At 28.3% G+C, this 115701-nt stretch overlaps 5 protein-coding genes, 2 long non-coding RNA genes and 4 other non-coding genes across 16 annotated transcripts; 8 read left to right on the forward strand and 3 right to left on the reverse strand.

Moving 5' to 3' along the window:
- Window positions 1–4823: 4823 nt before the first annotated feature.
- Window positions 4824–22095, reverse strand: Rab8 (RAS oncogene family member Rab8). Its single transcript, XM_075303509.1, has 5 exons — window positions 21671–22095; window positions 12652–12712; window positions 11807–12011; window positions 7755–7895; window positions 4824–7677 (listed from the first exon to the last, which is right to left on the reverse strand). The coding sequence occupies exons 1-5, from the start codon at window positions 21792–21794 to the stop codon at window positions 7585–7587; spliced, it is 624 nt and encodes a 207-aa protein (XP_075159624.1). The 5' UTR covers window positions 21795–22095; the 3' UTR covers window positions 4824–7584.
- A 524-nt stretch (window positions 22096–22619) lies between these two features.
- On the forward strand, window positions 22620–23109 carry LOC142232819 (uncharacterized). Its single transcript, XR_012721218.1, has 2 exons — window positions 22620–22854; window positions 22912–23109. It is a non-coding gene; the product is annotated as an uncharacterized LOC142232819 (long non-coding RNA).
- A 2338-nt stretch (window positions 23110–25447) lies between these two features.
- On the forward strand, window positions 25448–56008 carry Usp32 (Ubiquitin specific protease 32). Of its 2 annotated transcripts, none has more exons than XM_075303510.1 (17): window positions 25448–25911; window positions 30577–30811; window positions 30882–31158; window positions 32239–32467; window positions 32531–32715; window positions 32774–32948; window positions 33009–33287; window positions 33349–33711; window positions 33770–34753; window positions 36824–37129; window positions 37199–37632; window positions 51109–51773; window positions 52007–52173; window positions 52246–52460; window positions 52534–52719; window positions 52795–53556; window positions 54894–56008. In XM_075303510.1, exons 1-17 carry the CDS (start codon window positions 25854–25856, stop codon window positions 55170–55172), a joined length of 5799 nt encoding a protein of 1932 aa, XP_075159625.1. In that variant the 5' UTR covers window positions 25448–25853; the 3' UTR covers window positions 55173–56008. The 2 variants fall into 2 exon arrangements, with proteins under 2 accessions (XP_075159625.1, XP_075159626.1); XM_075303511.1 differs by having other exon boundaries at window positions 37199–37590.
- A 2107-nt stretch (window positions 56009–58115) lies between these two features.
- Window positions 58116–58993, forward strand: Ccdc58 (Coiled-coil domain-containing 58). Its single transcript, XM_075305728.1, has 2 exons — window positions 58116–58268; window positions 58337–58993. The coding sequence occupies exons 1-2, from the start codon at window positions 58227–58229 to the stop codon at window positions 58721–58723; spliced, it is 429 nt and encodes a 142-aa protein (XP_075161843.1). The 5' UTR covers window positions 58116–58226; the 3' UTR covers window positions 58724–58993.
- A 2053-nt stretch (window positions 58994–61046) lies between these two features.
- LOC142234564 (uncharacterized) lies at window positions 61047–61527 on the reverse strand. 2 transcript variants are annotated; one of them, XM_075305729.1, is made up of 2 exons: window positions 61398–61527; window positions 61047–61335 (listed from the first exon to the last, which is right to left on the reverse strand). In XM_075305729.1, exons 1-2 carry the CDS (start codon window positions 61422–61424, stop codon window positions 61078–61080), a joined length of 285 nt encoding a protein of 94 aa, XP_075161844.1. In that variant the 5' UTR covers window positions 61425–61527; the 3' UTR covers window positions 61047–61077. The 2 variants fall into 2 exon arrangements, with proteins under 2 accessions (XP_075161844.1, XP_075161845.1); XM_075305730.1 differs by having other exon boundaries at window positions 61407–61512.
- A 2078-nt stretch (window positions 61528–63605) lies between these two features.
- Window positions 63606–65583, forward strand: LOC142233577 (uncharacterized). Of its 4 annotated transcripts, none has more exons than XR_012721438.1 (7): window positions 63606–63727; window positions 63928–64021; window positions 64075–64174; window positions 64369–64463; window positions 64808–64898; window positions 65169–65240; window positions 65425–65583. It is a non-coding gene; the product is annotated as an uncharacterized LOC142233577 (long non-coding RNA). The 4 variants fall into 4 exon arrangements; XR_012721437.1 differs by having other exon boundaries at window positions 64082–64174; XR_012721436.1 differs by having other exon boundaries at window positions 63607–63727; window positions 64101–64174.
- On the forward strand, window positions 64218–64308 carry LOC142237332 (small nucleolar RNA Me18S-Um1356). The gene has a single exon (XR_012722466.1). It is a non-coding gene; the product is annotated as a small nucleolar RNA Me18S-Um1356 (small nucleolar RNA).
- On the forward strand, window positions 64646–64734 carry LOC142237328 (small nucleolar RNA Me18S-Um1356). The gene has a single exon (XR_012722462.1). It is a non-coding gene; the product is annotated as a small nucleolar RNA Me18S-Um1356 (small nucleolar RNA).
- Window positions 65022–65109, forward strand: LOC142237331 (small nucleolar RNA Me18S-Um1356). Its single transcript, XR_012722465.1, has one exon. It is a non-coding gene; the product is annotated as a small nucleolar RNA Me18S-Um1356 (small nucleolar RNA).
- On the forward strand, window positions 65273–65361 carry LOC142237329 (small nucleolar RNA Me18S-Um1356). Its single transcript, XR_012722463.1, has one exon. It is a non-coding gene; the product is annotated as a small nucleolar RNA Me18S-Um1356 (small nucleolar RNA).
- A 3666-nt stretch (window positions 65584–69249) lies between the features above and the next one.
- Window positions 69250–92684, reverse strand: atk (artichoke). Its single transcript, XM_075306009.1, has 5 exons — window positions 91956–92684; window positions 81443–81717; window positions 75099–77592; window positions 74904–75027; window positions 69250–71394 (listed from the first exon to the last, which is right to left on the reverse strand). The coding sequence occupies exons 2-5, from the start codon at window positions 81628–81630 to the stop codon at window positions 69302–69304; spliced, it is 4899 nt and encodes a 1632-aa protein (XP_075162124.1). The 5' UTR covers window positions 81631–81717; window positions 91956–92684; the 3' UTR covers window positions 69250–69301.
- Between the last annotated feature and the right edge of the window lie 23017 nt (window positions 92685–115701).

Genomic DNA, 115701 nt, shown 5'->3' on the forward strand with positions numbered 1-115701 from the left:
AATTAGAATTTTAAAGCAAAAAATGTTGATCCTATTTTTATGTGCAATATTTTTATTAAAAAAAAAATAATTTTAGTAGCATGTTCAATTTTTATAAATTAAATTTGTATTAAATCGAAAATCGACTAATTGATTTTTAATGTTGCACCAAATCGGTTTAACCGACATGCATTAACGTAATAAAAAAATATTCCAAAACATTAATCCTCAAATAATCGACTTTTTCATTGATCGCAATTCGAAAATTTTTAAAATAATTGAAAAGCTAAACTTTATGAATTCTAGATTGTAAAACAAATTCTATTTTGGAAGTACTTGGATTGGATTTTTGATTGCTGGGAATACTTCTATAGATAACTTGGTATTCAAACTGTGTTCGTTGGATTTATATATTTATACTTTTATATACATACAAATATTTATGTAAAAGCAGCTTTTTACTATATATATTTTTTTTAATTTTTACACGTTCCAGTCAGTCAAATGCAAAGACTGGATCTGGATGGCATATGAGTATTGTACTATTCTGTACGTATATATGTACATATAAACTAATATAAATATCTATTATCATATCTGTTAAAATTTTATAAATAAAAGATTTTATAATTTCATTGTCCATTGTGTCTTAACAATTACTCGATGAAGTAAGTAAGTAAGCTTGCGTATAGGTACCACATAGAACATTTTGTCAAAAATTTATTTCTATAAAAATTTTTTTTTTTAATTTTATTTCTATTTTTTACAAAATTTTATTTTTATAGAAAATTTTATCAAAATTTTATTTCTATAGAAAATTTTTAAAAAATTTCATTTCTATAGAAAAGTTTTGGAAAATTTTATTTGTATAAAAAATTTTTGCAAATTTTTATTTCTATAGAAAATTTTAGCAAAAATTTATTTCTATAGAAAATTTTGTCAAAATTTTATTTCTGTATAAAATTTTGTCAAAATTTCATTTCTAAAGAAAATGTTTGCAAAATTTTATTTCTATACAAAATGTTTGCAAAATTTTATTTCTATAGAAAATTTTGTCAAAATTTTATTTCTACACAAAATTTTCTCAAAATTTTATTTCTATAGAAAATTTTATCAAATTTTTATTTCTATAGAAAATTTTAGCAAAAATTTATTTCTATAGAAAATTTTGTCAAAATTTGATTTCTATAGATATTTTTGTCAAAATTTTATTTCTATACAAAATTTTGTCAAAATTTCATTTCTATACAAAATTTTGTCAAAATTTTATTTCTATACAAAATTTTGTCAAAATTTTATTTCTATAGAAAATTTTTGCAAAATTTTATTTCTATACAAAATGTTTGCAAAATTTTATTTCTATAGAAAATTTTTCCTAAATTTTATTTCTATTAAAATTTTTGTCAAAATTTTATTTCTATAGAAAATTTTTCCTAAATTTTATTTCTATAGAAAATTTTTCCTAAATTTTATTTCTATAGAAAATTTTATCAAAATTTTATTTCTATAGAAAATTTTTGCAAAATTTTATATCTATAGAAAATTTTTGCAAAATTTTATTTCTATAGAAAATTTTGTCAAAATTTTATTTCTATAGAAAACGTTTCCTAAATTTTTACAATTTTTTTTGAAAATTTTGTCAAAATTTTATTTCTACACAAAATTTTCTCAAAATTTTATTTCTATGGAAAATTGTATCAAATTTTTATTTCTATAGAAAATTTTAGCAAAAATTTATTTCTATAGAAAATTTTGTCAAAATTTGATGTCTATATATAATTTTGTCAAAATTTTATTTCTATACAAAATTTTGTCAAAATTTCATTTCTATACAAAATTTTGTCAAAATTTTATTTCTATACAAAATTTTGTCAAAATTTTATTTCTATAGAAAATTTTTGCAAAATTTTATTTCTATACAAAATTTTCTCACAATTTTATTTCTATAGAAAATTTTTCCTAAATTTTATTTCTATTAAAATTTTTGTCAAAATTTTATTTCTATAGAAAATTTTTCCTAAATTTTATTTCTAGAAAATTTTATCAAAATTTTATTTCTATAGAAAATTGTTGCAAAATTTTATTTCTATAGAAAATTTTTGCAAAATTTTATTTGTATAGAAAATTTTGTCAAAATTTTATTGCTACACAAAATTTTCTCAATATTTTATTTCTATAGAAAATGTTTCCTAAATTTTTACAAAATTTTTACAAAATTTTATTTTTATTTCTATAGAAAATTTTTGCAAAATTTTATTTGTATAGAAAATTTTGTCAAAATTTTATTTCTATACAAAATTTTCTCACAATTTTATTTCTATAGAAAATTTTTCCTAAATTTTATTTCTATAGAAAATTTTATTTTTATAGAAAATTTTATCAAAATTTTATTTCTATAGAAAATTTTTGCAAAATTTTATTTCTATCGAAAATTGTGTCAAAATTTTATTTCTATAGAAAATTTTTGCAAAATTTTATTTCTATAGAAAAGTTTTGCAAAATTTTATTTGTATAGAAAATTTTGTCAAAATTTTATTTCTACACAAAATTTTCTCAAAATTTTATTTCTATAGAAAATGTTTCCTAAATTTTTACAAAATTTTATTTTTATAGAAAATTTTTATTTCTATAAAAAATTTTGTCAAAATTTTATTTCTATACAAAATTTTCTCAAAATTTTATTTCTATAGAAAATTTTTCCTAAATTTTATTTCTATAGAAAATTTTACAAAATTTTATTTTTATAGAAAATTTTATCAAAATTTTATTTCTATAGAAAATTTTTGCAAAATTTTATTTTTATAGAAAATTTTTGCAAAATTTTATTTCTATAGAAAATTTGGTCAAAATTTTATTTCTATACAAAATTTTTGCAAAATTTGATTTCTATACAAAATTTTTGCAAAATTTTATTTCTATACAAAATGTTATTTCTATAGAAAATGTTTTCTATAGATTTCTACAATAAAATTTATATTTAGATTTCGGTGGGATAGCATTTTTCATGTTATGATATTTTTAACAATAACATAAAAATATAATACATTTCATGTGTTCCCTTTGCAATCGAAATTTTGTATACTCTTTATAAAAATCTACGCTGAACATATTCGATTAAACGATTGTCAAACCCTGGTTTTCGGATTAACCGAAAATGCGAATTTTTCACTATCCAGGTTCGGTTTTTGTAAAATTTTTGCAGAAATTTATTCCTATAGATTTTTTTTCAAAACTTTATTTCTATAGAATTTTGTTTTTCTATAAAAAATTTTATTTCTATAAAAAATTTTTGTAAAATTTTATTTCCATAGAAAATTTTTGCAAAATTTTATTTCTATAGAAAATTTTTGCAAAATTGATAGTTGACCTTTAAACTGTTAATTATATTTGTTTAGTTCGGATTGAGGTCATATGAATAAAAACAGATGTTGTTTTTTTTTGAGTTGTATTTTTATTTAAAATTGTATAAAAAAACAAAATCTGTTTTTATTCATATGACCTCAAGCCGAACTAAACAAATATAATTAAAATTTTATTTATATAGAATAACATATTTTGTCAAAATTTTATTTCTATAGAAAATTTTTGTAAATTTTTAATCCTATAGAAAATTTTTGCAAAATTTTATTTCTATAGAAAATTTTGTGAAAATTGTATTTTTATAGAAAATATTGTAAAAATTTTATTTCTATAACATTTTTTTACAAAATTGTATTTCTATATAAATTGTATTTTTTTTAGAATATTTTCTCAAAATTTATTTCTATAGAAAAATTTCTCAAAATTTTATTTCTATAGAAAATTTTGTCAAAATTTTATTTCCATAGAAAATTTTTGCAAAATTTTATTTCTATAGACAATTTTGTCAAAATTTTATTTCTATAGAAAATTTTATTTCTATAGATGATTTTTTAAAAATTTGATTTCTATAGAAAACTTTCTCAAAATGTTATTTCCATAGAAAATTTTTGCAAAATTTTATTTCTATAGATGATTTTTGAAAAATTTGATTTCTATAGAAAATTTTCTCAAAATTTTATTTCTATAGAAAATTTTGTCAATATTTTAATTCAATAGAAAATTTTTGCAAAATTTTATTTCTATAGAAAATTTTCTCAAAATTTTATTTCTATAGAAAATTTTGTCAATATTTTAATTCAATAGAAAATTTTTGCAAAATTTTATTTCTATAGAAAATTTTTGCAAAATTTTATTTCTATAGAAAATTTTCTCAAAATTTTATTTCTATAGAAAATTTTGTCAATATTTTATTTCCATAGAAAATTTTTGCAAAATTTTATTTTTATAGAAAATTTTTGCATAATTTTATTTCTATAGAAAATTTTGTCAATATTTTATTTCCATAGAAAATTTTTGCAAAATTTTATTTCTATAGAAAATTTTTGTAAAATTTTATTTCTATAGAAAATTTTTGTAAAATTTTATTTCTATAGAAAATTTTGTCAATATTTTATTTCCATAGAAAATTTTTGCAAAATTTTATTTCTATAGAAAATTTTTGTCAATATTTTATTTCCATAGAAAATTTTTGCAAAATTTTATCTCTATATAAAATTTTTGCAAAATTTTATTTCTATAGAAAACTTTTGCAAAATTTTATCTCTATATAAAATGTTTGCAAAATTTATTTCTATAGAAAATTTTTGCAAAATTTTATTTCTATAGAAAAATTTTTGCAAAATTTTATTTCTATAAAAAATGTTGGCAAGATATTAATTCTATAGAAAAATTTTTGCAAAATTTTATTTCTATAGAAAATTTTCGCAAAAAAATTTTTTTTATATTATCAAACTTACCTTTACCACTCAAATAAAAAAGTCAAATTTAATATTTTTATAAAATTGTATAAGTATAATTATTACAATTATAAATACTAAATAATTAATATCAAATTGTAGATGTTTAATTGTTTTCTTCTTTTTTATTCTTTTGTTTCGTATTTTCTTCATGTACATATACATAGATGTGTATTTTATGTAGTACTCTATTTCGGTTTTTAATATAACCAACAAAAAAAGCCATTGTGATGGTTTCTTATCTTTTCCCATTAACCCTGGAAAGTCATCCTTATTTTTTGTACATTAACGTCATCCTTCGTCATTTTGACTACGGCTTATTTCAAGACGCTATAATTTGCATTTGCGAGCAAAAATGAGAACCAAAATTGAGTTTATTTTCTCATTCGATTTATTTTTAATTATTATAACACAAAAATTCATAAAATTTTTAAATTGGTATAACTTAAATTTATCATTTCCCAATCGACCAAAATGCATTTTAAATCGAAAATGAAATTACGCGTCGTCATTTTGACGAAGGATGACTGTCCAGGGTTAATTAAAATATTTCTTGTGATATTCTTTATATGCATTTTTCTTTTGTAATATTATTATTAAAACAAGAGAGTAAAATTGCAAAACAACGAAAATCTCACACAAACGAAATATTTGTTTTTGTTTTTTTATTATTCAAATAATAAGCACCGTTTAAACAAAATTACACAATGAAAAAAAAAATAAAAATAAAAAAATTATATTATATATAATATTATACAAAGGTGATATTTATCTACACAACCCCGCTTAGAGATTTACAAAATGCTACAAAAATTAAAGAAAGATAACTTAATGAGTACGAAGAATGCTTAAATCAAAATTATATAGAGCAGAAGAAAATTTGTTCGCCTCTAGGAAAATAAGTGGGGGAAAAATTGAGAATGTTAAAAAAATAGAAGTTGTGCGCAGTATAAAATTTTATATTTTTCTTTTTAGTATTTTAGATGGCATGTTCGTTTTTATTTTTATTTTTTTAGAAAACATTGAGTTCTTTTTTACTTAAATTAAGGAAAATAAAATCTCTTATAAAAACATTGTTTTTTTTTAACTTTATATTAAGAATATTTTAATGTTTATAGTATTGTGTGTATAAATGTAATGTAATAGACAGAGAGTTGTTAAGAAAAGTCTTATTCGAATTTCGCACAATTTTCTCAGTGGGGTACAATTAGAGGAGAAAAACAAAATTAACAATGAATGAGAAATAAACAATCATTAAACACATGCACCCACACATGCAACATTTTAAAGCCCTAACAAAGATATTGAATTCAATCGAATATATTTTATTAAAACGAAGCACAAACTGTTAGGTTTGTTCAGAGATGTCACAAAAATATTATGAACCAGATTTCACTCTTCCTCTTTTTTACAATTTGAAAAGATTATTTGTTCATATTTTTAAAAAGTCAAGATGTCACCTAAAAAAGTCGAATTTTCCTTTTTTAAATTTAGAAAAAAGAGGATATTTTTCATATTTTTAAAAATCCAATTTTTTGGACTTTTGCAAAATTAAAAAATTGTCTGATGAGATTGTGACTTTCGACTTTTTTGATGAATTGTTAACATAAAAAGGTCTCACCACATTCCTTTTTGAACTGAAATCCTACTTTAAAATTTTTCCGTTCAAGTTCAATTAGATGAGTTTGGTCGTTTTTTTTAAATTAATTTTTCGACTTCGTTTTTTTTTTTTTTTGTCAAAAAGTTTTAATTTTATTTTTTTTCTCTTTTTTTTTTATTAAATAAAACTGCTTAGGCAATTACTTTAATATCCTATTAGTCAATTTTTATTGTTTATGTTTATTCTTCTTCTAATTTTTCGCACGTTGTTATGATATTTGTGCGTGTAGTGTAGGGGTGAAACTTGAGACAACACACAACAAATACCCGAACCTCTGTTTTAAGATGCTCTTCACCAAAAGTCTACATGAACTTTTCGGCTTTGCAAATAAAGTCGATAATCGTGGAAAGTGATTAGATTATTATACTCCGATGCAATTCAAAATGTTCGACTATTATACACAAGAAGAAAAAAACAAACAAACAAAAACAAAAATAGCAATAGCATAATATTTATTGCTATAGAAATTGATCAGATTCAGTTTAATTGTTAGAAGCCTCTACATCGCCATGGGTACATTCAGTAGGTGAGTTGGAATTTAATTAGCTTGTGTATAATTGTTATATTTCATCTATAAATATTTAATATGTAATAATTGCAATGTGTTTTAGTGTTTATTTATTTTGGTTTTTATGTTTTTTATTAACGGTACGTTGCTCATTTTGCTTTTTTTTATTATTTATGTATATGTATGTAAATATACATATGTATTTATTTAATAATCATGCACACTATTTATTACTATTGACCACATTTTTTTGTATAATTCATTTTTTTTCTCTGCATTATTTGAATTAAATGAATTTCGTATTTTTTTGTTTGCTTTTTTTAAGTTTAGATTTATTTTAATTCGTGCATTTATTTTCTCAGACATTCTGCGATAAAATTTGCTTTAAATCTATAAATTAAATATGATTATTTGTTTCTATTTATTTCGTTTAGTATTTTTGTATTTTTCTTTTGTTTTCTTATAATTTGTTTATATCATTGTTTTGTTTTTCATTATTATTATTATTGTTATATCTTTTTTTTTAATATTATTATTAGTATTATTACATAGAAAAGTTTAAGTTCTTGTTAAACCTAACAAGAGGATAGAAAACTACATTCATCGTTGTATTTACCTCGTCAAAGTAGACTGCACCTTGACAACCAACTCTCTGCTTTTCTATGATCATTTTGTTTTAATTGATGACCACCTTTGGGGGGATTATTCGCTTCCTGTATTTTGTGATGTTAATAAATAATAAATTATATATTGATTTCATATACAAAAAAAAATGGCATCTGATACTTACCATTCGTTTTTCCATTTTCGCTTTAATATCACTAGCTAATGTTAAGAAAGCCTCTTCCACATTAATGCTGGCCTTGGCTGAGGTTTCCATAAATTTAATGCCATATTCAACTGCTAATTGTTCACCTCGCTCTCGTGATACCTAAAATGGTGAAAAAAAAAACAATACAAAAAGCATAATAAAATTTAATTAGTTTCTACACATAATGATTAAAACTAAGCAAAAAACTACTAAACAAAAAAATCTTATTTTGTCATTGTTATTTCATTTCTATAGAAAATTTTGTTAAAATTTTATTTCTAAAGAAAATTTTGTCAATATTTTTTTATATGGAATTTTGTCAAATTTAACTTCTGAACATTTTGTCAAAATTTTACTTCCTTAAAAATTTTATATTTTGTGATTTTTTAATTTTATTTCTTGCCAAACGTTTATTTCTATAGACAATCTTGTCAATATTTTATTTCTATAGACAATCCTGTCAATATTTTATTTCTATAGACAATCTTGTCAATATTTTATTTCTTTAGAAAATTTTGTGAAAATTAAGGCATTAAGGGCATTTCTACTTGAACATTTGCAAATAATGTTTGGCCCCAGGTTGTGCATTATAAAAAGATAGTGAACACGGTTGCCACAGTCGGTAGAATTCTACCAAACATAGTCGATTTTTTTACTGTTTGGTAGATTGGTTGTTCTTGACGTTTTGGTAGGTTTACTTAGACTATTCAGTCCATTGTGGTGAACTTCTCTCTTATGACTGAGTGCTGCCCGATTCCATGTTAAGCTCAATGACAAGGGACCTTCTTTTTATAGCCGAGTCCGAACGGCGTTCCACATTGCAGTGAAACCACCTAGAGAAGCTAGGAAACACTCAGAAATGTCACCAGCATTACTGAGGTGGGATAATCCACCGCTTTTTGGTGTTCGGTCGAAGCAGGAATTGAACCCACGACCTTGTGTATGCAAGACGGACATGCTAACCATTGCACCACGGCGGCTCCTGACGTTCTGGTAGATTTTGCCAAATACCAATAGAGGAAAAGAATGTTTGTCAAATTTATTTGGGCAAAGCGGAATTACCATCCAACCATCTTGCAGTCTATAGGGATTTGCCCAAATAAATTTTCTATAGAAATAAAATTTGTTGACAAAATTTTTTGTAGAAATAAAATTTTGACAAAATTTCCTATAGAAATAAAATTTTGAAAAAATTTTCTATAGAAATAAAATTTTGACAAAATTTTCTATAGAAATAAAATTTTAAAAAAGTTTTCTTTTGAAATAAAAAAATAACATTTTAACAAAATTTTCTATAGAAATAAAATTCTGACAAAATTTTCTATAGGAATAAAATTTTGCAAAAATTTTCTATAAAAATAAAATTTTAACAAAATTTTCTATAAATATAAAATTTTGACAAATTGACAGATATGAAATTTAGCAAAATAAGATTTTTTGCTTGGTAAAAATTTCTCAAAATTTTGGTAGATTATTTTTGTCTCGAATGGCAACCGTGTGAGCAGTTCAAAATTTTCTATAGAAATAAAATTTCTTGACAAAATTTTCTATAGCAAAACAATTTTGACACAATTTTCTATAGAAATAAAATTTTGACAAAATGTTCTATAGAAATAAAACTTTGGCAAAATTTTCTATAGAAATAAAAGTTTGACAAAATTTTCTACAGAAATAAAATTTTGACAAAATTTTCTATAGAATTAAAATTTTGACAAAATTTTCTATAGAAATAAAATTTTGACAAAATTTTCTATAGAAATGAAATTTTGACAAAATTTTCTATAGAAATAAAATATTGACAAAATTTTCTATAGAAATAAAATTTCTTGACAAAATTTTCTATAGAAATAAAATTTTGACAAAATTTTCTATAAAATTAAAATTTTGACAAAATTTTCTGTAGAATTAAAATTTTGACAAAATTTTCTATAGTAATAAATTTTTGACAAAATTTTCTATAGAAATAAAATTTTGACAAAATTTTCTATAGAAATACAATTTTGATAGAAATAAAATTCTGACAAAATTTTCTATAGGAATAAAATTTTGCAAAAATTTTCTATAAAAATAAAATTTTAACAAAATTTTCTATAAATATAAAATTTTGACAAATTGACAGATATGAAATTTAGCAAAATAAGATTTTTTGCTTGGTAAAAATTTCTCAAAATTTTGGTAGATTATTTTTGTCTCGAATGGCAACCGTGTGAGCAGTTCAAAATTTTCTATAGAAATAAAATTTCTTGACAAAATTTTCTATAGCAAAACAATTTTGACACAATTTTCTATAGAAATAAAATTTTGACAAAATGTTCTATAGAAATAAAACTTTGGCAAAATTTTCTATAGAAATAAAAGTTTGACAAAATTTTCTACAGAAATAAAATTTTGACAAAATTTTCTATAGAATTAAAATTTTGACAAAATTTTCTATAGAAATAAAATTTTGACAAAATTTTCTATAGAAATGAAATTTTGACAAAATTTTCTATAGAAATAAAATATTGACAAAATTTTCTATAGAAATAAAATTTCTTGACAAAATTTTCTATAGAAATAAAATTTTGACAAAATTTTCTATAAAATTAAAATTTTGACAAAATTTTCTGTAGAATTAAAATTTTGACAAAATTTTCTATAGTAATAAATTTTTGACAAAATTTTCTATAGAAATAAAATTTTGACAAAATTTTCTATAGAAATACAATTTTGACAAAATTTTCCATAGCAAAAAATTTTGACACAATTTTCTATAGATATACAATTTTGACAAAATTTTCTATAGCAAATAAAATTTGACACAATTTGCTATAGAAATAAAATTTTAACAAAATTTTCTATAAAAATAGAATTTTAACAAAATTTTCTATAAAAATAAAATTTTGACAAATTGACAGATATGAAATTTAGCAAAATAAGATTTTTTGCTTGGTAAAATTTCTCAAAATTTTGGTAGATTATTTTTGTCTCGAATGGCAACCGTGTGAGCAGTTCAAAATTTTCTATAGAAATAAAATTTCTTGACAAAATGTTCTATAGCAAAAAAATTTTGACAAAATTTTCTATAGAAATAAAATTTTGACAAAATTTTCTATAGAAATAAAATTTTGACAAAATTTTCTATAGAAATAAAATTTTGACAAAATTTTCTATAGAAATAAAATTTTGACAAAATTTTCTATAGAAATAAAATTTTGACAAAATTTTCTATAGAAATAAAATTTTGACAAAATTTTCTATACAAATAAAATTTCTTGACAAAATTTTCTATAGAAATAAAATTTCTTGACAAAATTTTCTATATAAAAATAAAATTTCTTGACAAAATTTTCTATAGCAAATAAAATTTGACACAATTTGCTATAGAAATAAAATTTTAACCAAATTTTCTATAAAAATAAAATTTTGACAAATTGACAGATATGAAATTTAGCAAAATAAGATTTTTTGCTTGGTAAAAATTTCTCAAAATTTTGGTAGATTATTTTTGTCTCGAATGGCAACCGTGTGAGCAGTTCAAAATTTTCTATAGCAAAAAAATGTTGACACAATTTTCTATAGAAATAAAATTTTGACAAAATTTTCTATATAAATAAAATTTTGATAAAATTGTCTAAGAAATAAAATTTCTTGAGAAAATCTTCTGTAGAAATGCAATTTTGACAAAATTTTCTATAGAAAAGTTTTGACACAATTTTCTATAGATATACAATTTTGACAAAATTTTCTATAGCAAAAAAAATTTGACACAATTTGCTATAGAAATAAAATTTCTTGACAAAATTTTCTATATAAATAGAATTTTAACAAAATTTTCTATAAAAATAAAATTTTGAGAAATTAACAGATATGAAATTTTGCAAAATAAGATTCTTTACTTGGTAAAAATTTCTCAAAATTTTGGTAGATTATTTTTGTCTCGAGTGGCAACCGTGTGAGCAGTTCAATATTCACCTAATATGAGATACCTAACTTCACTCATTTTATTACACAAAATATGTTATTGTGTATCCGTTTTGACATTCACTTACCTGTCTTTTTTCATTTAGTTCACATTTATTTCCCAGTAACATTTTTTCCACATCCGCTGAAGCATTCTCTTCTATGTTACGTATCCAGTTTTTAATATTCTCAAAGGATTTCTCTTGAGTTATATCATAAACTAACATTATGCCCATGGCGCCTCTGTAATATGCGGTGGTAATTGTTCTGAAACGCTCCTGGCCAGCAGTGTCCCTATGGAAGAAATATGTAAATGAGTAACAAATAAAAATATCTATTACAAATTGTAGGTCTATCATAATGCATGATGATGAAAGTGAGTCACAAGTTAGAGTTAAATTTTTTTCATTTCTTTAAATTCTTAAATATCCCCACACCAAAGTTTTTATTAAATTGAGCTTAAAAAATTAAAATTAAACATAATTTAGCTTTATTTCAAAAGGACAAAGAAATAAAATTACTTTCGAAAAAACTATAAATATCACTGATCTTAGTTAATTAAGACATTTAACAAATCTGACCAAGCAGATACCACTATTGAGCAGCAAAGAAGGTCAATTTAGTTGTTTTTTATTTTTTTTATTTTAACCATTTGACTTTATTTCAAATTTTCAAAATCAATTTTTCTATTTTCATCTTTTTGATTATAGAAAAGTCTATATTTGGCGTCGAGACATTCGACGCTTTGATGAATTGTCCGAAGATTCTCCTTTGGACTTTTCGAGTTTTTTCGTCATAGACCTTTATATTATTTCAATAGAAATATTTTTAATTCACTTAAATGTGGTTGTTCTATTTATAAATATCATCATGCATAGCGATTGGACAAACCGTTTTGAGTAAAAACGTGAAAGGCATAATTGTAAATACATACCATATTTGTAATTTAATTTTTTTGCCATCTAATTCGATAGTCCTAATTTTAAAGTCTATACCTAAAAAAAAGAAAAGATTAAATTAGAATTATAGAAAATAGATTTGATCAATAAAAAATGTTCATAGAAATTAAAACGCAACTAATTTAAAAATATTAAATCATCGTTTTGATTCATGTAAAATGTTAATACCCACGTAAAGGCCGGTAATATGTGTTATTTTCGGTTTTGTGGTTTATTCTATTTTAAGAATTAAAAATATAAATAAAAAAAATATTTCTTTAAATATTGATAAAATCTATATGAACAAGTATATACAACTCCAAAAGCCAAATCTGTGGATCGGTTTATATGGGGGATATATGTATATATTTATGGACTGATATCACGGTTGCCACGATTGGTAGAATTCTACAAAAAATTGTAGATCTTTTTACTGTTTGGGAGATTGGTAGAATTCTTGATGTTTTGGTAGATTTTGCGAAATATTTCTCTCCATGGACTTCACAAATTTTCTATAGGAATAACATTCTAACAACATTTTTATAGGAATACAATTTTGACAACATTTTCTATAGGAATAAAATTTTGACAAAATTTTCAATAGGAGTAAAATGTTTACAAATTTTTCTCTAGGAATAAAGTGTTGGCAAATTTTTTCTAGGAATAAAATTTTTATAAAATGTTATCTAGGAAAAAAAATTCTATAATTTTTTTTTTTTTTTTGACATTTTCTTAGAAAAAAATGTTGACAAAATTTTCTTTAGAAATAAAATATTGACAAAATTTTCTACAGGAACCAAAAGAAGATTTTTTATTTAATAGTTTTTTTTTGGCAAAATTTTCTTTAAATGTTGGTAGATTATTTTTGGATCGAGTGGCAACCGTGACATGACCAGTTTGTGCATGGCTATTAGAGTAAATATACTAACACCACGTACCAAATTTCAACCGGATCCGATGTGACCCATTTGTATACCATCAACATACCCAGCAAAAACTAGGTAAGCACATCTCATTACAATTGACATTACCAGGAGTAAAGCTGTCATTACACGTTGCATTACATTGCGGCGAGTTATAATGACTAACTTGTAATGACAAAAATAAATACTTCTCGGTAATTTTTGAATTGTTATTCTCAAATTTTTAGGCAGTTGTAGTTAATATAATTATTCACATAATCGAGCACTTACATAAAAAATCAAAAAGAATATGTAATGTAACGGTAATTCTGAAGATTTTTCCGTTAAGAATTTTTTATCACAAATATTTCATAATAATTGTGTTTAATGACATTATCATATTATGTTTTAAATAAATGCTTTCTTATACCTCATTGACATTACACTTCCAAAATGCGCTTAAACTAAATTTCAAATGTCATTTGCCTTATAAAAAGGAGACTTAAAATCCACTTTTAGTAGATTTCGAACCTTATGTGAATTGGCTATTGGATATATTATAACGTAATTCACGAATTCAACTCCCTTAAACAACCTACATTTATTTCTATTGTGAAATTAATTTGAGTGTAATCTTATTTAGATTATTTATTAGATTTTTTGTTTATTTATACAATATTCTATTTCTATTCAAGTAGTTCTCCTATTACAGCATCACTCGCCATATTTTGATCCATTGTAATCGGCGATAGAAATCATTATTTTCGGGATTTGGTCGCCTGAGGCAATAAGTGGCTATTTTGCAAGCTTGGGTGTATCTACGAATAAGTCATTACATATTAGGTGATTATATGCTTTAAATGCACTACTTATTTTATGGCCGAAAATATGCCTGGGGAGAAGTACTTTCCTCCTAGGACATGCGTATGTAAATGTAATCCGAAGCGATGCCAATTAATAAGTAGTTATTAATTTTTAAATAGGCTTACCTACAAGATTACCGGGTAATGAGAGTTTTTGCTGGGTAATAGCGGCCTTTAGATTATTCTCGGCTAGTCACCAGCGCCGATTAAAGAATTAATTTTTTTTTAAATTCAATTAAAATTTTAATTTCAAAAATATTATTATATTTTTGTCTGCGTAGCATTATTTTGACTAACGTAAATCAAAAATTTAATTTAAAAAATAGTACTAATAACTTTTATTTAAATTCAATTAAAATTTTAATTGGATAATATTATTATATTATAATATTATTATATTATATATAGCTTTCGCCCGATTTACACTCATATGACCACAGAGGCCTATTTTTTGCTCCGATTTAGTTGAAATTTGGCACAGGGAGTAGAATTAGCATTGTAGCTATGCGTGCCAAATTTGGTTGAAATCGGTTCAGATTTAGATAGAGCTCCAATATATAGCTTTAGGCCGATTTACACTCATATGACCACAGAGGCCAATTTTTTTGCTCCAATTTAGTTGAAATTTTGCACAGGGAGTAGAATTAGCATTGTAGCTATGTGTGCCAAATTTGTTTGAAATCGGTTCAGATTTAAATATAGCTCCCATATATATGTTTTTCTGATTTCGACAAAAATGTTCAAAATACCAACAATTTCCTTGTAAAATCGCCACTGCTTAGTCGAAAAGTTGTAAAAGTCACTCTAATTTTCCTAAACTTGTAATACACATACATCGAGCGATAAATCATAAATAAACATTTGCAAAGTTTCCTTAAAATTGCTTCACATTTAAATGTTTCCCATATTTTTGTACTAACATTGTGTTCCACCCTAGTGCATTAGCCGACTTAAATTTTGAGTCTATAGATTTTGTAGAAGTCTATCAAATTCTGTCCAGATCGAGTGATATTTAAATGTATGTATTTGGGACAAGCCTTTATATATAGCCTCCAACACATTTGACGGATGTGACATTGTATCGAAAATTTAGATCTACAAAGTGGTGCAGGGTATAATATAGTCGGCCCCGCCCGACTTTAGACTTTCCTTACTTGTTTCTAAATAGCATTATTTTGACTAACGTAAAACAAAAATATTATTAAATATATACGACTTTTGATTTTTGTGAAAATCGCGTCTAGTTTTTTGAGAAATATACCACATATCGAAATTAATTTAAGCCCCATTTTCATGAAGGTTAAGTTAGATGGCAGCCCTATATTTCAGGCTCACTTTAGACTATTCAGTCCATTGTGATACCGCAGTGGTGAGCTTCTTTCTGGATTGAATAGTCTAAGTTAGCCTGATATACCAGGCAGCCACTATACCTAACCTAACCAAACCTATAAAGAATGCGAGGCCATTATTCAGAATATATAGAAATCGAGGCCAAAATAATTTTGGTCCAAATTAATCAAACCGCCATATCTACTCGCCTCATCACAAAGTCACTCTGGATATATCCTATCCTACTAGTAGCGTTTCCCGATTAAAGTGCATACAAGTAAAATCGTCAATAATTTACTAAAGAAATACAAGGACAGGGAACGGAGTAACGGGTAATAGGAGCAAATACCAACAAGTCACGCCAAGTCATACAATATGCTGTTGGGGAGACTAGCTGCTATGACAGAAATTTAAAATTGCCAAGAACACTCTCTCATATATACATATGGTTATTTAAACGCTATACATATTGATTCAAAACTATTTCAAATTAGTCTAGTGCATGATGATGTTTCTTTGTTGGGAGTGGTGGAAAGGCACGAGCAATTCTTTGTATAGATTTTTTTCTTTTTGCCTTGCAGAGTAAAGGAATTTTCCTTTTTTTTAATTATAGCAATTTAAATTGACCCACATGCATATACACAGAGATAGGTCTCTATATACCCTACACCACTGTGTGATACGGCGCATCTAAAAATTGATGCTGCCGGCATAATGTAAATCGCAAATGTTTCAGTTATTGACAGAGTCTAAATTCATATGGATGATGAAAATCAAATGGGGAAGGTCTAAAGGTCGATTACACTTTAGATGAAATTCCCGTTTTCAGTGGACCTGTAGAATCGATGCTTTCAAGAACTCAACAACGGACTGTTTCCTTGTATTATGAGATACTGATATAAACATTCACCAATAAGTGGACTGCAGTTCTTGGACAAGGAGAGACCCCAAGAGCCAAAATCGGTATGTAGAGTTGTTTACCTAAAAGTTGCTTATGGAATACTATTACCCGATTCCCTTACCTTTGAGCTAAACATAGAATCAGGCAGCACTTATTGACGGAAGAGAAGCTCACTACCAGTGGCAACGTATGAACTATGTGTGAGAAATTAAATACGTATATGCATATTCGTTTCAACACAGCTTATATGCTTATATTATTTATGAACACAACTGAAGAAAGCATTAAAAAATCTCCTACAGATTGAACACAGTGCTCCTCGAAAGAAATAGGTCCACCGTAGAAAGATATTTAAGATATGGATATTCCGATTCATATATCAAAGAACTATTTTTAATCAAAAACAAGTAAGTAAAGTAGAAAGCCGGACGGGTCCGACTTTATAATACCCTAAACCACCCCCACTGAATTGGTAAACATAAGCATTTGTGGGGGTATCATTGGTATAGGTTTGGGAGATAAACCGCATTTCCATATTTAAGAACATTAAGTGGTACATGTTTACTGGAGTTTTATCACAATCTTAACAGAAATGTCTAATAGCTAAGTTATTTTTAATCAAAAACAAGTAAGTAAAGTAGAAAGCCGGACGGGTCCGACTTTATAATACCCTAAACCACCCCCACTGAATTGGTAAACATAAGCATTTGTGGGGGTATCATTGGTATAGGTTTGGGAGATAAACCGCATATTTAAGAACATTAAGTGGTACATGTTTACTGGAGTTTTATCACAATCTTAACAGAAATGTCTAATAGCTAAAGTTGATTCTGCACCTACAGAGTTAGTAGGCCACTAATATTAAGTCCATTATTAAAAAAAGCAAATCACTCAATTAGTCTGGGTAATTAATCCAAATTTGTAAAAATCGGGAAATATATCTATGTAAGAGCTACATGTAAGTCTAACTACGATCTACGATGATACATCAAAATTTGAAATTTTAGTAACAATGGTTAATAAATAAGAGTATTGTGGCCAAATTTTGGTAGCTATGCATATATATGGGATCTATAACAAAATCTGAACCGATTTGGATGACATTTTGCAGGTTTGGTTGATACCACAGAAGGTTTTCTTGTGCTAAATTTGATTACGATGGCTTAATAAAAAAGGCTATTATGGTCAAAAATAAAGTAACATTTTTTAAAAACGGACGATACATATATATGGAAATGAACTGATTTTGATGATATTCTGCAGTTTTGGTTAATATTACAGGAGATTACTTTGTTACCTTGTGCAAAATTTCAGTAAGATCGGTTAATAAATAAGGCTATTATGACATTTTGGAAAATCGGGTGATACACATGTATGGGAAATTTGGGAAAATCGGGCGATGCATATATATGGGAGTTATATCTAAATCTGAACCGATTTCCATGATTTTTGGCACATATAGTTAGTACTATAGAAGATTAGAGTAAGCCAACTTTGAGTAAGATCGATTGATAAATAAGGATTTTATGGCCAAATTTGGGAAAATCGGCCGATGCATATATATGGGAGCTATATCTAAATCTGAACCGATTTCCATGATTTTTGGCACATATAGTTAATACTATAGAAGATTAGAGTAAGGCAACTTTGAGCAAGATCAATTGATAAATAAGGGTTTTATGGCCAAATTTGGGAAAATCGGGCGAGTACTGCTGGCAAGTGACTTGAGGACCTCGTTTCTACCACGGAGCTTATTACAAATTGCAGTGGCATGGGCAGACGACCTGAAAAGGCTGTCGAATGTGACCCCAAGAATCTTGGGGTAATTTGTGGTCGGAATTATTTCGCCATCGACACTAATATTCAACTGCCTGCGCACTTCTGCCGTCCATGTAGTGAATAGTGTGGCTGAGGATTTGGTGGGGGATATCCTCAAGTTTCTCGCAGTGAAATAACTGGTAAGATTAGCTAAGTAGACATTTAAACGATCGCAGATGTCATCAACATTGGGCCCAGATGCCAAGATTGTACAGTCATCCACATATGATACAATCTCGACGCCGTCAGGTGGGCGTGGAATCGAGGACAGGTAGAGGTTAAACAGTGCCGGAGATATCACCCCACTCTGGGGAACTACCTGTTTAAATCTACGGGGTTTCGACTTTTTGTCCCTGAATTCCACGTACGACTGGCGTCCACACATATAATTCAGCACCCAACGTTTCACTCCTGCCGGTAGGGACGTATTCTCGATGTCCTCAAATAATTTGGCATGGTTGACCGTATCGAATGCTTTCGATAGGTCAAGCGCCACGAGGACCGTCCTATGACACGGCCTGGGCTGATTAAGTCCCTTATTGATATGTGTCGAAATGGCATGTAAGGCTGTCGTCGTACTGTGTACCTTACGGAATCCATGTTGATGGTGGGCAGCTGGAAAATTCTCCACAAGGCTAGGGAGGAGTAGTGCCTAATTTGTAGTTAGGCTTGGGGAGCCGCTAAATTGACTAGTGTTACAGAAAATTATTAAGAGTGCAAAAAACCAATTTTTTACATATTTTTATACTATATTTATTTAAATCATTTAAATTAGATATTATATCATTTAAATTAGATAATTATATTAAATTAAGAATTTTTTGTTGTATTCAGGTATTCTTGCTAAGTAATATATTTATTGGCCTATGAGAGGCTTTGTATTACTAATTGTGAAATAAATGAAATGAATCTTGTGAACAACAAATACATGGATAGACGGACGGATACGAAGCGCTAGATCGAGTCAGGAGGTGATTCTGAGTCGATTGGTATATATTTTATGGAATATAAAATCAATATCAAATCAAAGTTATTATATCCTGACCGTTATGTGGTTTAGGGTATTCCTCTATCCGATGACAGTAATAAATATGATGTACATCAGTTATTCAATATATGGCCCATACTTATATGGAGACATAAGTTTTATGCACCAATTGCATTCGGATTCATATATTAAAAACTTATCTTCGTCAAAAGACTTCTATGTATCGGGCAATCTTATTGGCAATTTTTTGAGTTATCGAAGTTCCAAGTTGGACAAGATTCAAGGGGATAGTTAACAAGTTGGTACGGTCACAAATAAAATCTCAGACCTATATATAAATTCGTTACTAAAACAATGACAACTCTTAGATGGAGGCTATAAAAAAATGTTTGGAATAATTATTCAAAATGCGGGTTATTATCACTCCAATGACTAACTAGTCGCTCATTGATGTGCAACATATTTTCATTATTCCTACTAATGCTGAGGATTTATTTCGGCGGAAGTTTATCTTATTTTGTATATATTTATTTGTAGTCGTGTACTTTGGTTTGGATACGAAAGCACAATCCAACACACAAAGTATGACGACGACCCCTCCTTCTTCTTATCAGCAGTGTTGCCAATATTAAGAATTTAATGTCAAGTATGGGATTTTTGTTTGATGATACATTTTTTCGATTAAGGTGGGTATTAAGTTCGAGTTTAGCGGCTAAAATCAAAAGTAAATCTGCAAAAACAGAATAAAATGGTATCTTCTAGTTGCAAATTTTATTCTAACTTGATGGGGAATGATCTAATACATGTTTATTTTCGTTGAAACGAATTATAAAGAAAAGTAATCGTGAAATAATGGCCAATTTAGCGCGATAATGCCAACTTAATACTGACCTTAAGAGGGGATTATAGTGTTTTTAATGGACTATATTATTTATATACTTATTATCCTCCAAGATTAACGAATCAAAAGGATTGACGAGACTGGGCATTATGTGGCGTTCAAAGTTTCCCATTTTTAATCAGATTCTTCTTCCTGATTCGAAGATATCAATGAGAAATTACTTTCTTTTTATAGCCAAGTCCTCACGAAGCATGAAACCATGTACATATGTAAGCTTTATACACCACAATTGAAAGGCCATAAAACTCCACCGAAAAAGGGTTTAGGATTTCGACAAAAACTAGAATGATTCGTTATGTGCAAGGAGGGCAGCTATTTTCTTCAAACAAAAAGTTCATTTTCATTTTTCTGGAACGTGAAGGAATCCACTGGTTCTGTGGTATTTAATATAATTGATTTCTGCGACAAGCTCTGCAAGAGCTTAAGGTCTGAACTAAATTCGTATTTTAAAGGTGAAAACCAATAATGTTCTCGGTTTTAAAGAGATAACTTGGATAATTCGTCCAAGTTATGTTGTATTTGGCAAAGGTAATCAGTCTCTTTATTATTTTGCTATGTATTTCAAATTGTATAATGTGTTATACCCCTAAAGGAACGTTTGGCTTTTTTTTAATAAAATAAGTAAATAAAAAATACTTAAAGTTGATTAACGATTATGAACGACATAAATAGCCACATATGAAAATACGAAGGTGGATTTCGACATTTTCAAGTCATTTTCAGTTTTTAGATTCCATGTTAGGTTAGGTATTGTGGCAGCCCGATATTTCAGACTCACTTAGACTATTCAGTCCATTGTGATGTCACTGTGGTGAACTTCTCTCTTATCATTGAGTGCTGCCCGATTCTATGTTAAGTTCAATGACAAGGGGCCTCCTTTTTATAGCCGAGTCTGAATGGAGTTCCATATTGCAGTGAAACCACTTGGAGAAGCTTTAAAACACTCAGAAATGTCACCAACATTACTGAGGTAAGATAAACCACAGCTTAAAACTTTTTGGTGTTTCGGTCGAGAGACTGTGTCTGCAAGGCGGGCATTAGATTATAACATCAAACTATACCTTACAGATTTCATAGGCACAAAAAATTCTACATATTACAATATTTTTTTTTTATATAATTAAAGAATAGAAATATCCAAACGAAATTATTTGAATTGGGAATTTCTGACGACATCATTCCGATTTTGGGCACCACAAACTGATAAATGTATTGGCAACACTGTTAATCACCCAATAAAGTGTTTTTGTATTATTAATACTTAATTCCTTCAATAGAAGTTATAAACGGCAACGTTTCTTTGTGTTTCTCACCTATTGTCGATATAAATGTGGTATTAAATGCATCTTCTGAGAAACGAAAAAGTATGCAAGTCTTTCCAACACCAGAGTCACCAATTAGCAACAATTTAAATAGATAATCGTATGTTTTAGCCATAATGTATTGTGTGTAGTATTATTCAACGCGACTTATACTAGTTTTTTTTTCTTCGTATTGATTCACCCGAAAATCACGTATAGTTTTGCCCTTTTCGATTTTTCCGATTTTGTGTTCTATGTGCAATCTTTGTTGTCTTCGATGTTTCGTTATCACTCGAATAAATAACTATATATATGTGTATTTTTTTACGTTTTACGATTTTATTGTACAAAACTGAAAAACTCTCTCGCGTTGATGACAAAATCAAACCTTGTGTCACAAATTTTCGATTATTTTCTTTTGGTGGTTGTTTTTCGATTCAACGTCAACGCCACGTTCACGGTGCCACCTAATTTGAAAGTGCTTTGAATGACATGTGAATTAAATTATAAAACTTAAGGAAACCTTATACCACGTTCACACTATGAAACAAATTTTCCTTCTTGTATATGAAATATTCCCTGCCAAAATTTTTTGAATTTGACGACGCTTCTGAGAATTCCCACCACGTCGAAAAAGCGCCGTCACTATTGAGAAATTGTACCACGCCAAGTTACTACAATAAAGTATCGCATGAGTGCAATTATTAGGTGCCATTTTTAATAACTTTAGAAAGACGCCAATATGAGCCCCTTCAAACAATCAGAAAAAGTGCATTTTAAGATTCTTGTAAAAGAATCATTGTGGTCAAGTAAAACACGATTGTTTAGAAATTTATTAATTTGTCTAAACATTTATAAATTGTTATAAATATAACATTTATATCACTATCACAACACATTTAACATCATTTTTTCATTAATAATAGAATGATGTTGATTTACAAGTGACAAGTTACATCCCTGCCAGCATTTCAAAGTTCCATTTCAACCTCATCGTTACCACAGACTCGTAAATGTCACTTCAACCATCATGAAAAGGTACATCAAAAAGTACATGCAAGTAATTTGCCATCCCTACTGTTAAAAAAGCCATTTTTTTGTGAAACGCCAAGCGCAACCAGCTTGTTATATTTTAATTAAATAAAAACGAAAATAAAGTTCTGAAAACATAGATTATACGCTTAAAATTGTGAAAGGTATATTGGTGAACAATTTGGTGATTTTCCAAATGGAATAAAGTGATTGTTTTTCAGATATTTTACAGACACGCTGCCTCCATGGAATAAAAACACTGGTTGATAGACGCAGCAACATGTAACTCGCTACTTGTAACTCAACATCATCATTAATGCCAAAAATTATGTTAAATGTAATGTGATAGTGGTATAAATGTTATATTTTTAAGAATTTGTAAATGTTTAATCAAATTAATAAATATCTAAACAAACGTGTTTTACTCGACCACAATGATTCTTTTTCAACTATCTTAAAATGCACTTTTTCTGATTGTTTGGAGGGTCCCTTATTGGCGTCATTCTAAATTGATCTATAAAGGCACCTAATAATTGCACTCATGCGAAACATTTTTGTAGTAACTTGGCGTGGTACAACTTCTCAATAGTGACGGCGCTTTTCCGACGAGTTTTTGATGTCGTATATGATTGTTTTCGACGTAGTGGGGATTCTCAAAAGAGTCCCCAAATTCAAAAAATGTTGGCAGGGATGTCGCAGCGTCTATCAGCCAGTGTTTTTATTCTCGATGGAGGCAGCGTGTCTGTAAAATATCTGAAAAACAATCACTTTATTCTATTTGGAAATTCAAAAATTGTTCACCAATATACCTTTTACAATTTTAAGCGAAGTAACTATGTTTTCAGCACTCCATTATCGATTTTTTTTAAAAAAAAAATTATTGGGCTCGGTGTTTCACAAAATATAAAATGGCTCTTGTAACAATAGTTATGGCAAAATACTTTCATGTACATTTCATACTTTTTCATACGCTTCCCCCGTCGCTGTTGGCGATTGTTGCAGTGTCACTTACGAGTCTGTGGCAGCGATGAGGATGAAGTGGAACTTTGGAATGCTGGCAGGGTTCCTTTTACGTGAAAGTCATTTCTCAAATAGCTATTGTTTTAAAAATAAGGAAGTTTTCGACCAAATTGCACTTTTTGTATATGGAATATTCTTGTTGCGAGAAAACAGCTATTTTTTAAATGACTGTTTTCTCAAAAATGGAAGTTTTCGAGAAGTGGTCGTTACAATGTTTGGGTTTCGAGTTAAGAAAACTTTATTGCGATTTTAACAAAAAATTAGCCGTTGAGCTATTAATCTCTTTTGACTTAGGATAAGTATGGAGCAAACAATTGAGTTACGTTCGTTTTTGGCCAACATAAAAATTTCTCAAATATATCAACACAAACCCGTATGTGCACACGCACAAACATACACATTCATCAGTGTTGCCGCTACTACTTCAATCGAAGTATTTTGCTTCATTTTCACAAAATTTACTTGGTCACTCCTTCTTCCAAAAATCTGCTTCACTTTTTGTTCTGCTTCATATTTTAAAATTTTTCCCCATATTACATAATTGTTTTTCCTATACCTTTAATTACGATGAACATAGCGGTTTTAATCATTGAATTATTAACCGATGTGGACCAATTTTTGCATAATTGTTAGAGACCACATACTTACACCATGTACCAAATTTCAGCTGGATCGGATGAAATTTGTTTCTCGTTTATATGGGGGCTATACGTAAAAGTGGACAGATATGGCCCATTTGCAATAACATCCGACCTACATCAATAACAAGTACTTGTGCCAAGTTTCAAGATGATAGCTTCTTTCGTTCGGAAGTTAGCGTGATTTCAACAGACGGACGGACATGCTCAGATCGACACAGAATTTTACCACGACCCAAAATATATATACTTTATGGGGCCTTAGAGCAATATTTCGATGTGTTACAAACGGAACCCTCCCATCCTATGGTGGAGGGTATAATAAAATGATTTCTATTGTTTTGTTTTCAAAAATGTATGCTACTTCAATTTTATTCAATCTACTCCACTTTTTCCAAAATCTACTTCACTCAATTTTTCACTAGCGGCAGCACTGACATTCATCTACAATGAAAATTGGGGCAGGGATGCAAAAAACGTATTTTTTGTACTAAAACCACAAGGCAATATGGGGGATTTCAAGATAGGTTTTGCAAATCTACTGAAATCTAGGAGGATTTCGGCCAAATTCCTCTTTTGCGAGGATTCCATGCATATTGTGAACGTAGTATAAGATTATTGTGTAAAAATAGTATACTACTATTACTACTTTGAGCATTATGTGAATGGACTATTAATTTATTACGTTCACGCTGTAAAGGTGGTACTAAGTTCGAGTTTAGTCGCTAAAATCGCTAAATTGAAAATTAATCAGCACGAAAAAGGCATATTTTATGCATATTTGTTGCAAATTTTTTTATAACTTGATGGGAAAAAGCCCAAAGCAAATTTTAACAAAGTTTGTATTCCTTAAAATGGATTATTAAAGAAAAATAATCGTGAAAAAATTACTCTCGGCATTTCAGTAGGAATACAAGAGATATGTAAAGAGAATTTAATTCTAAATATCGAGATTTCGTGCCAAGTGAGAACGTACCATTCATTGTACACTGAATTTCAGTGTGGTCGTACCAGAGAAATCAGTTGATAAAAACAAAAATACCACTATCGATAGGACAAAGATATCGATTCTTTAACTAAATCCGTAGTCGATTTTCCAACCACTGCACTTTACAAAACAAAAATTAGGTCTGGCCCATAAGGTTTTGAAGATTTTCGTAGTGAAAAGTGATTTTGCGTGTTATTATGATGGTTTTTCGATGTTATAGTGTAGCAATAAATAATGTGGAGAAATTGTTAATTAGTTTGAAATGAAAAACCAAGCAAATTGTTATGACATAGAATTAAAAGAAATTGATACGAGAATATTGTAAAAAAAAAGTGAAGCAAAAGAATAAAAACAGACGTCGTAGTTGTAACCTTTGTTGTAATTTCTCAAAAGGTAGTACTCAGTGGTATGTATGTGTGAGTGTCGTCTCCAGAATTCCATACTAGCTGGCTAAGTGCAGTTAGCCAGGCAGTTCCGTCCCACTAACAGAAATACCACCACCCATTATAAGATCGTAATGGGTGCAAAAGAATCGAAACAGACCTGTATCAATTACGAGGATGCAGTTAAAAGGGGTAAGTATTAAATATTCGCATACGAGTTGCAGCAAGATATATCACAAATTACTAATATCTCGGGTGGGAGTTTTTTTTCTTCCTCCATTTCCTTTGTATCTTCTTCTCATCTACAATTTGTCGTTTGCAGCTTTGTTGTTGTTATGAAGAGATTCATCATTTTGGGAGGGGGCGATGAAAGAGGGTCAATGAAATGGGTTATTTTGCCTTATAAAAAAGAAAGAGTTCTTTTTATCTTTTGTTGCTGTTCTCTCTTCGATTTCGTCGCTTGCCTTCAAGTTGTTAGTTGTTTTTGTTTGCTTATACTATATTCGTAATCTTTTCCCATTAGATTACTTTTATATTTTTAGTTTTTTTTCTTTCCATTCCGATGTTGTTGAAGTTGTCAAAGGAGAATTTATTCTTTTTGTAGTTATTGTTTTCCACTTATAAAGCCCTCTGGCGATTTCGCAAACAGAATTGTTGGATGTGGAGTGGGTAAATTGTAAAGTATTTTTTTTTAGATGGTTACTATTTTGGCCCACTGTGACGTCACAATAGAAATGCAATTTAAGTCAACAAATCTTTCTATATATTTGCTTTTTCCAATGCCAGCAATTAGTTATTGACACCTGCTATACGTTTTGTTATCCGAGCTTGCGTGTAATATACCACCTTTTTCAATCTTGTAATGCGATATAGGTTATACCGATATAGTTTCTTTGTTGTCTAGATTATTTTGGGGGTTTTTAACTCTAAATTATGCACACAAAGTTCATGTTACCAAATGTAACAAAAAACGAACTGTCAATGAACTATGGCAAGATTAGTGTGAATACATCATTGCAGAATGGAGAAATGGAGGCATTGTTGTTGGTGTCTAAGTCAAACTTTTGAATATTTATTAGAAATCAAATATAGTTTATGATGTTATCAAAGCCCTCTGGTATTCGCACATATCTGGTCTTGTAACGAAAGAGAAAGCAAAGAAATAAAATTTTGACAAAATTTTCTCTGGAAATAAAATTTTTACAAAATTTTCTCTATAGACATAAAATATTAGGAAAATTTCCTATGGAAATAAAATTTTGAGAAAATTTTCCACAGAAACAGAATTTTGAATTATAGAAATAAAATTTTGAGAAAATTTTCTATAGAAATAAAATTTTGAGGAAATTTTGTATAGAAATAAAATTTTGGCAAAATTTTCTATAGAAATAAAATTTTGGCAAAATTTTCTATAGAAATAAAATTTTGGCAAAATTTTCTATAGAAATAAAATTTTGGCAAAATAGAAATAAAATTTTGACAAAATTTTCTAGAAAAAAAAAAAATGAAGAAATTTTCTATAGAAATAAAATGTTGACAAAAATTTCTATGGAAATAAAATTTTGAGAAAATTTCCATGAAATAAATTTTAACAAAATTTTCTATAGAAATAAAATTTTGACAAAATTTTCTATAGAAATAAAGTTTTGACAAAATTTTCTACTAAAATTTTAACAAAATTTTCTGTACAAATAAAATTTTAACAAAATTTTCTGTACAAATAAAATTTTGACAAAAATTTCTATAGTAAAATTTTGGCAAAATTTTCTATAGAAATAAAATTTTGGCAAAATTTTCTATAGAAATAAAATTTTGGCAAAATTTTCTATAGAAATAAAATTTTGGCAAAATAGAAATAAAATTTTGACAAAATTTTCTAGAAAAAAAATTTTAAGAAATTTTCTATAGAAATAAAATGTTGACAAAAATTTCTATGGAAATAAAATTTTGAGAAAATTTCCATGAAATAAATTTTAACAAAATTTTCTATAGAAATAAAATTTTGACAAAATTTTCTATAGAAATAAAGTTTTGACAAAATTTTCTATAGAACTAAAATTTTAACAAAATTTTCTGTACAAATAAAATTTTAACAAAATTTTCTGTACAAATAAAATTTTGACAAAAATTTCTATAGTAATTTTGACAAATTCCCTTTAGACATTAATTTTTGACAAAATTTTCTATGGAAATAAAATTTTGACAAAATTTTCTAATAACATTTTGACAAAATTTTCTATGGAAATAAAATTTTGAGAAAATTTTCAATAGAAACAGAATTTTGAGAAAATTTTCCACAGAAACAGAATTTTTAATTATAGAAATAAATCTTGAGAAAATTTTCATAGAAGTAAAATTTTGACAAAACTTTCTTTAGAAATAAAATTTTGGCAAATTTTTCTATAGAAATAACATTTTGGCAAAATTTTGTATAGAAATAAAATTTTGGCAAAATTTTCTATAGAAATAAAATTTTGACAAAATTTTCTAGAAAAAAATTTAGAAGAAATTTTCTATAAAAATAAAATGTTACCAAAAATTTCTATGGAAATAAAATTTTGAGAAAATTTAGCATGCCCGCCTTGCATCCCACCTCAGTAATGCTGGTGACATTTCTGAGGGTTTCAAAGTTTCTCTAAGTGGTTTCACTGCAATGTAGAATGTGCAATTTTAACAAAATTTTCTATAGAAATAAAATGTTGACAAAATTTTCTATAGAAATAAAATTTTGACCAAATTTTAACAAAGTTTTCTATAGAAATAAAATTTTATTGTTGTTTTTGATCTCAGCTTAAAGCCATGCATTGACTAAACTACAAGTGTAGCTTAACCAACAGAGGAAAAGTATGCTTGTCAAATTTATTTAGGCAAAGCCCTATAGACTGCAATATGGTTGGATGTACAGCTGTTTCGGAATTACCACATTCCTCATTAGCATCCTCTACTTGCTACAAAAACATCCTCTACTTGCTACAAAAACAACAATAACGATTGAAGAGAAGCCAACAATAACAAACAAAACGAAATAAAATGTTGACAAAATTTTTTTTAGAACTAAAATTTTAACAAAATTTTCTGTGCAAATAACATTTTGACAAAAAGTTATATAGGAATTTTAACAAATTCCCTTTAGAAATTAAATTTATACAAAATTTTCTATAGAAATAAAATGTTGACAAATTTTCTATAGAAATAAAATTTTGACAAAATTTTCTATAGAAATAACATTTTGAGAAAATTTCCTATAAAAATAAAATTTTGACAAAATTTTCTATGGAAATCAAATGTTTACAAAATTTTTAATAGATCAAATTTTTACAAAATTTTCTATAGAAATAAAATTTGAGAAAATTTTCTATATAGAAATAAAATTTTTCAAAAATTTTCGATTTAAATAAAATTTTGACAAAATTTTCGATAGAAATAAAATTTTGACAAAATTTTTTTTAATTGTCTGTTGTGAAATACAAATAATAGTTTCTCTGAATTAATTAAGAAAAGATCCATCTTGAAAAACGTACTAAGGGAAAAATCAATTCTTTCAATAGAATATCCAGTGTTCTCTCCATCTCTCTCTATATTTTTCACAAAATTTCGTATGTTGTACTTTCAAAAAGAAAAAAATATTTAGGTCATAGGAAAATTGCCGCCATATAACACCATACAGTAAATTAACAATATATGGTCATATAAGATTTTTTGGTCACAGATAAGATTTCAAACTGTGTGAATCAATCAGTATCAAAATTTTCATGTATATTGTTTATCTGGTAATTGAAAACGATTTAAATGTTTGGTGTATACAGCAAAAGCACTAAAAGCGAAAAACCAAAAATATTCACTAACAAAATTTTGATAAACTCAACTATTAGAAATTATATTTATATACTCGCACAGTCTTACAAAAGTTTATAAGAATTCAAATATGGAGACAGGCTTATATGGGAGCTAAATGTAAATGTACATTTAATCAATCAATTAAAAAGTTGGTAGGATCCTACCAAAAATGGTAGATTTTTTACTGTTTTGTAGATTGGTAGAATTCTTGATGTTTTAGTAGATTTTGAGAGGTACTTCACAAATACTTTATAGAAATAAAATTTTGACAAAATTTTTATAGGATCAAAATTTTGACAAAACATCTATAGGATCAACATTTTGAGAAAATTTTCTATGGGAATAAAATTTTTACAAAATTTTCAATGGGAATAAAATTTTGACAAAATTTTCTATAGGAATAAAATTTCGAGTATTTAAATTTTCTATAGGAATAAAATTTAGACAAAATTTGATTTAAGGTGGGTATTAAGTTCGAGTTTAGCCGCTAAAATCGTAATTTTTTCATGATTACTTTTCTTTAATAATCCATTTTAAGGAATACAAACATTGTGAAAATTTGCTTTGGGCTTTTCCCCATCAAGTTATAAAAAAAATTGCAACAAATATGTATAATTTTATGCCTTTTTCTTATTGATTTAGTTTTCACTTTAGCGATTTTAGCGGCTAAACTCGAACTTAGTACCCACCTTTTGGAATAAAATTTAGATAAAAATTTTCTATAGGAATAAAATTTTATTCCTATAGAAAATTTTTATCTATTTAAACAAATTTTGACAAAATTTGCTATAGGAATAAAATTTTGATAAAATTTTCTATAGAAATCAAAAATGTCATAAGATTTGTTTATTTCGTAGTTTTTTGGTAAAATTTTCTATAACTTTTGGTAGATTATTTTTAATCGAGTGGCATCCGTGGTTGCAAGCCCATAGCCTTTTGTTATTTGTTATATTATTGACAATTTGGGAATGTTAAAAAATGTAAATAGTCATGAATGTTAACTTTGTTTTTGTTTTTTAGTTTCCGAATCTGAACTAAGACGTCTTAAGGAAGCCTTTAAAAAATCCGCTGGCGTTGGCCGTTTCTATCTAAGTCGTAATGCATTTCAACAAGATGTTCTGTTCGAGGGTGTACCAACCAATGTTACAGATTTGTTGTACGCCGCTTGTGGTGGTACATCAAAGGGTATATCGTTTAAAGATCTTTTATGTGGTCTAGTGCTTATTACAAAAGGATCAGAGGATGAGAAAATCAAGTAAGTCCATATTTCACCTTAACTTAATGCAAATAACATTAAAAAAAATTTGTCTTGTTCCTTTTTCCAGATTTCTTTGGAATTTATATTGCAACGATAGTGGAACTTATATTCTAAAATCGGATTTTATAAAAACGGTTAATATACTTCCCTACGAAACAGTTTCGTTGTTTGCTCAAACCGATCGTATAAATTTTGAACAATTTCAAAGCTGGATACTGAAAAACCGAGTCTCAACTGTCTTGTCCAAATGGCTGTTATCGGATAACTGTATTAGTTTAACATCAGAATTGGAAACTCCAACATTTTATCAAATTTTATCGGGTGTAACACATTTGGAAGAAAAGGTTTGTGAAAGTATGCTATTTTTTTTCAGAAATTGAGTACAAGCATGCAAACGAATATTCAATTGGGGAAATTTTCTATAGAAATAACATTTTGACAAAATTTTCTTTAAAAAAATTGATAAAATTTTCTATAGAAATAAAACATTGACAAAATTGTTTATAGAAATAAAATTGTGACAAAATTGTTTATAGAAATAAAATTTTGACAAAATTGTTTATAGAAATAAAATTTCGAGAAAATTTTCTATAAAAATAAAATTTTGACCAAAATTTCTATTGGAATTAAAATTTGCAAAAATTTTCTATAGAAATTAAATTTTCCACAAAATTTTCTAGACATAAAATTTTACAAAAATTTTCTATAGACATAAAATTTTCTAAAGAAATAAAATTTTGCAAAAATTTTCTATAGAAATAAAATTTTGACAAAATTTTTTATAGAAATAAAATTTTGACAAAAATTTTTATAGAAATAAAATTGTGACAAAATTTTCTTTAGAAATAAAAATTTGCAAAAATTTTCTATAGAAATAAAATTTTGCAAAAATTTTCTATAGAAATAAAAATTTTAAAAAAATTTTCTATAGAAATTCAATTAAAAAAAAAAATTCTATAGAAATAAAATTTGTAAGAAAATTTTCTATACAAATAAAATTTTGACAAAATTTTTTAAAGAAATAAAATATTCTACAGATATGAAATTTTGCACAAATTTTTTATAGAATTAAAATACACAAAAAATTTTTTCTATAGCAATAAAATTTTTGAGAAAATTTCCTATACAAATAAAATTTTGCAAAAATTTTCTATACAAATAAAATTTTGCACAAATTTTCTATAGAAATAACGTTTTGCAAAAAAAAAATTATAGAAATAAAATTTTGCAAAAATTTTCTATTGAAATAAAATTTTGCAAAAATTTTCTATAGAAATAAAATTTTGCAAAAAATTTTTTAAGAAATAAAGTTTTGACAAAATTTTCTTTGGAAATAAAATTTTGAGAAAATTTTCTATAGAAATAAAATAGGGGCATTAAAAATATTTAATTCTTTTGTGCATTATCTTGTTCTTCTTTTTCAGGATATCGTCGATTTGGAAAAAGAATTTTGGCGTTTACAAAATACCTCACAAAATGGTCAATTAGATTTACAATTACTCGGACCACTCTTAAGTCCTCCAATTCCAAAAAATGCATTACAAGGCCTATTCAACGCTTTCGATGAGAATCGAGATGGTCATATTGATTTTAAGGAGTTATGCTGTGGTGTTAGTGCTGCCTGTCGTGGTCCCAGTGTAGAGAGAACTAGATGTTAGTATTCACAGGAAAAATAAACCATAAAAGATTTTAATGTATTTTCGTATCCCCTTACAGTTTGTTTCAAAATATTTGATGTTGATAGTGATGGTGTACTTAACCATTCGGAAACTTTGCAAATGCTAAATGTTCTACTTTATGTAGCAAAAGAAAATCGTAATGCTAATATATACAAAGACTTGACCAAACAAGAAGCTTTAAAAGATCTGGCTAATTTCACTACCAAAAAGACAAATTCAAAGGTAAAATTTTAAATTATCTTAAAATCTGGTTTATTTGCTATCATTCCTAAAAAAACAGGATAATCAATCGTTGGAGCTGGATATGGATATTACTTTGACAGCGGAAGATTTCATGATGTGGAATGTAGATAGCAGTTTGAAATTATTACAGCCATTTTTGGATTTAATTTTTGAAGTATGCCATATAGTTTTTGGTTTATGGCCTCAATGTAGACATATGGAACATGACATTGGTAAGATAAATACTAAAAAAAGAAATAATTTTTTTTTTTAATTTTTGGAATTTTCACCAGTTCGTGGCTGGCTGGATCGTGAGGAGAAACGCAAATACAGTGTTGGACAATTCTGGTATTTAATATCACGGGACTGGTGGATAACTTGGTTACATTACGTTACCAATAGTACATCATCCTGTGAGTATTGTAAACATTCGGCCATTGGTACATATCAGCGAACATCACTCTCGGGCATCGATGAGGCTGTGGTTTGCGATGAGAGTTTCAATAGCAATTCCTTGGATTCGGCAACAATGGGATGTGAAATGACGGTATCAGCAGATAATTGTAGTTTGGGTATGTCATCCTCGCTTGAAATGCCTATTGGAACTGTTTTAAGGGATTTCCTCTTTTTTAGGTTCCACCAGTAGCGGTATATCCTCGTGTCGACAATTAGGCTCCCGACCTGGACCCATAGATAATACTAATCTTGTTACTCCAAATCCTTATAAAAATGTACGTACGCTTACGGGAGAAGGGGGCCATTTGAAACGGGATACTCCTTTGGTACAGAATCATAATTTTGAACTGGTGCCCAAATCATTGTGGAAAGCTTTAAATCGCTGGTATGGTGATAATTTACCTTTGCCACGGCAAGTTATTCAACCACCAAATGCAGCGGAGGTCGAATTGGAATTATATCCCTTGAGTTTGCGTATATTGTTACATCAGATTGTGCCTCAGCAACAGCAAATGACCAATACTTGGGGAGCAATGACAAGTAATATAGAGATTTACTTATTTAATTATAAAAGTTAGCAAAATTTTCTAAATTTTAGGTAGTTATGGTGTTATAGCATCCGGTGGAGGATTTGCATCAATTTCATCTACGAGTGTGTTGCAGCCACCAAAACGTTATTTGGCTTATACTGCGTCATTTAGTCGTTTGGCCACAGTACAAAAAGTTGGAGCATTCCTTTGTGAACAATTACGTTTGCGTACGGAAGATATTCGTCTTTGGCATATACCCTCGGGATCCATAGAAAACAGTGCCATTCTTCTGGAAGAAGATAGTATGACTCTTAAAGAGCTCATGATAAAAGATAATGATCAAATTCTTTTGGAAATACGTAACAAAGATCAAACATGGCCTGAGGAATTGGGATCGCTAACACAAACCGGAGGTACAACAGTAAATGATCGACGTTTGACACGAAGTTCCATAATGTCCGTACAAGCTCCCGGCGCTACTGGCCTACATAATTTGGGTAATACCTGTTTCATGAACGCCTCACTACAGGTTTTATTTAATACTCAACCATTGGCTCAATATTTTCGTCATAATATGCACCTATTCGAGTTGAACACTACAAATAAATTGGGCACACGTGGCCATTTGGCTACACGCTATGGCGAATTATTAAAAGAGGTTTGGAGTGCCACTACCAGATCGGTAGCTCCTTTAAAATTAAGATTTTGCGTTACCAAATATGCTCCCCAGTTTGCGGGCGGAGGACAACACGACTCACAAGAACTTCTAGAATGGCTTTTGGATGCCCTACATGAAGATCTCAATCGTGTTATGGAAAAATCCTATACAGAACTCAAAGATTCGAATGGAAGACCGGATAAAATTGTAGCCGCCGAAGCTTGGGCTCAGCATAATGCCCGAAATCAATCAATTATAATTGATCTATTCTATGGGCAATTGAAATCAAAAGTTAGCTGTATGTGTTGTGGTCGTGAATCGGTTCGATTTGATCCATTTAGTTTACTTAGTTTACCGCTGCCGGTGGAGAATTATATATATTTTGAAATTTTAGGTGAGTATAAAAGTGAAAGTGGTTTGGTTAAGCGCAGAGGCGAAAAATCAATTGTTCACTCTTTCGGATTTTTGACAAAGGAATAATTTTGTAAAAATTAACCTTTAGAATTAAAAATTTAAAAAAAAATCTATAGAAATAAAATTTTGACAAAATTTTCTATAGAAACAAAATTTTGACAACAATTTCTATAGAAATAAAATTTTAACAAAATTTTCTATAGAAATAAAATTTTGCACAAATTTTCTATAGAAATAAAATTTTGCACAAATTTTCTATAGAAAAAACATTTTGACAAAAAGAAATAAAATTTTGACAACATTTTCTATGGATATAAAATTTTGACAAAATTTTCTACAGAAATAAAATTTTGACAAAATTTTCTATAGAAATAAAATTTTGACAAAATTTTTTATTTCTGTAAATTGAAATTTTATTTCTGTAGAAAATTTTGTCAAAATTTTATTTCTGTAGAAAATTTTGTCATAATTTTATATCTATAGAAAATTTTGTCAAAATTTTATTTCTATAGAAAATTTGTGCAAAATTTCATTAGAAAATTTTGACAAAATTTTCTATAGAAATAAAATTTTGCTAAAATTTTCTATAGAAGTAAAATTTTGACAAAATTTTCTATAGAAGTAAAATTTTGACAAAATTTTCTATAGAAATAAAATTTTGACAAAATTTTCTATAGTAATAACATTTTGACAAAATTTTCTATAGAAATAACATTTTGATAAAATTTTCTATAGAAATAAAATTTTGACAAAATTTTCTTTAGAAATAAAATTTTTTCAAAATTTTCTATAGAAATAAAATTTTCTATAGATATAACATTTGGACAAAATATTCTATAGAAATAAAATTTTGAGAAAATTTTCTATAGAAATAAAATTTGGACAAAATATTCCATAGAAATAAAATTTTGAGAAAATTTTCTATAGAAATAAAATTTTGAGAAAAAATTCTATAGAAATAAAATTTTGACAAAATTTTCTATACAAATAAAATTTCGCAAAAATTTTCTATAGAAATAAAATTTTGCACAACTTTTCTATAGAAATAAAATTTTGATCAAAAGAAATAAAATTTTGCAAACATTTTCTATAGAAATAAAATTTTGCACAAATTTTCTATAGATATAAAATTTTGCACAAATTTTCTATAGAAATAAAATTTTGACAAAATTTTGTATAGATATAAAATTATGACAAAATTTTCTACAGAAATAAAATGTTGACAAAATTTTCTATTGAAAAGAAATTTAACAACATTTTCTATAGAAATAAAATTTTGACAAAATTTTCTATAGAAATAAAATTTTGACAAAATTTTTTATTTCTTAAATTGAAATTTTATTTCTATAGAAATAAAATTTTACAAAATTTTTTACAGAAATAAAATTTCAATTTACAGAAATAAAAAATTTTGTCAAAATTTTATTTCTATAGACAATTTTGTCAAAATTTTATTTCTATAGAAAATGTTGTTAAATTTTTTTCTATAGAAAATTTTGTCAAAATTTTATTTCTGTAGAAAATTTTGTCAAAAGTTCATTTCTGTAGAAAATTTTGTCATAATTTTATATCTATAGAAAATTTTGTCAACATTTTATTTCTATAGAAAATTTGTGCAAAATTTTATTTCTACAGAAAATGTTTGCAAAATTTTATTTCTTTTGGTCAAAATTTTATTTGTATAGAAAATTTGTGCAAAATTTTATTTGTATAGAAAATTTTGTCAAAATTTATTTCTATAGAAAATAGTTGACAAAATTTTCTATAGAAATAAAGTTTTGCAGAAATTTTCTATAGAAATAAAATTTTGACAAATTTTTTTTAGAGATAACATTTTCTGTAGATATAAAATTTTGACAAAATGAACTATGAAAATAAAATTTTGCAAAATAATTGTTTGGTAGTTTTTTTGGTAAATTTTTCATCAATTTTTGGTAGATTAGTTATAGCTCGAGTGGCAACCGTGTCTTCTTTGCCGCAAATTTTTTAAACATTTTTAACTAATTGTCCTATATTTTATTTTTATATTTTTAAATTTATTTCTTTATAGTTATATTATTAGATGGTTCTGTGCCCATAAAATATGGCTTACGTCTAAATTCAGAATCCAAGTATTTTGATTTAAAACGAAAATTGGCTACATTATCATATTTAAATCCACATTTTATGTTAATCTGTGAAATATGGAATTCACAAATTCGCCATATATTCCCGGATGATGAGAAGATAAGGCCCTCAGCGGCCAAAGAACTTTATTGTTATCAATTGCCTGAGGAGTGTCATGATCGTTCAAGATCAAGTTCTACATTGGGAATACATATTGAGAAAGGCCTTAAGGATATACAACGTAGTTCAGGTATTATAAGCAATCATACTCTATTTAATAAGCGAAAAGTAAATGTTTGTATATTTCCATTCAATGTAGCCATGCTTACTGCATATGATTCGTTTTCCTCTCTGAGTGCTTTAAATAATTCCAATAATGTTCCTACTTCCACCACCAACACCACCAGTACCACAACAAATAATCTTTCGAATCCAATTATGAATGGAGGCGATAAAATACAATACGCTGAACATTCGTTCTATGATTTACTTCCACCATCGACAAGCACGGCGATAAATTTCGATACTCCAACGACACAATCATCGTCTGGAGAAGGTGCTGCTACGGTTACTACTGCCTTAACTGGTCGCTATCAAAACAGCTTTGACAATGTGCCCTGCAATATGACTATAATCGGTGGTGGTAGTTGTGGCCGCACTAATGACGAGGACGAAGAAACCGAAGACGATGATGTACATGTGTCAACGAAGGTAAGGCGGTGCTTTGTGTGCATGCCCCAATTATGCTTCAAGGTATGGCTATAGTTTTTAATTGCAAATTTAGTTAGTTGTATTTAATAATGTACGTTTTTTTTTTTGGAAAATCAAATATACGTCTTTTTCTCTCTGTGTGACTCCACTAGTGATGCAAAAACCTATTGGTCATTGCATTCCTATAACTGGAGTTTCATGCATATTCTTGCATATTTCTATTTGCAATAGATTACCAAGCATTCTATAGGCTTTGTTGCTGCTGTGCCAATTGTGTGAAAATATTACATTTTACAGATATCTAGTATAGCTCTAGAAAAAAACGATGATACACAAAATGAGTCTGTCAATGTTAGCCTAATGCTTCCCATGGACATAATGTGTTCACTCCTTCAATGTAACAGATCAATTGCCCCCCGCCTGATACAAAGATTGTTATACTAGAATATAAAATTTTTTAAAGCATAACTATCAAAATGCGCTTGTATAAACTTTATATAAAATGGTATCAAATAAAGGGTGATACGGTCAAAATTTGGTCAATATAAACTTGACGTATTTCTTTCAATTTTGCATTTAAAAAACCTGAACACCCCTCATTTTGAAGGTGTGTGTGTGTAGAATGTTGCTCCTATTTTGATTTTGGAATTCACTCTTCAGTTGTCAAAATGCCGTCCAAGCAAGAAGACCAGCGTATCAAAATTTTGCTCGCGCATCGCGAAAATCCGAGCTACTCGCACGCAAAGCTGGCAAAATCGCTAAAAGTTGCCAAATCAACCGTTACAAATGTAATTAAAGTGTTTGGGGAACGTTTGTAGACAGCCATGAAGTCTGGATCGGGGGAAATCGAAAACCGGAAGTCGCTAAGACGACAAAGAGAATTGCCGGTAGTTTCAAGCGAAATCCTAACCTCTCTATCCGAGATGCCGCAAATAAGCTGGGTGTATCGTCTACAACCTTGCATCGAGCCAAAAAACGAGCCGGACTATCGACTTACAAGAAGGTAGTGACTCCAAATCGCGATGATAAACAAAATACGACGGCCAAAGCGCGATCCCGGAGGCTGTACACGACGATGCTGACGAAGTTTGACTGCGTGGTAATGGACGACGAAACCTACGTCAAAGCCGACTACAAGCGGCTTCCGGGACAGAAGTTTTATACGGCAAAAGGAAGGGGAAAAGTAGCAGATATTTTCAAGCACATAAAACTGTCAAAGTTCGCAAAGAAATATCTGGTTTGGCAAGCCATCTGTAACTGTGGCTTGAAAAGCAGCATTTTCATAGCTTCCGGGACTGTCAACCAAGAAATTTACGTGAAAGAGTGTTTGAATAAACGTCTGCTGCCTTTCCTGAAGAAACACGGTTGTTCCGTACTGTTTTGGCCGGATTTGGCATCTTGTCATTACGGTAAAAAGGCCATGGAGTGGTACGCCGCCAACAACGTGCAGGTGGTTCCCAAGGACAAGAACCCTCCCAACACGCCAGAGTTCCGCCCAATTGAGAAATACTGGGCTATTGTCAAGCGGAACCTAAGGACGAGCAGCAGTTCAAGGCAAACTGACTTTCTGCGGCGAAGAAGGTGGACAAGGTGGCTGTACAAAATCTGATGGCAGGTGTCAAGCGTGAGGCCCGGCAATTCGGATTTGGAAAAGCGAAAGCCTAACTGAATATTTTTCCTGAATTTTATACGAATTGAACTTGAAAAAGAAATTTAATTTGATTTTTTAAATAAACGATTTCACCGATTTACACGCGATTTCCCTTGACCACATTTTTACCGTATCACCCTTTATTTGGTCCCATAGCCCTTAAATTTATAGAGGCGAGTTTTGTAGGTTATTAAAGTTTTCTTTGTGTCAGATAGGAGATTTTCCAAATTGTCTTTCTCCATTGAAAACTTAGGGACAATTGAAATGAATATATTATGATGCCATATTTGTTGCCACACACCATATTTATATAGCCATTCAAGATAAGGTGTGTAGTTTGCTTCATTTAGAAAAATTAAACAAACTGATACGTATTAAATACAAATTATAAAAATACAAATTATTGGTTTTGGTTTGTAAATATTCATAATTTCTTTAAGTGACGATAATTTTGTAATCACCTTCACTGGAAACAATGATGTACAGCACTTCTTTCTTGGTCGAATATACAAAGGATTTTAGCTTTTTTTCCTTATTTTTTTTATTCATAATTATTGTATCATATGAGGGATTATAATGAGAATACAAATATCGATTATTCGTTATTTCAAAATTTGATCGATTTTTGACTATTTTTCATATAAAAACAAGTAAGGAAAGTCTAAAGTCGGACGTGGCCGACTATATTATACCCTGCACCACCTTGTAGATCTAAATTTTCGATACCATATCACATCCGTCAAATGTGTTGGGGGCTATATATAAAGGTTTGTCCCAAATACATACATTTTAATATCACTCGATCTGGACAGAATTTGATAGACTTCTACAAAATCTATAGACTCAAAATGTAAGTCGGCTAATGCACTAGGGTGGAACACAATGTTAGTAAAAAGTAAGGAAAGTCTAAAGTCGGGCGGGGCCGACTATATTATACCCTGCACCACTTTGTAGATCTAAATTTTCGATACAATATCACATCCGTCAAATGTGTTGGGGGCTATATATAAAGGTTTGTCCCAAATACATACATTTAAATATCACTCGATCTGGACAGAATTTGATAGACTTCTACAAAATCTATAGACTCAAAATTTAAGTCGGCTAATGCACTAGGGTGGTACACAATGTTAGTAAAAAAATATGGGAAACATTTAAATCTGAAGCAATTTTAAGGAAACTTCGCAAAAGTTTATTTATGATTTATCGCTCGATATATATGTATTAGAAGTTTAGGAAAATAAGAGCCATTTTTACAACTTTTCGACTCAGCAGTGGCGATTTTACAAGGAAAATGTTGGTATTTTGACCATTTTTGTCGAAATCAGAAAAACATATATATGTGAGTTATATCTAAATCTAAACCGATTTCAACCAATTTTGCTACAATGCTAATTCTACTCCCTATGCAAAATTTCAACGAAATCGGAGTTAAAAATTGGCCTCTGTGGTCATATGAGTGTAAATCGGGCGAAAGCTATAAATGGGAGCTATATATAGATCTGAACCGATTTCAATCAAATTTGGCACGCATAGCTACAATGCTAGATCTACTCCCTGTGCCAAATTACAACCAAATTGGGCCAAAACTCTGGCTATTAGAACCATATTAGTCCATATCGGGCGAAAGATATATATGGGAGCTATATCTAAATCTGAACCGATTTCAATCAAATTTTGCACACTTAACTGCACTACTAATTGTACTCCTAGTGGAAAATTTCAAACAAATTGGGCCAAAACTCTGGCTTCTATGACCATATTAGTCCATATCGGGCGAAAGCTATAAATGGGAGCTATATATAAATCTGAACCGATTTCAATCAAATTCGGCACGCATAGCTACAATGCTATATCTACTCCCTGTGCAAAATTTCAACCAAATTGGTCCAAAACTCTGGCTTTTAGGACCATATTAGTCCATATCGGGCGAAAGATATATATGGGAGCTATATCTAAATCTGAACCAATTTCAATCAAATTTTGCACACTTGACTATACTACTAATTGTACTCCTAGTGCAAAATTTCAACCAAATTCGACCAAAAATCTGGCTTCTGGGGCCATATAAGTCCATATCGGGCAAAAGATATATATGGGAGCTATATCTAAATCTGAACCGATTTCAATCAAATTTTGCACACTTAACTGCACTACTAATTGTACTCCTAGTGGAATTTTTCAACCAAATTGGGCCAAAACTCTGGCTTTTAGGACCATATTAGTCCATATCGGGCGAAAGATATATATGGGAGCTATATCTAAATCTGAACCAATTTCAATCAAATTTTGCACACTTCACTATACTACTAATTGTACTCCTAGTGCAAAATTTCAACCAAATTCGGCCAAAAATCTGGCTTCTGGGGCCATATAAGTCCATATCGGGCGAGAGATATATATGGGAGCTATATCTAAATCTGAACCGATTTCAATCAAATTTTGCACACTTGACTATACGACTAAGTGTTATATTTGTACAAAATTTCAAGCAAATCGGTATAAAACTCTGGCTGCTGGGTTCATATTAGTGCATATCGGGCGAAAGATATATATGGGAGCTATATCTAAATCTGAACCGATTTCTTCCAAAATCAATAGGGTTCTATTCTGACCCAAATTAGGAACATGTGCCAAATTTGAAGGCGATTGGACTTAAATTGCGACCTAGACATTGATCACAAAAATGTGTTCACAGACAGACGGACGGACGGACGGACGGACGGACAGACGGACATGGTTATATCGACTCAGGGACCCACCCTGAGCATTATTTCCAAAGACACCATGTGTCTATCTCGTCTCCTTCTGGGTGTTACAAACATATGCACTAACTTATAATACCCTGTTCCACAGTGTGGCGCAGGGTATAAATACAATAAATACAAATTATCAATTGAGAATATATTTTTATACCCTGCGCCACACTGTGGAACAGGGTATTATAAGTTAGTGCATATGTTTGTAACACCCAGAAGGAGACGAGATAGACACATGGTGTCTTTGGAAATAATGCTCAGGGTGGGTCCCTGAGTCGATATAACCATGTCCGTCTGTCCGTCCGTCCGTCTGTCTGTGAACACATTTTTGTGATCAATGTCTAGGTCGCAATTTAAGTCCAATCGCCTTCAAATTTGGCACATGTTCCTAATTTGGGTCAGAATAGAACCCTATTGATTTTGGAAGAAATCGGTTCAGATTTAGATATAGCTCCCATATATATCTTTCGCCCGATATGCACTAATATGAACCCAGCAGCCAGAGTTTTATACCGATTTGCTTGAAATTTTGTACAAATATAACACTTAGTCGTATAGTCAAGTGTGCAAAATTTGATTGAAATCGGTTCAGATTTAGATATAGCTCCCATATATATCTTTCGCCCGATATGGACTTATATGGCCCCAGAAGCCAGATTTTTGGCCGAATTTGGTTGAAATTTTGCACTAGGAGTACAATTAGTAGTGCAGTTAAGTGTGCAAAATTTGATTGAAATCGGTTCAGATTTAGATATAGCTCCCATATATATCTTTCGCCCGATATGGACTAATATGGTTCTAATAGCCAGAGTTTTGGCCCAATTTGGTTGTAATTTGGCACAGGGAGTAGATCTAGCATTGTAGCTATGCGTGCCAAATTTGATTGAAATCGGTTCAGATCTATATATAGCTCCCATATATATCTTTCGCCCGATATGGACTAATATGGTTCTAATAGCCAGAGTTTTGGCCCAATTTGGTTGTAATTTGGCACAGGGAGTAGATCTAGCATTGTAGCTATGCGTGCCAAATTTGATTGAAATCGGTTCAGATCTATATATAGCTCCCATTTATAGCTTTCGCCCGATTTACACTCATATGACCACAGAGGCCAATTTTTAACTCCGATTTCGTTGAAATTTTGCATAGGGAGTAGAATTAGCATTGTAGCAAAATTGGTTGAAATCGGTTTAGATTTAGATATAACTCACATATATATGTTTTTCTGATTTCGACAAAAATGGTCAAAATACCAACATTTTCCTTGTAAAATCGCCACTGCTGAGTCGAAAAGTTGTAAAAATGGCTCTTATTTTCCTAAACTTCTAATACATATATATCGAGCGATAAATCATAAATAAACTTTTGCGAAGTTTCCTTAAAATTGCTTCAGATTTAAATGTTTCCCATATTTTTTACTAACATTGTGTTCCACCCTAGTGCATTAGCCGGCTTAAATTTTGAGTCTATAGATTTTGTATACGTCTATCAAATTCTGTCCAGATCGAGTGATATTTAAATGTATGTATTTGGGACAAACCTTTATATATAGCCCCCAACACATTTGACGGATGTGATATGGTATCGAAAATTTAGATCTACAAAGTGGTGCAGGGTATAATATAGTCGGCCACGTCCGACTTTAGACTTTCCTTACTTGTTTTGTATTGGTTTTGGTTTGTAAAATCTAAGTAATTGTGTAATTTCTTCCTGAGGAAACAATGATGTACAGCACTTCATTCTTAGTCGAATGTTCAATAATCTTTTTTAATTTAGTTTAGTTTATATTTTCCTTATTTTTTTGAAATAATAATAATAAAGGGATAATAATTATGTTACGAATTTGGCTATAGTTTTTTTTTTTATTTAAAAATTAAAAAAAAAAACAACTGAACAGCAACGGAAGCTTAAGTACTGTTGTACTCATACAAATAAAATCTGATTCAATCACCCATTATTTTTTTAATTTAAACTTCTTCAATCATGAAAATGATAGTATCAGTCACAGAATTATACTTACACAGAAAAAAATATAACCAAAATATTTCCAATTAAAAATTTAATTGAAGCTGAAAACTTTTTCAATTTAAAAATTAGTTTATACAATTAACTTTTTAATCGAACTAGGTCAATGATTGAAAAATTAAAAAAAAAATTCTCTGGAAAAGGTCTGGAAAAAAAGCCGACGAAACGTCGAGAAAAAAGATGAAATAAACTTGTTTTATTTGCATTTATATATATTGACCAAAACAGCCCATTAAAATAAACCAAAATGTTTAAAGTTTTAATCAAAACAAAAAATAATTGATACAATCAATTTTTTAATTAAAATAAAAACACAAAGTCAATTAAGAATGTGATGGAAAATAATTACGTCTTTAATTAAAAAAATAATTATTGTATGTATTTTTTTTTTCATTTTTTTAATCAAACTAAGAACACACAGTTATTTAAGAAAATGAATGAATATTTTCGCGGTTTTTATTAAACAATTATTTGTTTCAGTTAACAGTTTAAATAAAAAATTTAATCGATGTCGATTGCAAACTTAAATTAATTATTTAACTGATTTACTTAAAAAGTTTAACAAAATAATCAATTGAATCTAGTAAAAAAACTAAAGTTTTCCAATTGACATAATTTAAATTTGTGATTAAATCAATTTAAAAATTAATAAAAAAAAAATTTAAAAAAAAAATGAAGTTAATCACCCTTATTCCTGAAGTCGCCCTCGCCGTCGCTTTTTGTCGCTTTTCGTCAGTCGCCACTAATTGGTATTCCGTTCGTCGACATATTCTGCTATCGAAGAAAATCGGTATTCCTGCACCCTTATTCCTGAAGTCGCCCTCGCCGTCGCTTTTCTTCAGTCGCCACTAATTGGTATTCCGTTCGTCGATATATTCTGCTATCGAAGAAAATCGGTATTCCTGGTGTCGCTTTTTGTCGCCTTTAAATTTACCAGCGACGAGTTTAGTGTTTAATTTTTGAAGAAGTTTTTTAGACTTTATTATTAATCGGACAATTGAAAAATAAATTTAAAAAATGGAAATTGGTAAGAGGTAAAGTGACTAATCATCAACAATTACAAAAAAAAATTACAAAAAAATGGGGAAAAAATCAGTATATATAGCAGTTATGTTCATCACATTCAAATCATAGAAAATAACACTGTACAATTAAAGTTAACGTGTTAATTTTCAATTACATTTATTTTTAATAGAAATCCTTCAAGGCCAATGTATTTTATTTAGCACCAAACTTAGGTAACAATTGTGTCGAACTTTCAATGATCCTTGGACACATAATGTCAACGTCGTTCCAATTGTATATGCCGGATATTGTTATTGTCCTAATGTAGATATCTAAATCATCTCCCGAGTCAAATTTATCATTTATTTTGATTTTCCAAGTCAACATTGGATTATAAACAAACAGCATTTTAAACGCAAATAATTAAAATTCAGTTTTGCACATCAGCTGATTGTTTTCTTTCACGATGATCCTTGTGCCATTGATCTCAGCGTCGTCGCCATTTTTGTAGTTTTGGAAGCTTTAACTGTCCTCGAATATATATCCACATTTTTTCCGCGTCAAATTAAATATTTTTTCTTGATTTTCTGACTTAGAATTGCGTCAGAAATAAAAAATATTTTAAACCGAAAAAATTAAAATTCTTTTTTTTTTGCACATCAGCTGATTGTTTTCTAGTGATATCGGCCTTTTATTACCGAGTATTGTAATTGGTACAAAAAGTAATCGTCGCCGTCGCCACTTCGCAGGAATACCAAATGAATGACGAGACGACTTTAAAGTGACAGACGACAAAAAGCGACGGCGAGTGCGAGGGCGACTTCAGGAATAAGGGTGAATGAATGAACCAAAGAATAGTATGGAACTAATTATTTCCGAACGAAATATTCAATTATATTTTTAATTGAATATTTCGTTTTAATTTAAATAATTAATATTTTAATTGGAATTGTAAAAATTTTCAATTATTTTCTTAATTGATTTTATTTTTTAATTTAATTAAATAGTTAATTGTACCAATTAATTTGTTATTTGGTTATTTTATCAACTTTGTAATTGGAAATATTTTGGTGACATTTTTTTATGTGCTGGTACTTTAGAAAATTACAGTACAAAAATAGGAATAGACATATTAGATGGCGTGACATTCCACATCTTTTTCTCTACCATGGTATTAATACCTCCTTTTTTTATAGCCGTTCGGACTCGGCTATAAAAAAAGGAGGTCCCTTGTCATTGAGCTTAACATGGAATCGGGCAGCACTCAGTGATAAGAGAGAAGTTCACCACTGTGGTATCACAATGGACTGAATAGTCTAAGTGAGCCTGATACATCGGGCTGCCACATAACCTAACCTAACCTATGGTATTAATACAATCATGACTGTCCTGTGTCTCACCGCACACAACCATATTCTTCACATCTCTCAAGAAGTTAAATTTTTGTTGGGGACTTCTAATCGAAAAATGTAAATAGGTGATTTTTCTGCAAGGCATTTAATTTACAGACTTACTTTGCCTGTAAAACTAAAGTAGACTGCGGAATAAAAAGTAAAAACAACTCCTAAAAATTATCACCAGTCAGAAGAATTTTGCAAGTGATTTTATTTAAAAAAAATGTGAAACATATATATAGGAAACACATACAAGTTTCAGAATCTGTTATTTATTTGTGTTAAAAATCTTCTAACTTTGAATACGATATCTGTACACTTGGCCCACACAAAAAATATTCGTGTACTTTTTTATAGTCCAGAAAACCTCTTAGGTGTGACACCTCATGAAAACGATACATATAAGTATGAGAACAGGCACAAATATGTTTAAAACCATCATTATTGCGCCTGTCACCTGTATAATGACGGTAATTTCCTTTTTGCTACAACAGTACTCTAACATTTTGTTAATTTTTACAAATCTGATATAACCATCATTCCCCGGACAAATTGTATATCATTGTTTCCATTTTTTTACTTATCGTATAGAAATTTGACTTCTTGTTTTGTTACAGTTTCTAGATACTTTTTTTTTTTAATATTTTAATATTCAAATATTTAGTTAATATTTGTTTTTTTTTCTCGTTAGAAGTAAAATGTTGTTTCATAGAAACCTAGTCTAGTAAACCTATTAGTTATTTTCCCGATAGCACTGAATATTTTTCAGAACATTAATCGAATTCTCTAAACCAATTTTTATTATCCTTTCTTCCTATTATTAGGTATTATTTATATAGAAGAACATTGAATCTTAGGCATAGCTATTTTGAATATTACACACGTTTACATACAGCGGCGACGAAAATAATGGAAAAGTGGCAATTTTTTTAATAATGCATAATTACCGAGATATAAAATTTTGTAAAAATTTTCTATAGAATTACAATTTTGAGAAAATTTTCTATAGAATTAAAATTTCGAGAAAATTTTCTTAGAAATAAAATTGTGACAAAATTTTCTATAGAATTAAAATTTTGACAAACTTTTCTATAGAATTAAAATTTTGACAAAATTTTCTATAGAAATTAAATTTTGAGAAAATTTTTTATAGAATTAAAATTTTCTATAGAAATAAAATTTTGAGAAAATTTTTTATAGAATTAAAATTTTCTATAGAAATAAAATTTTCAGAAAATTTACTATAGCAATAAAATTTTGCAAAAATTTTCTATGGAAATAAAATTTTCTATAGAAATAAAATATTCATAAAATTTGCTGTAGAAAACAATTATTTTGACAAAATTTTCTATAGAAATAAAATGTTGCAAAAATTTTCTATAGAAATAAAATTTTGCAAAAATTTTCTATAGAAATAAAATTTTGCAAAAATTTTCTATACAAATAAAATTTTGCAAAAATTTTCTATGGAAATAAATTTTTCTATAGAAATAAAATTTTGATAAAATTTTCTGTAAAAAAAATTATTTTGACAAAATTTTCAATAGTTATAAAATGTTGACAAAAATTTCTATAGAAATAAAATTTTGCAAAAATGTGCTATAGAAGTAAATTTTTTTTCTATAGAAGTAAAATTTTGAAAAAATTTTCTATAGAAATAAAATTTTGCAAAAATTTTCTACAGAAATAAATTTGTAACAAAATTTCCCATAGAAATAAAATTTTGAAAAAATTTCTATAGAAATAAAATTTTGAAAAAAATTTCTATAGAAATAAAATGTTTGAAAAATTTTCTATAGAAATAAAATTTTGCAAAAAATTTTCTATATAAATAAAATTTTATTCGTTGTTTTGATCTCAGCTTAAAAACCATTGCGTTGACTAAACTACAAGAGTAGCTTCACCAACAGAGGAAAAGAATGTTTCTATAAATTTTGAAAAAAATTTCTATAGAAATAAAATTTTGCAAAAATTTCCTATAGAAATAAAATTTTGCAAAAATTTCCTATAGAAATAAAATTTTGCAAAAATTTTCTATAGAAATAAAATTTTGCAAAAATTTTCTATGGAAATAAATTTTTCTATAGAAATAAAATTTTGATAAAATTTTCTGTAAAAAAAAAATATTTTGACAAAATTTTCAATAGTTATAAAATGTTGACAAAAATTTCTATAGAAATAAAATTTTGCAAAAATGTGCTATAGAAGTAAATTTTTTTTTTCTATAGAAGTAAAAAATTTTCTATAGAAATAAAATTTTGCAAAAATTTTCTACAGAAATAAATTTGTAACAAAATTTCCCATAGAAATAAAATTTTGAAAAATTTTCTATAGAAATAAAATTTTGAAAAAAATTTCTATAGAAATAAAATGTTTGAAAATTTTTCTATAGAAATAAAATTTTGCAAAAATTTTCTATAGAAATAAAATTTTGCAAAAATTTTTCTATATAAATAAAATTTTATTCGTTGTTTTGATCTCAGCTTAAAAACCATTGCGTTGACTAAACTACAAGAGTAGCTTCACCAACAGAGGAAAAGAATGTTTCTATAAATTTTGAAAAAAATTTCTATAGAAATAAAATTTTGCAAAAATTTTCTATAGAAATAAAATTTTGCAAAAATTTTCTATAGAAATAAAATTTTGCAAAAATTTTCTATGGAAAAAAATTTTTCTATAGAAATAAAATTTTGATAAAATTTTCTGTAAAAAAAAATTATTTTGACAAAATTTTCAATAGTTATAAAATGTTGACAAAAATTTCTATAGAAATAAAATTTTGCAAAAATTTGCTATAGAAGTAAATTTTTTTTTCTATAGAAGTAAAATTTTGAAAACATTTTCTATAGAAATAAAATTTTCTACAGAAATAAATTTGTAACAAAATTTCCCATAGAAATAAAATTTTGAAAAATTTTCTATAGAAATAAAATTTTGAAAAAAATTTCTATAGAAATAAAATGTTTGAAAAATTTTCTATAGAAATAAAATTTTGCAAAAATTTTTCTATATAAATAAAATTTTATTCGTTGTTTTGATCTCATCTTAAAAACCATTGCGTTGACTAAACTACAAGAGTAGCTTCACCAACAGAGGAAAAGAATGTTTGTCAAATTTATTTGGGCAAAGCCCTATAGACTGCAAGATAGATGTTTGTACAGATTTATTTCGGCAAAAGCCATCTATCATAAACCTTTTTTCGGAAGGTTCAAGTGTGGTTCACTTTGGGTTTAGTGAACTGCTTGGATTTAATCTGATAATTGGTTTATAGTTTTGCTGCAAGTAGAGGATGCTGATGAGGAATGTGGTAATTCCGAAACGTGCGTCCATCCAACCATCTTGCAGTCTATATGGCTTTGCCCAAATAAATTTGACAAACATTCTTTTCCTCTGTTGGTTAAGCTACTCTTGTAGTTTAGTCAACGCAATGGTTTTTAAACTGAGATCAACGAATATGATTGAAGTACAAACCAACAATAACAGAACAAAACGAATGATATAAAATTTTGCAAAAATTTTCTATGGAAATAAATTTTTCTATAGAAATAAAATTTTGATAAAATTTTCTGTAGAAAAAAAATATATTTTGACAAAATTTTCAATAGTAATAAAATGTTGACAAAAATTTTCTATATAAATAAATTTTTCAAAAATTTTCTATAGAAATAAAATTCTATAGAAATAAAATTTTGATAAAATTTTCTGTAGAAAAAAAAATATTTTGACAAAATTTTCAATAGTAATAAAATTTTGACAAAAATTTTCTATATAAATAAAATTTTGACAAATTTTCTATAGAAATTAAATTTTGAAAAAATTTCTATAGAAATAAAATGTTAACGAATTTTTCTATAGAAATAAAATTTTGTCAAAATTTTCTATAAAAGTAAAATTTTGATAAAATTTTCTATAGAAATAGTTTTTTTTTGAGAAAAAAATGTTCACAAAATTGTAAATTTTACAAAACTTGAATAGAAAAATAAAATTAGGTTACAATAATAAACAAATCAGCCAATATTTATAAAAAAAAACTACATTTTAGTAAAAAGTCGACATTGGTAATTTTTCGACAGTTTTTTTTTTTACAAAAATCGATGTTACCTATTTTGTACCCTGATTTATATAGTTGCCTAAAATAATATTCAATAATTGTAGATATAATTAAGATGTTTGTTTAATTTATGGCGCTCTTCTATTATTGTCACCGAACATGTATATACACTTTGTAATTTGTTTTAAAACTTGTAAAAGTGTGATAATTTCTAATAGACTATGCCATAAGAAATAGTTCTTACTTCCCTGTATTATAGTTCGTGTATTTTATTTAGCACTTAGGTTGTGGTTGTAGCAAATGTGCTTGTGGTTGCTGTTGTAATATAATTTAAAATTGAAAAATAGTGAGCTTTTACTTTCCTTACTACATTATATTTACCCCGTTTAGAAAAAGGCTTATTTTGCACAAAATCTTAGGCACAAGCTCTTTTTTTCTACATATCTACATATGTGTATTTTTTCCTCTTTGCATTAACATTTTCTCTTATTTGGCATTAACTTTTATCTACCTCCTCTTTCTTAACTTCTTTAACCAGAGCACACTTGCTAAGAGCTTTCCTTTTGTTTTAAAAAAATATTCTAATTAAATATTTTTCATTTTTGTTTATGTATTGTGATAATATATCTGCAGCAATCTTCCAACATTAGTCGTAGCCCTGAGAATACATTTGTCAATGGTTCTATTCTGCAAAAACATATTTCCACCTCTAAACTGTTACACGCCATTGAACCGAATACTACATGCTCATCACATTCCGGAGAAAATTCCATGGAAAATTCCATAGTAAACAGTAACTCCAATTGTGAACCAATGGAGATGTGTGAAGGCCTTAGGCGCTTAAGCGATTGTCCATGCCGTCTGAATGCCTCGGCTGATGAGGCTAATGTTCAACGTCTTATGGAATCAGAAATCAATCGTCAAAACTTTATGCAACAAGACCATCTAAATGATTCCTTTAATACCTCGCCCACACCAGGTTTAATGTCGTCAAATAGTTTAGACCCAGCAACTGCAGGTATGGGTGGTAACGGCGGGGGCATTTTCTCTCGGGTTCCGTCGCAACATTACAAAGTTGGCAAATATTTAATGGCTCTACACCGTAAAATAACAAGACAGGATAGTTATTTTTTGTCACATCATAAAACACGACCCAGTATCTTTGGTGTGCCTTTACTAATACCCAATTTAGAGGGAGGTACCAATAAGGATTTGTATTGTGCTGTTTGGTTGCAAGTAAGTCGTCTGCTAACACCACTGCCAGCATCCACAGAACAAGCGAATCATGCAGCGGACTGGTAAGTCGAAAAAATACTAAAACTTAGTTAATTTTTATTTAAAAATTAAGGTATCTTAATTTAATACAAATACCAAAAGAAGTGGACCAAATTGTATGGTATTTAGTATAATTTCCTGTTATGGCTACTTCTTATAGGAGTTCGTTTATTAACTAAATTTTGATGATATCTTTAAATTTGCCAAATGGTCTCCACCTTTGCTCATCTCATCTTTCTTTTTCTTTTTTGTGAAGTGATGACAGTTTGGGCTATGATTTTCCATTTTCGCTTAGAGCTGTAAAAAATGATGGTCTAACATGCGCCTTATGCCCCTGGTCAAATTTCTGCCGTGGCTGTGAAATACCTTGTAACAATGACTATGTCATGCAAAGCTCATTATTTACAAATAATTTTGATACTAGTACGTTATCTATTTATTTTTTATATGGGAAGCAGCAGTTTATAACCTACTCCTGTGTTTTTTTTTTATCAGGTAATACATCTACCCCTAAAATGATGCCAAAATTTCCACCATCGGGCTCTGCAACAAATTTAGAAAATCGCAAGCAATCCCCATCGGACCGAGATTCATTGCAATCACAACAATCCGCAACAATATTGTCCCGAAATTATGATAATAAATTTATTATAGCCATAGATTGGGATCCAACAGCATTGCATTTGCGATATCAAAGTACTTTGGAAAGGGTAAGGAGATAAGGATGATAATGGAATTGTGATATTTCAATTGATCAATAACATTTTCGTTTTCCGAAAATAGCTTTGGGTGGATCATGATACCGTAGCGATTTGTCGCAAAGAACAAATTGAACCAGTCGATTTGAATCATTGCCTGCGAGCATTTACCTCGGAAGAAAAGCTAGAGCAGTGGTATCATTGTAGCCATTGTAAAGGTAAAAAGCCAGCCACCAAGAAATTACAAATATGGAAATTACCTCCTATATTGGTAAGTGATTGTCTTCTTTTACATATAAAATAAATAAAAAATAATAAATGTATTTATCTTTTATTGCTTTTGCAGATTATTCATTTGAAACGGTTCAATTGTGTGAATAACAAATGGGTAAAATCTCAAAAAGTGGTAAATTTCCCCTTTGATAATTTCGATCCAACACCATATTTGGCTGCTGTCCCGCAGGAGACAATATTAAGGCATAAGGAATTACTTGAAATGAATGAAATTTCAAATACAATAAATGGTATTACTGGAACTGAGCCAAATGGCAAAATTAATGATATTAAGCATGAAGAAGAAACAGCAGCATCCATAGAAAATCATAAAAATTCCAGCCAAGAAGAAACTGCCAGTACCGTGTCCTCAACTACACCCTCACCCAGTAATGGCAATAATTCCTGCAATGAAATTCTCAATGGTCTAAACACAGAGGCTCATATATCCTTAAATGAAAAAGTCAATAACATAATGAACTTACATCAGACAACCCAAATTCCTCAGAAGAAAATCTTGGATAATTGTAGTAATTTCATTGATACCTGTAATAATGAGAATACCTTAGGTAACCGGGAAAATTGTGTTGTTACAAATGCAACCGGTGATGATGATTATGATGAGAATGAAGAATATTCGGATAAAATTCTAGATAATGCCACTGTACTTAGAAAAGCTGGAGATGATCGTACAATGACCAGGCGGAAACGTTTAATTTCGACAAGTTTAACAAAAACGCCAATTGTCGATGGAGCATTTGAAGATTTCCATCAGCATAAACTTAAAAATGGTGACGATCCATTTGATCCAAAGTATAAACTTTATGCTGTGGTGGTAAGTTGAAAATTTATTTATATGGAAAGAAAGTGCAAATATATAAAAAGTATCATTGCTTCAAAAAATTTCTGTTTCTATAGAAAATTTTGCCAAAATTTTATTTCAATAGAAAAATTTCGTCAAAATGTTATTTCTATAGAAAAATGTTGTCAAAATTTTATTTCTATAGAAAAATTTCCCAAAATTTTATTTCTATAGAAAATTTTGTCAAAAGTTTATTTCTATAGAAAATTTGGCCAAAATTTTATTACTATAGAAAATGTTGCCAAAATTTTATTTTTATAGAAAATTTTGCAAAAAAATTATTTCTATAGAAAATTTTGTCAAAAGTTTATTTCTATAGAAAATTGGCAAAATTTTATTTCTATAGAAATTTATGTCAAAATTGTATTTCCCTAGAAAATTTTACCAAAATTGTATTTCTATAGAAAATTTTGTCAAAAGTTTATTTCTATAGAAAATTGGCAAAATTTTATTTCCCTAGAAAATTTTACCACAATTTTATTTCTATAGAAAATTTTGCCAAAATTTTATTTCTATAGAAAATTTTGCCAAAATTTTATTTCTATAGAAAATTTTGCCAAAATTTTATTTTTATAGAAAATGTTGCAAAAATTTTATTTCTATAGAAAATTTTGTCAACAATTTTATTTCTATCGAAAATTTTTGCAAAATTTTTTTTCTATAGAAAATTTTGTCAAAATTTTATTTCTATTGAAAATTTTTGTAAAAAATTTATTTCTATAGAAAATGTTGTCAAAAGTTTATTTCTATAGAAAATTGGCAAAATTTTATTTCTATAAAAATGTATGTCAAAATTGTATTTCCCTAGAAAATTTTATTTCTATAGAAAATTTTGCCAAAATTTTATTACTATAGAAAATGTTGCCAAAATTTTATTTTTATAGAAAATTTTGCAAAATTTTTTTCTATAGAAAATTTTGCAAAAATTTTATTTCTATAGAAAATTTTGTCAAAATTTTATTACTATAGAAAATGTTTCCAAAATTTTATTTTTATACAAAATTTTGCCAAAATTTTTTTTCTATAGAAAATTTTGCAAAAATTTTATTTCTGTAGAAAATTTTTGCAAAATTTTATTTCTATTGAATATTTTTGTCAAAATTTTATTTCTATAGAAAATTTTTGTCAAAATTTTATTTCTATAGAATTTTTTATCAAAAATTTTATTTCTATAGAAAATGTTGTCAATATTTTATTTCTATAGAAAATTTTGTTAAGATTTTATTTCTATAGAAAATTTTGCCATTCTACCAATCTACCAAACAGTAAAAAATATATTTTTTTTTTAACTTTTTCTTGTTCCATTTTAGTCGCACTCGGGAATGTTAAATGGCGGACATTATGTATCTTATGCCGCAAATCCCAATGGATCGTGGTATTGCTATAATGATAGTTCGTGCCGTGAAATATCGAGTCCACCCAATATTGATCCTAGTTCTGCATATTTACTTTTCTACGAACGTAAAGGCCTAAACTATGAACCTTATTTGCCAAATATAACCGGTAAAACTATACCAAATGGAGGTTTAGGTATTATAGAACCAGACGATGCCGAAAATGATCTAAAGAAAATGTGCACAATATCCTAATACAAGGCATAGTAGTGGATAAGGCAATTTGAAGAAACAAAAATGAGTCAGTTAGCGATAACACCGAAACATCCATGAAGTAGAGATGAGAAGATATATTACTGAAACCAACTATAACTATAATACGCTAAGCGTTTTAATAATATATATAAATATTGTGATTATTATATAATTTCCATAGGTATATATATATATTTTTTTGTTTATTTTCTATTTATGATAATTTGTCTTTTTTGTAATATTTTCATAAAACTGTACATTATTTTTTTGTTTAGCGGCAATCAAATATGCTAAAAAATATAGCAATATATATGTTTGTGTGACTAATGCTATTGAGCTAGAATTTCTATTGGTGATTATCTTTTGTCATAATTATGTTAATATATTAAAGAAAATTATATTATGTTCTGCTATTATTAAATATATGTAAACAGAAAAAAAATAAATTATAATAGTCGAATTTAGGTTTTTTTTTTTAATTTTATTTCACAAATATTATTATACTATTATTATTATTTAGTTTTTGTTTTGTTTCATTATTATTTGTAGGTGTTTCTTGTTTTTTTCTTAATTTTATTTAAGAGTAGCTCAAATTTTTTGTTTTGGCTACTTTTAAGTGCAATACTAAATGTTTAATAATTTTGTTTTGTTGTAAATATTTATGCTAAGTAACGGATGAAAGAAGTTGGCTTATGAAAGTTTTTTTTTTTTTCAATAATAAATTTTAATGCTAGAGATATTGATTTGCATAGATGTTTCGTGAAACGGAAATTTTTTGAATTAGTGTGTATCCACAAAAATGCTTTAATAAAATATCAGGCTTATTTTCAAACGAATATTGTCTTTTGTATCTTAATTTTTCTACGAAACTTGGAATGGAAAACAGAAAGATATTATAATTTTTTTTTTGGCAAATTTTATCATAACTTGATGGGGAATGGTCCAAAGTAAATTTTTGTGCTAATTTTAAGAGGAATGATACAAAGTAACAATTCATAAAGTTTATTTTCTTTAAAATCACTGTTAAAAAATTTAAAACTTTTTTTTTAAACTTCTGGACATACTTGCTTATATAAATTGTGGATTATTTGAATCCTTAACTCTCTAATGTCCAAGGCTTTATCAAAATCAGAAAACTTTAGTGAAACAACAAATTTTTTTAAAATATAAACTAATCTACTTTAATCTGTGCAAGAGAACTTAGAACATGTACGCAATGCATTTTTCTGGTTTTTGTACGATAAACTTTCAATACTCAAAGATAACTTTGAGGAAATGGTTCAAATATTCAATTCAATATGTGGATTTTACTTAAAATAACATACACCGGAAAAAATGTCACCAAAAGTATTCCATTTAAAACTGTAATTGAATTTTAAAAAATATTCAATTAAAATATTCCATTTCTGTGATTGAAGAATTTTCAATTAAAACTTAATTTTGTCATTAAAATTAAAAAAAAAAAAATATATATATATATATATATATATATATATATATATATATATATATATATATATATATATATATATATATATATATATATATATATATATATATATATATATATATATATATATATATATATATATATATATATATATATATATATATATATATATATATATATATATATATATATATATATATATATATATATATATATATATATATATATATTTTTTTTTTTTTTTTTTTTTGTGTAAGTATGCATGAAATTTTTTGGCTTGTACTTATAAGTTTGTGTTTCACAGGTGAAACCCAATTTTTTTCATGGTTACTTCTCTTGAAATTAAATTAAATTTTTTATTATTATTTTAAGGAAATGCAAATTGCTTGTTGAAATTTTAAATGCAAATTGCTAGTTGAAATTTTAAATTGGAGAAGTGAAATACGAATCGCCCTTTCACCTGTGAAACCCAAATTTTGTACAGAAATTTTAGCATATCGAACAGTGGAAAGCGCCATACATATTCAATCATGACAGCTAGTAGAAATGCAACACTGTTAGGATTTGAAGCAGGGTTGCCGTTTTGGTCCGATCGGACCAAAATTTGTCCAAAAAATTATTAAATTTTAAATTTGGTCCGATGGTCGCACCAAATCGAATTTGGTTGATTTTGGTCTATTTTCGTCAAATCGGTAATTTTTCACAATTTTTAAAATTTTGACAAAATTTTCTGTTGAAAGGCTTTGTATTAATAATTGTTAAATAAATGAAATGAAATTTTTGACAAAATTTTCTATAGAAATAAAATTTTAACAATATTTTATATAGAAATACAATTTTGGCTAAATTTTCTATAGACAAAATTTCCTAAAGAAATGAAATCTTGACAAAAATTTATATAGAAATAAAATTTTGCCTAAATTTTCTATAGAAATAAAATTTTGCCTAAATTTTCTATAGAAATGGAATTTTGACCAAATTTCCTAAAGAAATGAAATTTTGACAAAATTTTCTATAGAAATAAAATTTGGACAAAATTTTCTATAGAAATAAAATTTGGACAAAATTTTCTATAGAAATAAAATTTTGACTAAATTTTCTATAGAAATAAAAGTTTGACAAAATTTTCTATAGAAATAAAATTTTGACAAAATTTTCTATAGAAATAAAATTTTGACAACATTTTCTATAGAAATAAAATGTTGAAAAACTTTCTATAGAAATAAAATTTTGACAAAATCGTCTATAGAGATAAAATTTTTACAAAATCGTTTATAGAAATAAAATTTTTACAAAACTTTCTATACAGAAATAAAAATTTTGAATAGAAATAAACATTTGACAAAATTTTCTATCGAAGAAAACAATTTTGGAAAATGTTTAACTTTTAAATTATATTAATGTAATTTGGAAAAATAGTCCGCTGGTACGAATTATGGTCCAATTTTGGAAAAATGTTAGTCCAAAATAAGAATTCATTGTGGCAACGCTGATTTGAGGTTATGTCATGACATAAATAATTTTGACATATCAGTCGGTGTTTTTTGACTGTTTTCGCTGTATTATTTTGTAACATTGGAATTTTGTAGAACAAAATCATAACTATGGCGGTTTCTTATTCATGCCATGATTTCCTTGGTTTCCAAGTAAGTACAATGGTCAATATATTGATCAGTTATTTTTAATTCATGCTCATTTTTTGTCTATCCAAAAGGAAGCCCTGAAGAAAATGCGGGATATTGATGATAAAATTATATATGCCCTAAATACCTCACTTCCAACAGAATCTTTCAAAGGTCAGGTAGATAGGGAACAAACTTGTCGCGATTTATATGGCAAACTAAAAGTTGGACATAAACAGCGCGAGGAGGCTATTCGCAATTGCATTATGGTCTCTGCCGAATCACTGAAAACATTGAGAGAAAAACGAGAAGCCCAACCGGACGATGTGGATTTGAACAAAAAATTCAAATCAGAACAAAGAAAACTGCGCGTTTTACAGTCTGAACTCAATGTGGAAGATATTGTCAAAGATCGCTCATACAAGGCATTCAATGAGAGATGCAGGGTCTACTTCAGAGCCGGTGATGTAGCCTTATGATTTAATTTCGTGGACTCTACGTCCGAAGCGGAATATGATAAAACAAAATTTCACATATCCTCAAATTGAGGAAGTGTCAATCACAGATTGATTTTAACATTTATTTGCCGTTTCCATATACGACGTCTTACAATAATGTTGGCATTTTGATTTCCTTATGTAATTAAAGATTGAATATCTCTAGAAATAGGTCAAACATGTTACTGTTATTTTGTAAATTTTTTCATAAAAAAAACAATATAAAAACTTAATTTTTTGCCAAGTAACAAATTTTGTTAGAACTTAAATTGGGGAAATAGATGAAGTTTTTGGAGAAATAGTCATTGTTTCATAGATGCCTGATTCCATAAAAAAAAACTAATTGAGCAGTCAGTCGCCACTAATCATCAGATATCACTTTACCATGAATTCTCACCAGCCGCCTTATATACGTTGTTGTAACAGTTTTTAATGTAGTTTCATCCATTTTGTTCTATATTTTGGCAGTTCAAATAGTAGCCAGATCAAGGAACTCTGCGATAAGGATGGGGTGTGTCCAGAGTGATCAGAGTGGTGAGGTGGGTAGGCTTAGCTGGGCAAGCGAAAAGGTGACGAGTGCCATGTGGTTGATTACAGATGGGACACACGCCAGCTACGCTGCTACTGATAAGTAGGAATTGAGGCGGCTCCACTTGCCTGATCTTAGTAACCTGGTCTGTCGTGGGATGTCTCTCAATGCTGGTTAGGTTGTAGTGATGGGAGCCACCGTGGTGCAATAGTTAGCATGTCCGCCTTGCATACACAAGGTCGTGGTTTCGATTCCTGCTTCGACCGAACACCAAAAAGTTTTTCAGCGGTGGATTATCCCACCTCAGTAATGCTGGTGACATTTCTGAGGGGTTCAAAGCTTCTCTTAGTGGTTTCACTACAATGTGGAACGCCGTTCGGACTCTGCTATAAAAAGGAGGTCCTTTTTATAGCCGAGATCGGGCAGCAATCAGTAATAAGAGAGAAGTTCACCAATGTGGATTCAAAATGGACTGAATAGTCTAAGTGAGCCTGATACTAGTCTTGTGTCGTTCCGGAACGAACTAGTTCCAATGAACGGTTCACTAAAAGGAACGACTGTCACTAGTTCCATCTCTTTCGTTCTCATCGTTCCTTTTGTTTAGTTCTATTTTCAATTTACGATCCATCGTTCTTCGGATCGCAGTTTGATTTCTTTACTTCTGTTAGAGCTATTTACCAATTCATTCATTTTGGCGCGTATGTATTTAAACCATTGGCTGATATGCTGCTATTTAATAGAATCTTTAATTCCATCTCAGACTCTTCACAAACGACAAAAAAAAATCGTAATTTCTTCCAATGAATAATTTTGCACAGAGTATAGTATTATTCAATCCAAAAATCCATCCAAAGAGTTTGGCTTCCTGAATTTAGTTATTTCCTTAAATTTTCCATTCCTTTAATTTTTGTATATTACTATAAACTATTTGAAGTAATTTCACTCAATTTTTCATATTTTTGTGTCTTTCAATTGACCACGAACTTCGTTACACAAAGTAAACAAACAATGTAATGTCTGTCTTTAGTAGATGACAGTGATGACAAATATACAAATCCGGAACGAAAAGGAACGATGGAACGATTTGAAGGAACTAGTTCCTTTGTACAAAAGGAACGATGAATCCGAATCACTACGGTGAACGATTTTGCCCAAGACTACCTGATACATCGGGCTGCCACCTAACCTAGGTTGTAGTGATAACATGGTAGTAAAATTTGTTTTATTATTATTTTTTTTTTAATTTTTAAAGTTAAACTCAAGAAATTATACTTTTCTTGAACCAACTTAGTGTTTTACAATTATCAAAAGCTGTCAGCATCGAAGCCTTACACAGGGACAGACAGGGTACACACTCTACTTCTAATGAAACCAAGGTAGTGTTTTCTTTTACTCTATTATTTTAAAGCTGTTTTATATTCAATGGCCAATAAACATATACCTATAAACTATTTAATAGTATAAAACCCCAATATTGCATATAAAACTATCAATACACATCAGAATTTTTATTCAGAAACAACTTCATATTAGTTCATGAAGAACTAAAAAATATGTAATAATAAACTTAATTTAATACCTCATTATGCTCTCTATTAAAAGTGGATTTGAAATCACTTATTTATAAGGCAAATGACAGATGAAATCTAGTTAAAGTGGATTTTGGAAGTGTAATGTGAATGAGCCTTTAAAATATGTCAATGCATAATATAAAAAATTAAGTAAAAGTAAGTACTTACATGGGACAAGAGGATAAAGAATAGATTTTTTGAAAACTTCATTTTTCAATATAACTTTTTGATAAAGCCTATTCATTCAATGGCAAATTGTATTTCAAGTGCAATTCCTTTATAGTCATACAATTGATATTTGCCAAAGCTCCAATAACGATCTGTGTTGCATCTTTAATATCATTGAAATCATGCAAGAGATTCATAATTTCCTTCTTACGTTCAGATTCTGGTAAAGCGTTTTGTTCCAATTTCTCTTCCATATTCTTCAAAACTGAATAGATATCTTTTGAGCTAAGATTGTCCAAGTTAGACAAGTCCATATTTGGTAATAACTACAAATAAAAAAACAACAACGAGCTCTTCGGAATTCGGTTCCAAACTGTTTTGCACCCACCTTATTTACCGTTGCTCCCTGTTCCATTGACCCACTCGTTGTTGTTTTTGAATTCCAGCTCGCGAATAGCGCGACACTTAAAACAGCTGAAAAATAAAGACAGCTGAAAAATGAAAACAAAAACAGGGTGACACAGAGATATAAAAAATCGATCAAAATTGGAAGAACCTATACATTTGTTGAAACTAAGGATTTCTAGAGCCAAAAGTAATAAATACTGATGTATGCCTCTACACTTGAAATAGTGTACACCCTAGTGTTGTAAATTTTGATTACTTTTGACTACTCGTTACCTTTGAATTGAGTACTCGTTACTACTCGTTACTTTTATAAAAAAAATTAAAAAAGACATTGTGGGCACTTTTTAATAATATCTTCCTCTTTTTTAAATTTAAAAACAGTATAGAAAAGCAAATTACATTATCCAATTTTATTCTAGTGTTATAAAATGTGGTGTTGTAAAGGGTGATTCTTTTGAGGTTAGGATTTTCATGCATTAGTATTTGACAGATCACGTGGGATTTCAGACATGGTGTCAAAGAGAAAGATGCTCAGTATGCTTTGACATTTCATCATGAATAGACTTACTAACGAGCCACAACGTCGAATTTTCAGTGAATGGGCCCTAGAAAAGTTGGCAGAAAATCCGCTTTTTTATCGACAAATTTCGTTCAGCGATGAGGCTCATTTCTGGTTGAATGGCTACGTAAATAAGCAAAATTGCCGCATTTGGAGTGAAGAGCAACCAGAAGCCGTTCAAGAACTGCCCATGCATCCCGAAAAATGCACTGTTTGGTGTGGTTTGTACGCTGGTGGAATCATTGGACCGTATTTTTTCAAAGATGCTGTTGGACGCAACGTTACGGTGAATGGCGATCGCTATCGTTCGATGCTAACAAACTTTTTGTTGCCAAAAATGGAAGAACTGAACTTGGTTGACATGTGGTTTCAACAAGATGGCGCTACATGCCACACAGCTCGCGATTCTATGGCCATTTTGAGGGAAAACTTCGGAGAACAATTCATCTCAAGAAATGGACCGGTAAGTTGGCCACCAAGATCATGCGATTTGACGCCTTTAGACTATTTTTTGTGGGGCTACGTCAAGTCTAAAGTCTACAGAAATAAGCCAGCAACTATTCCAGCTTTGGAAGACAACATTTCCGAAGAAATTCGGGCTATTCCGGCCGAAATGCTCGAAAAAGTTGCCCAAAATTGGACTTTCCGAATGGACCACCTAAGACGCAGCCGCGGCCAACATTTAAATGAAATTATCTTCAAAAAGTAAATGTCATGGACCAATCTAACGTTTCAAATAAAGAACCGATGAGATTTTGCAAATTTTATGCGTTTTTTTTAACAAAAAAGTTATCAAGCTCTTAACAAATCACCCTTTAGATATATGGGTCTCGTTAGAAAAAGATTTTCACCAATCATTCAAATTTTTAGAGCCAATTTCGTATTCACTATTTGGTATTTTTTCGTCAGGGTATATCTAAATGGCATTGTGTATTACTGATGCTTGCAATTTGCAAACTTTTTAAATCCACCATTTCCACCATTGACAGTGGATGAAAATATTTAGCGATCATTTTTATCGTGAGACCCAATGTTGAAATTTTCCAAGGGTTTTTGAATAAGCTTGGGTACCTTCTCTGAAAACAATTGGATTGAACCAGCTGAAGTCAACGACATTATTATTCATACTATTCGCATGTGATGCTTTAAATTATAGCTCCCACCTACACCCAATGCAAATTTTTTCAAATGCAAACGTTTTTAAGAAATCGGATAAATTTTTCACTTTGTTCAAAGGTGAAGCCATATATCCTTTTCGTGTTATTTTAACTGATAAAACGATTTTCGAAAACATCAATTAATATTTTTCAAGAAGTCAAGAATTTTACTTCCAAACCGCCAACTTACTCACCGTCAGAAGAAAAAAACTGGCATTGAAGATATTGAGTACTCTTTTACTAGTAACGAGTACTCAAAAAATTTGTCAGTAACGAGTACTTGTAATCAAATACTCGTTACTTTCCCAACACTAGTACACGCTTTAGTACGTTCATCTTTTTTGATAAATTTTGTTGCACACTCGCCAGTTTTTTGCCTCTATGTCACCTTGTTCGGTAATTTAAAGTTTGCATCGTCGCCATCTTCGCGCAGGCGATTTTAAATAGGTACTACGGTTAAATTCTATATTTCGATTACTACCGCCAGTTATCGATTAGTGAAGACAGAAATCCACGTGTTTAAATTCTCAAAGTGCTCATTTTGGGTAGAACTACTTTAGTCACAAGTCTCGTTTTTGGATTAATATAAAAATGGTAAGTTGAAATTTTTAGATTCAATATTATGTTAATTATTTACTCGATGTTGATGCGTAAAATTTCGCGGATTGCTTTTAAATTGGGTTCCTTTCTTACGGTCGCCTTGAGAGAAGTTCACCATTGCTGATTTGCCTGTGATCTAACCATCAAGTCTAAAATTGCTTTATGAAATTTTAAAAATGTCTTTCTAATTCCAGATTTCCCAATACAGTGCATCAAGTCGCCGGGAGGTCTATATGTGGAAGAATTGGAGTACTCGTTGAAGTGCTGCTTGACCAAAGTGTGCAAATGGTATGTTGGAATAATATTTATATTTTTAATTGTATACACGAAAAATATTTCAGTTTTTAGTTTCGTTATTTATTTCTAGACCAATGACATCAATTGTGCCGAAACTGCAGATCTAGCTTTTAAATCTATTAATTTTCAAAAAATTTAAAAATGGTGAGTTGTTATCTTGTATTGTCCTATACAAAAAAAAAATTAATTAGAACTATATATGATGACTCATTTCATACCCAAATCTAAATAGACAATGTTGAAATACGTTTAACATGCATCACCAACTGATTTGTGAATGAAAAATGTGTATCAATCAAAATTGTTTCCATGAAATTTAAATACTTTATTAATTTCAGGTGTCCTAGCCCAATTCGTAAAGACTTTGACGGAGAATCATGTTCGGAAACTAGAGAACTGGCTTAAAGCCAATTTCAAGACTTGTTCAAAAATGGTGAGTAATATAAAAATTAAAAAAAATTATGTTATCTTTGAATGTTAGAGTAATGATGAAAAAACACATTTTCCAAATTATATTCAATAAAAATAAATATTTATTTGATTTTTATTAGTAACTAATTTTTAAATATAAATAATTCCTAACTGAAAAAACTAGTGATATATTTTTATGTATGTATATTTTTTTATGATGACACCTTTCATACCCAAATCTGAATCAAAAATGTTGAAATACATTTAACATGCATCACCAACTGATTTTTGTATAGAAAATTTCCTTCAATTAACATAATTTCCACGAAATTTAATTCTTTCTTTGTTCTAATATTGTAATTTTAGATTTTCTTGCACAATATATGTGGGCGGTAACAGGAATTCATATGCGGAATGTGGAGAACCTAAATCCAACTTAAACAAATTTTCGAAAATGGTGAGTTGGAATAAAAACATAATTTTGTCCTACACACAAAAAAAACTACTACATATTTCAATTGCGCAAACTAACATTAACCAATTTTTACTGACAAAACTTGAAATGGTAGATTTTGTGTGTACCTAATCAATGATGACAAATTTCATACCCAAATCTGAAAAATGTATGAAGAAATACTTTTAACATGCATCACCAACTGATTTGTGTATGAGCATTTTTAATTATAATGAAAGGTTCCATGAAATTTAAAATTTGTCTTAATTTCAGAATTTCGTCAAGTCGCCGTAATGCCCAATGGATTGGCTCAAATTCTGTTTACGGAAAAAATGTTTAAAGATGGTGAGTTGAAATCATTCGTTTTTTTTCCTAATTACTTTTTAATGATGACACCTTTCATACCCAAATCTGAATAAAGTATGTCGAAATACTTGTAACATGCATCACCAACTGATTTGTGTATGAAAATTTCTTATCCAGTAAAATTGTTTCCACGAAATTATACATTTAATTTTCTAAATTCCAGAAATTCTCTCACATTGCGGGATTATCCAATGGCTTTTGGATGTCGAGTATATGCTTTAAAAGGAGGGAGCTGCTGATAAAGTGATTGAATACTATTAAATCACTGTATTATTCATTCAATATAAATAAAAAATATAATAATAATTTGCTAAAATCTGAATTCTTGCATTTATTGTAAAGGGTGATTTGTTAAGAGCTTGATAACTTTTTTAAAAAAAAAAACGCATAAAATTTGCAAAATCTCATCGGTTCTTTATTTGAAACGTTAGATTGGTCCATGACATTTACTTTTTGAAGATAATTTCATTTAAATGTTGGCCGCGGCTGCGTCTTAGGTGGTCCATTCGGAAAGTCCAATTTTGGGCAACTTTTTCGAGCATTTCGGCCGGAATAGCCCGAATTTCTTCGGAAATGTTGTCTTCCAAAGCTGGAATAGTTGCTGGCTTATTTCTGTAGACTTTAGACTTGACGTAGCCCCACAAAAAATAGTCTAAAGGCGTCAAATCGCATGATCTTGGTGGCCAACTTACCGGTCCATTTCTTGAGATGAATTGTTCTCCGAAGTTTTCCCTCAAAATGGCCATAGAATCGCGAGCTGTGTGGCATGTAGCGCCATCTTGTTGAAACCACATGTCAACCAAGTTCAGTTCTTCCATTTTTGGCAACAAAAAGTTTGTTAGCATCGAACGATAGCGATCGCCATTCACCGTAACGTTGCGTCCAACAGCATCTTTGAAAAAATACGGTCCAATGATTCCACCAGCGTACAAACCACACCAAACAGTGCATTTTTCGGGATGCATGGGCAGTTCTTGAACGGCTTCTGGTTGCTCTTCACTCCAAATGCGGCAATTTTGCTTATTTACGTAGCCATTCAACCAGAAATGAGCCTCATCGCTGAACAAAATTTGTCGATAAAAAAGCGGATTTTCCGCCAACTTTTCTAGGGCCCATTCACTGAAAATTCGACGTTGTGGCAGATCGTAAGTCTATTCATGATGAAATGTCAAAGCATACTGAGCATCTTTCTCTTTGACACCATGTCTGAAATCCCACGTGATCTGTCAAATACTAATGCATGAAAATCCTAACCTCAAAAGAATCACCCTTTATTACTATAGGACATTAGAAACGGCCAAGTGAAATTGGACCTTTGGAAGATTCCATAATCCCTGTAAATTCTATAGTGCAAATTACCTAGTATATAAGCAAAGAATTTCAATATACTCTATAAAAGTCCAACCGAACATTCATCTCCGGTCAATAATGACCAACTATTTTCTACTGTCTGATAGTCGAAATTTAATTTACTGTACGTAGATCAAAACGATTTTTTTTTAATTTTCCGAATTTGAAGAAGTCAATTGCCAAAAAGGTGAATTCCCAACAATCGAGGTGTGAATACCAGAAAATCTTGAATTTTAAATATGTCAAATCTTAAATCTAATAACGATTTAGCTTCTATAGAACATTTTGTCTAAATTTTATTTCTATAGAAATTTTTGTCAAAATTTTACTTCTATAGAAAATTTTGTCAAAATTTCTTTCTATTTCTATAGCAAAATGTTATTTCTATAGAAAATTTATTTAACAAAATTTTATTTGTATAGAAAATTTTGTCAAAATTTTATTTCTGTAGAAAATTTTGTCAAAATTTTATTTCTATAGAAAATTTTGTCAAAATTTTATTTCTATAGAAAACTTTGTCAAAATTTTATTTCTATAGAAAATTTTGTCACAATTTTATTTGTATAGAAAATTTTGTCAAAATTTTATTTGTAAGAAAATTTTGTCAAAATTTTATTTCTGTAGAATTTTTTTGTCGAAATTTTATTTCTATAGAAAATTTATTTAACAAAATTTTATTCTATAGACAATTATTTAACAAAATCTATAGACAATTTATTTAACAAAATTTCTAAAGAAAACATTGTCAAAATTTTATTTCTATAGAAAATTTTGTCAAAATTTTATTTCTATAGAAAATTTTGTCCAAATTTTATTTCTATAGAAAATTTTGTCCAAATTTTATTTCTATAGAAAATTTTGTCCAAATTTTATTTCTATAGAAAATTTTGTCCAAATTTTATTTCTATAGAAAATTTTGTCCAAATTTTATTTTTATAGAAAATTTTGTCAAAATTTTATTTCTATAGTAAATTTTGTCAACATTTTATTTCTATAGAAAATTTTGTCAAAATTTTATTTCTATAGAAAACTTTGTCAAACTTTTATTTCTGTAGAAAATGTTTTAAAAATTTTATTTTTATAGAAAATTTTGTCAAAATTTTATTTCAATAGAAAATTTTGTACAATTTTGTTTCTATGGAAAATTTATTTAACAAAATTTTATTTCTATAGACTATTTAACAAAATTTCTATCGAAAATTTTTGCAAAATTTTGTCAAAAATTTATTTCTATAGAAAATGTCAATTTTATTTCTATAGAAAATTTTGTCAAAATGTTATTTCTTTTTTTGTTAAAATGCTATTTCTATAGAAAATTTGTTCAAAATTTTATTTCTATAGAATTTTTTTTTCAAAATTTTATTTCTATAGAAAATTTTGTCAAAGTTTTATTTCACTCGTTTTATTTTGTTATTGTTGTTTTTTTTTTCTTTAATCATTGTTGTTGTTTTGCCAAATAAATTTGACAAACATTCTTTTCCTCCGTTGGTTAAGCTACACTTGTAGTTTAGTCAATGCATGGTTTTAAGCTGAAATCAAAAACAACAAAAATTTTATTTCTTTAAAAAATTTTGTCAAAATTTTATTTCTATATAAAATTTATTTAACAAAATTTCTATAGACAATTTTTGCAAAATGCTATGTAATATTGATAAATTGGCCTTTTTGGCTTTTAATATTGCAATAAATAAATGAAATGAAATGAAATGAAATGAAAAATTTTGTTAAAAATTTATTTCTTTCGTTTTGTTTGTTATTGTTGGCTTCTCTTCAATCGTTATTGTTGTTTTTTTTTTTGATCTCAGCTTAAAGCCATGCATTGACTAAACTACAAGTGTAGCTTAACCAACAGAGGAAAAGTATGCTTGTCAAATTTATTTGGGCAAAGCCCTATATTTATTTTTATAGAAAATTTTGTCAAATGTTATTTCTATAGAAAATTTTGTCAAAATGTTATATCTATAGAAAATTTGTTCAAAATTTTATTTCTATAGAAAATTTTGTCGAAATGTTATTTCTATAGAAAATTTGTTCAAAATTTTTTTTCTATTGAAAACTTTGTCAAAATTTTATTTCTATAGAAAATTTTGTCAAAATTTTATTTCTATAGAAAATTTTGTCAAAATTTTATTTTTATAGAAAATTTTTGAAAAATGGTATTTTTATAGAAAATTTTTGAAAACTTGTATTGCTATAGAAAATTTTGTCAAATTTTTATTTTTATATAAAATTTTGTCAAAACTTTCTATAGAAAATTTTATCAAAATTTTTAATTCTATAGAAAATGTTGTCAAAATTTTATTTCTCTTGAAAATTTTGTCAATATTTTATTTGTATAGAAAATTTTATCAAAATTTTATATCTATGGAAAATTTTGTAAAAAATTATATCTATAGAAAATTTTGTCAAAATTTTATTTCTATAGAAAATTTTGCCAAAATTTTATTTGTGTAGAAATTTTTGTTAATATTTTTTTTCTATAGAAAATTTTGTCTTATTATATTTAATAAACACACTTTTTACACTATATTCTCTATTTATTAGATTTCTGATACAATTATTACTAATTTAACAACAAAATATCTTAACTAAACAAATCACTCAACTTTATTGCCTCCCAAATAATACACATACACAATGTCGAAAACAATACAAATATTTCGAATATTAAATTTAAAATATTAAATTATCTAAACCATAATATAATAAGAGTATGCTTGTAGGAGCAGTGTGGTAAGAATCAATACAGCTGGACCACAATTTGTTGTTCCTCCCACAGCGTTAAGTTTAGTATCACTTGAGCTCTTCAATGAACTACTGGAGCCTGTATAAACGGACTTGGTCGAAGAAGCAATAGCTCTAGATTTTTTAAAACTTTCATAATACCAATCCATACCATCCTTACGATCTATACGATCAATACTACTGGGCTCGTCCCGTTTTTGGGCATTGGCTGTCAGTTGGGGTTCTTCCGTAGTAGTACGTTTTTGTGAAGATGTATTTGCAAGACTGGGCGTAGTTCTCTGGTATTCTTCGGCAGTGGGCAAGTTATGGTGGTGATGATGATTGAATGATGCTTGTGGTGTGAAAACTTTAGTTACTGTAGATCTAGCAGCTCCTCCAGGTCTGGGTAGATAGGGCAGAGGAGGTGGAGTTGTAGAACTTAATGGAATCGAGGTGGTTGTCCTGGGTGTTGTGGTTGTCGTTGTAGTTAAAGTCGTTAGATAATCGTTCGTTTCTTGAGATTCTCGTGGCTTTGGTGTTGTATGCTTCCACGATTGACGCTTGATTTGTTCCACCAATTCTTCAGGTGGTGGTATAAGCAAAATCGTTTCTGAAGTTGTTGTTTGTACAAATGGCGGAGGTTTCATCATGGTTACCGACTGAGCCTCCAAATCATCGTAAAACTCTGATTCGAAGGAATCATTTGTAATGGGCGATGGTGTGGGAGTCGACGGAGCCATTGTTGTTGTCCCACTTGTATGATATTTTCTCAGGGTGGACGTTGGATTATTTGTAGTCGTTTCTTCGACATCATGTTCGGTGACATAGTAAGTATGTGATTCTATCTCCTCTGCCGCAATGGACTCTGTAGTTGTACTCGTTCTTGTTGTTGTTGTTGGAATTCGATTTATTAAAGGCCCATCATAGTGGTTCTCTTGGATTTGATTTAATCGTTTTGCTTTATCAACTTTGGAAGACGAGGAAGCTAATACTTCAACGGTTCCTTTTCTTTTGGCTGGATCATGGACCGGTGTGAAACCACCTTTAATATGATCCGGTACTATTGGCTTAAATCCTCCCCTTTCCACACTTGATGGCAAACGAAATCCTGTTTTAAAAATACTCGAAGGATTTTCCGAGGAACTCGAGGAAGCTTCATCCGATGAAATCTCTGTAAAGCGTTTGCGTCCATTGATATCGAAATATTGAGGTTGCTTCTCATCCCCGCCATCACCATGTTTGTTTTTCAAATACTTCTCAAATTCGTCACTATTTGGTTGATACATACGCACCTTGCCATGGGATCCCGTATACATGCGGTGGGTGGCTGGCATTTCTGTTGTACTGGTAGAGGGACCACTACCGCTAGCACTGGTAATGTCAATCCCATGTTCACCTCTGTCCTTGCGTCCCCTTTCATTGGCCCCGAAAAATCTTCCTAAACTTAAACTTGGTATCGGATAGCCGAAAAAGGTGAAGGGTGAGGAATTGTATAAGCCCGGTTTCTTTTTAAAATAATTTGTATTCAAAATTGTTTTATTTAAATCCACATTGGTACTAACTGGCGTAGAATTGGCAGCCGCTGGTTTTTTGGGTGCATGCAGTATAGTATTGCTCGAGGATATATGGGAACCCAAAGCTGGATTGTCATGGCTAATAGCATGCTGAGATTGATGACTGAATGTTTCATTTGCTCCCGGAGGATAATCCACATATTGGTCATAAAAGAATTCACTTTCGCCGGCAAGTGGTCGTTCTGCTGGAGGCAATTCATATGCCTCACAATCGTCATTAAAATTGCCTTGTAAATCTCTTTGAAAGATATCGCCATGCTCATTAAGTAGAGGTAAATTATTAAGGCCAACTCCTCCATCAGGTTCACCGAAAGCACCTCCATTTCGTTGCTGATTATCGGATATGCTATTGCAGAGGTTCTTGTCTATTCGAGAGGTGCGTAATAATCTGCCATCCTGACATTTTGGTCCAGGATAAGGGAAGTTTGTCTCTTGTAACCAAACCGAAAGCCATTGCATCTCACAGGAACAATCGATGGGATTACCTGAAGGCAATAAGAAGAGAGAAAAAATTGAGCTTGAAATAATGTTTCATATTTTTAGTGCAACAGAATATGGGTGTGCTATAGAAAATTCATGACATCCAACATTTTGTCAACATTTTATTTCTATAGAAAATTTTGTTAAAATTTTTGTTTCTATAGAAAATTTTGTCAAAAATTTATTTCTATAGAAAATTTTGTCCAATTTTTATTCCTATAGAAAATTTTGTCAAAATTTTAGTTCTATAGAAAATTTTGTTAAAATTTTATTTCTATAGAATATTTTGTCAAAATTTTTGTTTTTATAGAAAATTTTGTTAAAATTTTTGTTTCTCTAGAAAATTTTGTCAAAATTTTTGTTTCTCTAGAAAATTTTGTCAAAATTTTATTTCCAAAGAAAAAATTTATCAAAATTTTATTTATGTTTGTTAAAATTTCATTTATGTTTGTTAACATTTTATTTCTACAGAAAATGTTTGCAAAATTTTATTTCTATAGAAATTTTTTTCTAATTTTTTAATCTATAGAAAATTTTTGCAAAATTTAATTTTTATAGAAAACTTTCTCAAAATATTGTTTCTCTAGAAACTTTTCAAAATGTATAAATCTATAGAAAACTTTGTCAATTTTTTTTCGTCTGTAGAAAATGTTGTCAAAATTTTATTTCTATAGAAAATTTTGTCAAAATTTTATTTCGATAGAAAATATTTGCAAAATTGTATTTCTGTAGAAAATGTTCTCAAAAATTTTAATTCTATAGAAAATTTTGTCCAAATTTTATTGCTATAGAAAATTTGGTCAAAATTTTATTTTTATAGAAAATTTTGTCAAAATTTTATTTCTATAGAAAATTTGTCAAAATTTTATTTCTATAGCAAATTTTTGCAAAATTTTATTTTATAAAAAATTTTATTTCGATAGAAAATTTTTGCAAAATTTTATTTCGATAGAAAATTTTTGCAAAATTGTATTTCTATAGAAAATGTTCTCAAAAATTTTAATTCTATAGAAAATTTTGTCCAAATTTTATTGCTATAGAAAATTTGGTCAAAATTTTATTTTTATAGAAAATTTTGTCAAAATTTTATTTCTATAGAAAATTTTGTCAAAATTTTATTTCTATAGAAAATTTTGTCAAAATTTTATTTTTATATATTATTTTATATATATTTTTCCAAAGAAAAAATTTGTCAACATTTTATTTATGTTTGTTAAAATTTTATTTATGTTTGTTAAAATTTTATTTCTACAGAAAATGTTTGCAAAATTTTATTTCTATAGAAATTTTTTTCTAATTTTTTAATCTATAGAAAATTTTTGCAAAATTTAATTTTTATAGAAAACTTTCTCAAAATATTGTTTCTCTAGAAACTTTTCAAAATTTATAAATCTATAGAAAACTTTGTCAATTTTTTTTCGTCTGTAGAAAATGTTGTCAAAATTTTATTTCTATAGAAAATTTTGTCAAAATTTTATTTCTATAGAAAATTTTGTCAAAATTTTATTTCGATAGAAAATTTTTGCAAAATTGTATTTCTATAGAAAATGTTCTCAAAAATTTTAATTCTATAGAAAATTTTGTCCAAATTTTATTGCTATAGAAAATTTGGTCAAAATTATATTTTTATAGAAAATTTTGTCAAAATTTTATTTCTATAGAAAATTTGTCAAAATTTTATTTCTATAGCAAATTTTTGCAAAATTTTATTTTATAAAAAATTTTATTTCGATAGAAAATTTTTGCAAAATTTTATTTCGATAGAAAATTTTTGCAAAATTGTATTTCTATAGAAAATGTTCTCAAAAATTTTAATTCTATAGAAAATTTTGTCCAAATTTTATTGCTATAGAAAATTTGGTCAAAATTTTATTTTTATAGAAAATTTTGTCAAAATTTTATTTCTATAGAAAATTTTGTCAAAATTTTATTTTTATATATTATTTTATATATATTTTTCCAAAGAAAAAATTTGTCAACATTTTATTTATGCTTGTTAAAATTTTATTTATGTTTGTTAAAATTTTATTTCTACAGAAAATGTTTGCAAAATTTTATTTCTATAGAAATTTTTTTCTAATTTTTTAATCTATAGAAAATTTTTGCAAAATTTAATTTTTATAGAAAACTTTCTCAAAATATTGTTTCTCTAGAAAGTTTTCAAAATATATAAATCTATAGAAAACTTTGTCAATTTTTTTTTCGTCTGTAGAAAATTTTGTCAAAATTTTATTTCTATAGAAAATGTTGTCAACATTTTATTTCTATAGAAAATTTTGTCAAAATTTTATTTCTGTAGAAAATTTTGTCAAAATTTTATTTTTATAGAAAATTTTGTCAAAATTTTATTTCTATAGAAAATTTTGTAAAAATTTTGTTTTTATAGAAAATTTTGTCAAAATTTTATTTTTATAGAAAATTTTGTCAAAATTTTATTTTTGCAAAATTGTATTTCTATAAATTTTTTTCAAAATTTTATTTTTATAGAAAATGTTATCAAAAATTTTAATTCTATAGAAAATTTTGTCAAAATATTTTTTCCAAAGAAAAAATTTGTCAAATTTTTATTTATGTTTGTTAAAATTTTATTTATGTTTGTTAAAATTTTATTTCTACAGAAAATGTTTGCAAAATTTTATTTCTATAGAAATTTGTTTCTAATTTTTTAATCTATAGAAAATTTTTGCAAAATTTAATTTTTTATAGAAAATTTTCTCAAAATATTGTTTCTTAGAAACTTGTCAAAATTTATGAATCTATAGAAAATTTTGTCAAAATTTTATTTCTATAGAAAATTTTGTCAAAATTTTATTTCTATAGAAAATTTTGTCAAAATTTTATTTTTATAGAAAATTTTGTCAAAATTTTATTTCTATAGTAAATTTTGTCAAAATTTTGTTTTTATAGAAAATTTTGTCAAAATTTTATTTTTATAGAAAATTTTGTCAACATTTTATTTTTGCAAAATTGTATTTCTATAAATTTTTTTCAAAATTTTATTTTTATAGAAAATGTTCTCAAAAATTTTAATTCTATAGAATATTTTATCAAAATTTTATTTCTATAGAAAATTTTGTCAAAATTTTTTTTCCAAAGAAAAAATTTGTCAAAATTTTATTATGTTTGTTAAAATTTTATTTATGTTTGTTAAAATTTTATTTCTACAGAAAATGTTTGCAAAATTTTATTTCTATAGAAATTTGTTTCTAATTTTTTAATCTATAGAAAATTTTTGCAAAATTTAATTTTTATAGAAAATTTTCTCAAAATATTGTTTCTTAGAAACTTGTCAAAATTTATAAATCTATAGAAAATTTTGTCAATTTTTTTTCGTCTGTAGAAAATTTTTGCAAAATTTTATTTCTATAAAAAATTTTGTCAAAATTTTATTTCTATAGAAAATTTGGTCAAAATATTATTTCTATAGAAAATTTTGTCAACTGTTTTATCGACAACCATTTACCTTGATTATAATTCCATCTATTTTACCAATTATAATATAATCTGTACTCACCATCCATGTCTATTATAGCAATGTTTCCTCTTAAATTTCTAAATGTTCTTTCCTTAATGGAACGCAAACGATTATTGCGCATTGAAAGGACTCTCAACCTAGGCATTGTCTCAAAAGGTGATCCCTATATATAAGAAAAGAAAAAGAACGTTAACTTGATTCCATATTGTTATCGACATTATGACATGCCCTTACCTGTATTCGACAAATTTCATTATTATCCATTTTCAATTCAACCAACCAATTAAGTAATTTGAGCGGCATTGTAGGCACTGTACGCACAGCATTGGTGGACAAATCCAGAACCTCTAAATTTCGCATGCTTCGCAAGCCAATATTTTCCATATTGCGAAAATGATTATTGGATAGATTTAGGAAAACCATTGAAGGCGAATTAAAGAAACTCTCCGAGGAGATAAATCTTAAATTGTTATACTGAAAATGGGAAGCCAAAAGATTTGGCAAATCTTCAAAGACATGGTCCTTAAGTTCTGTCAGTTTGTTATCGGCCAAAACAAATTCTTGAAGTTCGGGTAAATTCTTCAAAGCTCCAGGCTCAACATGCTGTATCTCATTACTGGATAAATCCAAATATTGTAGCTTAAATAAGTTACGAAATGTGCCACGTCTAAGTTCGGTGATTAGATTATTCGATAGGCGTATTTCCACCACTTGGCGCCAGGCCGAAACAACCTCGGAATTTATATGGGTTATTTGATTGTAGCTCAAATCCACATCTTTCAAACTCATCAAATTTGCCAAACTTATGGACATATCGGTTAAGGCATTTGCCGAAAGATCAATATACTCTAGAGATTTTTGTGCGTCAAAAGCCAAAGCCGAAATGGATTTTATGCCATTGCGGGACAAATCCAATTGTTCCAATTTGGTATTGTTGGAGAAGAGATTATCGGTAATAGAGGACAATTTATTGGCATTCAAATTAAGATTTCTCAGCTCCGCGAGGGGAAGTAGAGCACGTTCATCAATAGCCATTAATTGATTTTCCTGCATATGTAATAGCTCCAAATGGAAAGAGCCTATGAAGACAGTATCATCCAAGCTACGCAAATGATTGTTGGCTAAACTCAATACTCGGAGTTGTGGTAAACCCTGGAAAGCATATTTCGGCAAATGTTCCAAACGATTCATACTCATATCAAGCATACGTAAGTTGGGTAAATTTAAAGATTTACTGGCTGGCAAATGGGCTATACGATTACCCCTTACCGATATGCGTTCGACAATTTTTGGTAAACCAGGTATCATTTCCAGCAGCTGATTGTAGCTAACATCGACCTCAAAGAGACGATCCAAATTTCGAAATGTTGCCGGGTGGATTATTTCCAATTCATTGATGGATATATTTAATGTTTCCAACATTGGATTATGAATATACGTGGTGGGATCTAATTTACTCAGACCATTTTCACTTAAATCCAGACGTCTTAACGAAGGCAAACCAGCCAATAGGAAAGAATCTACCCATTTGAAGTTATTCAAGGATAAATCCAAGCCTTTCAAACCCGGCAGATTCCAAAAAGGCATGGCTAAATCATGGGACAAGCTATTATTGCGCATGCGTAACTCTCGCAAGGCGGGCATAGCCATTAGAGCATCTCTTTCTATATTTCTTAGCTGGTTATTATTGATGTGTAACTGTTCCAAGGTTCCATGGCCTCGAAGAGCCCCATAATGTATGTCTCGTAGAAAATTATTGCTTATATCCAAAAACTTAAGGGCGGGCAAAGCTTCTAGCAATGATCTCAATTCGGATGTATCATCGATTTCATTATTATATATATACATAATTTCAACACCGGAACCGGAAGCCTGCATAAACGATTCCGGATGTATACGTTTGATGTGATTATTGTGCAGATATATTGTCTTCAGCATGGGTGTCCTTAGGAAGGCTCCATATTCGATTTCTGTTATACGATTATCATTCAAATGTAACTCACTGAGATGGGGTAAATCCACAAATGATCCATCCTCCACAATATTGATAATATTATGATCCAAACGCAATTTCTTCAAGTTCTCCAAATCCTTGACCACTCTGCCCACCATTCCAACATCGCTGATTTGATTATGCGATAATTTCAGACTTACTAAATTTGGTAGACGTGCCAAAGCCCTCAAATGGATCCAATTTATACCATTTCGACTTAAATCGATATTTTTCAAAGATATCAATCCATCGAATAGGCCCGATTCCAAACGATTAAGATTTTCTCCACCCGTTATATGGATGTTCTGTAATTTTGGCAAATGCCGAAACCAATGAGGCTGCAATTCCGTCAACGATCTACTCTGCACACTCAGATAGGTGAGACTTAGCAAGCCCGAGAAATCGGGCAAATGTTTTAGTTCATCACTTTGTATTGTTATAGCAACCATGTTGATCATGCCATTTAAACTTTCCACTGGAATACTGCGCAACTGTGGTTCCACTATATAAATTTCAACTAAACTATTCTCCAATTCATTCAGCCAACCATTGGATACACGTTCGATTATGTTGTATCTCAACATGAGACGGACAATTTGCAACGTTCCAAAGAAACGACCAGGCAACGCCGGTAATTGATTATTTTCCAATACCAGTTCATCTATAGGTCCTTTGATATTACGTTCGACAGCCTTTAGGCCATCCATAATTTGGGGTAAATTACTGTGCGAGCACCTGAAAGAGACAAGAGAAATGTGAGCGGAAAAAAATTGGGATTTGTATATTTTATGAAGGATGTAGGTAGTGAAAGAACTCCCAAAGAAAAAATAATTTAGCCCGGAAGAAATGAAATTTCAGTTTTTTTTAGACCAAACAATATCGAAGACAGGGAGGAAAACATTGTCTCTAGAAACTTTACCCAACGAAGAAAATAAACAGTTACCCTGTTTGACCTTGTAGCGTGATATGACCCCCGAATCTTCTGCTACCCATAAGAAAAGCATGATTTTTGGTAATGCGACAATGTTACGACTTTTGACATTTCCTCCCAATAAATCCCGGAATGCTCCTCTAGCGGAAATTTTTCATATGAAATGTGAAATTTGCAAAAATGTTTGAGAAACACTGTTATCGACCGTTTCTATTTTGTTTCCATAAGACTGGTATGCACTTCTAACGAAATTTTGTACAAATTTTTTTATAGAAATAAAATTTTGACAAAATTTTCTATAGAAATAAAATTTTGACAAAACTTTCTATAGAAATACATTTTTTACAAAATAAAATTTTGACAAAATTTTCAATAGAAATAAAATTTTTGCAACATGATCTATAGAAAATAAATTAAAAAAAAAATCTATAGATATAAAATTTTGACAAAATTTTAATTCTATAGAAAATGTTGTTTCTATTGAAAAATTTTCTCAAAATTTTATTTCTATAGAAAAGTTTGTCAAAATTTTATTTGAAAATGTTGTCATAACTTTATTTCTATTGAAAATTTTGTCCAAATTTTATTTCTATAGAAAGTTTTGTCAAAATTTTATTCCTATAGAAAATTTTGTCAAAGTTTTATTTCTAAAGAAAATGTTGTCATAATTTTATTTCTATAGAAAATGTTGTCATAATTTTATTTCTATAGAAAGTTTTGTCAAAATGTCATAATTTTCTATAGAACTAAAATTTAGAAATAAAATTAAAAATACAAATAAAATTTTAGCAAAATTATCGATGGAAATTAAATTTTGACAAAATTACCTAAAAATTAAAATTTTGACAAAATTGTATTTCTATAGAAATTTCTGTCAAAATTTTATTTCTATAAAAATTTTGTCAACATTTTATTTCTATAGAACATTTTGTCGAAATGTTATTTCTATAGAAAATTTTTGTCAAAATTTTATTTTTATAGAAAATTTTGTCCAAATTTTATTTTTATAGATAATTTGGTCAACATTTTATTTCTAAAGAAAATTTGTTAAAATTTTATTTGTCAAAATTTTATTTCTATAGAAAATTTGGTCAACATTTTAAATCTATGGAAAATTTTGTCAAAATTTTAATTCTATAGAAAATTTTGTTTCTATAGAAAAATTTTCTCAAAATTTTATTTCTATAGAAAAGTTTGTCAAAAAAATTTCATAAAATTTTGACAAAATTTTCTATAGAAATAAAATTTTGACAAAATTTTCTTTAGAAATAAAAGTTTGACAAAATTATCTATAGAAATAAAATTTTGACAAAATTTTCTTTAGAAATAAAACTTTGACAAAATTATCTATAGAAATAAAATTTTGACTAAATTTTCTATAGAAATAAAATTTTGACAAAACTTTCTATAGAAATAAAATTATGACAACATTTTCTATAGAAATAAAATTTTGACAAACTTTTCTTTAGAAATAAAACTTTGACAAAATTATCTATAGAAATAAAATTTTGACTAAATTTTCTTTAGAAATAAAACTTTGACAAAATTATCTATAGAAATAAAATTTTGACTAAATTTTCTATAGAAATAAAATTTTGACAAAACTTTCTATAGAAATAAAATTATGACAACATTTTCTATAGAAATAAAATTTTGACAAACTTTTCTATAGAAATAAAACTTTGACAAAATTTTCTATAGAAATAAAATGTTGACAAAATTTTCTATAGAAATAAATTTTTGACAAATCTTTCTATAGAAATAAAATTTGGACAAAATTTTCAATAGAAATAAAGTAATGACAACATTTTCTATAGAAATAAAATTTTGACACTTTTCTACAGAAATAAAATTTTGAGAAAATTTTTCTATAGAAACAAAATTTTCTATAGAATTAAAATTTTGACAAAATTTTCTATAGAAATAAAATTGTGACAAGTAAAATTTTAACAAATTTTCTTTAGAAATAAAATGTTGACCTAATTATCTATAAAGAAAAAATTTGGACAAAATTTTCTATAAAAATAAAATTTTGACAAAAATTTTCTATAGAAGTAACATTTCGACAAAATTTTCTATAGAAATAAAATGCTGACAAAATTTTTATAGAAATAAAATTTTGACAAAAATTTCTATAGAAATACAACTTTGTCAAAATTTTAATTTTATAGGTAATTTTGTCAAAATTTTATTTCTATCGATAATTTTGCTAAAATTTTAATTGTATAGAAAAGTTTGTCAAAATGTTATTTCTATAGAAAAATTTTGTCAAAATTTTATTTCTAAATTTTAGTTCTACACACAAAAAATTTTTTCTGGTTCAATCACGAAATTAATTGATCCAATTAATTTTTTAATTGAAATGTCTTCAATCACAGAAATGATAGTATCAATTAAAAAATTAATTGAAGGTCAATTAAAAAATTAATTGATCCAATTAAAAAATTATTTGATACTATTAATTTTTGTTTCAATTAAAAAATTTGTTGAATCAATTAAATTTTTAATTGAATATTTTTTAAAACTCAATTAAAATTTTAATTGGAAAATTTTTCGTGAAATTTTTTTCTGTGTATAGAAAATTATGACAAAATTTTATCAACATTTTATTTCTATAGAAAATTTTGTCAACATTTCATTTCTATAGAAAATTTTTTGTCAACATTTTATTTCTATAGAAAACTTTTTGTCAAAATTTTATTTCTATAGAAAGTCTTGTCAAAATTTTATTTCTATAGAAAGTCTTGTCAAAATTTTATTTCTATAGAAAATTTTGTGAAAATTTTATTTCTATAGAAAATTTCGTCAAAATTTTATTTCTATAGAAAATTTTGTCAAAATTTTATTTCTATAGAAAATGTTGTCAAAATGTTATTTCTATAGAAAATTGTGGCATCGAGTACAATAAACAAAGATTTGTTAGCCTTTAAGGAGACAACTTTACAAAGAACGTTTCAGGAGAATTTTTATTGACGCATTACCTTAAAAGAATATGGTCCTATGTACTCAAAAAAAAAAGTTTACTTGGATCCAAAGATTTTGACCTTCCCTTAAGGATTTTGGTATTGATTCCCAGCCAAAGATGCGGCTTCTTTAAAATAAAGAAATTTTTTAGCGACCTATCTGGCTTTAAATCTAGGACCAATAAAATTAAAATTAGGGTACAGATCTCATTTATCAAATTTTCATTCTCTTTTCGAGGTTTATTAATAAAGGTAGTCACATAAATCCAAATCCTGCAAAGTAAAAAATGTTTTCCTAATTCCAAAAAAAAAAAACTTTAAACGAAAAACGCTAAATCCTCAAAATAAGTCTTAGCCTATATTTGAAGCGTTTTTATCTTAAATCTAATGTTTCAATATTTCAGTTAATTTAAGGACAATTTCTTTAAATCAAAAATGTGTTTCTTTACTTTAAGGAAAATTAGCCTTAGTTCAAAGACATGCGATTTTAATGGAGGGATGCAAATTTACAAAATTTGTGTCCTAAATTTAATGCAAAAAAATTTTGAAGCAAAGATTACAAACTTTACTTTAATTAAAATTTCATTATTGTAAAGAAATTTGTCCTATTTTGTAAATTTCGCATCCTAAAATTTAGGTTGCGTAATATCTAATATCACGTCAATATTTTTTTCAGTGTGTGTTCACTTACCATATTTGTATTTCTTTGCCTCGTAACGAACATCGACAGGGCAATATGGCTTCAGATGGCGGGCAACCTTCGGCCCTTACACTTACTATTAGATAACACAGCAGCCAACAATGAAATAAATAAATACACCAATTCCGCCATGGACCATTTGCCCTTAACGAAAGGCAGCTATAGCGTCTCTTTTTCATCTTAATCCAAATCTAGTCTATGCTAAAAACTCCAAGACATTGGGAGGTATTAGCATGGAATTAATACAAATCTCGAGCATTGTTTATCTGAAAATTTAAAAAAAAACGTTATACTTTACATTGGTATGGAGTAAAATTTTGCAATATTCATGAATGATTAAGAAATAGTACTAGTGTGTTATCACTCGTTGGGGTATGAATATGGAAAACACTATCCAGTGTCATTGAACAAACCACCATCTGTTTTGAAAGAAGTTGAGCTAGCGTTGTTGGCGGCACGCTTCATAAAATTTGCTCGATGTTTAACTTGCACAATTGTGTGCCAAGGAAGCAGTTACAAATACATGCTTATACTGCGATTTGTATGATCATGGCTAAATGGATATAATGATGAAATTTTAGGTTATATTAGTGGTAGAGTTAGCGATTCCATGACTGAAAACGGAAGCTCTACTCTTTATAACATAAGAAACTTTAAAGATGGTTTTATTTTTGAAAGTAATTTGTTTAGCTTGAAACTTTGTATTGTTCTGGGATTCTAAATTGCTTGTAAGCAAAACTGCCTTATTGGTATGCAACAGGAATTTTCATAAAAGGCTTAGAGCATGAACACAATCTTTGGAACCGGACATACTTTTTTTCTATGTAGAAATCTTGATGTTTTGGTAGATTTTCTATAGAAATAAAGCTTTGACAAAAATTTGACATAATTTTCTATAGAAATAAAATTTTGACAAAATTTTCTATAGAAATAAAATTTTGACAAAATTTTCTATAGAAATAAAATTTTGACAAAATTTTCTATAGAAATAAAATTTTGACAAAATTTTCTATAGAAATACAATTTTGACAAGACTTTCTATAGAAATAAAATTTTGACAAGACTTTCTATAGAAATAAAATGTTGACAAGACTTTCTATAGAAATAAAATTTTGACAAAAAGTTTTCTATAGAAATAAAATGTTGACAAAAAATGTTCTATAGAAATAAAATGTTGACAAAATTTTCTATAGAAATAAAATTTTGACAAAATGTTCTATAGAAATAAAATTATTTTCTATGGAAATAAAATTTTGACAAAATTTTGTATAGAAATAAAATTTTGACAAAATTTTCTATAGCAATAAAATTTGACATAATTTTCTATAAAAATAAAATTTTGACAACATTTTCTATAGAAATACAATTATTTTCAATGGAAATAAAATTTTGACAAAATTTTCTATAGAAATAAAATTTGACATAATTTTCTATAAAAATAAAATTTTGACAAAATTTTCTATAGAAATACAATTATTTTCAATGGAAATAAAATTTTGACAAATTTTGTATAGAAATAAAATTTTGACAAAATTTTCTATAGAAATAAAATTTGGCATAATTTTCTATAAAATTAAAATTTTGGCAACATTTTCTATAGAAATAAAATTTTGACAAAATTTTCCATAGAAATAAAATTTGACATATTTTTCTATAAAAATAAAATTTTGACAAAATTTTCTATAGAAATACAATTATCTTCAATGGAAATAAAATTTTGACAAAATTTTGTATAGAAAATAATTTTGACAAATTATTTTATAGAAATGACATTTTGGCAAAATTTTGTATAGAAAAGAATGTTGACAAAATTTTTTATAGAAATAAAATTTTCAATGGAAATAAAATTGTGACAAAATTTTCTATAGAAATAAAATTTGGCTTAATTTTCTATAAAAATAAAATTTTGACAAAATTTTTTATAGAAATACAATTATTTTCAATGGAAATAAAATTTTGACAAAATTTTCTATAGAAATAAAATTTTGACAAAATTTTCCATAGAAATAAAATTTGACATAATTTTCTATAAAATTAAAATTTTGACAACATTTTCTATAGAAATACTATTATTTTCAATGGAAATAAAATTTTTATAGAATTTTGTATAGAAAATAATTTTGACATAATTTTATATAGAAATAAAATTTTGACATAATTTTCTATAGAAATAAAATTTTGACAAAATTTTCTATAGAAATAAAATGTTGACAAAATTTTCTATAGAAATAAAATTAAGACAAAATTTTTTATAGAAATGCAATTATTTTCAATGGAAATAAAATTTTGACAAATTTTGTAAAGAAATAAAATTTTGACAAAATTTTCTATAGAAATCAAATTTGACATAATTTTCTATAAAAATAAAAATTCGAAAAAATTTTCTATAGAAATACAATTATTTTCAATGGAAATAAAATTTTGACAAAATTTTCTATAGAAATAAAATTTCGTTTTGTTTTGTTATTGTTGGTTTTGTTCTTTAAGCATTGTTGTTGTTTTTTATTGCAGCTTATTTGTTTCGAATTTATTTCGGCATAAGTCGGCTATCAATGTAAAACCTTTTTTCGGAGGGTTCAAGTGTGGTTTTTGATGGGTTTAATAAACTGCCTGAATTTATTCTGATAATTGGTTGATAGTTTTGCTGCTGATGAGGAATGTGGTAATTCCGAAACGTGTGTCCATCCAACCATCTTGCAGTCTATAGGGCTTTGCCCAAATAAATATGACAAACATTCTTTTCATCTGTTGGTTAAGCTACACTTGTAGTTTAGTCAATGTATGGTTTTATGCTGAAATAAAAAAACACAACAACAAATAAAATTTTGACAAAATTTTCTATAGAAATAAAATTATGACAAAATTTTCTATGGAAATAATATTTTGATAACATTCTCTATAGAAATAAAATTTTGACAAATTATTTTATAGAAATAAAATTATGACACAATTTTCTATAGAAATAAAATTTTGATTTATTTTTCTATAGAAATAAAATTTTGACAAAATTTTCTATAGAAATAAAATTTTGACAAAATTTTCTATAGAAATAAAATTTTGACAACAATTTCTATAGAAAAAAAATTATTTTCAATGGAAACAAAATTTTGACAAAATTTTCTATAGAAATAAAATTTTGACAAAATTTTCTATAGAAATAAAATTTTGACATAATTTTCTATAGAAATAAAATTTTGACAAAATTTTCTATAGAAATAAAATTTGACATAATTTTCTATAAAAATAAAATTTTGACAAAATTTTCTATAGAAATACAATTATTTTCAATGGAAATAAAATTTTGACAAAATTTTCTATAGAAATAAAATTTGACATAATTTTCTACAAAATTAAAATTTTGACAAAATTTTCTATACAAATACAATTATTTTCAATGGAAATAAAATTTTGACAAAGTTTGTATAGAAAAGAATTTTGACAAATTTTTTTATAGAAATGAAATTTTGGCAAAATTTTGTATAGAAAAGAATTTTGACAAAATTTTTTTTAGAAATAAAATTTTGACAAAATTTTCGATAGAAATAAAATTTTGACTTATTTTTCTATAGAAATAAAATTTTGACATAATTTTCCATACAAGTAAAATTTTGACAAAATTTTCTATAGAAATAAAATTTTGACAAAATTTTGTATGGAAATAAAATTTTGGCAAAATTTTGTATAGAAATAAAATTTTGACCAAATTTTCCATAGACATAAAATTTTGTCATAATTTTCTATAGAAATAAAATTTTGACAAAATTTTCTATAGAAATAAAATTTGGACAAAATTTTCTATAGAAATAAAATTTTGATAAAATTTTCTATAGAAATAAAATTTTGAAAAAATAAGATTTTTTGTTTGGTAGTTTGTTCATTGCTGAAAAACTTATTGGCGTTCGGTCGAAACTGGAGGGGAACCAACGAACTTATGTATGCAAGACGGACATGTGAACCATTGCAGCACGGTGTCTCCATGATTGGTGCATGCAGCTCTAAAGAAAAATTCCTGATATGTGCCGATAATGCAGTTAGAACATGTTTTGCCTTTAAATATGATATGTAACTCTAGCGAAATTCCTGCTACCCATGATATAACATATTGTTAACATTTTCTTCGGCAAGAAATACATAACAAACCTGCGTTATTGACATACAACAGGAATTTTGCCAACAGCTATTTGCCCAGATTATGCGAAAAATCCATATCTTACATGTAACATGCAGTTCTGTCATGTTTTCCATATAGTATGATACGTTCGTACCTCTAGCGAAATTTTCTGCTACCCATAAGAAATAGATTGTTATTGCGATAATGTTATCGATCGTTAACATTTTCTTTCATACACAATTACATGGCAAATTTGCGTTGTTGGCATGCATTTTTACAAGAGCTGCTTGCTACGCTTATGGAAGCAAAATGTAAATAATCGATAACAATGTGAATGCAAATATACCAATTCATTTCTTAGGGGTAGCAGACCTTTTTTATTTCCCACATTTGGAGCAAATTTAATCAAAAAACTACAATACAAAAAATCTTATTTTGTCAAAATTTTATTTCTATAAAAATGTTGTCAATATTTTATTTCTATAGAAAATTTTGTGAAAAGTTTAATTCTATAGAAGGTTTTGTGATTTTTTTTTCTATAGAAAATTTTGTCAAAGTTTATTTCTATAGAAAAATTTGTCAAAATTTTATTTCTATAGAAAATTTTGTCGACTATCAAACCTTTTTTCGGAAGTTTCAAGTGTAGTTCACTTTGGGTTGAGTGAATTACCCGAATTTATTCTGATAATTGGTTGATAGTTTTGCTGCAAGTAGAGGATGCTGATGAGAAATGTGGTAATTCCGAAACGTGCGTCCATCCATCCAGTCTATAGGGCTTTGCCCAGATAAATTTGACAAGCATACTTTTCCTCTGTTGGTTAAGCTACACTTGTAGTTTAGTCAATGCATGGTTTTAAGCTGAAATCGAAAACAACAAAATTTTATTTCTATAGAAATTTTTGTCAAAAATTTTATTTCTATAGAAAATTTTGTCAAAATTTTATGTTTATAGAAAATTTTGTCAAAATTTTTTTTTCTATAGAAAATTTTGTCAAAATTTTATTTCTATAGAAAATTTTGTCAAAATTTTATTTCTATAGAAAATTTTGTCAAAATTTTATTTATACAGAAATTTTTGTCAACATTTTATTTATATAGAACATTTTGTCATATTTTTATTTATATAGAAAATTTTGTCAAAATTTTATTTGCATAGAAAATTTTGTCAAAATCTTTTATGAACGAAAATGTGTTCATAAAAAATTAAAAAATCAAAAATGTTACCTTGTGTAAACGCAGATTTTGTAATTCGCCTTAATAAGCCTATATTTTTTGAATGTACCTAAAATTCAGTGTTTATATGGCGTTTGTCTTAATTTTTGAAATCGATAATATGTAATGGTGTTGGATTTGAATGGATGTATAGTGCTTTCAAATAACTGTGACTAAAAACAAGCGTTAAAGGTACTTTCGTAAAATTTACAGCCACATTAAGAAACCCCTAAACAATGCTTTGGTATTGGTAACAATTGTACACACGCACACACACATGCATGCCATTATCATCTTAATCGACATGAAGTTCCGTTCTTTGTACCGAATATGAGCCACAATTTTCAAAATGTGCACGATTGCATCTAACGAACCTTGAAATTATCTTCATATTGTTGAATGCCGTCGTCGTCGTCAAAAGTCTCCTCCAAGAAATGATCTTGAGTAGATTTTGTGACGCACGAAGGTAATTTTGTTGTGTGTTTAAAGAATTTCACATTTTAATGGACTAATTGTGGGGTGGAGGGACTCTTTTTGTTCCATATCTCTTGTAGCGCATCTAAACGTTTTGCCATTTTTAAATTTGGGACAAATATAAGGTTTTTTCTCATTGTATGTCACTATGATGATAGATGCCACAGCGAAGGAAATTAACAAAAATAAAATTAAAATTTTCAAAGTAAGTTGTTTTTGAAGGTTTTTAGAGAACTATTTTATTTTATGGTGATTATTATGTTTTAGTTAAAATTTCCTTAAAATGAGAAAGTTTCCATGTTCTGCAATTATATATTGTTTTATTTATTTATTTAAAAAAATATTTAAGCGCTAGCAACTGAAGCTATCGGCTTATAAATGTTTTGTAATTTTTTAAAATTTGGGTCGAATTATTCCAATTAGTCAAAATATCAGAATCAACAGTTCTTTATGGCCCCCCTTTTCTAACCTATATTGTGCAACGTGTATACGTTTTATATGAAATCTTGACTATTTCTATCTATATCTACCTATATATATCTATATCTACCATACATCTATCAAATTTAAAAATAAAAATATTTCGAAGTTTTGATCATACTTTTGTCAAAATGTTATTTCTATAGAAAATTTTGTCAAATTTAACAGAAAATTTTGTAAAAAATTTATTTGTATTGAAAATTTTGTCATAATTTTATTTCAATAGAAAATTTTGTCAAAATGTTATTTATTATTTCTATAGAAAATTTTCTTATCAATTTATTTCTATAGAACATTTTCTTATCATTTTATTTCTATGGAAATTTTATTTCTACAGAAAATTTTGTCAAAAAAAAAATTTTTTTTAATCAAAACTTCAAAATATTTATTTTGAAGTTTTGATAATACTTTTGTATAAATGTTATTTCTATAGAACGGTTTATATTTCCATAGAAAATTTTGTAAAAGTTTTATATCTATAGAAAATTTTGTCATAATTTTATTTCAATAGAAAATTTTGTCAGAAAATGATATTTCTATAGCAAAATTTGTCAACATTTTGTTTCTATGGAAAATTTTGCAAAAATTTCATTTCTATGGAAAATTTTGTAAAAATTTTTTTTCTAAGGAAAATTTTTTCAAAATTTTATTTCTACAGAAAATTTTGTCAAAAAAAAATTAAAGAAAATTTTACCAAAAAATCTAACAAATTTAAAATGCATTATTTTGAAGTTTCTATAGAACATTTCAAATCAAGTTTATATTTCAATAGAAAATTTTGTAAAAATTTTATTTCTATAGAAAATTTTGTAAAAATTGTATTTCTATAATTTGTAAAAATTGTATATCTATTAAAAATTTTGTCATAACTTTATTTCAATATCGATGTATCAGGCTCACTTAGACTAAAGGGTGATACGGTAAAAATTTGGTCAAGGGAAAACGCTTGTAAATCGGTGAAATCGTTTATTTAAAAAAATCAAATTAAATTTATTTTTCAAGTTCAATTAGTATAAAATTCAGGAAAAATATTCAGTTAGGCTTTCGCTTTTCCAAATCTGAATTGCCGGGCCTCACGCTTGACCACGCCTGCCATCAGATTTTGTACAGCCACCTCTATAGAAAATTTTTTCATAATTTTATTTCAATAGAAAATTTTGTCAGAAAATGTTATTTCTATAGAAAAATTTGTCAACATTTTGTTTCTATGGAAAATTTTGCAAAAATTTCATTTCTATGGAAAATTTTGTAAAAATTTTTTTTCTAAGGAAAATTTTTTCAAAATTTTATTTCTACAGAAAATTTTGTCAAAAAAAAATTAAAGAAAATTTTACCAAAAAATCTAACAAATTTAAAATGCATTATTTTGAAGTTTCTATAGAACATTTCAAATCAAGTTTATATTTCAATAGAAAATTTTGTAAAAATTTTATTTCTATAGAAAATTTTGTAAAAATTGTATTTCTATAATTTGTAAAAATTGTATATCTATTAAAAATTTTGTCATAACTTTATTTCAATATCGATGTATCAGGCTCACTTAGACTAAAGGGTGATACGGTCAAAATTTGGTCAAGGGAAAACGCTTGTAAATCGGTGAAATCGTTTATATAAAAAAATCAAATTAAATTTATTTTTCAAGTTCAATTAGTATAAAATTCAGGAAAAATATTCAGTTAGGCTTTCGCTTTTCCAAATCTGAATTGCCGGGCCTCACGCTTGACCACGCCTGCCATCAGATTTTGTACAGCCACCTCTATAGAAAATTTTTTCATAATTTTATTTCAATAGAAAATTTTGTCAGAAAATGTTATTTCTATAGAAAAATTTGTCAACATTTTGTTTCTATGGAAAATTTTGCAAAAATTTCATTTCTATGGAAAATTTTGTAAAAATTTTTTTTCTAAGGAAAATTTTTTCAAAATTTTATTTCTACAGAAAATTTTGTCAAAAAAAAATTAAAGAAAATTTTACCAAAAAATCTAACAAATTTAAAATGCATTATTTTGAAGTTTCTATAGAACATTTCAAATCAAGTTTATATTTCAATAGAAAATTTTGTAAAAATTTTATTTCTATAGAAAATTTTGTAAAAATTGTATTTCTATAATTTGTAAAAATTGTATATCTATTAAAAATTTTGTCATAACTTTATTTCAATATCGATGTATCAGGCTCACTTAGACTAAAGGGTGATACGGTCAAAATTTGGTCAAGGGAAAACGCTTGTAAATCGGCGAAATCGTTTATTTAAAAAATCAAATTAAATTTATTTTTCAAGTTCAATTAGTATAAAATTCAGGAAAAATATTCAGTTAGGCTTTCGCTTTTCCAAATCTGAATTGCCGGGCCTCACGCTTGACCACGCCTGCCATCAGATTTTGTACAGCCACCTTGTCCACCTTCTTCGCCGCAGAAAGTCAGTTTGCCTTGAACTGCTGCTCGTCCTTAGCAGTTTTTTTGGTCTTCTTTAGGTTCCGCTTGACAATAGCCCAGTCTTTCTCAATTGGGCGGAGCTCTGGCGTGTTGGAAGGGTTCTTGTCATTGGGAACCACCTGTACGTTGTTGGCGGCGTACCACTCCATGGCCTTTTTACCGTAATGGCAAGATGCCAAATCCGGCCAAAACAGTACGGAACAACCGTGTTTCTTCAGGAAAGGCAGCAGACGTTTATTCAAACACTCTTTCACGTAAATTTCTTGGTTGACAGTCCCGGAAGCTATGAAAATGCTGCTTTTCAAGCCACAGGTACAGATGGCTTGCCAAACCAGATATTTCTTTGAGAACTTTGACAGTTTTATGCGCTTGAAAATATCTGCTACTTTTCCCCTTCCTTTTGCCGCATAAAACTCCTGTCCCGGAAGCTGCTTGTAGTCGGCTTTGACGTAGGTTTCGTCGTCCATTACAACACAGTCAAACTTCGTCAGCATCGTCGTGTACAGCCGCCGGTATCGCGCTTTGGCCGTCGTATTTTGTTTATCATCGCGATTTGGAGTCACTACCTTCTTGTAAGTCGATAGTCCGGCTCGTTTTTTGGCTCGATGCACGGTTGTAGACGATATACCCAGCTTATTTGCGGCATCTCGGAGAGAGAGGTTAGGGTTTCGCTTGAAACTACCGGCAACTCTCTTTGTCGTCTCAGCGGCTTCCGGTTTTCGATTTCCCCCCGATCCAGACTTCCTGGCTGTCGACAAACGTTCCCCAAACACTTTAATTATATTTGTAACGGTTGATTTGGCAACTTTTAGCGATTTTGCCAGCTTTGCGTGCGAGTAGCTCGGATTTTCGCGATACGCGAGCAAAATTTTGATACAAGAAGAGCAGCTTGCTTGGACGGCATTTTGACAACTGAAGAGTGAATTCCAAAATCAAAATAGGAGCAACATTCTACACAAAATGAGGGGTGTTCAGGTTTTTTAAATGCAAAATTGAAAGAAATACGTCAAGTTTATATTGACCAAATTTTCACAGTATCACCCTTTAATTGGAAATATTTTGGTGATATATATTTTTTTTTTGTTATAAAGTTATTTTTTTTTATGTATTTATTGATATAAATAATCTATTCGGTTATGATAAACATATAATGAAATAAAATATTCCAAAAAATCTATTCCGTCTTTGTTAGATTTTGTTTTTGAAAATTTCTTCAACACCAAAATAATAACTCAAAAAAAAAATCCATAACTCCAAAAATTAATTTATAAAAAAATTAATGCCACTATTGTACAGCTTAAAATTGAGTTAAATATAAGAAAAGATTTCGGTAATAGAAAAATATTTATTTAGGTTTTTGGTGTTTTTTTCGATCTTTATTTTCAAATAAAAAAATAATTATATTGCTTAATATACCAAGCACACAAACATTTTTTTTTCTAATTCAATCACGAAATTAATTGATCCAATTAATTTTTAATTGAAATGTCTTCAATCACAGAAATGATAGTATCAATTAAAAAATTAATTGAAGGTCAATTCAAAAGTTAATTGATCCAATTAAAGAATTAATTGATACTATTACTTTTGTGATTGATTTTTGTTTCAATTAAAAAATTTGTTGAATCAATTAAATTTTTAATTGAATATTTTTTAAAACTCAATTAAAATTTTAATTGCAAAATTAAATTTTTTTTTTTGAAATTTTTTTGTGTGTGGAAATGGTTTAGTGTTTTTGTATGTTCTTGTCAAAAAGCAATTAGCATTAAAGAAATTATTAGAAAAACTCACAATAAAAATAAACTTTATGTTCGTTAAAGTACTTTATTTTTTCACAAAAAATATTTCACTTGTTCACTGTGTATTATCCACATTTATAAAGTTATCATAACGTATCACTCATCATTCATATTGTATTTTATTATTATTTGGTATATTATATTTCTGTAGGGTTAGTGTAGGACATCGACTTGATATTAACTCAAAAAAACGAAAATGTTTTATGTCACTGTTGTTTTTTTAATATTCTCTCTCGTATTAAAAAAAAAAACACATATATTCCATATGTAATAAACATTTATGTTCTCTTTTTTTTTGTATCTTTTAAAATATTTTTTTTTTTATTTCACTTTATTTTCACATCTAAGGTATTTTTGTATTTATTACCACACCATATTTACAAAAAAATGAATTGCATGATGGCTTTGCGATTATTTTGCTTAAGTAAAAATAAAATAAACTTAAATTGGGTTAATTGTCAGTTTTGCTACATATTGCATAAATTTCATGCTTTAATTCATGAAAAAAAGTGAAAAAAAAAACAAAACAAAACATGTAACATATTCACTTTCATATATTCAGCACATAAATAAAAGAAGTCGAATTATTTGAATTACACGAAAAAAATCTAAATTATCCACAAAATGTCCTTTTTCCAAATAAATGATCCTTTCGCTGCTAAAAAATACACTTGGTTTAATTTATTCAATTTTATCCGAAAATTACAACCGTTACGTTCAAACTCTGCGTCCGTACTGTAGTAGGAATTCGAAAACTAAGCCCAATTATTACTCAAGAAAGCCATATCAAAACTTGAGGTTTTTTCTTATGGTGTTGGAAAAACACTTTAGTATTCCTTTGCGCCACCCCTCCCCTCCCCCCCCTTTTTCCATATGTCTATTTTTTAGCCACTCATTGGTATTATTTTTACGAAATATTTTCTTTATGTTTGAGACAACTTCCATAACATACGTTGGTTGGTACATGCATGGATGATGTTCAAAAAACTGGTGTTACGCTTGGCTTGTTTTGACTCAAAACCAACCGTTGGAAGTGTTACACGAGCCAAGATTTTAGCTAAATCGAAACCGACTAATAACACCTTGAATCGGTGTTACCATCACGTGGAAAAATAATAGCCTTTTCCCCCAATTAAAAGAACATGGTTATCGTCTAGAATAGAAAACAGATGTTGCAAAATATTCATCTCCAACTAAGAGGTACTTCAAAAAAATTTTTGAAAATAAAATTTTGACAAAATTTTCTATGGAAATGAAAAATGTTAAGTCCCCGGTCTAACAAAGAAAAACACATTTTTATACCCACCACCATAGAATGGTGACGGGGGTATAATAAGTTTGTCATTCCGTTTGTAACACATCGAAATATCGATTTCCGACTATATAAAGTATATATATTCTTGATCAGAGAGAAATTCTAAGACGATATAGCCATGTCCGTCTGTCTGTCTGTTGTAATCACGCTACAGTCTTCAATAATAAAGCAATCATGCTGAAATTTCGCACAAACTCGTCTTTTGTCTGCAGGCAGGTCAAGTTCGAAGATGGGCTATATCGGTCCAAGTTTTGATATAGCCCCCATATAAACCGACCTCCCGATTATATTTCTAGGGCTTCTAGAATCGATAGTTTCTATCCAATTCGCCTGAAATTGGAAATCTGGAGGTATTTTAGCACCATAAAGAGGTGTGCCAAAAAGGGTGACCATCGGTTGATGTTTAGGTATAGCCCCCATATAGACCGATTTCCCGATTTTATTTCTTGGGCTTCTAGAATCCGTAGGTATTATCCAATTTGCCTGAAATTGGAAATCTAGAGGTATTTTAGAACAATAAAGAGGTGTGCTAAAAATGGTGAGTATCGGTCCAGGTTTTGGTATATCCCCCATATAGACCGATCTCCCGATATGGGGTCTTGGGCTTATAGAATCCGTAGTTTTTATCAAATTTGCCTGAAATTGGAAATATAGAGGTATTTTAGAACAATAAAGAGGTGTGCCGAAAACGGTGAGTATCGGTCCATGTTTTGGTATAGCCCCTTATAGACCGATCTCCAGTTTTTACTTCTTGGGCGTCTACAACTTGTAGTTTTTATCCAATTTGCCTGAAATTAGAAATCAAGAGGTATTTTAAAACCCTAAAGAGGTGTGCTGAAAATGATGAGTATCGGTCCATGTTTTGGTATAGCCCCCATATAGACCGATCTCCAGATTTTATTCTTGGGCTTATAGAAACCGTAGTTTTTATCCAACTTGCCTCAAATTGGAAATCTAGAGGCATTTTAGGGCCGATCGATTTCCGACTATATAAAGTATATATATTCTTGATCAGGGAGAAATTCTAAGACGATATAGCCATGTCCGTCTGTCCGTCTGTCTGGCTGTCTGTCTGTTATAATCACGCTACATTCTTCAATAATAAAGCAATCGTGCTGAAATTTCGCACAAACTCGTCTTTTGTCTGCAGACAGGTCAAGTTCGAAGATGGGCTATATCGGTCCAAGTTTTGATATAGCCCCCATATAAACCGACCTCCCGATTATATTTCTAGGGCTTCTAGAATCGATAGTTTCTATCCCATTCGCCTGAAATTGGAAATCTGGAGGTATTTTAGCACCATAAAGAGGTGTGCCAAAAATGGTGACTATCGGTTGATGTTTTGGTATAGCCCCCATATTGACCGATTTCCCGATTTCCCGATTTTACTTTTTGGGCTTCTAAAGGGTGATACGGTCAAAATTTGGTCAAGGGAAAACGCGTGTAAATCGGTGAAATCGTTTATTTAAAAAATCAAATTAAATTTCTTTTTCAAGTTCAATTAGTATAAAATTTAGGAAAAATATTCAGTAAGGCTTTCGCTTTTCCAAATACGAATTGCCGGGCCTCACGCTTGACACCTGCCATCAGATTTTGTACAGACACCTTGTCCACTTACTTCGCCGCAGAAAGCCAGTTTGCCTTGAACTGCTGCTCGTTCTTAGCAGTTTTTTTGGTCTTCTTTAGGTTCCGCTTGACAATAGCCCAGTATTTCTCAATTGGGCGGAGCTCTGGCGTGTTGGGAGGGTTCTTGTCCTTGGGAACCACCAGCACGTTGTTGGCGGCGTACCACTCCATGACCTTTTTACCGTAATGGCAAGATGCCAAATCCGGCCAAAACAGTACGGAACAACCGTGTTTCTTCAGGAAAGGCAGCAGACGTTTATTCAAACACTCTTTCACGTAAATTTCTTGGTTGACAGTCCCGGAAGCTATGAAAATGCTGCTTTTCAAGCCACAGGTACAGATGGCTTGCCAAACCAGATATTTCTTTGCGAACTTTGACAGTTTTATGTGCTTGAAAATATCTGCTACCTTTCCCCTTCCTTTTGCCGTATAAAACTCCTGTCCCGGAAGCTGCTTGTAGTCGGCTTTGACGTAGGTTTCGTCGTCCATTACCACGCAGTCAAATTTAGTCAGCATCGTCGTGTACAGCCGCCGGTATCGCGCTTTGGCCGTCGTATTTTGTTTATCATCGCGATTTGGAGTCACTACCTTCTTGTAAGTCGATAGTCCGGCTCGTTTTTTGGCTCGATGCACGGTTGTAGACGATACACCCAGCTTATTTGAGGCATCTCGGAGAGAGAGGTTAGGGTTTCGCTTGAAACTACCGGCAACTATCTTTGTCGTCTCAGCGGCTTGCGGTTTTCGATTTCCACCCGATCTAGACTTCCTGGCTGTCGACAAACGTTCCCCAAACACTTCAATTGCATTTGTAACGGTTGATTTGGCAACTTTTAGCGATTTTGCCAGCTTTGCGTGCGAGTAGCTCGGATTTTCGAGCAACATTTTGCTCGCTCATCGCGATTTTTGAGTTCCAAAATCATGTTGCTCCTATTTTGAATTCCAAAATCAAAATAGGAGCAACATTCTACACACACACACACCTTCAAAATGGGGGGTGTTCAGGTTTTTTAAATGCAAAATTGAAAGAAATACGTCATTGATATAGCCATCAGATAGACCGATCTCCCGATATTACTTTTTGGGCTTCTAGAAACCGTAATTGTTGTCCACTTTGCCTGAAATCGAAAATCTGGAGATTTTTAGGAATATAAATAGGTGTGCAAGAAATGATTTTATTTTTTAGGCTTCTACACACAGAAAACAAATTTGTTGTGCCAACCAATTTTTTTGCCAACCGAATTATTTGGTCCCATCTACTATCACAAAATTTGTTAGACCAACCAATTGTTGTCTGACACAACTATACAGAAATTTGTTTGGATGACTAAATTTTGGAAATCACAACCAATAAGGTTTCATTCGTTTGTTAAAGCAATTATCTGTTTTTTGGAAAACCAATTATTATAAAATTAAAGAAAACGCCCGTTGAATGATTTCATTCTATTTAATTGTATTACAAATTAATATTTCTCATATTGATCATTTATCTAATGAAAAATTGGCATGTCGCCCAAATTCGGCGTTTGTGGTTCTTGGTGCACGGTTCTCACAATATCTTCTTCAGTCATCATTTGATACTCACTCTCACAATCGCGATCGATTTTCAGGGGGACTCAGGCATAACCAGGCGAAATGTTCTCGTTTGCTTTCACAACCCCGGAAGTCGTCATATTCTGATTGATATATTTTATGAAATTGTAAGAAAATTAGGGAAAAGGTTAAAATATGAGTGATATTAATGTCGTTTTATGTTTAACTTACTTACCACTTAAGAATGCAGCTACCGGTTTAAAAGATGGTTAGATATAACTCGCAGCAGTCCTTGTTGGGTAGATTGCATTTTTAAAATTGAACTCACGTCATCAAATATTTAAATTTTGGAGTTTCATATATTAACCGAAATAAACAATTTATTTTTTGTCATATATATGTAGTCTATAGCAACAAATTCTCTTTATAACTATACAATTTGTTAACACAACCAACTTATTGACTAGGCGGACTTTCAGTTGGGTTTGGTGACACATTCGCCAACCCAAATCAGTTATCACAACAGGGTGGAATAAATTGGAATGGTTTGATACTTAAATGTATAAATAACAACCAATATTTGGTCGTGTGTACCAACTTTTGGTCACATCGCCTTTATTTTAATTATATAAACTATCAAACAAGAGATATAAATAATAATTATTCCACACAATTAAAAATTGTGGGTTTCCGCTATCAAACTGTTGTCGTAATCGAATTCCAACCAATCATTCCTCTGGGTGTAGAATCCGTACACGCTCACAAAAAATCGCTTCTGTAACATATACTCCCAAACATATTTTGCTTCAAGCATATACATTTTTGGGTATTGCCCAAACATTTATATGTTTGATCTCTTCCAATATATAATATGTTTGAAAGCATATTGATCTAAACAATATATGTTTGGGTAGTCTAAGTTCCAAACATATTGTATTTTTGCATCCAAATTCAATAATGTTGTCTTCCAAAAAACAATATGTTATTATGTGAACATATAATATGTTTGGAAGCATTTTGCACCCAAAAATATTATATGCTTAAAAAAATTCTCCCAAACAATATTGTGCTCAAAATTTTATTTATTTATTTATATATTTACAATCATAATGAATTATGAAAATAAACAGGTAATATAGGTGCTAACAACATAGGTTTTCGACCTGAATGCACGAGATTTTTTAGTTCTTAGCACCTTTTTCTGTAATACAAACATTGTAGAAGAAATTATTCAATTGTATGATTTTTTTTTATTTTAATTTTACCTTTTGCCGGACGGGGATTCGAACAGCGGACCACACAGTTTGTAAGGATCAAAGAAGTAGCTGATCAATTGCCCAAGGAAAAATAAAATGTTAATTTTGTAATAACAAGCAACAACCACCAACTTAATTCAATATCGCTCCCTGTTAAATAGCGCTCCAAGCTACTAAACACATATATGTTTATAGGCTATTTCTAAATTAATATATGTTTGCATCCAAGCATATTATATTTACAAACATTTTATGTCCCAAACATAATATGTTCCAACATATTAACATATATGTCCCAAACATGTTATGCTAGTTTATGAACATTATATGCTTGCACTCAAAAATATTGTGTTTAAAAATTTGTGTTCCAAACATATAATGTTTATAGCCAAACATATGAAAAACAGTCTTTTTCATCCGTGTAGTTTTTATCTAATTTGCCTGAAATGAGAAATCTAGAGGAATTTTAGAACCTTAAATATGAAAGCCGAAATTGGCGTGTAATTTTTATCTCCCAAATAGACCGATCTCCCGATTTGACTTCTTAGGCTTTTAGAAAGATTTTTAGGAACATAAAGAAGTGTGCCGAAAATGGTGAATATCGGTCCATGTGCACTGATAATGAAAATTGCTTGAAACTGAATTATAGTTTCCAGATTTTACTTCTGGTAATCATTTAAATAAATAATGGGGGTAAAAATCTACAGATGTTAGATTTTAAATCAAGGCGTTATTTCATCGTTTTCTTGCACATTTGCACACGATGTTTATGATCCCTCTAAAACTCAAACAAATATGGTTCTTATAAATCCAGAATCTGATCTAGTCTTCAAAGGTAAAATCTTTGAATTTATCTTCGGGAGGTGTACTGGTTGAACTGATCTGCTTGTCATCAAATCCCCCTGAAATTTTCACAAGAAACTATAATATTTGATTCATGGTGGTGGGTATTTAAGATTCGGCCCGGCCGAACTTACTGCTTTATATACTTGTTTTGTCAAAATTTGTTTTTATTATTCAACATAGTTCCCTTCAAGAGCGATACAACGATTATAACGACCTTCCAATTTTTTGATACCATTTTGGTGGTACTCCTTCGGTTTTGCCTCAAAATAGGCCTCTGTTTCGGCGATCACCTCTTCATTGCAGCCAAATTTTTTCCCTGCGGGCATCCTTTTGAGGTCTGAGAACAAGAAAAAGTCGCTGGGGGACCAGATCTGGAGAATACGGTGGGTGGGGAAGCAATTCGAAGTCCAATTCATGAATCAAAATCTATCGTTCTCAATGACTTGTGACACGGTGCGTTGTCTTGGTGGAACAACACTTTTTTCTTCTTCATATGGGGCCGTTTTGCCGCGTATTCGACCTTCAAACGCTCCAATAACGTCATATAATAGTCACTGTTGATGGTTTTTCCCTTCTCAAGATAATCGATAAAAATTATTCCATGCGCATCCCAAAAAAACAGAGGCCATTACTTTGCCAGCGGACTTATGAGTCTTTCCATGCTTCGGAGACGGTTCACCGGTCGCTGTCCACTCAGCCGACTGTCGATTGGACTCAGGAGTGTAGTGACGGAGCCATCTTTCGTCCATTGTCACATATCGACGGAAAAACTCGGCTGTATTACGAGTTAACAGCTGCAAACACCGCTCAGAATCATAAACACGTTGTTGTTTTTGGTCAAATGTGAACTCGCGCGGCACCCATTTTGCACAGAGCTTCCGCATATCCAAATATTGATGAATGATATGACCAACACGTTCCTTTGATATCTTTAAGGCCTCTGCTATCTCGATCAACTTCATTTTACGGTCATTCAAAATCATTTTGTGGATTTTTTTGATGATTTCGTCGGGAACCACCTCTTTCGGGCGTCCACTGCGTTCACCGTCCTCCGTGCTTATTTCACAGCGCTTGAATTTTGCATACCAATCAATTATTGTTGATTGTTTAATACTAGCGACTCCATATATGTGTCAGACCGGGGACTTATCAGCCAACCTGTTATACTAATAAAATTTCGATAAAATTTTCTATGGGAATAATGTTAAAATACATTTTTTTTAATTTTCAGTTAAAATAAAATATAACTAGAGCACTTATGCGGAAGAAAAAAATTCTTTGTATTTTATCAAAACACGAAATTCCTTTTTTTTTCCATTTTTTCACAATAACAAAAGTTGCTTCACAAAAGACGCTCTATCTCACAAACTAATTGACTTACAGACGTCAAACTTTGACACGAATCATTTGAAGGTACTATATAAAAATAATATGCATTTAATACTAGCGACTCCATCTATGTGTCAGACCGGGGACTTATCAGCCAACCTGTTATACTAATAAAATTTCGACAAAATTTTCTATGGGAATAATGTTAAAATACATTTTTTTTTTAATTTTCAGTTAAAATAAAATTTTTAAAAATTTTCTGTTAAAATACAATTTTTAAAAATTTTCTGTTAAAATAAAATTTTTAAAAATTTTCTGGTAAAATAAAAATTTTACAAAATATAACTAGAGCACTTATGCGGAAGAAAAAAATTCTTTGTATTTTATCAAAACACGAAATTCCTTTTATTCCCATTTTTTCACAATAACAAAAGTTGTTTCACAAAAGACGCTCTATCTCACAAACTAATTGACTTACAGACGTCAAACTTTGACACGAATCATTTGAAGGTACTATATAAAAATAATATGCATTTAATACTAGCGACTCCATCTATGTGTCAGACCGGGGACTTATCAACCAACCTGTTATACTAATAAAATTTGGACAAAATTTTCTATGGGAATAATGTTAAAATACATTTTTTTTTTAATTTTCAGTTAAAATAAAATTTTTAAAAATTTTCTGTTCAAATAAAATTTTTAAAAATTTTACAAAATATAACTAGAGCACTTATGCGGAAGAAAAAAATTCTTTGTCATACCAATAATCAACCGGCAACCGTGGTTGTTTCTTGTATTTTTTTGATAGTTGGCCACACTGACTTTAGCTGAATTAATATCGTCTGCAGATTACTAGACCAACTTCCAATTTTCCAATGGCTAAGTGGCGGGTTTTAAAGGATTTGTTGTTGTTGTTAAATATTCGTTTTGTTTATATTGATGTATGCAAAATTGCCATGCATTTGTATAGTCCACTCTGTACTTCATATTCTTTGTAGAGATTTTTTATTTAGTTTTTAGTTTCTTCCGTTTTGATTTTAAGTTTTGGCATGTACCATGTACGTTTATTATTCAAACTGGGATATGGTAAGTCATGATGCCATGCATGACGACCTAAAAGTAATGAATTTTATTTAGCTTTTGTTTTTCTGTTACAAGAATGCAGATTTTACCCATTGTACACAGTGGGGAAAATATCTGGTGTCGCTGAGAGGGTCATAACCTTTTGCAATGCCTTTGTTAAGGTGGGTACTGCACCCAAAAAAAAGTGAACCCTATATTTCATTAAAGCCGATTTAATTCTATTTTAGTTCAGGCAATTATTCCTTTTTGTTTGATAAAAGCACCAAGCAGTCTAGACAATGAATGGAATTTTATTTTATTTTAGTTTATTTGTACCTATTTTGTACCATTCTTGCATCAAAACTGTACCAAATTTCATCAAAATCGGTTAATAATAATGGTGGCCTGAATACTGCGAACAACAAATACATGGTCAGGCGGACGGACACCAAGGGCTAAACCGACTCAGGAGGTTGTTCTGAGTCGAGACTGCACCCAAAAAAAGTGAACCCTATATTTCACTAAAGCCGATTTAATTCTATTTTAGTTCAGGCAATTATCCATTTTTGTTTGATAACAGCATCAAGCAGTCTAGACAATGAATGGAATTTTATTTTATTTGTACCTATTTTGTACGATTCTTGCATCAAAACTGTACCAAATTTCATCAAAATCGGTTAATAATAATGGTGGCCTGAATACTGCGAACAACAAATACATGGTCAGGCGGACGGACACCAAGGGCTAAACCGACTCAGGAGGTTGTTCTGAGTCGAGACTGCACCCAAAAAAAAGTGAACCCTATATTTCACCAAGGCCGATTTAATTCTATTTTAGTTCAGGCAATTATTCCTTTTTGTTTGATAACAGCATCAAGCAGTCTAGACAATGAATGGAATTTTATTTTATTTGTATTTATTTTATTTTCATATGTATTGCTTACAAAATTCTCCTAAGACTGCCACCAAAATCGAATTACTTGGGATGTGATAAAATTTACCGATGGCAAGGTATACTTTTACTACATATACTTCAACGGGATCGGATGAAATATACACCTCTAAAAGGCTCCGGAGGTCAAATCTGGAAATCGTTTTATATGGGGTTTATATAAAGGGTGGTTAAATTGTAAGGGGCCGATGTTGAATGTGAACCACACCTAAACGCCAAGTTTTTTGTTCCGAATTTTATTTGACATTTCTCAATTTCAGACTTACTCAATTTGAACCATGGAGAGATACACAATCCAACAACGTGTTAAATGGTTCCAAGAAATGGCAACAGTGGATGATCAATTTTCGAAGAAAATCATCTTCAGTGATGAGGCACATTTTCACCTCAGTGGATTCGTCAATAAACAGAATTGCCGCATTTGGGCGAATGGGAATCCAAGAGTTATTGTCGAAAAACCAATGCACCCACAAAGAGTGACTGTTTGGTGCGGTTTATGGGATGGCGGCATCATCGGGCCGTATTTTTTTTTTCCAAAATGAGGCCGGTCAGGCAGTTACTGTGAATGGTGTTCGCTACCGTGAGATGATAACGAACTTTTTATGGCCCGAATTGGAAGATATGGATGTGAACGATATGTGGTTTCAGCAGGACGGTGCCACTTGCCACACAGCTAACGAAACAATGGATCTTTTGCGCAACAAATTCAATGGCCGTATTATCTCATGTAATGGCGATGTCAATTGGCCGCCAAGATCATGTGATTTGACACCGTTGGACTTTTTTCTTTGGGGTTATTTGAAAGAAAAGGTGTACGTCGATAAGCCAGCAACAATTCAAGAGCTAAAGGATGAAATAATTCGGCACATTAACGGCATAGAACCTCCATTATGCCTCAGCGTCATCGAAAATTTGGGCCATCGGATGAAGGTGTGCCACCAATATTTTGTTCCATACATAATTGAGTAATACCAATATATCATAATAAAATAAAACATTACAATAATTTCCTAAATAGTTTGTGTTTTATTCAAAATCAACATCGGCCCTTGAAATTTTAACCAGCCTTTATACACGCAAAGAAAAAAAACGTTTGGAAAACGTGTACCGAAAACGTTTTTCTTTTGTTAGAGTTTTTTGAATTGCTTCGAAAAGTATACACTTTTATCACCAAAAATCTTCGTTCGTTACAAAGTGTTAATTTTTTTAATAAAAAAAGTTATTTTTGAACCAACAACACAGTCCATTTCGTTTATATCAAACACTGTTCTTTTCTGACTCTAGGTTTTTAATAAGACACATTTTACAGATCAAATTTTAATATACTACAATGTAATGTTAAACATTTTTTTGGAATCTTCCTAACATATCTGGAATATATGTAAAAAAAAAAAACAAAAAACAAAAAAAAACTTTGGTCGAAGCAGGGATCGAACCCACGACCCTTGGCATGCAAGTCAGACGTAGCAACCACTGCTCCATGGTGTCCAACTAAATGATTTTTTCTGTGAAATAAACTTTGTTTAATCGGCTCGTGGGCGCCGCAAGCTATGCCATATAAATATAACTTATATAGGTAATTGTCTATTGATGACAATAACGGCTACATAGCTCAGTGGATAGTGTGTTGGCTTACAAATTGCATGGTCCGCGGTTCGATTCTCCGTCCAGGCGAAAGGTAAAAAAATTTATAAAATCGTATAATTTCTTCTACATTGTTTGTATTACAGAAAAAGGTGCTAAGAACTAAAAACTTCGTGGAAGTGAGAAAGATGTGAGGGGAAAATGCAATTAGCCAGAATTTTTTTTGAGTTAGTCTTTATGAAATTGTTTTTACATCTTGGAAAAGAATAAACGTTTATCACATAAAGTATATGGTTAGGTTAGGTTAGGTTATGTGGCAGCCCGATGTATCAGGCTCACTTAGACTATTCAGTCCATTGTGATACCACATTGGTGAACTTCTCTCTTATCACTGAGTGCTGCCCGATTCCATGTTAAGCTCAATGATAAGGGACCTCCTTTTTATAGCCGAGTCCGAACGGCGTTCCACATTGAAGTGAAACCACTTAGAGAAGCTTTGAAACCCTCAGAAATGTCACCAGCATTACTGAGGTGGGATAATCCACCGCTGAAAAACTTTTTGGTGTTCGGTCGTAGCAGGAATCGATCCCACGACCTTGTGTATGCAAGGCGGGCATGCTAACCATTGCACCACGGTGGCTCCCACATAAAGTATATACTTTTCTTCCAAATACACTTCCTTTCAACGAAAAGGAAATGAGAAACGAACTTTGTTTGTCTAAAATTTCGTTTGGGAGGAAAGAATTATTTTTTTGCGTGTAATTATGCACGTTTTTGCATGATTGTTAGAGGCCATAAACACCACGTACCAAATTTCAACCGCATCGGATGAAATTTACCCCTCCTAGAGGCTCCGGAAGTCAAATCAGGGGATCGGTTTATATGAAGGCTATATATAATTATAGACCGATATAGACCAATTTGTGCACGATTATTAGAGACCATGGACTAACACCACCTACCAAATTTCAACCGAATCGGATGAAATTTGTCCCTCCATTCTTCCAGAGAACTCTTTTTATTTATGTTTTTCGACAATTAAAAATAAAACGTTTATCTAGACAAATTACTTATGTTAACGCCTTTTTATATTTGCTGTAAATAAATACTATTTTCCATGGCCATCACTGGGTGCATTAGTGTAGTTTAAAGTCATAAACAAAATTTGTATTTTCACTAAATAAGAGGCATTTGAATCTTTGTATACATCCAGCATTAAAAAGTGGCTCAAATAATAGCTAACATTGTTTTGTAATTTGACATTAAATTGTCAATTATATTATTATATAATTATGAATTTTAAACATATTTATTGTAAATCACAAAATGTGTGAGATTTAACCAATTAAAGAAATTGATTGTAATTGAAATATAATTTACTGAAAGTCTTCAAGGAATTTTAATACTCAAAACACAGCGAGCCCTTCTTTAAGTTAAAATGAAATAATTTTGAAGAAATTTGAATTTTGTATAGCACCAAAGACATTTTTATTTGTTTCAACCCTGTGATTTTCGAAGAAATTAGGAAGAATGCATCATTGATTAAGACGTTTTTAAATCCTCTAAAAATGTCAACTTTTATAACAAAAATAATATACCAAAAAATGTATTTTTTGCGAAATTTTAAACCAACGAAGAATGTTTGTTCGTGTTAAATTTCGCATGTATCTGAGTTCGAGTTCAAAAATATGAATATTATTATTATTACAGTTACAAAGGTTTGTAAACAAAGGTACACTCCAAGAAGGAGTTCTATCAATTTTATTTTGAAATGTTGCCATAAACAGTCTTTAGCTCTCCTTTGAAAAAGAAAAACTATAAATGGTGGCATACGCAGATTATATGGCACTAGCAACTGACAAATTCCCAGCGACATTTAGAAATATGATCCAAAGGGTTTGAATAGTCTAAGTGAGCCTGAAATAAATCGGGCTGCCACTTTAACCCTTAAATGCGCACTGTATCTTATAAGATACAACCAGAAATAAATTCTTACGTCTTTAAATTTTGACCGAATTCTATGAAGTCATGTTTAGTGTATTTAAGACATCATAACACTATTTCTAAAAATATGCTTTTCTGAGTAGTCTGCAGACAAAATTCAAAATCTAATTTTGACCAAAAATTAAAAAAAAAACTACAAATTTGAAGTTAAATAATATTTACCAGATTACCACATATAGAAAAAAAAAAATTCAGAAAATTTTCTATATAAATAAAATTTTCAATAGAAATATAATTATCAGAAAATTTTCTATAGAAATAAATCTTTCAATAGAAATAAAATTTTCAGAAAATTTTCTATAGAAATAAAATTTTCAGAAAATTTTCTATAGAAATAAAATTTTCAGAAAATAAAATTTTCAGAAAATTTTCTATAGAAATACAATTTTCAGAAAATTTTCAATAGAAATAAAATTTTCAGAAAATTTCATATAGAAATAAAATAATCTATATAAATAAAATGTTGAGAACATTTTCAATAGAAATACAATTTTGACAAAATTTCCATAAGAAATAACAACTTCAGAAAATTTCCCATAGAAATAAAATTTTTAAAAAATTTTCTATATAAATAAAACTTTGACAAAAAATTCAATAGAAATAAAATTTTGACAACATTTTCATTATAAATAAAAATTTCAGAAAATTTCCCATAGAAATAAAATTTTTAAAAAAGTTCCCATAGAAATAAAATTTTCACAAAATTTTCTATAGAAATAAAATTTTCAGAAAATTTCCAATAGAAATAAAATGTTCAGCAAATTTTCTATAGAAATAAAATTTTCAGAAAATTGTCTACAGAAATAAAATTTTCTGAAAATTTCGTATAGAAATAAAATTTTCAGAAAAGTTCCTATAGAAATAAAATTTTCAGGAAATTTCCTATAGAAATAAAATTTTCAGAAAATTTCCTATAGAAATAAAATTTTTAGAAAATTTCATATAGAAATAAAATTTTGAGAAAAATTTTCCATAGAAATAAAATTTTGAAAAAATTTTCTATAGAAATACAATTTTCAGAAAATTTTCTGTAGAAATAAAATTGTCAATAGAAATAAAATTATGAGAAAATTTTCTATAGAAATAAAATTTTCAGAAAATTTTCTATAGAAATAAAATTTTCAGAAAAATTTCTATAGAAATAAAATTTTCAGAAAATTTCCTATAGAAATAAAATTTTCAGAAAATTTCCTATAGAAATAAAATTTTCAGAAAATTTTCTATAGAAATAAAATTTTCAATAGAAATAAAATTATGAGAAAATTTTCTATAGAAATAAACATTTCAGAAAATTTCCCATAGAAATAAAATTTTTAAAAAATTTCCCATAGAAATAAAATATTCAGAAAAATTTCTATAGAAATAATATTTTCAGAAAATTTTCAATAGAAATAAAATTTTCAGCAAATTTTCTATAGAAATAAAATTTTCAGAAAATTGTCTACAGAAATAAAATTTTTAGAAAATTTCCTATAGAAATAAAATTTTCAGAAAAGTTCCTATAGAAATAAAATTTTCAGCAAATTTCCTACAGAAATATATTTTTAGAAAATTTCCTACAGAAATAAAATTTTTAGAAAATTTCCTATAGAAATATAATTTTTAGAAATTTGCCTATAGAAATAAAGTTTTGAGAAATATTTTCTATAGAAATATAATTTTGATAAAATTTTCTATAGAAATACAATTTTCAGAAAATTTTCTATAGAAATAAAATTTTCAGAAAGTTATCTACAGAAATAAAATTTTCAAAAAAAAAATTCTATAGAAATAAAATTTTCAGTAAATTTCCCATAGAAATAAAATTTTCAGAAAATTTCCCATAGAAATAAAAATTTGATAAAATTTTCTATAGAAATAAAATGTTCAGAAAATTTTCTATAGAAATAAAATGTTCATAAAATTTTCTATATAAATAAAATTTTGAGACAATTTTCTATATAAATAAAATTTTGAGAACATTTGCTAAAGAAATAAAATTTTGGCAAAATTTTCAATAGAAATAAAATTTTGACAAAATTTTCATTAGGAATAAAAATTTTAGAAAATTTCCTATAGACATAAAATTTGCAGACATTTTCCCATAGAAATAAAATTTTGAAAAAATTTTCTATATATATAAAATGTTGAGAAAATTTTCTATAAATGTTGAGAAATTTTTTTTTATAAAATTTTGACAAAATTTTCCATAGAAATAAAAAATGTGGTATGCAGATGATCTTCTTTTACCATTTTGTATATTATATATATTTTTCGGAGGAATCGGTGATCTTGTGCGTTAAGAAGGGGTTAACCTAACATAAAGGGCTTAAGTTCCATAAACATTGTCTTACCAATTTTGTCTTTCATTAGCTTCACTACATAACTTTAAACGCATTTCGTGTTTTCCTATAATTTTTTTACTTTTAATTTGATTAAAAGTTTCACTTTTACTTTTAATGTTCCTAAACAAAATCAAAGACAAAACTGAGTTTAGTTGGATTTACTTGAGATTCTCCTTTTATACCACAATGAAAAAAATTATATTACCCCTGAGGTATATAGGAAAAAGTTAAACGAATTTATTACATAAATAGTAAACAGCAAATACTATCTTAAGAGAAAAATGAAAATCCAACCAGAAAATCATGCGTCAAGTACTATCCAAGACGTCAAAGACTCGTCATTTAACGCGCTTGGCTGATTCGAAAACTGCTGCTAGCATGAAGAGACGCGTGATGGGATTGAGGTATGTTATACTGTTGCTGGCAGTAATTCATATAATTCCTCCCTATTTTAGTTGTTTTCAAATTTTCAAGAAAACAAAATAAATACATAAATAAATGGGGAAATATCAGGCGACAGTTGAATAGGGAAGGGAAACTAGACATATGTACATGGACAATATATTTGGTTTGATCTTTTTTTTTGGAAAATCTACACGATTTTTTAACCATCACCATAAGATGGGGGATATATTAATTTTGTTATACTGTTCGGAACGTATAGAAATATTGGCTTGAGACCTTGAGATCTTGGTCATGGCGCAATTCTGGGTCGATCTAGCCATGATCCTAGGTCTGTTGAAAAAAATTTTCTATATAAATAAAATTTTGACAAAATTTTCTATAGAAATAAAATTTTCACAACATTTTCTATAGAAATAAAATTTTAAGAAAATTTCCTATAGAAATAAAATTTTGACAAAATCTTCTATAGAAATAAAATTTTGACAAAGTTTTCTATAGAAATAAAATTTTGACAAAATTTTCTATAGAAATAAAATTTTCTATAGAAATAAGGTTTTGACAAAATTTTGTATATAAATTAGCCCACCTCAGTAATGCTGGCGACATTTCTGAGTGTTTCCAAGCTTCTCTAAGTGGTTTAACTGCAATGTGGAACGTCGTTCGTACTCGGCTATAAAAATGAGGTCCCTTGTCATTGAGCTTAACATAGAATCGGGCAGCACTCAGTGATAAGAGAGATGTTCACCACTGTAGCATCACAATGGAAATAGTCTAAGTGAGCCTGAAATATCAGGCTGCCACTATACCTAACCTAACCTTCTATAGAAATAAAATTTTGCAAAAAATTTCTATAGAAATAAAATTTTGCATAAATTTTCTATAGAAATAAAATTTTGCAAAAATTTTCTATAGAAATAAAATTTTGCAAAAATTTTCTATAGAAACAAAATTTTCAGAAAATTTTCTATACAAATAAAATTTTCAGAAAAATTTCTATAGAAATAAAATTTTCAGAAAAATTTCTATGGAAATGAAATCTTGACAAAATTTTCTATAGAAATAAAATTTTCGGAAAATTTTCTATAGAAATAACATTTTCGGAAAATTTTCTATAGAAATAAAATTTTGACAAAATTTTCTATAGAAATAAAATTTTCAGAAAATTTTCTATAGAAATAAAATTTTCACAAAATTTTCTATAGAAATAAAATTTTCACAAAATTTTCTATAGAAATAAAATTTTGACAAAATTTTCTATAGAAATAAAATTTTGACAAAATTTTCTATAGAAATAAAATTTTGACAAAATTTTCTTTAGAAATAAAATTTTGACAAAGTTTTCTATAGAAATAAAATTTTGATAAAATTTTCTATAGAAATAAAATTTTCTATAGAGAAAAGGTTTTGACAAAATTTTGTATATAAAGTAGCCCACCTCAGTAATGCTGGCGACATTTCTGAGTGTTTCAAAGCTTCTCTAAGTGGTTTAACTGCAATGTGGAATGCCGTTCGTACTCGGCTATAAAAATGAGGTCCCTTGTCAGAATCGGGCAGCACTCAGGAAATAGTCTAAGTGAGCGTGAAATATCAGGCTGCCACTATACCTAACCTAACCTTCTATAGAAATAAAATTTTGCAAAAAATTTCTATAGAAATAAAATTTAGCAAAAAATTTTATAGAAATAAAATTTTGCAAAAATTTTCTATAGAAATAAAATTTTGCAAAAATTTCTATAGAAATAAAATTTTCAGAAAATTTTCTATAGAAATGAAATTTTGACAATTTTTTTTTTTGGAAATGAAATTTTGACAAAATTTTCTATAGAAATAAAATTTTCAGAAAATTTTCTACAGAAATAAAATTTTCAGAAAATTTCTATGGAAATAAAATTTTGACAAAATTTTCTATAGAAATAAAATTTTCGGAAAATTTTCTATAGAAATAAAATTTTCAGAAAAATTTCTATGGAAATAAAATTTTGACAAAATTTTCTATAGAAATAAAATTTTCAGAAAATTTTCTACAGAAATAAAATTTTCAGAAAAATTTCTATGGAAATAAAATTTTGACAAAATTTTCTATAGAAATAAAATTTTCGGAAAATTTTCTATAGAAGTAAAATTTTGACCAAATTTTCTATAGAAATAAAATTTTCAGAAAATTTTCTGTAGAAATAAGATTTTCACAAAATTTTTTATAGAAATAAAATTTTCACAAAATTTCCAATAGAAATAAAATTTTCACAAAATTTTCTATAGAAATAAAATTTTCACAAAATTTGCTATAGAAATAAAATTTTGACAAAGTTTTCTATAGAAATAAAATTTTCAGAAAATTTTCTATAGAAATAAAATTTTCAGAAAATTTTCAATAGAAATAAAATTTTCAGAAAATATCCTATACAAATAAAATTTTCAGAAAATTTCCTATAGAAATAAAATTTTGACAAAATCTTCTATAGAAATAAAATTTTCTATAGAAATAAGGTTTTGAAAAAATTTTCTTTAGAAATAAGGCTTTGACAAAATTTTCTATAGAAATAACATTTTGACAAAATTTTCTATATAAATTAGCCCACCTCAGTAATGCTGGTGACATTTCTGAGGGTTTCAAAGCTTCTCTAAGTGGTTTCACTGCAAAATTTTCGATAGAAATAAGGTTTTGACAAAATTTTCTATATAAATAAGGCTTTGACAAAATTTTATATAGAAATAAAATTTTGACAAAATTTTCTATAGAAATAAAATTTTGACAAAATTTTCTATATAAATTAGCCCACCTCAGTAATGCTGGTGACATTTCTGAGGGTTTCAAAGCTTCTCTAAGTGGTTTCACTGCAATGTGGAACGCCGTTCGGACTCGGCTATAAAAAGGAGGTCCCTTGTCATTGAGCTTAACATGGAATCGGGCAGCACTCAGTGATAAGAGAGATGTTCACAACTGTGGCATCACAATGGAAATAGTCTAAGTGAGCCTGAAATATCAGGCTGCCACTATACCTAACCTAACCTTCTACAGAAATAAAATTTTGCAAAAAATTTCTATAGAAATAAAATTTTGAAAAAATTTTCTATAGAAATAAAATTTTGCAAAAATTTTCTATAGAAATAAAATTTTGCAAAAATTTTCTATAGAAATAAAATTTTGCAAAAATTTTCTATAGAAATAAAATTTTGCAAAAATTTTCTATAGAAATAAAATTTTGCAAAAATTTTCTATAGAAATAAAATTTTCAGAAAATTTTCTATGGAAATGAAATTTTGACATTTTTTTTTTTTGGAAATGAAATTTTGACAAAATTTTCTATAGAAAAAAAATTTTGACAAAATTTTTTATAGAAATAAAATTTTCTACAGAAATAAAATTTTCAGAAAAATTTCTATGGAAATGAAATTTTGACAAAATTTTCTATGGAAATAAAATTTTGACAAAATTTTCTATAGAAATAAAAATTTCGGAAAATTTTCTATAGAAATAAAATTTTGACAAAATTTTCTATAGAAATAAAATTTTCAGAAAATTTTCTGTAGAAATAAAATTTTCACAAAATTTTCTATAGAAATTAAATTTTCACAAAATTTCCTATAGAAATAAAATTTTCACAAAATTTTCTATAGAAATAAAATTTTGACAAAATTTGCTATAGAAATAAAATGTTGACAAAGTTTTCTATAGAAATAAAATTTTCAGAAAATTTTCTATAGAAATAAAATTTTGACAAAATCTTCTATAGAAATAAAATTTTCTATAGAAATAAGGTTTTGAAAAAATTTTCTTTAGAAATAAGGCTTTGACAAAATTTTCTATAGAAATAAAATTTTGACAAAATTTTCTATATAAATTAGCCCACCTCAGTAATGCTGGTGACAATTCTGAGGGTTTCAAAGCTTCTCTAAGTGGTTTCACTGCAAAATTTTCGATAGAAATAAGGCTTTGAAAAAAAATTCTATAGAAATAAAATTTTGACAAAATTTTCAATATAAATTAGCCCTCCTCAGTAATGCTGGTGACATTTCTGAGGGTTTCAAAGCTTCTCTACACCCAGAGAAGGAATATGATCACCTCAAACATGTTTTAAGAGCAAAATGTTATTTTTGGGTGGTGACCATGTAACATGGTTTTCGCAACCATGTTATTTCCTCGGAAATCATGTATCTGATTTCGGCAAGCAGGTTCTAATTGACGAGAAAATAACATTTTAGTGATAAACATGTTACATGGTCACCATACAAAAATAACATTTTGCTCTTGAAACATGTTTGAGGTGATCATATTCCTTCTCTGCGTGTAAGTGGTTTCACTGCAATGTGGAACGCCGTTCGGACTCGGCTATAAAAAGGAGGTCCCTTGTCATTGAGCTTAACATGAAATCGGGCAGCACTCAGTGATAAGAGAGCAGTTCACCAATGTGGTATCACAATGGAAATAGCCTAAGTGAGCCTGAAATATCAGGCTGCCACTATACCTATCCTAACCTTCTATAGAAATAAAATTTTGCAAAAAATTTCTATAGAAATAAAATTTTGCAAAAATTTTCTATAGAAATAAAATTTTCAGAAAATTTTCTATAGGAATAAAATTTTCAGAAAATTTTCTATAGGAATAAAACTTTCAGAAAATTTTCTATAGAAATAAAATTTTCAGAAAATTTTCTATAGAAATAAAATTTTCACAAAATGTTCTATAGAAATAAAATTTTGACAAAATTTTCTATAGAAATAAAATTTTGACAAAATTTTCTTTAGAAATAAAATTTTGACAAAGTTTTCTATAGAAATAAAATTTTGACAAAATTTTCTATAGAAATAAAATTTTCAGAAAATTTTCTACAGAAATAAAATGTTCACAAAATTTTCTATAGAAATAAAATTTTCACAAAATTTTTTATAGAAATAAAATTTTCAGAAAATTTTCTATAGAAATAAAATTTTCAGAAAAATTTCTATGGAAATGAAATTTTCAGAAAAATTTCTATAAAAATGAAATTTTGACAAAATTTTTTATAGAAATAAAATTTTCAGAAAATTTTCTATAGAAAAAAAATTTTCAAAAAAAATTCTATGGAAATGAAATTTTGACAAAATTTTCTATAGAAATGAAATTTTGACAAAATTTTTTATAGAAATAAAATTTTCAGAAAATCTATATATATAAAATTCATTTTCTATAAAAATAAAATTTTGACAAAATTTTATTAATCGAAGCTTACTTTTTTAAGCATGTTTTTTGTTCAATATTTTCTTCAATGTATTTATTGATTATTGGTGGTGATATGAAACACGAGTGGAAATTTTTCTAATGAACACAATACTATCAAGAGATTACAAAAAAAATTATAAACAAAAATTAGAAATATATTCGTAGTCATGTAATATTTTTGCTAATAAGCAAAAATTGTAATCGGTGTCTGATGAACGTAAACATAAAACAGGAACCTTTCTCTATGCAAGTATGAATGATAAGGAAAGTATGTAAGCTCAGACCTAAGTTTATTATTTTGATTCATACTCACACATGATGAAAATGAAAAATGAAAATTTTTATAATTGTTTGAAATTAAGTTTGATTTCATATTCTGTTGCGAATTTTCAATGTCTCAATATCGGTATAACTTTTTTTGTATATCAATTAAACTTTGAATTCACACATTAGCTATAAATGTTCTCGTATTTTTCCGCTACTCATGGCCTCTTGTTAGTGTGCAAAAAACCCAAATCCCCAAAAAATGTATTTGATTGTAAATGTAGGCACTTTAATGGTCTCAATTGAATTAACCTTGGAGATGAAAGTGAAATTTTGTTATTGTTTTTTGGGATGTGGCAATGGCCTGAAACTATACTGGGTGCTGGGTGTTGATATTCAATAAAAATAGAAAAAGTACCTAAAACTACTGACTTAGAAAAATGTGATTTGAATAAAGTTTACACTGGATCAAGTGAATATACGATATAGCGGACATCGTGGTATTTATGGACTGATAGGAACCAATTCCTGCAGGGTTGTTGGATACCATATATTAACATCACGTACCAAATTTCAACCTAATGGGAAGAATTTTGCTCTGCCTAGGGGCTCTGTTAAAGTTAAACTACTTATCTTGAGTATTAGATCTCATATTTACATATTTTTTTTTATAAAAATATTTATTTTAACAGTTTTTATTTTTACAAAAATTGCGCTCCTTTACTCTTGTTACCACCTATTAAAAGATTAACGGCTATTTGTGCATAAACAGAGTTGCCAACAGTAACAATTTATTTTTGATTGTTTACTACCAATATGCACGTTAGTAAACCCCATATAGAAAATATTAAAAATTTAAAGATGAAAATTTGACTTTTTGACGCTAAAATCGCGATTTGAGCCATAGTGGATTTAGGATTTCCCGGGTCCATCCGGAATGTTTGGAGACCTAGAGATTCTTTAAAGGGGAACAAATTCACGTGGAGACTCTGGTGGAATAAGTGAATTAGAAGTATATTTATTATGGGCATGTTCGATACTTTTATTTTTTTGAGGAAACGTATTTGTTATATTATCGGCCATTTTCATGTAGCTCCGTTAGGCTTTAACTCCCAGTTAACAGAAAGTAAATTGCAACTATCTTCTTTTCGGTTAACTTTAACTGAAAAATTGTCGGCAGTTAAGTTGCTAACTGGCATATGAAATTTATAGGAAAGATGACAGATATGTCCATAATACGGTTTAAAAGTTCGTTAGTTAACGGAGCACTAACGAAGCTTCATGAAAATGGGGGTATGTAAATTAATTTTTATTATTGTAGCATGGGGGTATATTGACAAATGTAACCCACATGTTTGGTCATAATAATCTGGAGTATTAAATAGCAGATTATTTTATTCAATTTGTAGTAAAAACTATTTCAATGAGAATGACGTTATAAAAGCATTTCATCAACACCCTCCCTCAGCTGAGTTATTTACACATTTGAGTTGATCACATCATCTACTCATAGCCATCTATGCTCAATATAAATTGCCTCTCACCCCTAAGATGAGACGTATACACGTGCCACTTAGTGAATGCATCAAGGAAATATGGCTTAAAAAAAAAACAGAAAAATTTTCAGAAATTATCATCAAAATTGAATAGATTCCATTCATACATATACAGTGTATATATCATGATGCTGGCCACCACTTGCTACTGGTACTACTATTTGATCGATAACATTTGTTCTCAGCTCATCAAAGAGCTTTATAGACAATTATGTGGACATGAAAAAAGGCAATGTACGCAGATATTGTAGACATAGTAAATATGAATCGTGTATATATATCGCGCATTTTGAGTTAGTCACAAATGGAAAAGCTTTCTCCGAACTCATGCGAAAATCCACATACACACACACACTCATTCTCCCACAGAGGACGTGCCCCTCACTAGAATTAGTTGTGTTACTATTTCCGTACATATCGTTATTTTCAGTCAATAGTAGGCTAAATCGCAAATTATACGTTTGCAGAATAGTCTTTTCAAAT

Source organism: Haematobia irritans, chromosome 4 (genome assembly GCF_050003625.1).
Source record: "Haematobia irritans isolate KBUSLIRL chromosome 4, ASM5000362v1, whole genome shotgun sequence".
Classification (NCBI taxonomy): domain Eukaryota; kingdom Metazoa; phylum Arthropoda; class Insecta; order Diptera; family Muscidae; genus Haematobia; species Haematobia irritans.

Coding starts and splice junctions, on each gene's coding strand:
- Rab8 (XM_075303509.1), bottom strand. CDS start 21,794: ATGGCTAAAACATACGATTATCTATTTAAATTGTTGCTAATTGGTGAC. Junction 12,012..12,651: donor AAAATTAAATTACAAATATG/GTATGTATTTAC, acceptor TTTCTTCCATAG/GGACACTGCTGGCCAGGAGC. Junction 7,678..7,754: donor CGAAAATGGAAAAACGAATG/GTAAGTATCAGA, acceptor CACAAAATACAG/GAAGCGAATAATCCCCCCAA.
- Usp32 (XM_075303510.1), top strand. CDS start 25,854: ATGGGTGCAAAAGAATCGAAACAGACCTGTATCAATTACGAGGATGCA. Junction 30,812..30,881: donor TCAGAGGATGAGAAAATCAA/GTAAGTCCATAT, acceptor TCCTTTTTCCAG/ATTTCTTTGGAATTTATATT. Junction 52,720..52,794: donor GGAAATTACCTCCTATATTG/GTAAGTGATTGT, acceptor TTGCTTTTGCAG/ATTATTCATTTGAAACGGTT.
- atk (XM_075306009.1), bottom strand. CDS start 81,630: ATGAAAAAGAGACGCTATAGCTGCCTTTCGTTAAGGGCAAATGGTCCA. Junction 75,028..75,098: donor ATGAAATTTGTCGAATACAG/GTAAGGGCATGT, acceptor TCTTATATATAG/GGATCACCTTTTGAGACAAT. Junction 71,395..74,903: donor TGCTATAATAGACATGGATG/GTGAGTACAGAT, acceptor TATTGCCTTCAG/GTAATCCCATCGATTGTTCC.
- Ccdc58 (XM_075305728.1), top strand. CDS start 58,227: ATGGCGGTTTCTTATTCATGCCATGATTTCCTTGGTTTCCAA. Junction 58,269..58,336: donor ATGATTTCCTTGGTTTCCAA/GTAAGTACAATG, acceptor TCTATCCAAAAG/GAAGCCCTGAAGAAAATGCG.
- LOC142234564 (XM_075305729.1), bottom strand. CDS start 61,424: ATGGAACAGGGAGCAACGGTAAATAAG. Junction 61,336..61,397: donor AGGGAGCAACGGTAAATAAG/GTGGGTGCAAAA, acceptor TTTTATTTGTAG/TTATTACCAAATATGGACTT.